Source organism: Podarcis vaucheri, assembly GCF_965113315.1.
Source record: "Podarcis vaucheri genome assembly, chromosome: 3".
NCBI classification, from domain to species: domain Eukaryota; kingdom Metazoa; phylum Chordata; class Lepidosauria; order Squamata; family Lacertidae; genus Podarcis; species Podarcis vaucheri.
This window is the reverse complement of record NC_138761.1, coordinates 106,647,562-106,761,687: the sequence shown is the minus strand read 5'-3', so window position 1 is coordinate 106,761,687 and position 114,126 is coordinate 106,647,562. Positions and strand designations below refer to the sequence as shown.

At 43.3% G+C, this 114,126-nt stretch overlaps 3 protein-coding genes and 2 long non-coding RNA genes across 22 annotated transcripts; 3 read left to right on the top strand and 2 right to left on the bottom strand.

Annotated features, from left to right (window-relative positions):
• Window positions 1-12,734: 12,734 nt before the first annotated feature.
• Window positions 12,735-72,769, bottom strand: PUM2 (pumilio RNA binding family member 2). 17 transcript variants are annotated; one of them, XM_082215442.1, is made up of 23 exons: window positions 72,548-72,670; window positions 62,790-63,152; window positions 56,925-56,993; window positions 54,580-54,685; window positions 54,180-54,367; window positions 52,464-52,639; window positions 50,303-50,576; window positions 49,767-49,860; window positions 49,166-49,288; window positions 46,799-46,941; window positions 44,031-44,169; window positions 40,000-40,077; window positions 38,349-38,492; window positions 35,967-36,242; window positions 33,354-33,590; window positions 23,969-24,236; window positions 22,206-22,335; window positions 21,812-21,946; window positions 21,452-21,589; window positions 18,687-18,812; window positions 18,180-18,301; window positions 17,386-17,578; window positions 12,735-15,536 (listed from the first exon to the last, which is right to left on the bottom strand). In XM_082215442.1, the coding sequence occupies exons 2-23, from the start codon at window positions 63,111-63,113 to the stop codon at window positions 15,405-15,407; spliced, it is 3,615 nt and encodes a 1,204-aa protein (XP_082071568.1). In that variant the 5' UTR covers window positions 63,114-63,152; window positions 72,548-72,670; the 3' UTR covers window positions 12,735-15,404. The 17 variants fall into 17 exon arrangements, with proteins under 17 accessions (XP_082071568.1, XP_082071564.1, XP_082071563.1 ...); XM_082215438.1 differs by lacking the exons at window positions 62,790-63,152; window positions 72,548-72,670 and adding an exon at window positions 72,751-72,769; XM_082215437.1 differs by lacking the exon at window positions 62,790-63,152 and having other exon boundaries at window positions 72,548-72,676.
• A 2,855-nt stretch (window positions 72,770-75,624) lies between these two features.
• Window positions 75,625-78,755, top strand: LOC309528373. The gene is made up of 2 exons (XR_014217720.1): window positions 75,625-77,918; window positions 78,294-78,755. It is a non-coding gene; the product is annotated as an uncharacterized lncRNA (long non-coding RNA).
• Window positions 78,649-80,490, bottom strand: LOC309528353. Of its 2 annotated transcripts, XR_014217699.1 has the most exons (3): window positions 80,375-80,490; window positions 79,703-79,794; window positions 78,649-78,726 (listed from the first exon to the last, which is right to left on the bottom strand). It is a non-coding gene; the product is annotated as an uncharacterized lncRNA (long non-coding RNA). The 2 variants fall into 2 exon arrangements; XR_014217700.1 differs by lacking the exon at window positions 78,649-78,726 and having other exon boundaries at window positions 79,587-79,794.
• LOC309528209 (b(0,+)-type amino acid transporter 1-like) lies at window positions 79,776-91,633 on the top strand (the record flags this gene model as incomplete). The annotated part of the gene is given in 8 exon segments (XM_082215558.1): window positions 79,776-79,821; window positions 79,824-79,915; window positions 79,917-80,777; window positions 83,930-84,063; window positions 86,791-86,920; window positions 88,280-88,404; window positions 90,308-90,395; window positions 90,575-91,633. Coding segments are annotated over 8 exon segments (1,710 nt in total). The 3' UTR covers window positions 90,809-91,633.
• A 7,403-nt stretch (window positions 91,634-99,036) lies between these two features.
• On the top strand, window positions 99,037-101,705 carry RHOB (ras homolog family member B). The gene has a single exon (XM_082215689.1). It carries the CDS (start codon window positions 99,544-99,546, stop codon window positions 100,132-100,134), a length of 591 nt encoding a protein of 196 aa, XP_082071815.1. The 5' UTR covers window positions 99,037-99,543; the 3' UTR covers window positions 100,135-101,705.
• The last annotated feature ends 12,421 nt before the right edge of the window (window positions 101,706-114,126 follow it).

The window sequence follows — 114,126 nt, the reverse complement described above, 5'->3', positions numbered from 1 at the left end:
AAAAGGGGCCTTGCAGGACCAGAACAGCAGACCACCTATCTCAGCATCTGGTTTCCAAGAGCAGACAACCAGATTATTCCCAGAAAACTTGTAAGTAGGGGAGGAAGTCAATGGCCCTTTCACATTGCAGGCATCGCCACAACTGGTATATTTAAACATGGTTCCAGTTACAGATAGGTAGCCGTGTTGGTCTGCCATAGTCAAAATAAAAAAATTCCTTCCAGTAGCACCTTAAAGACCAACTAAGTTAGTTCTTGGTATGAGCTTTCATGTGCATGCACACTTCTTCAGATACACACAAGTGTGCATGCACACGAAAGCTCATACCAAGAACTAACTTAGTTGGTCTTTAAGGTGCTACTGGAAGGAATTTTTTTATATTTAAACATGGTGACAGATGGGTTTGTGGCTGCCTGCATTCGCAGGAGAAGGTACTAGCGCAGTCCATTGCAAAACTGTATTTTTCCATCTTTCTTTGGCTTATCAAATTATGCAACCAGTTAGGATTTCTCACCTTCAGTCTGCCTAGCAGCAGTCTCCCATCTGGTAGGCGAACGTGCATTTTGCGTTTCCTGTTGAAACAATGCAGCTTAATCACCATGCAGGCAGTCTGCCCACTGTCCTGTTGCTAGTGAGTCATCCGTCTAATGCCCTTTCCGTAAGGCTGAGTGAGTGGAGTGGGGTGAAAAGGATGAGGAAGGCAAATACCCCTGTGCATCTCACTTGACATTGTCTCGAGTTGAGTTGGGTAAGGCAGGAGATGGAGACAATGGAAAGTGTGTGGGCAGGACTATGGTCATGTGAGAGGCTGGATGGAGGTGGCAGAAGGCTAAAGAATAGGGAGGCAGAGAAGGAAGAGGAGACACGGCAAATGATGGTGTTGGTGGACTAGGAAGGAGGAGGTGTAAACCAGAGTCTGAGATGGGAGTAAATCTACTTTTGGGTTTTTTTAATAATAATTTTGAGTGTTCAGAGCACTGGGTGACCTTGGGCTAGTCACACTTCTCTCTGAAGTCTCTCAGCCTCACTCACCTCACAGAGTGTTTGTTGTGGGTGTGGAAGGGAAAAGGAGATTGTTAGCTACTTTGAGACTTCCTAGGGTAGTGACAAAGTGGAATATCAAATCCAAATTCTTCTTCTTCGTGTGCATACACTGCGGTAAGCCTTACATACAACAACCCCTAGCAGTGCAAACCCACCAAGACCTAACTTCCGAGGAGGCTTGTGCTCTTAAGTCATCATCGTAACTCCTTCTACCAATTTCCATACTGCAGATGGAGGATTAGATCAGTGTTTCCCAACCACTGTTCCGTGGCACACTAGTGTGCCGAGAGATGTTGCCTGGTGTGCCGCGGGAAAAATTAAAAAAATTGAAAGATTTTTTTTTTAAAGACAAATTTTCGATTGGGGCGCCGTCACTAGATGACCCCTGGGGTTCCCTCCCTCCCTCCCACTCTGCGCCTCCCTCCTCCTCCTCCTCCTCCTCCGGGGAGGCCCTTCCTGGCTCTCGGCCAAGGCTTGGCGGCTGCCACTCACTCACTCGCTCGCCCACCCGTCCCTCCATCCCTGCACCCGGCCTCTCCCCCTCCGTCCCCGGTGCGGGGGCTGCCGGGATCCGTAGTCCCCTTGCCCTTGGGCTCCGCGCCCGCGCGGGGTGCGCAAACTACGTTTCCCAGCGTGGCCTGGCGGGCCGGGCGTTTTGTTTGAAGCGCTTTTCTCCCGGCCATGGAATGAGCGCGGCGGCGGCGGCCGGGCGGGCAGGGGCTCTTCCGCGCAGACCCCGCGCAGCCTGCCTGCACCCCCGCGGAGATCGGGCAGCAGGATGGAGCCCGGGGATCCCCGCGGAGGCGGAGCGGCGGAGGCGGAGGCTGCCCCCCAGGTAGGGCTGTGTCGGGGGTTTTTTATTTTTGCAATGCTGCATCGGACCGCGGGGAGACCCCTTGGCGGGCGTGCAAGGCAATGCATGCATGCAGGCGTCGCATGGAGGGCAGTGCAATGCAATGGCAACGCGGCGCCCTGCATGCATGCATGCAACTTCCACCGGCGCTCCGGACTTGGCAGGTGAGGGGGGTCCCCAGTGGGCGGCAGAGAGAGCCGGGAAGGCGAAGGGGAGCCGGGGGGAGCAGCACTGCTTCCCGAGCCGAGCCCGGGGGGAAACTTCGGCGTCGTTGCGCCGGGTGTTGGAAGCGGAGGCTGGCGGGGGCCCCTCACCTGCAAAACCTGGTCGCCTCTCATATATTTCGTGCATTGCATTCATCGCCCACTTTCTCCTCCAAGGAGCTCCCGGGGGCGCGCGTGGTTCTCCCCGTGTTATCCTCGCAACAACAGCCCTGCGAGGTGGGTCAGGCGAGTGGCCCAAGGGAGCACCCAGGGATTGTCCTGGCCAGGTGGGGTGATTTGAACCCTGCTCTCTGCCCGGTCTTCATCCTCATTTAGCCCCCACATGTGCATGACTGTGCATGACTGAGGTTCCCCCCCCTCCCGTCTTGGCTATGGTGTGAGTCTGTGCTGTTAATTAATGGGGATCTGCCTTCGGAGAAGATGAGCCAGCCCTCAAGGAGGTGATTATGTAATTTGCTAGCAATTCATGTCCCTCCCGGCGTGACGCTGCCCGCTGACGTCACGGGGCTGTAATGGTGGTGTGCCTTGAGATTTTTTTCATGAAACAAGTGTGCCTTTGCCCAAAAAAGGTTGGGAAACACTGGATTAGATAACACAGGCCCTTGAGTAAGATTTTGGAAGAATCATAGAGTTGGAAGAGAGGCAAGGTTTAAGCCAGGAAGGCTTTTGGCCACTGCACGGCAGCCCCAGGAACTTGTCATTTCACACACACACAACTTAAAAAATTTTAATATGTGAAGAAATAAATAGCTAGTATGTCAAGACAGCCCACAACCAGAGGCATGCAAGGATACTGGGTGGTCCAGGAGGAGGAGCATGACTGAGGACCTTCCTTAGCTAAGTTACCAACTGGTCCCTGTCTATTTTCACTTTCAACATACAGGGGTGGACTTTGGTAATGTGGTACCTTGAGCGAGGACAAAATATGGCAATCCCACCCACCCCATATTTCTTATTTCCACAGCAATTCCTTTTGGTACCCATACAATTTACCTGCTGCTTTGTGCTTTTCTTTTTTCTTTTTTCCCTACAAGGCATCTGTTTTTGAAAATTGAAGTCAGCATTTATTTATTTTTGAAGGAGAGGGTTTTCAAGCCTTGCTTAGGGCACAAAATAGACTGGCACTGAGTATGAGGTTCCACTTTTACCTCCGATGATGGCTCTTTGGACGGGTTCCTTGGCTCTTGTGTCTATTGAGGCATCTGCAGAATTGAAGTTCTTGTTCATGTATCCATGTGGTGAGATCCATATAGGAAACCTGAGATCAGAGATGTCAATCGTGCTGTGCTTTTTTTGTGTTCGTGTGTGTTCGTTCTGAACTTGAGCTTGTAGCATGTGTGCAAGTGCCCTCCTTGATACCTCTTTCAACTATCTTATCTGTCTCCCTTCATTTACCCATCCTGTCGCTCCTATATAGACTCATCTTGTGCCACCCAGTGGCAGCACTCCTGCATGACTTTTTTCATTTGGCAGTGGATCGGTGCGTTCTCTGCCAGCAAGTCCTGCCAAACGCCCCATGTTCAATTCCCAGCAACGTCCTAAAACGAAAAGCAAAAAAGCACCCAATCTATCAGCCTCCCCTGACTTGTCAGCTGTGCATGTGCAAATATTGATTTACCGGATTATGGCCAAAAACATAAAGAGAACAACACAAATAATCCTTCTGGTCTTCTACTCTTTGTTAAGACTTCTCCCAAGATCTTGGAGAGCCACTGCTGCCAGGCAGAGCCTCGATAGACTAAGGAAGCTTCCTATTTATGGTCAATTCTAATGTCACCTCTTGTTTTATTACAGGCTTCCCCAAACTGGTGCCCTCAAGCGGTTTTGCACTGCAGCTCCCATCAGTGCTGGCTGGCTGTTGTAATCCAAAACTGATGGAAGGCACCCAGTCGAGGAAGGCTGTTTCCTTAAGACAATCCTCCCAACGGGGCATCTGCATCAAACAGGTTTTTGCTCTGGTTTCTTCCCTGTTGCTTAGTGCTCTGCCTCTTGCCACGGGGCATGTATGTGTCTGCTTCCATGCCCAAATCCTCTCTGCGCTGGGGAACTGAACACGTAGGTGGAGGCTTGTAGGTCTGCCTGTGGAAATGATCCGTATGACAGGTTTGTTGTCTTGTGTTCTGTGTGTGTGGGTTTACCTTGGATGCTGTTTGCAGGACTTGCTTATGTTGACATCTACCCTGCATAAAGTCTAGGTGGAGCGGGGGGAAGTAGGAACGTTTATCTTCTGTGAGGAAATATTTTCCTTTCTTTGTATATTACACCACCTGTTATAGACTTAAACTCTTACTGTCATTTGGAGAAAAGGGGGGGGGTATTCAGAAAGTGCTCTGAGAAAGATACAGCTACTGTTCCTTTCTTCCCTTGGGGGAGCCTGATGGAGATGAAGAAATGGATGTAGCTTAATTCTCCCAAAGAAGATCTATCAAGATCTGGAACCTAATGATCCTTTGACTGTGCAAGACTTCTTATTTCGCTTTCTATTTCTGGGGTTTTCCTGCCTCAGCCACAAGCCAATTTCAGGGGCCACAAGTGATGTGGAGAGGGGGGAAACCCCATTGCACAAGTGAAAGTGCATGTGCAGGACTTCTGCTGAGAGGGCTGGTTTGGTGAATCCCATTTTTGTGTGTGTGTATGTGTGTGTGTGTATTTGTGTATTTGTGCGTGCACACACACACATACACAAATGAGTGAGACTGATATAATGAAAATCAGTAGTAGTTGTTAGTGGTAATAGCAGCAGTGTTTTGATTGCTTATCTGTCAGGGTGGGTTATAGAAGAAGAGTTTGGGTTTGATATCCCGCTTTATCACTACCCGAAGGAGTCTCAAAGCAGCTAACATTCTCCTTTCCCTTCCTCCCCCACAACAAACACTCTGTGAGGTGAGTGGGGCTGAGAGACTTCAGAGAAGTGTGACTAGCCCATGATCACCCAGCAGCTGCATGTGGAGGAGCGGGGAAGCAAACCCGGTTCCCCAGATTACGAGTCCACAGCTCTTAACCACTACACAACACTGGTGATGCATACACATTTCGCCTTACTTTTTAGGAGGGGAAAAGTGTGTCTTATGGAGCGAAAAATATGGTAACTTCCTACTGGATAGGCGTGCCAACTCCCAGGTAGCAATCTAAATGTACAATATCAAAAAAGAGTTTAATACAAATAAGAGGAAAAGGGAATAAAAGGCTGCTGCTGTGTTACACAGTCCACAAACTCAGTGGTGAAGGTACAGGAGTTTCTGTTCCACCAGGGACAGCCATCTCACACAGAAAAAAGACCTGCCACAAACATTCATGCTCCGAGAGCAGTAATATTGGAAGGGAAATACCAGCAATCACACAACTGCAGGCCTTCTGCTGCTGCAGCACATTTTAAAATAGTGTTTGCTCTTTAATCTTCCATGACAATGTTGCTTTTTTTTTTTACAACTTTATCAGGTTTCCTGACGAAAAGGTCTATCTTCTTGCATTTTTTTGTAGTTTTAATTGTAACAGGGTTGGGGGTGGGGGGCTCGCGGGGCTTAAGCATGTACAGCTGAATATCCCTGGGCACATGGTTTTATTAAGCACATTTTAAGAGATGTGTATACTTTGCTACTATTATTTTGTAACTGTTATTTCGCTTGTGGTGATTTTCTGAACCACAAAGGAGTAAGTCGGCAAATATGACTTGCACTCCCCACCCTTCCCCACTTCCCAGCACAAATCAAAGCCACATTGTTAAGAGAATTTAACTTTTTATTATTAAAAAAAACCAACAACCTACCCCCTCAATAGCAGGATTGGGGAGGGGGATTCAGCCAAAGACTCGGCAAGCCCTCTCCTATCTGCAATATACAGTGGTGCCTCGCAAGACGAAAAGAATCCGTTCTGTGATTCTCTTCGTCTAGCGTTTTTTTTCGTCTTGCGAAGCAAGCCCATTGAAGGATTAGCGGATTAGCGCTATTAGCGGCTTTTAGAGGCTTTTAGCAGCTTATCTGCTGATCAGATCAGCTGATAAGTGGCTTAGAGCTATTAGCGGCTTTTAGAGGCTTATCTGCTGATCGCATTAGCTGATAAGCGGCTTAGCGGCTTAGAAAAAGGGGGAGGGGGGAAAAAACCAGCAGGAACTCGCAAGACATTGTCGTCTTGCGAAGCAAGCCCATAGGAGATTTGTTTTACGAAGCACCTCCAAAACGGAAAACTCTTTCGTCTAGCGAGTTTTCCGTCTTGCGAGGCATTCGTCTTGCGGGGCACCACTGTAATTGCCAATCTATCTTAAAGTGTCATCATAAGATTGCTGGGAATAAAGCACAGATGTACACAGATGGTGCTGGATACATAAATAAGTACGTGGAACACTTTGTCATTCATTATAGCAGGCGTGTTGTTAATAGCAGGTTATGTCAATGAGACAAAATGCTGGCCACATGTGGGGTTTCATAACACATTTATGAATTTATGAAGTGCCCCCTTAAGCAAGGGGAGAGGGCATGGCAAGTACCCCCGCCAAGCCCCATTGATGCACCCCTGTGGAAATTATAACTGGATTGTAAACTTGAAATTAAAACAATGATGCAACGCTTAAAAGTTAAAACCACTTAAAAACAAAAACAAAAACACCAATAGGCTCTGCTTCCGAGAAATTGTGCCTAGGAGAATATTATTATTCTGAAATAAGTAATTCCTTTTTCAAAAATTCAGTGGGTAGAACAAAAACTCCTATACATCCATTCTACTTTGGTCTTTCTGTCCCAGCCCCTTCTCTCCCCCCCCCCCAATTATTATTATTATTGTTATTTGTTAGAATAATTTTTATTGAAGATTTAAACAAAAGATATTATCCAAAAACATATCATCCTTAATTTCCCTCCCATTTTTCCTCCCTCCCACACAAACCTCCCACCCCACCCCCACCCCACCCCGTCTTCCCTCAGTTCCAGTCTTTGGTTTCTCTGTGAATGCTGTTCTCTGCATGTTACAAAGCTGTATAAATCCTTAAATTATTTAACTGATTATTGTCAATAAAAAGTTTGTGAATGTTTATTCAAAACCTGCAAAGGAGGCCAATTCACTTTGTTGCGTCTTCAAATATTTTGTAAAGGGTTCCCATTTCATCTTTAAAGTCACAGTTATCCTTGTCCCGTAGCTTATGGGTCTCCCCCGCATTATTCTTGCTTTTGTTTCTGCCACTCTCAAAGTGCTCCGCGGATATTATTCAAGCTATTCTGTCTTTTGGGCAGGGATGGGGGCAATGGGCGAGGGCAAGAGAGATAACCCAACTCAGCAGTCTTCAGGCGTACTGACTTAATTTGTGCATGAATTATGGTGAAGACGACAGCAAGTAATGATTTGCATGTAGGAAATACTCACCTGAGACAGAACTTCCCTGTCACCTGATACATCAAACACAGTATGTTGCAAGAGAGAGTGTGCATGTATCCGGCTGTGAGTCATACTGATTGATGAATCAGCACAACTTCACAAGTCTTCACAGGTATCCACAGGGAGATATTCAGCCCTCCAGCTGAGCCTTTAATTGATGGCTGCTTTCATAATCCAGGCTTCCTGTGGTGAGTCAGCAGCTTCTTACCAGCAAAAGCTATCCTTAGTTTGGGACAGGGATTCTCTGACTTCACACACACACAAACACACACAAGCATTTTAGCAAAGCATTGCATGGCCTCTTTTGAAACTGCAAATGCAGGAAAGCCCAGAGCTATTAAATACGTTTATCCAAGAGAGGATTCTGCATCTTTAAAGAAGATATTCAAGAAAGTGCTTTGGCAGCAGTAATGACTGGACCATGTCACATTCTGGCATGAGAGGTAGCTGTTCTTAGCATTCCCCACTTCTGAGCAGAAGATGTTCTGGAGTCAGTTGTACTGTGTCTAGTGTCATTTGGATGGACTGGAGACTTCTAGTGTAATTGCAGGCTTTGCTCTATGTACAAATATACCCACAAAGTTCACACTGGAAGCAAATATACACTGCTTCATAAGGCAGCCAATTTTGAGAGAGCAACACACCTCTGTTGTGCTTAACTCAGGCTAGAAACTCACCTCCAGTACGTTTCCAAGCACAATTCAAAGTATTGGTGCTGACCTTTAAAGCCTTAAACGGCCTCGGTCCAGTATATCTGAAGGAGTGTCTCTACCCCCATCAATCTGCCCAGACACTGAGATCCAGCACCGAGGGCCTTCTGGCGGTTCCCTCACTGCAAGAAGCCAAGTTACAGGAAACAGCCAAGTTAGAGGGCCTTCTCGGTAGTGGCACCCACCCTGTGGAACACCCTCCCACCAGATGTCAAAGAGAACAACAACTACCAGACTTTTAGAAGACATCTGAAGGCAGCCCTGTGTAGGGGAGATTTTAATGTTTGATGCATTACTGTATTTTAATATTTTGTTGAAAGCTGCCCAGAGTGGCTGGGGAAGCCCAGCCAGATGGATGGGGTATAAATATCATCATCATCATCTCCTCCCTCTACTGTAAATTCATCTCCCTCCTCCTCTGCCCAATTTTGTTCCCTTTGTTGTATCTTCTGCTCCTCCACTCAGCTGGAGGTATGTCATCCGATAGGAATCCTATTCCAAAATATGAAGGGAAATAACAACAACAACAACAAAAATTGTATACTGCTCTTCATCTGAAGATCTCAGGACAGTTCACAGCATAATACAAGATACATAATAAAAACAACAAAACAGTAACACCCTTCACCCCTTCCTACAAACACATTTAAAAGTACCGTATATATAGGATCCTCAGAAAGCACCTGCCACAATAGCTCCAGCACTGATGAAACATCAGCAAATTGCCACGGGGTATCAGGCAGCTGAATGAAGGAATGAGCAGCCACAGCGCAAAACTCACAATTTAAGCAAAGCAATCAAGCAGGGGCATTTGCCACTTAATCCTACCCACATTCAGAAATCAGTCCCACTGACTTCAGTTGGTCTTTTCCCACAGATGACATGCTTTGGATTGCATCTTTAAGCGTTTGTTTCATTTAATCCATGTTTCTAACTGATGGGTCTGGTATTCTCGGAAACTACAACTAATCCAGAATGCGGCAGCTAGACTGGTGACTGGGAGCGGCCGCCGAGACCATATAACACCGGTCTTGAAAGACCTGCATTGGCTCCCAGTACGTTTCCGAGCACAATTCAAAGTGTTGGTGCTGACCTTTAAAGCCCTAAACGGCCTCGGTCCAGTATACCTGAAGGAGCGTCTCCACCCCCATCATTCTGCCTGGACGCTGAGGTCCAGCGCCGAGGGCCTTCTGGCGGTTCCCTCATTGCGAGAAGCAAAGCTACAGGGAACCAGGCAGAGGGCCTTCTCGGTAGTGGCACCCGCCCTGTGGAACACCCTTCCAGCAGATGTCAAGGCGATAAACAACTACCTGACATTCAGGAGACATCTTAAGGCAGCCCTGTTCAGGGAAGTTTTTAACGTGTGATATTTTATTGTATTTTTGGTTTTTATGGAAGCCGCCCAGAGTGGCTGGGGAGGCCCAGCCAGATGGGCGGGGTATAAATAATAAATTATTATTATTATTATTATTATTATTATTATTATTATTATTATTATTATTCTGCATCTGTATCACTCCACTCCCACCTCCAAAGTTATCTGGTTAGAGCTCCTCTCCCTACAAAATAAATCTTCCGGTACAGATCAGATTTAGAGCACCTGCTGCCATCCCCAGGTAAGGCTGGGGTGCCAGCCTAAAGTCCTGGAGAGCTGTTGCCAATCAGTGTAGACAATACTGAACTAGACCATTGGTCTGACCCCATATTCTTGTGCTCCAGTGACTGTGAGCACTAGTTGTGCCACTACTATGTGCTGATGAAGCTTTGACTTTGGGACTTTCAGCCTTTCCACTGGCCACATGGGATGCTTCTGAAATAGAGGGGTACTTCAAAACTGAATGGGAGGATTTGCAATTCAAGGAAAAGGAGAAGGGGAGAGAGAGAAAGCCCTATTGGGGGGGCAACCATACCCTTTGCCATGTCTCTAGTTGGTTTTTCAGTCGCAGCCTGTGATTGGTATGAGCATTGTTTAACTGTCTGTCCCTCTAGCCGAGCAAATTTTTGGATTCACTGGAGAATTAAGATGCAACACATACCTAATCAGTAATCAGTTCCCCCGGGTACCATTAAGCAGGGCTGAGGAAGACCTCTCTCATGTAACACTAGCAAGCTGTTGCCAGTTAGTCCTGAGCTAGATGAATCCAACATAAAGGCAGATGCCCAAGTTCCTAGTTAACAGATTAATGTTTAGCTATTATGACGCATTTGCCAGTTCCCCTTGCGTTCAGTTCTCAGGATGTACCTTTGAATTTTAAAAAATTACAGCAGGCACTACAACACATTCCAGTGTCCAGCTGCCACAAATCTTAAGCAACGTAGCCACTCTGCTGGAATCTGAACAGCAAAAATCATCACTGAATTATGAAGAAGAGTTTGGATTTGATATCCCGCTTTATCACTACCCAAAGGAGTCTCAAAGTGGCTAACAATCTTCTTTCCCTTCCTCCCCCACAACAAACACTCTGTGAGGTGAGCGGGGCTGAGAGACTTCAAAGAAGTGTGACTAGCCCAAGGTCACCCAGCAGCTGCATGTGGAGGAGCGGGGACGCGAACCCAGTTCACCAGATTACAAGTCCACCGCTCTTAACCACTACACCACACTATGACTATGCATGAAGAGTCCACAGTCTTAATAGAAACCACAGAGCCAGCATAAAATCACTAGCAAAGTCTCCGGGAAGAGGGATGGCCCATGGGATAGCCATAGGACATTTGGCTATGAAAAACCTCATTCATTAGGTCTCCCTGTTCCTTTGCAGGAGCGGTAATGGAAAGAAACAAGAGCGCTCTGAATATATGCAGAGACCTTAAAAGAAAACAAAACAGGTGTGGCCTTGGAGGTGTAACCTGTGACTCAACATTGCAGTCCAGAAAAGGGTGGAAAGCCTTGCAGCAAAATGCAAGCAAGAAACTTGCCAGCACACTGTATATGGTCATAAGGAAGTGTGTTGGTGGTTTTCCCATTACTGAGTTAAAGCAACTACTATAAGGTCACAGTTAGGAAATCAGAAGATGGACCTGCTTATCTTGTGTCTGCTAAAACTCCGAGCTCCACTACGCTTTGCTGAAGAGCCAGAATGAAAGTGTCATCTAAATAAATAAGTCAGCCAACCAACCAACCAACCAGCCAAGGATACAGTATGACCACCTAGGTCTGGATCCAAAGGACTAGTTCCACAGGGAGCCCATTTCTCAAACTGCAGCCATCTGGTGAACTTTGTTTTAATAGCAGCTTGACGCCAAATCGGGCCAATGTTTCTCAAACGGGAAAACTCCACTGGGGGGGGGGGGTCATCAAGTTGATGTATGTTTAACAGTCTGGCTGAAGATCTACAACTCGCTGAAGTACCACTTCTGTACATTTGGCTAATAGCTATCCTAGTTGAGCCCAACAGCAACTGCAGTTCAACATTTTGAGGTCCACAGGTTAGTTGTCCCGTTCTTATATATTACTGTAACGTATCTGACCATTTCTGCCAAGTCTTACACGATAGGGTAGCGACCTATGGATGTCTCTCTGCTCTGGCTTGCAACTAGGGCTCCACTGCTAGTGTTACCGTTTGACGCTACCAAGATAAAACACCTGAAACATCGGAGTCTATGGAAATGCTGTGGTGTGGATTTAATGGTGAAAATGCTGACAGACACTTCAGGGAAGGGGAACCTGTAGACCTTGAGATGTGGTTGACCTCCAACTCGCGTTAGAGCCAGCCAAGTAGTTGGAATATGGGTCACAGGTTCTTCGGTATGTATCTAGAGCAGCCTTACATGACGTGGTGCCCCTCTGGTGGATGGGACTAAAATCCCAGCAACTCTAACCATTAGCCACACTGGGTGAGGCTGATGGGATTCTAACAATGTCTAAAGGGCCAAAAGCTTAGTGGAGGAGAAGACCCAGAAGTTCCTGTGAGCAGGACTGCATGCATGGAATGCTCTCACTGAAAAGCAGGCCGGGGAAGACAGTATTTTTTGGCACATACTACCTTGCTCCTCTGCTGAAAAACTGCTCTGGAATTTCAAAGGTGGTCATACTGAGCATTATAGGAGAAAGGGGAAATTGACAAAAATCACCTTCCGCACTCTTCCTCTCAGGGGTGCCAACTTGAAGAAAATATTGGAGGGAGCCAGATAAGCCCTGCCCCACATAATCAATCACATGACACGGCACCCCCCCCCCATTGGAATGGCAATGCCCATCAACTTTGGGGGGGCCCCAGCCCCCTCAAATATAGATGAAGCCTCTAATGGACACACAAAGGCCCACTTTTACTGTAATTTCTACAAAGATTTGCTCATTTTCACCAAGTTATTAGGGTCCAAAGTCAGACAGTTAAAACACTGTTAAGTGGCTCTTCTAGCAAATGGAAAACTGTAGAGGTGATTAAAAATTCCACAATTTTAACTGATTAAATCCAGGAAGAAAATACTGATAGAAACTTCCTTTGGAGACCTGCTAAACCCAGAAATGAAAGTAGCAATTTTAGTCGAGTGTGTAACCCAAGGCTTTTTGATAAGAATCAAAACATAAGACCAAGCATATTGCATAAAGTTATTCACACATTTTCATTTTGTTGTTTTCTTTACAGCATATTACAAGTGAACATTACATTATTCAATATGAACTAAGAGCAGCCTAGAGGCAGAACAGACCTAAACAGACTAGGAAAAAATGTTCCATAACCAAATCTACATTGGGAAGAGACTGTAGTGGGAAGAACATCCTCAAACCAAGAAAGCTTATTATGTGGGAAAGTATGCTTGGTTTCCTACACTACTTCTGCAGAAATATACAACCGATTATAGAGAAAGTATTGGTCAGATTAACAGAAGACAAAATATTATTAGAGTATAACTATTCCACTTAGGCCAGCCAACAGGTTACAGAACAGACTTGAAATGTACCAAAGAATACTGAATTATTGTTTGAAGACTGTTTAAGACAAATGGAAGAAATTTTAACTTGACAGACTAGAGGTATTACGCACCTCCCCTCACATGAACCACCATATCCAACGGCAAACTCCCTGGAAAGATTAGTAGTTTCCTGTATCTACTGGGAAAATGTTCTATAACTGTCATTAAACTTAAATTCAAAAGTTAAATATAGGGAAAGGAGGAAACTACTATATAAATTCAAATTGTGAGAGATACTTGAGTTATTTTAAGGTGTAAGTAACTGTTGAGCAGTTGTGTTAAATTATCAACATACTAAATTTTGTTGTAAGCAAATGTCTGTATGCTGTGATTGTATTTTTAATAAAAATGAGCATTTTGTAAATGAGATGACATGTTGCTCTCCTATCTTCTCTCTAGGCCTCTCCACAAAAGGTTTCAATGCAATCTAAAGTCAAATCACTACTTCCAGCAGCTTTGAGACAAAGCACCTATGTTATGACATCAAAATGAAGTGTTTACACAAAATACTGACTTGAACAAAATACAAAGCACTTTATCTTTCCGAAACTGAATATACAAAGTAAGCTTCTTTCCAAAATATTTTCATAGGCAAAGGATTAAAAAGGATTTTAATTATACACATATGGTCACAATTCTGCCTTAAAAAGGAAACTGGGAAATGTACATAAGGCCGCTTGTAAATGTACAGCTTTTATCTTACTGTTACAGTGTCTTGTTCAGAGAAAAATTGACAGTATCATACATATTTGCTTTAGGATGAAGTAAGCTGTCCAAAAATACAGTACTCTTCTGTACAAAAACAAATCGTGCCACATTTAAGATGGAAGAAGCACTGGTTTGTGTGGTCAGTATTTCAGTCCATTAATTTGCCTTTATTCTCATTAATGTTTAAACTGATTAAGTTCCCCAAATATCCATATTAACAGAACAACTATGTTAAACAAAAACATTTCCTCATAATAGATAAAAGAAAGCTGGTTCGTAGTTCTGAAACCATATAAAGATAGAATCTTTTAAAAAATCAGTCTTGATTTGCTGAAATAAATTTACATTATACAACACTATGTCAGGGCAAAAAAGGGACAGGGGTATGAATATACACTAAAATGCAAATTTTCTTCCCAAAAGGGGTAAAACAAATTACATTTACAGCATGGAGGTTTACAAATGTACATCTGTACAACCAAAGTAAGCGTCACTACTCAATTAGCAAGGCTTGTAAAACATTGAAAACAAGAAATCTGCTTACAAACGGTAAACTTACATCTATTAACTATACTTATATAATGCTTATATTTATAAGGAAGCAAAAAGTTATTTGAATATTTAATCATGCTTTAGATGTTGAGCTATCAAAGTCTCAGTAGGCCTTTCCTCCACCATTAACTGCCTACCGTTTGCAGCTACCTGTGAGAACACAAAGCCCATCAACACTTTCAAATCCTGTATATGCAAAGCAAAGCACACACCTTATGCCCATTGACTGCCTATTATTTTAATGCAGGTTTACTCTTTTCCCAGACAGTACGTTGCTGGACCAAAGTACCACCTTGATTTTTATTCCCATATCTTGCACATCAATTAAATATTTAAGTATATACATGGCTTTTATACACTGCTAGAGAAAAGGGCACATTACATTAAAAGAAAAAACAATTGTTTCCAAAGTAAAAAGGTAGAAACTATTCCTCAATGTTCACATTTTATCATTCCTTACTGGTATTCTTCAGTGCCCTGATTATTTGGATTATAAAATTGTGAACCACCAAAATACAGAACTTAACTTTCTGTAATATGTTAAATAATAATTATGCAATCATCTATTTTCATCTGTTATAAAAAAAGGATTCCGCACAAAGGGGTGGGGGGAGAAATTAAACTAATTTCTATATACAACTATATAAACATGTGCTGTGATGTTGGGGAGACCTACCAGATTGTGAGCCAGTATATTAAAAGAATACTGTACTTTTTTTTCCCTTTAAAAACTATTTTATTCAATGACTTTACAAGGTAAAAATTTACAAAATGTGAGAGCTATTCGGATAGTTACATCATTTACAGGCATTCTGTGCTTTGTGAGCCACACAATCTGATAGGTCTCTGATAAGAAATGGCAATATGTTGCAATTCATTCCCCAAAAATATACACATGAATAAAATTTTTTACAAATGCATGAAGAGTCAATAAATAGGGTTTTTTATATAAAAAAAATCACAACGTTTTGAGTTAAGTTGTATGTTTTGATAATTCACAATAAAATTCATCTTCAAGATTTTCTGAATGTGTCCTTAAAGCATTCCATTAGGTGGCCCTCCAACTGGGCCCAGGTCAGCACTGTTCTTCAGGTAATACTTTTCCAGCTTGGCAAGGATATGTTTGCCGTAGGTGTATTTGCGCAGGGTGGTAATATGGGGGCGAATCTGCAATAAGAAAATCCAGGTTTTAGTCAAAACATTCCTATCGCGAGGAGAGCAGATGATAAACTGAAGCAGAATATTCGAGACATCTTTGTTAGTTTTACGTTAATGTTTATGAACTCCGAGATCAATGACAAAATCTTCAGAGTCAAATAATATTTAAGATGATCCCAAGTGAGGACCAGGCGTAAGAAAAATTACAGTGGTACCTTGGCTCCCTAACAGCTTATTTGTCAAACAAATCGGGTCCTGAATGCCGCAAACCCGGAAATAAGTGTTCTGGTTTGTGAACGTTTTTCGGAAGCCGAACGTCTGCTGCAGGAAGCTCCTGCAGACAATCGGAAGCCATGCCTTGGTTGTCGAATGGACTCCCAGAATGGATTAAGTTTGAGAACCAAGGTATTAAAACTTGTACTACATTTTGATCCACTGCTTCCTAGCAAGGAACTCTTTTACTGGGGCAGATATGTCTTCCTTTAAGCCTTCCCTTCACAAGAGTTCACAGACAATGATGTTCACATCCAAGCTAGTGGTTTGCTTCTCCGAACAAACAAGAGGTAAGCCAAGAACAAAATTTGGCTTCTGAACACGGTTTGTTTGGAGAGGAGGAATGAACCCAGGTTCAGGCATCACAACAAGCCACGTTGTGGAATGTTTCTGGGCAGTGCGAGAGCAGCACCTTGGAGACCAGGTTTCAAATCCCCACTCAGGACTGAAGCTCAATGGTTTGGGTTAGCCACTCACTCTCAGCCTAACAGAACTCAATGTAAGGCTAAAATGGGAGAATCATGTACCGCATTACATATAACCAGTGTTATTTTCTTTTAAAAATGTTTAGGGGCACTCTCATTTTCCTACTCATATTGAAATAATACCCCTCAATGAGGCCAAACTTAGATTCACAAAATGTTTAGGGGTATGCGTACCCCTGTGTAATAAATGAAGCATGGAAAGAGTGAAGCAGGCATTACACACAAGCATGCTGCTTGTTCACATTTAGCTATCGTTTATTTTTAACTATAGTTCAACATTATTAGCAGCCAGGTGTGTATCTACAGTCAAGTAAAAAAGCATGGTTATGGTTGAATCATAAGAGATGGAAGAACTCCTAAGGATCTTCTAGTCCCTGCAACGAAGGAATATGCAGCTGCCCCATACGGGGATCAAACCTGCGATCTTGGCATTATCAGCACCACGTTCCAACCAACAGAGCTATCCAGGTTGAGTAAATTATCATTTCCATCCCTATTTATATGAACCTGAGCCTCTTGGGCTTGCTGATCAGAAGGGTGGTGGTTCGAAACCGCACGACGGGGTGAGCTCCCGTTGCCCTGTCCCAGCTCCTGCCAGCCTAGCAGTTCAAGATCATACCAATGCAAATAGATAAATAGGTACTGCTGCAGCAGGAAGGTAAACAGCATTTCTGTGCCCTCTGGCTTCCGTCACGGTGTCCCGTTGCACCAGAAGTGGTTTAGTCTTGCTGGCCACATGACCTGGAAAGCTGTCTGCGAACAAATGCTGACTGTCTCAGCCTGAAGTGAGATGAGTGCCGCACCCATAGTTATGTTTGACTGGATTTAACCATCCAGGGTCCTTAACCTTTACCTTTTTCATATGAACAACACAAATTTTAAAGAACCTATTTGAAATTAGTATCATTAACTTTCATCCTATTTTCAATTATGCTACTTACAAAATGAGGAATTAAAACATGGAGTTATTGGGTTGTGGGGGAGAGAGAGAAACTGCCAGACACAAAAGCATGCAAGAGTCCTCCAAAGTTTGCAAAAGCTGGGAAATGATTTTTAAATTAAGAGTTCTTTCAAAGTCTGGAGCAGATAGGCACAATTACCTTGTGCATTATAATCTTTCGCTGAGCAGGTTCAGCCATGTCAATCATCTTCTGAACAACGTAGTTTGCATATTGGTCCTTCATCATGGTGTATAAGGCACTGTGAGGACCGTCATTCTGGCAACACACCTCATCAATAAGTAAAGCTCTTTCCGCACGAGATGCGTGAGTGACACATTTTTCTACCACATTGCTGAAAAAGATTACGGAACAGAATACAGGAAAGATTATTGAATGGAATAAAGACTAGATAAAGAGACAAATTAGATCCAGCTAAATACATTACTAAGCAGATTAAATGCAACACACTGAAATGAAATACATGGCACTTAAACTATGAGACAACACAACATTACTGTATCGTGCTAATCTATCCCTGTGGCCTCTCACGTACATTAACCTCTGAGGTGCAGATTCTGCTGAAATGACTCCTCCTTGTGTCAGAAGAGGTAACATTGCATGCTCATATCCATCAGAGAGAAATACAACTGCTCCCCCATGGCAGTGTTGCCCACATTTAGGAAAGGCGATGCTTGCAAAGGGAGGAATCCCAGCTTGGGTTCCTATCACGTGGCCCGAGTCTTCTGAGTTATCCCGTGGAGCACTTAGGAGTAGCAATGGCTAAACTGACCCTATTATATTTCAGGTCTGGGTTTGGTCGGTGCCTTAAAGGGGTGACTGCCTTAGGTTCCAAGATGAAAGAAAGGCAGATATAAAGGCACAGAAAGGAATAATAAAGCAGTCACTCACTGCTCAATATTAAACAGCAATTAGTAATTCACTGTTAACTATACCTGGCAAATTTATGCTGACTCAGAGTTAGAACCTTCCCTCTGATTTCAGACACAATTTTACTCTTGTCTTCAGGACGTCCATGTTCCAGCACATGTTGAATAACATAGTTCCCATATTGATCCTGAAAGTAACACACTTAAGTTGTCTCAAGCATATACATTAGTTTAGCATTTTCTAAAGCGCCCAAAAAACCTAAGTTGAAGAGGAGACCACTGTTACACACCCATGTTTTGCAACTGTAGCATTTAAAGTTCTATAGGGAAACTGATTATGCCCAACAGATACTACACCAAAAATCTAATAAATGAAAAGAATTTACTTCCAATATACCCAAGCTCTAAAGTTCTATAGGGAAACTGATTATGCCCAACAGATACTACACCAAAAATCTAATAAATGAAAATAATTTACTTCCAATATACCCAAGCTCTGATTAATATTTGCTAATAAAAAGACGGCTACACAATATATTTTGTGCTCCCCAGAATATTTTAGTGTGCACCAACCTGCACAAGCTGTTCTGTGTGCTGATGCAGTTCTTCTAAAATGGGAAGTGTCTGTTCAGCGGTGCAGTGCTCCAGAATGCGTTGAATTACTCTGCAGCCATAAGGATGAGTTGAAAGCACAAACACCTTAAAACGACAGGATTATAATTATTAACACATACTGCATTAAATTTGCTCTATTCCAGATGAAGAGGCCTCAGGTGTCCAAAAGGAGAAATTGCCATCTTTAATTACACCACATTATTGAAAAACATTCGATGTAAACATGGTTTTTGGAAGGAGGGGGGAAAAGTGACTTTTACTTTTTAATATATTGTGTAACACTGAACACAGATATTTGTGCATTTTCCCTTTGGCAAGAAATTACACCGCACCTATAGGAAAATTCTGATCCCCTGTTGCACAAGCAGGAACTTTTTCTTCACGACCTATTACAGAGTTAATATGTGAAGGGGTCTGTATTCTGAAGACCACTACAGTGGGGTAGGGCAGCTGAAAAAAATTCACATCTGGGAACCAATGTGCCCTTTGGTTTCAGGTAGTACAAGGGTAAAGGTAAAGGTAAAGGTACCCCTGCCCGAACGGGCCAGTCTTGACAGACTCTGGGGTTTGTGCGCCCATCTCATTCAAGAGGCCGGGGGCCAGCGCTGTCCGGAGACACTTCCGGGTCACGTGGCCAGCTGCATCCGGGTCACGTGACAAAGCTGCATCTGGCGAGCCAGCGCAGCACACGGAACGCCGTTTACCTTCCCGCTGGTAAGCGGTCCCTATTTATCTACTTGCACCCGGGGGTGCTTTCGAACTGCTAGGTTGGCAGGCACTGGGACCGAGCAGCGGGAGCGCACCCCGCCGCGGGGATTCGAACCGCCGACCTTTCGATCGGCAAGCCCTAGGCGCTGAGGCTTTTACCCACAGCGCCACCCGCGTCCCAGTACAAGGGTAGACGAGTCTAAAAGGCTAGGGACACAAATTTTCATGGCCCTCTAGCAGCTATGGTGGCTCATTTACCAGAAGTAATGTATTTAGTGTTAACTCTGGAAGTGTAGTAGTAGTAGTACTAGTAGTAGTAATAAAAATAAAAATTAGTAGTAGTAGTATTTATTTATTCATTCATTCATTCATTCATTCATTCATTCATTCATTCCCCAGCCACTCTGGACAGCTCCCAACAAAGTTCTGACCAAACTAAGCCTCCTAGAGCACAACATACACCAGGAGGATTAGTTTGGTTATAATTGAGTGTACACTTCCCAAGTTAATGCCAAATACATTACTTCTGTATTTAGGCTACTTCTGTAGGGACGCGGGTGGCGCTGTGGGTAAAACCTCAGCGCCTAGGACTTGCCGATCACATGGTCGGCGGTTCGAATCCCTGCGGTGGGGTGTGCTCCCGTCATTCGGTCCCAGCGCCTGCCAACCTAGCAGTTCGAAAGCACCCCCGGGTGCAAGTAGATAAATAGGGACCGCTTACCAGCGGGAAGGCAAACGGCGTTCCGTGTGCTGTGCTTGTCACGCTGGTCACGTGACCCGGAAGTGTCTGCGGACAGCGCTGGCTCCCGGCCTATAGAGTGAGATGAGCGCACAACCCCAGAGTCTGGCAAGACTGGCCCGTATGGGCAGGGGTACCTTTACCTTTACATACTTCTGTATTTAGGCTAGACGGTTGTGTCCCAGGCTTTTTATATTTCTCTTCGGAAACCGAAGGGGTGCATTGGTTGCCAGATGCCAAATATATTGGCATTATTTAAAGCTCTCTGACCCCACTACTGAAAAATAACCAGGAGTCTTCATGAAGCAAAGCCACTTATCTAAACTGAGATTCTGTATGACAGAGAAGCTCTTCCCTGTTCAGAACCAACCTGGCAGGGCAGAGCAATGCATGCAGAGACTCCAAAGCACATGCCACTCTCATCATACATAGGTAAGCAAACTTTACTTTCTTTGGTGACTTGCTACGGGGGGGGGAGGGGGCGACTAGCAAGCTTTTCTTATGGAGAACAGTACACTGCAACCCCAAGAAGCAGCATACACCCCGGGCTGTGTGTACTTCCTGATGCCAGTAACAGGCAAACCCAAAGGCAGCAAGGGACATAGTGAGGTTCTCGCCCTCATCTGCCTGCCACCCCGCTCATTTGCACTGCCGTGGTGAGCACAGAGCCTGCCAGTGGATGCATGAAACCATATCCCTGCAGCTGATGAAGTTGGTGACCAACCAGAACTTCTGAATATAGGTGGGCTACCTCTGAGCAGAGGGGCCTGTACAGGGCTGGCCCACCCATGAGGCCAGGTAAAGCAACTGCCTCAGGCGGCACGATCCACAGGGCAACGGATCCCGATATAGATCTTTATCCCCCCTTTATTCCTGATGTAAATCTTCACTCCCCGTTTCTTCCCTGGCGGAGAGGGGGAAGCCATTTTGCGGTTCGACTCAGGTGGCAAAATGTCTTGGCCCGGCCAGTGTGGCAAATTAAGGGTTGCATCTGACCCTGTGTGCACAGAGTTCTGCTCACATGGTGGAGCTTCCCTTCCTTGGCCTGCTGCAGAGGGTCTTGGATCAGATTTGGAGGGTTCGGAGGGGAGGGTTTCAGGGGAAATAATGTTCCATTGCACCAGCAGAACAACAGCACAGGATAAGACCCTAAACAAATGAGACACATTTAGGAAGACTATATTTGCTGCAGCGTGCTAACCAATGTTATCTGAAAAGCTGTGATTATGGATAGTAACCATTCAGTTAAAGAGAGTAAATATAAAAAACTAATTACCTGTCCTTTGAAAGCATCAATAATAAATTGGAGTGACTGGGGCTGGACACATTCTATACATTTTTGTACCACGTGGTTCCCATTTTGATCCTTCACGCATTTCAGGACGTGCCCATCGAGCTCCTTCACCATTTCATTCTACAGAGGAATAATTTGGCATTACCAGGTTACACAGGTCCGTAACAGGTTACTTTCCCCGCAAGTGTGCATTTCCCAATTATGATTTAACAAGAATAGTGCCTTCTATATATAATCAGACTACTATATTGTTACAAGCACGTTTCCCAGCAAAGCAAAACAGGAAACGTTTTTGTGGGGGTTTTTTTTGTAATGGAATACAAAAATATTGTTCTAACTTACAATTACCTGCTGGTCAGGTGAGATAGACTCGAGGGCTTTCTGAATAACACGGCAACCGTACATCTGCAGAGCTAATGGGAGAACATGCCCACGAATGCGGGTAGCAAGGGCTAACTTCTGGTCTATGCTTCCAAACTACGAGAGAAGGGAAGGCACTGTTAACAAAAACCAAGCACACCTCTCGGCGTGTTACTATGAAAGTCATCTCACGCCACTATAAGAAATTTAAATCGCCTATCAGTGGATTATTCAAACCTGTGGAAAGCTGGAAAGAAAAGCATGTGAGCAGCCTTCAACACCGCAAACACGGGAGTCGTAATATAGTCTAGGTTTCTCCTCATCAGAACAAACTCAGAGGTTAAAAACCTTTGAACAGCTTCCTTTATGCACTTACCTCAAAGAATTTCTGTATGACATAGTTGCCAAACACATCCGTCATCAGCTGATATGCTGCTTGCAGAATCTCACTAAATACCATTTGACGTTCAGCTGGAGTGGCTCTTTCTAATTTCTGCTGTATAAATCTGTAAGCACCAGAATTATACATAAGTAAAAACCTCAAGTTGAATAGAAGTCGAATAACTAGAGCAAAGTAGTGTAAAACAAACAAACAAACAAACTGAAAATTACATAATAAGAAGAATAAAAATTTTATTATTTATACCCCGCCCATCTGGCTGAGTTGCCCCAGCCACTCTGGGTGGCTCCCAATCGAGTGTTAAGAACAATACAGCATTAAGTATTAAAAACTTCCCTAAACAGGGCTGCCTTCGGATGTCTTTTAAAAATAGGATAGCTGCTTATTTCCTTGACATCTGATGGGAGGGCGTTCCACAGGGCGGGTGCCACTACCGAGAAGGCCCTCTGTCTGGTTCCCTGTAACCTTACTTCTTGCAATGAGGGAACCACCAGAAGGCCCTCGGCGTTGGATCTCAGTGTCTGGGCTGAATGATGGGGGTGGAGATGCTCCTTCAGGTATACAGGACAGAGGCCATTTAGGGCTTTAAAGGTCAGCACCAACCCTTTGAATTGTGCTCGGATACGTACTGGGAGCCAATGTAGATCTCTCAAGACCAGTGTTATATGGTCCCAGCAGCCACTCCCAGTCACCAGTCTAGTTGCCACATTCTGGATTAATTGCAGTTTCCGGGTCAGCTTGAAAGGTAGCCCCACGTAGAGCACATTGCAGTAGTCCAAGTGGGAGATAACTAGAGCATGCACCATTCTGGCGAGACAGTCTGTGGGCAAGTAGGGTCTCAGCCTGCATACCAGATGGAGCTGGTAGACAGCCGCCCTGGACACAGAATTAACCTGCGTCTCTATGGACAGCTGTGAGTCCAAAATGACTCCCAGGCTGCGCACCTGGTCCTTCAGGGACACAGTTACCCCATTCAGGACCAGGGAATCCCCCACAGCCGCCCCGTCCCCCCAAAACAGTACTTCTGTCTTGTCAGGATTTAACCTCAATCTGTTAGCCACCATCCATCCTCCCACTGCCTCCTGGCACTCACACAGGACATTCACCGACTTCACTGGTTCTGATTTAAAAGAGAGGTAGAGCTGGGTGTCATCTGCATACTGATGAACACCCAGCCCAAACCCCCTGATTATCTCTCCCAGCGGCTTCATATAGATATTAAAAAGCATGGGGGAGAGGATGGAACCCTGAGGCACCCCACAAGTGAGAGCCCAGGGGTCTGAACACTCATCCCCCAACACCACTTTCTGCAAGTTTGTGAAATTTTAGTTAAATAGTAACTGGTAAGCTACTCTGGCATAGTCCTAGAAGGGATTACTGTAAGTTAGTATCTCCATTATTTATTACAACTACACTAGGATGAAACCATCAACTTCAGTGCAATGAAATCCGGGTAAATTGCTTGTGATTCATTACTGAGAATGAAGATTTCTCTCATGTTAGCCTTTTTTTTTTTTTTTAGAAGACAGGCTTGAAAGCCAGATGGCCATGCCTGCTTACTCCTAAAAGTAACGATGCACTGTCTGAACAGGCCCATTAAGAAGGAAGCTCCAGATCTTTTCACGTTGAGAATTAAAATGACAAAAATTCCATGTGTTTCCCCACAAGACCCAATTAAAGGGAATGTTTATCATTGTAAATGTTCTCCAAACTCATTAGCATAAGTTACAAATACTAACCTAGAGCCATGCTGGTCCCGTGAAAACTCAACTATGTGTCCAACTAGGTCTCTTAGTTGAAGATTAGGGAAGCGATTGTTTCGGAAATCTTCCAGTAACCTACTACGTCCAGAAGGCATAATGTCAGACCGACTGTAACGGAGGCGCGAAGGAGGAAACAACTGGCTGCTGGAGCTAAAAAGACTGGAGGTGTTTGCTGCACTGCGATACTTTGCTTCTGCTCCAGGGGCTGCAGAGATATAGCGACCACTACCATTGGTCAGTCCTCCTACAATGAAGCAGCCGTGTTAGTAAGAAGTCTTAATTATGCCGTAAATACTAAGAATATAAATTGTACAAGAAATCAGGAAGACTAGAATAATGAGCGTCTTCTCACACTTCATTTTCATTAAATTTCGAGTAAAGTAGTTTCTACCACTAGAAAGGAACGAGCAAATCTTTTTTTAAAAGGAAATATAGTAATAATAAAGGTGAAGCAGCAATAAAATTGAGACAGCTCCAACATAAAACAAGAACCCCACAACTAGCTTTCAGACACCAGTGCACTTTGCACAAAAGAAAACTTGAACTTTCAACAATGGGCAACTAGTATACACACTATGCCAATCACAGGAACTAAAGCGAATCATCAGCTACTCTTTCCGGACTCTCACACTTGGCACGCTAAGTTGTATCAATTGAAGTCATACTCTTGATTTAAATCATACACTGATTTAAATGAGCATGACTAATCTAACCTCAGTGATTTCAGTGGGTCTGTTCTATGATATAAATCGAAGCAACCCGCTATGTAAATAGCGGAAGACCGTCACACTTCCTCTCTTAAGGATTAACGTGAAAGTTCAGTAGGGCAGCTTCTTAATATGCTATCAATGTTTGTATAGAAAAAGAATCTGGAAGTCTGATTTTCAGAGGTTTTCCGAAGAGATACTCAAAGCCGTGCCTTGACTGCTTTGTTATCGCTTCTCCTAAAACAGCCACATAGCTCCCACCTCTACAAAGCACAAGATCAACTGCTACTAAGACAACATCAAAATTGGAAGCTTTTGCAAAGAAGACATCTTAAGCCACATTGATTAGCCAGCACTCACCATGCCAATTTGGTTCATGTTATTTAAGCACTAGTCTAGAGACTTTTGCTGATGTTACTAGCATGGAACCAGCCCTGTAAGGTAACAGAGGGGAGGCCAATCCAGCATTCACTGTGTGGGATGTGAAAGTAAAGTATGGCAACTTGTCATCCACACGTAAATTATATTGGTTTATGGAGGGGGGATGAGAAATTAATTTAAATAAAATACGGATCATATTAAACATACAAGTCTAACCAGCACAGCTTAATTTAGCTGATCACTTAGGAAAGGTGATAGAACATTTTCAAGCTGACACTGGGATAGTATATAACTCATATACACAGTCTGTATATGAGTTGAAGACCACTCATGCAACTGGTATTTCCTCTTAGCCTGCATCTTCACAAAGTCTCTCTGGAGGGCTGGGAGTCCTCCTGAACAGCCTGAGCTGCGGCTACAATAAAAAGATTGGTTGCATGAGCTGTCTTCTGCTTGTGCAACCTTTGGATTCAATCAATTGCTTTTTTAAAAAAACCAAACCTATAGCTACATTATCAATACATCAAACTTACTGCACGCTTACTAGACCCAAGTAATGGCAGTGATTTAGCAAAAGACCCCCCCCCCAATTGCTCAGTTTAAGAAAATAGCTCATGCTGAATTATTTTCCCCCAGGAATAGGAGTGAGGAACCTGGATGCAGTCTCCCAGACCACTACTTGACACCCAGAACTTTCTCCAGGCCATCTTTCGTCATTGGCCCCTGATTCACACAAAAACAGGAGTTTTTGCCTGTCCGGAACATGCTCTGGACAACACCTCTGGCTTGCCCAAGTGGAGGTCAGAGGTCGGTGCTAGGGCTGGGCGATATATATCAATATATCATCCAAAACTGGTTTAAAGTCCATAGCATAATATTGGTTTTTAGCAAATCTGAAGAAAGCCAGTGAGATAGATAGTGATACACACAACAGCTTAGAATGTACATATTGAACAAGTACTGCTCACAGCGAAAGGCCAGCACAAAGATTTAGTAGCTTACTATGTTAGTTAAAAGATGGGGGTAGGGTCCAGAGAGCCCATTGTGGAAAGAGATTGCCCCTTTTTGCTACGTCCCATGTTACTGCAGAGGGGCCAGCAAATTCCCTGGCATTGTTCATAGGAAGAAACACAGGCTGCAGTAGCAAAGAGGCAGTGGGGGAAAGTCTCTTCTGTAAGCAACAGTTTCTTGGATCCCACTCATTGGACATCACTTATATGAGCTACTCAAACGACCAGATCTCTTTAACCATTGCTTTTATAGAGATTTTACAAACAGCCCCTGTTTTCAGGGATATAGTGACAGGTAAGTTATGCACAGGTAAAACACAGACACATCAGTTTTGCATTTCTTAAACATCCACAGAAGAGGAAAAGGACAGAATAGTAGTGAAGCAGCTTGATGTGTTAAGAATAGAACCTGGCGTCTTTTCTGAAGGTACAGAGAAATAAAAATGACCGGTCCTTGTTCTGGAAGTCAGCCTGCATGAAGAGGAAACTTACTTTGCAGTGTTATGAATATGGACACCTGAAGACTAAATGCTGATTTAAATCTGGGAATACAGGCACTAGGTTCAATGCAGTAACAAGGTGAAAGCCACCAGGTGGCAGCAAAGTTAGCTTAATAATCAAGTGAAAAGAATTAGGTACCATTTCCTGTAATTTAAGTGCACAGACTCCAAAGTCTGTATTATTGATCTGCATAAAAATTCTCATTCATAAGAAGAATTTAGTTTGCACCCACTTTGTGGTGTTATTAGCGCACACAATCAAGGCATAACAAATGAGGAATATCTTGCACACAATTTGTTTTTGTTTGTTTTTTAAACAAAAGCCCATGAATTTAAATCATAACATTTTTCCATTTTAATTTACTTGATAGCCAAAGTTACTAAATATAAATGTGTGATCAGATTTGCATTTAGCATGTGATCCTTCAGGCTATGAACAAGTTGACTTACTAATCTTATTTGGAAAATAGTCCCTGGAAACAATTTTTTCTTTTAGTTATTTAGCAGGTAGTATTTAGCAAATACAAAAGGGGAATAATCTTGTTTTGGTCTCCATCGTCTACAGAAAATCTTGCCCCAGTCGTTTTATAAAATGTGACATGAAATAATCTGTTGATGTTTTTACCACCAACACTATAAGAAATCAAACTAGCTAGATCAAGACTTCTGTATATATTCAGGTATGTGGAAGGAAGGCAGTGACAGAATGATGGCAGAAATAATAAACACAGCAGAGGTGAAAACAGCATCTCTATATCATGGTGAAGATGAGGGCAGGTAAGGTAAAGAAATAGAGCAAACACACTGGGAAAAACAATTCATAAAAAGGGGGTCAAGAAAGGAGCAATGCACAAAAGATAAAATGAGGTTTCTATTCTGAGACCCTGCTCACTAGAGTTTGGGCCTCTGAATTTTCTCTAAGGCAGAAAATAATAAAATACAAACAGGCTAAGAAATCCTTTTTGTGATATTGAAAAAAGGAGATACCCAATGGTCCACCATCTTAAGAGACTTCTGCTTGTAGAACAGAACTTTTCCTTCCTGTCCCCTTTCCTGAAGCCATCCTTCAAAATCAGATCCACAGGGTTGGGGAATCCCAGCACAGCAGATTTTTGAGGCATGCAGGGGAGAGGAAGGGAAAGCCTTGTTGCATGAGTGGAGTTCTGCTCACAAAGCACTGAGTACAACCCAGACACATTCTGATATTCTTCTTTGTAGAGCTAACAAAGAACTAGAGAGGTGACAGTCCTGATCCATAAGCAATTCAAATCTGATTTTTTTTATGTTTTAATGTTTGAAAGCTGGAACAATAAGTACAAATACAGATTCTCATGCAGCATAAATTTTGCAAAGACGAAATAATGGAGCCTATTCTCTCTCTCTCTCTCTCTGACTAACCCATTTCTGTACAACTCCAAAAGCTAGCACTTATTCTCGAGAGAGAAACTCTCCATAAATCTTGATGGTGCATACCATTTTAGGTACTGAGAATTTTGGGGTGAGAAACCCTCATCTACTTTAACTGCAGGTTTGACTTGTCTCTTAACCTGAGCTTTTGGCTTTTAATCTGAAGCATGCCATTACGACCTCTTTTAGTGGGATGCAATCCCTAAGTCTGCATCTTTTATCTGTAGAACTGTGCTTTTAGATGTTTATAGGACGTTTTCAATTGCTTTTATTATAGCTATCTTCAAATATCTTAAGGGCTGTCACATCAAAGAGGGAACTAGCTTGTTCTTTCCTGCTTTCCTCCTCTGGATGGTAGGACTCGGAACCAATGGCTTCAAGTTACAAGAAAGGAGATTCCTACTCAACATTCGAAAAAACTTTCTGACCCTAAGAGCTGTTCACCAGTGGAACAGACTCCCACGAGAGGTGGTGGACTCTTCTTCCTTGGAGGTTTTTAAGCAGAAGTTGGATAGCCATCTGTCATGGATGCTTTCGCTGCAATTCCTGCATAGCAGGGGGTTGGACTAGATGAACTCTTGGGTCCCTTCCAACTCTATGGCTCTATTATTCTATTGTAAGCTACTTTGAGCCACTATGGGAAAAGTGACTCATATACTGTATATAACAAAGAAAGAAAACAATCTGCAGATAATTGACGTTAATAGAACTACCAGCTACTTTTTCACCCACTTGCAAGGAATTCTCAGTTTGAAACCTTATTAGCCCAATATGATAACAGGGCATATTAATTCTACACCTCCTGTCAGTGTGCAGAGGTTCCTTAAAGCATTTTTTGTCTATCCGGATACTATGGATGAAATTCAACACTATGGGTTATTTCTGTTCATAAAACAGGGCATCCCCTTTCTCTCCTCTGCTTTGCAATTCCAAATCTGCTCCGTGGGGTGTCCCGCAGTCTCCCCCTCCCACAGCAAATTGAGGGGGTGCATGTCAGGGGAAAAAGAGGAAGAGGAAGTTCTGTTGCATGAGCAGGTGTCTGTTCTGCAAAGGTATGAACACCCCTGGGTACAAGGCACTCTTCTGCATCAAAGACCTGTAAAATTTGTTCAACTGACTATTTAAAAGCAAAATGTGCACGCTTCAAATTGTCACTGAAATTCTGTGCAAAGCTATGCTTTAGGAAATTCACACATCATCTGAAAAGCTAACATTTTAATTTCCTAGATGTTTTAAAATTTTTAATGTCAAAAGCGTCCACACAAAAGCATCCTTCAGAGCACACGGCTAGACAGTCATAAAGGCATATTAAGAGGTTTTTGTTACTGTACAAAAGGACACAGTGTAATTTGGAAGTTGAAATTGTTGCAATTAAAAAGGCAGCAGCTTTTACAGCCTGCTTGGATGGAGGGCCTCTATATCAGATTGCCTCCATTTTGAGTCTTTTCGTGTCTGTGCTTTATGTAGCCCACACTGTACCATCAATGCACAAGATGGAAGTCTCGGCAGGCTTGAGACTAACCTCAAGGTGTACAAAAGCATTAAAAAATCCAACGGAAAACTCTCTTTAAAACCTCAATACAGCACTATAACTCCTCAGTGGAACTGACAAGTGGGTGGGAGGAGGGAATTGACTGAACAGGAGAACAGAGAAACAGACGTCTCTAGTATTTTTTGGAAAGCTGTTTGTTTGCCACACATCTGAACACCTTCTAAGAGATAATAATCAAATTTTGCATGATCATTACATGTTTTTAGGTGCCAGGCAAGAACATTCCTCTTTACCCAGGCCTTTCACCATTAAATAATATATGGCTTGCTAAAACTTTGGGGCGGGGAGGGAGAGACACTATGATTATTTTATTATCCTCCTGTCTATTATGTTTTTGTTTTTATTTTTATGCTCCATAAAATGTGTTCTTAATGTTGCACACCAACCTGAGATCTTTTGATAAAGGGTAGTATATAGTTCCTATTATTATTATTTCCTAAGAAGCAGGTTGCCTTCTTTGTTTGGATATAACTGGCTGTTGTTTGGAATCCAGATGGCAGATTGGACCTTTCAAAACTACTGATTTTAGCCACTGATGTCAAACTTCATTACAGCGAGGTATGAAGTTGCAGGTATACAGTCATACCTCGGGTTGAATGTGCTTCGGGTTGAGCACGTTCGAGTTGCTCTCCACGGCAACCCAGAAGTAACGAAGTGTGTTACTTCCGGGTTTTGCCGCTTGCGCATGCGCTCAAAATAACGTCACGCGCATGCGCAGAAGCGGCAAAAAGTGACCTGCCATTGCTAGTTACGTTTGCTTCTAGATGCGAACAGGGCTCCAGAACGGATCCCGTTTGTATCTAGAGGTACCACTGTATATATAAAAGGGTAGAAAGAGCCATCTCATTGGCTGGATACTTCACTTACTGGTTCATACTGAGAAGCTATTTTTCAATATCCCCAAAGGCTGGAAGACAGAGGTGCCCATAGACAACAATGGAGAAAATAATCATTTAATATAGCTGGGATTGGGCCTGAGCATCCAGATGACTCCATCTCTTCCCTCCCCACTACATACATCTATATCAATCTATCTATGGAGGGGAAACTCCAAGAAGCAGCCCACCAAGGGCTTTGTAGGCTCAGTGAGCATAGAATGCTGCCTACCTGGATGAGGTTGGATACGGACCTTCAGGACAGGGAGGAATGGCATTGAACATCTAATCCTAAACAACAGTACTCCACACTGTGACCTTTGGGTACAGGTTTGAACAAGTGGTCATGATCATAGCACAGTGTGTGCCTGCTTTATTTCTGATCAAGCAGAAAAAGCCACAGAAGGTGCACTGGGTGCAGATTTCAAAGTGTTATGAATCTCACCTTTCATTTTTAGACATTTCAGAATTAAATGAAGTGTCTAATGTATGGTAAAATATCAAAAGCCTGAGGAGTTGCTAAGTTCCAGGCTTCCAGCAGGCAGAGCTTAATAAATAATTAATAATAATAATAATAATAATAATAATAATAATAATAATAATAATTTAAAAATAAAATAAAGAAATCTTTTGCGTCTTCCATGAATATTCACAATAAAACAATGCAGCACAAACTATGCAAATTAAGAACCACTTAATTCATAACTTGCACAGCTATAGGACAGCTTTTGTTGTAGAATTTGGGATTATCCCAATTTTAAAGTTTTAGCCAGATTACAGCTGGCCTAATCATATGTCATTTACAGGAGAGTAATGTCAAACCAAGAAGAGCCTCAGGTCACCTTTGCTGTTGGCTACAGAGAATAGATAAGGTCTGGTTCTGGATGGAATCTAAAGAGTGGTGTCCTATTGAGGCAAGTGCTTCTTTTGCCAAAATATTAATTTTAAAAATCACACTGAATTCCACTTAGGAATATAGTCGTACCTTGGTTTTCGAACAGCTTAGTTTTCAAACATTTTGGTTCTGGATGCCGCAAACCCGGAAGTAACTGTTCCAGTCGGCGAACTATTTTTGGAAGTCGAATGTCCGACGGGTTTTCCGATTGGCTGCAGGAGCTTCCTGCAGCCAATCAGAAGCCGTGCTTTGGTTTCCGAACATTTGGTAGTTGAACAGACTTCCGGAACGGATTCTGTTCGACGTCCGAGGTATGACTATATTTAGTAACAGCTTTTCTGGGTGTGCCAAGCATTTTGGTAGGAAATGGGGTTGGAAAAGCCTGGGTATATGCACATAAGTCTCTTGTCAACCACTGTGCTTACAGGAAGCTGGTATTTTTCCTTGCGTTGTGACAGAAAACCTCAGTTCTTCCTGAGGACAGATCAAGAGGCAAGATGCAAACCCTACTCAAATGCAGAGGTGCAAGAGTACCTGAAACACATTCCAAGTAAAAATGTCTCCAAGTAGCGACAATATTCAAGTACTAGGCTAGACAACCCTGAATACTGTTTTACATCTGGTAATCTTTGTTTCAATGCAGTTAGAACCAACTTAACTTCATGAGAATGGGTTAAGTGCTACCTTCATCTTCTAGCTAACTTTAGGAAAAAATAAACAAAGAAAGAACATAGTTTGGATAATAAAATCTATATTTTTATTTGGGGCCTATTAGTCCAGCCTCCTGTGCTCACAATGGCTGCCTACTGTAAGCTTACAATCAGGACCTGCTTTATAATATAATTTATTATAAAGAAAATGCCAATATTTTAGACCGAAGCCTCATTTTAATAAGGATACTTTGCACTTTATAATCTACACATCTTAACATAAGTTTATTTAGTACTACTTCTAAATGCAGCACTTTTTTAGTACTTTATTTTCTAAATACAGCCAGGCACTCAGTATAAAACTGGGCCAATAAATATATGCCCAAACTGCCTGTTTTTACAAGTCAATGGGAAATACCAAAGAGCATTTATTTAGGTACTGTGCCATTATAGCACAAGTAGATTTATAATATGTATGACATTTTGAAACATGTCATGTTTTTGGATCTAACTGTGTGGTGGAGAAACCCTTCTCTATCAAAATTCCCAGTGCCTCTACAGTTCACAAGCGTAAAGCATACAACCTTAAGTTACACAGCTTATACTAACCTGAAGATACGTGGCTCACAGCATTACTAACAGGAAAGTACAGAATTGCAAATTGCACAAAAAGCCCCCCAAAATGTATGTAATTCAATCTTTTAAAAATAAGCCTAATACCATGCTAAATAAAACATTTATCAGCATAAACAAAATTTGATGAAAATATTACTAATGCAGTAGGTGTGATGGAGAGGATGTATTATAGACTACATATCACTGCTGTTCCCCCTCCAGCTGTTTTGAAGGCAAGTTTCTAAACGACTTCCTGCAAAATCATTCTAACCTGTTGGTTCAAAAAGCAGGATTTTTCAGTACTGCAAACTTTGCATGTGCTTTTCTTTAACAAAGATATAATAATTCATGTCACTACCACGCACCAAACATTAGCCTAAAGCCGACTCCATAAATAGCAGACATATGTTTAACACAGAAACAAGAGGAATATATATACCTTTTCCTGTCGTACAACAACAACAACAAAACAACCCAATCTTGGTTTGTTTTCTCTCTCTAGAAATCGGGCTTTCGTTTTGATGCGGCAAGGGTGGTTATGGAAAAACATGTTGCTCCAGGGGGCTGATTTAACTTTTGGTAACTGCATCCGTTAAAAGATTTGACTGTGCTGAGCAACACACTGGGACCCGGCCCATTATGCAACATTTGTTTCCTTTACTGAAGAGGCAAATTGACATTTAACCCAACATAAAATATTTAATATACATAGAAAAATACATATACACACATACATACACAAACAAAAAAGGGCTTTTGTTTTTTTTACCTAAATGCAAACTGGATGAGGATCCATGTGATGAAAGTGAAGGCGGAGGCGTAAGTGAATGTCCAGGAGTTTGGCTTGGCAGAGGCATGCCTATTGGGCTTGGAGAGGAGGAAAATCCCAGACTATTGTAAAATGGCTGCCCTATGGGTGCTAGGCTGCTACTAGATCTTTTGTACAAGTCAGAGCTAGTAGATAGAGACTCTCTCCTTGTGGCACTACTACTTGCAGAACTGCCAACTGAAGGAAGAAATAAAAAGACCCTATTACATACAGCGTCAACCAAGGAAAACCTAGCCCCAACCTACAGCTGGGTCATAACAGATGTGATCACAATCATTATAACAATCAAAATTATTCCAAAGACAAATTACTGTGATAACCACACATGATTTAATATAAATCACAAAATGAGCACAAGCATCATCCCTCAAATCAGGAAGGATTTTTAAGCAATCGCCAAGTCTCGACACACTCAAGACTTAGTAACATTTCTGAGGATATTTTGATACACTGGAGTCGGGCTTTGGGACCAATAGTCAGGTATGTCGTACTGTGTTAAAATGAACCAATGAAGAGGAGTATTAATTTGAAATAATTTCTGTAAATGGTGTCCCCTCCCCCCCAGCTGAATTACTATATTGACAGGAGCTCCCCTTGTCTCCCGCAACAACCCCCAGCTCAGTAGTGCTACAGGATTTGGTTCTACAGGAGAATCCCTAAAAGACATTTTGTTCCATGCTACTTCACAATTGTTACTAAAAATTTTTTTCCTGAGATTCCACACTTCTCAGAAGCATTCAAATTGATCACACTCTCTAAGTAAGCACTCTTTTAAAAAAGAAAAAGTCCAATGACATTTTGAAGGCAGATCATAAAAGGGATTTGAAGGAACTGGGATATGTACTTAAAAAGTATGGACTAATAGTTCAATGACGTACTTAAATTTTATAGGATAAATGTCATACCATTTAAAACATCTTAATCTGTAACTTTATGTGAAAGTAAAGGCCATGGGCAGATGTTGAGATTACCTAAACATATTTGAAAACACTAGGTAAAACTTTGCTTCCCTGTTTAGCAAATGCGAGCAAATATCTTGAACTGCTTCACCTGTTTGTTAAGAAGCAATCAAAATTATTCTGCTTTTAATTCAGAAATGCAGTGTATGTCCAGATTAACTGCCACTCATCATTATGTCAAATTAAATACAGAAGCAGGCTGGTGTCTATCAATTATCTAGGACTCAAGCAACATATAACATTTGCCTGAGAGGATTAATATACTACCCACCCACGACCTGGAGATGTGTGACACATTTTTGCTATATCCCTACTCTGCTTTGTAGAACCTGATTTTAGCGCACTACAAAGGACTAGTCAAGTAACAAGAAGAAATAAGTTGCAGGTAATATTTTAATTCTAATTTAGGATAGCATTATTAACAAACAATTAAGTGGGGAAACGATTTATCAATATGAAGAGCTCTTTTAAAAATAGTATATGCATAGCACTTTCAAACATAATTGGGGACTTGAATGGATTTATGTTTATATAATCAAGCCACGATTACAGGATTAAACTTGGAAATGACAAATGGCTGCAATTAACTACTGCCAGGGTACAAGGAGCACAAGACTACAATAAGGTTGTTTTTATAAATGGGCACATCTGTATCATACTCAGCTAAGGGAGTGAAAAACAAAACAAAACTTTGGAAGTCTTAAGGGTACTCTATGTAAAAATGACATGGACATAATTCTCCATTTTGTCATTCATAGCTTTCTGTTGAAAGCATTTTAAGATTTGTACAAAGGGCACCTTTTTTTACACTACATTATATCTACTCATTTAAAAAATGGAATTTACTGCCTAAGATAAAAACAATCCTACAAGACTAAAAAGGGAAACTGCTTGTAACGGTCAAAACTGAAGAGTTTTATTAAATTCTCCAATACATTAAAAAAATTGTTTCACATGGGACATTTTCCACTGTCAGGGTGTGCAAGCGCACTTCTATTTTGTAACGTGCGCAGAATTGTGTGTGCTTCACACAGACCTTCTTCTATGCAATGCAAACAACAAACTACTCATGTGTGCTTCACCATACATTCAACACTTCCTTCAATAATAAACCAATTTCCACAATCTTAACAGGCTGACAAATTCTAGAAAGGTGTTGAGGTACTTGTGTTACCAAAGCTGTGAATAAAACAGTAAAGATCATTGTCCAATGAAAATAAAAGAATATGGCTATTCCTAAACATTTATAAACTTAAGCAGGTCCAATAGGAATGGGAGGGCGGGAATTTCGCTTGCCCACTGCTCAGCCATAGTTGCATTTAAGGGACACAAACTTTGAAAAGCACAAGACAAATCAACCACAATAGAGAATTGGTTTGAAAAGCTCCAAATGTGAGCTGTCTGTCAAAGGCATCAACACGCTCAACCCTGTTTCTCGTGTACAAGGCCTAGCAGGCTAAACTGCCTTCCGTTGAACTCCAGATGTACCATTTTTAATGCATGTAGGAAATAAATATGCAAAAACAGGATTTTCTTTCATCCACAGCAATTCATACAACCTGTTCAGTTTTCCTTCTTTAAAAATGTAACTTACTAGATGCGCCAAATCCACCGAGTGCAGAGCCAATGGCAGCTCCTAAGGAGCTGCTGCTTCCAAAGCCAAGGGATGTGCTTCCTGGTTGGCCAGGACCATGCGAAAAGAGTGAACTGCTCTGGGAGTTATTGGTCAAAGTACTGTTGCCATAAAATGAATTGGACTGTAGGCTACTGTTTGTTTGCTGCTGCTGCGGCTGGGCACCAAGGGGCCGGAAAAGCCCGTTTGTGGCTGCTGTGAGGTTGTTTGCGGTTCCTCCAGCTGAAGCTGCTGCTGCTGTAAAGAGACATGGTTTTCAGTCATCAGATTCTAGAACATTTCGACTTTAGAAAAATGAGACTACTATTTTCATTACTCTCTCCTATAAAGGCAAATCATCAGCGAACAAAAGAAATATCCAACGTAAAAACGATGCCAGTTGCATAAGGTGTTAAGTAGACGAAATGATTTTCAATGAAAATACAAGAGAAAATTGTTGGGGAAACGCAAAGGGGTCTACAAATTCAACAGCCTTTCCCACTGTGGAAAGCTGTTCTGCCTTGGATGCTATCTCCACAAACTGTAAAGAGCTTGGAGAAGGAGAGGGATCTCCCACTTGTATGCTGGTCTTTCACAGAAAGCTGAAGGATTAAGAGTAGTTATTGCTTTCTGCAAAAGACAAGCAGCAAGGAATTAAAAAGACCTTTCCTAGTCTTCCACTGCACATGCAGCAAAGGAGTGTTATCTCTTTGCCTCAGGCGCTGTCATCTTTCTCACTACTGCTTTCCCCCTTTCAATGTTTGCTGTTAGGGTGAATCTGATGGGCCGTCACTTCACTTCCCTGCTCACTATTGAGGGAAAATAGTATCTGAAACCCAGGCACTATCATATACTCTTTTCCCAGTATGGATATTCAATTTCCCCCACTTCCCAGTATGGCTATTCAATTTCCCCCACTTCTTCTGGTTATTACAGCAAGCACAGGAATAGGATCCATGTACCTTTCTGACTCATCCAAAAGCAATCTGACTCATCCAAAGCAATCTCTTGAAAACTAAAGGCACCCTTAATTTTAAGCCAGATTTTTTATTTTTTTATTTTTTTTTTGGGGGGGGGGTTGATGCCAAAATTTTCTGAATGCAAAAACGAAACAAAAAGAATCAAATCATCAAGCCCGGCATTAGAAACCACTCATTTTAGTTCCTTTCTTATTATTCACTCTATAGCTACACCAAGCTTACCTGCAAGGCTTTGAAGCAACCCCCACATTAGGAGAGCAGAACAAAGCAAAACACTCCTTTAACATTCAGCAATTACCCTTCCTCTCCCCAAACTGCTTCCTAGGCATGGCTTCCTATGTTATAGTAAAATGTCTGTGTGTATTAGATTGAGCATAGAATCATATCAAGGTGGAAGGGACCTCAAGGGTCATCTAGTCCAACCCCTGCAATTCGGGAATCCTTTTGCCCAACGTGGGCGTATCTACAACTCAGCAATGGCAGGAGGTCCCTTCTGTAATGGCAGCATGCTGCCATCACAGAAATTACTACCGGCCGGGATGGGGGGTTGTAATAGAAACATGCTAGGTTGCCTTATACAGAGCCCAACTATTGCTACATCTAGCTCATTACTATTTACACAGACGGAAAGCAGTTCCTCGGGGTTTCAAATCAGAAGACCCTCACATCCCTACCTAGAGATGCCAGGGAATGAGCCTTGGAACTTATGCATGCAAAGCATGCAAGTTACAGCACTGAAGTACGGCAGATTTACTTTTGGGGTTTCTACTTGGGTTTTTAAATACAGCCAAGTACAAAAAAGGAAAAAAACCAAGGTGCCTCTGAGCACATTCTGAGCCTCAGAATTTAATTTCCGTATCAGAATTGAACCGGGCTAAGCTCCCAAACCATTCACACAATGGCTTTCTTTATTTCAGCAGCTTAATTCAAGGTGAGAAAGTCATTTTGTGGCTGATATTTTTTTAAGAACTGAGATTCAAAAACCCTTGCAGGTCTACTGCAAATCTCCCAGAGTGTTATCAGCAGATCTCAATCTACTTTCTGTTCACCTATGTACAACCTGGTTCATACAATCATTTCTCCACATGTCCAATATCTAAAGAGGGCTGCATTTGGTGGTGGGGGTAAAAGGGAATTTCTGGAACAATCCAGGAAATAGTCCTTCAGTAATTTAGCTTTTTATGCTTGGGAAGGGACAGGAGATGCAAATCTTGAGAGAAACAACCCGAACACAAACTTTCTTGCATATATGCGGGAGCTACGAGCAAATAATGCTAGCTATAAAGCAACACTATTTGAAAGTGTGCAAGCAGGGGGAGAGAACTGATTACTGTTAGAATGTTTCCCCATCAAATTGTGAAAGTGCTGCGAAAGATCTACCTACCTGCTTGTGCAGCTGCAGAACTGATGATGACAGGTGTTGAAGCCACCAATCTGACAGGTCCTCCAAGTCCAGTTCTGGCCCCAGGACCCACTACCAATGCACCAGTCTGATCGTAATAGGCAGTGGGGGCTAAGACTTGATAGCCTAATCAATACAAAACAAACACTAGTAAAATTTATTTATTTTGGGATCAGCTTTCTAGTTTGCATCTATATGACGGATCGCTTTTTAAACAATGAGCAAACTGACAGCTTTTTATCTCCTAGAAAAGATGAACCAATTCTATTCCAAATCTAGTGGCAAAGTTTTGGCTCGGACGTACAGTTTGCCACGCACCTGCTTGTCTAAAAACTAGACAGAGGAGCTGTCTCTGAACCACTCCCCCATCTGCCTTCATCTATTTGCTCTCCTGTCTGCCCCAACCTTTCCAAGCAAGGAAAATAAATGCAAAATAACTGCTTTTCTGAGCCAGTGGGAACGGATGTAACAAATGCTGCACGAGCCGCCTAACGTGACCTGAAAGAGTGCTGCTTGTATACAGCCAAGGCAGAGGCATCTGTTTTTAGAGAACTGGTGACACACCCCCACCCCAAGCAGCAACACTACAGAACCACAGTGGAGGACATCTCAGCATAACAGTTTCATTTTAAAATTATTATTTTTTATTAAAAAGCACTTTTTTGGAAGGGGGAACAAAAAAACCCCAAAACTTAGGGGAGTGGGGCTGATCCATCCTGCAAATCTGTTACCTCTACAGAGATGTAAAAAGCCAATGCACTGCTGTGTATTTGTCACGTGTGTGGAAACCCAGGGCCAATCAAGGAGATGGGAAAAAAGGTCAATGGTCTCTTCTGAAGTCCCCCTTCTATGCATGTAAGGGCTGCATGCAAGTGGCAGGTTATGCCCAGGAGGCTCTGTGTTTCGTTTTGTTGTAAATACAAGCAAATAGTGCACATTAAATGGGGAGAAAGGGATACTGGAGATCACATGCATGTTCATAGGCATGTGACTCTATACCATTTGAAATCAACAAAGAACTATATATAGTTACAGGGATACTGAAACCTTCTGAGGAACAGGAGATTTGTAGTTTCATATTACAAATGCATATTCAAAACTAGACTGTGCTGTTCTTTTCTACTACCTTCACTACCATTTTCACATGCTAGCAAATGGGTCAGGCTTTCACTGCACTCTGCTTTACTGCTCCTCTGTAAAGAATGCAGAATAGGCCGTTAGAGAATAAATGTTACAAGTAATATAACAAAAACTCTTTCACAGATAAAAACCGCTCTTTATCAAATAGATGGCCCTTCTCTAGAACAAACAGAGCCAAGAACTGTTTTTCTTTGTTTGTTATTTTTGCATAAAGAACACTCCTCGGGAAATGTACCTGCTTTTTGAGGTCAAGCATATCACACAATAGTGCAATATATCATTATAAATACGCATGACACTGGAGGCTCAAATTTTTAAATGTATGAGTGCCAATATAAAGGTTGAGAGCAATGTAGATGTGGTGCAAGTTCCTTTGTATGGTACAAAATAGCATTTGCATTTTGTTTTGTGAAATTTTAATTACTGTACTGCAGCCTGACAAAAACTTAGGTCATTTTGCCTAGTGAAATATTTATTGAAAATACAGTGGTACCTCGGTTTTCGAACACAATCCATTCCGGAAGATCGTTCGGCTTCCAAAACGTTTGAAAACCGAGGCGCAAAGGGCAACCTGCAATTTCAATGGAGAAAATTGGGGGGAAACTCAGCGGAAGCCATTCAACTTCCTAGGCGCGTTCGAAAACGGAAGCATTTACTTCCGGGTTTTTGGCGTTCAAAAACTGAAACGTTCAGCTTCCAAGACGCTCAAAAACCGAGGTACCGCTATAGTTAAAAGATTTAACTTTGGTCATAGAGAAGCTACTAAACTCTAGGACAGTGTTCTTCAGTCTTGGGCTCCCATCTGATCTGAGATGCTGTGAGTTGTAGTCTTGCAACATCCAAGGACCCAAGTTTGAAGGCGGCCACTCTAGAAGACCCCAGGAGTTTTATAGAACGCCATGTATAATCATACAGCAGCCTACCCTCCTCACGGCAACTACAGTGGATGCTTTAACACCTGTGCTGTGTGTCCCCTCTGATGATGCATGTATGGGTTTTCTCCACGTTTCTTGTAAACTGCGATTCTGAACAAAGCAGCAGCCAATTACAGCATACAGCCGATGAAAGCTATGACATTTGGTTCGAGAGGGCAGTGGCTACTCCTAGATAAGGGGTGTGCAGGGCTGAAATCCTGATTCCTCTAATTGCTGCCATTTTAAAAAAATAATAATAAAAAGAGTAGTGACAGAGTCAAGAAGGGAATTCTTGACTTCATAGAATTATTTGTTTAGTCAATTGACTGGCTTTCCGGCCCCAACAAAAAGGTGACCTAATAATCATGTACATCATTATAGTAAGACTTTAACACCAATCATTGCTACATTAATGACAGCAAATTCAAAGGAACAGTTGTGCTATGGGTTAAAAATGTTATTTTGTTTTAAAACGTTATGAATCATGACAGCAGAACAGGCACTGCAGTGATCTTGCACAAAACAGAAATGTTATTTTCATTGATCTGATCGATCACCTCCAATCTTCTGAGCTAAAGGACCTTGATCCTTTACCTTTCTATGTGTCAGAGGTTCTCAAACTCTGGTCTGCAGACAGCAGGTGGTATGTAAGTTTCATCCAAGAAAGGTTACGGAACAGTCAAGACTATCTGGCCTTGATTTTTTTCTTCTTCTGACAAATAGAGGCCATTTTAACCCAAGCCAGAATTACCAAACAGGCTAACGAAGCCCTGACCTAGGGCCTGTGATTTTCATACTATGGCAGTTGTGTAGCCTAATTTATTTTAAACATCTACCAGTTAGTTGAAGGTCCCTAGCTGGCCAGGGCTCCGTGATTTTCATATCACAGCACTGATTTTGACAAAGCTGGTACTGAAGGAAATAGAAGTTTATTGTGGTCCATCAAGACTTCCAGTAATGTTTAAGCAGAAGTTTCCTTGGAAAAAAGGTGTGAGAATTGCTGCTTTATATGAAACAGAGAAGTTGTTACTATTTCTGTACCATTTATTCTTTTAAGGTATTTACAAACTGCCCTTCCAGAAACTTTCCAAGGCAGCCTTTGAATCTGTCTTAAATAATTTGGTATATTTTGCTAATATTAATTCATTAGTTAATTACTGTGTCAGTGTCCATTTCATTTACCAAGGGAGTAATTCAACAAAGCGCAATGGCAACTGTTCCATCAGCACAAATATTTCAGCTTACCAGACAAGATAATCCCCCTTCCCAACCGCTATGTGCTATTTAGGGAGTTCTCCCGATCCCCTGAATCAATTTTTGGGGGACACAAAAGTGGAAAGCCCCACTGTGCTAGCAGAGGTCCTTATGTGGGCTTCTGGTAGCGGGACTCATAAGCTGACTCCTGCCCCATATCCTGAGTTAGGTACAACACGCTTATACAGTAAATACTGGGCTAGTTTCTGCGATCCTTTCCTACAGCATTGTCATTTGTTGTATTGGTTTCTGCTTTTCCCTAGTACAAAACCTAAGCATTGTCTCCCTAAGACAAATCAGCAACCTCACTCCTATCAACTTTATTAGTCTGGCCTCAGCAGTTACATTGCCCACCATGTCGAGTGGAAATCTGATCCACTTCTGCAGGAACACCACTGTACAGAACCCTATACAAATTAGATGTTACGTATATAGATAACAAATGGAACAAAAATCAAACCACCTCTACTCCTCTCCAGCTACAGGTGTTTAGTGATTAAGGCTGCAGTCCTATACCCAAATACACAGAAGTAAGTCCCATTGAGAACAGTAGGACATAGAACTATGCTAAGCCGGAGCTTTCCAAACAGTGTGTCATGACATGTTAGTGTGTCGGCTGCACTGTGCAGGTGTGTGACACAAAGGCTCCCTCCGCTCCTCCTGGGGCCAGAAAGGGTTAGTTTAACCCCAGGTTTGCTAGTAAAATTGAATTACTGTCACGAAATGCAAAACTGAGTTACTGTGTTGTGAAATGATGAATGTCCTAAGAGTGTATCACCAATACGAAAAGTTTGGAAAGCTCTGTGCTAAGCAGTGCAATCCTATGCCTCTTAACTTGAATTGTCCAATGGGGGCTACTCCCAAACTATCTTCATGTATGCCAAAAGATGAAGTTGCAACACAACAGAACCAGAGAATGTTCCCATCTTTGAATGCCAATCAGTTCTTTAGATGTTCAATAATGATATAGAATAGAGTCAAAGAAACACTCCAGAGCAAATGATACCAAAACTGTGTTATAATTACACAGCGGCTTAAGTTCAAAGGACTTCCCAGCAAGCTTATGCCAGAAAAAAATAGTTAAGCCTGATACTTCAACAATCCAACTTGTAGTGGCTGCTTTTTTCCTTCGGTCTTTGAAAGATCATCTACCACATTCACCACCAGCACAAGGTGCCATTTTCACATGACACTAAACCCATAAGAAGGTAAGTAAGGTGAAACAAATATCCAAGTTACAGCTTCAACTGGACCAATTCAGATGACCTATTCACCAGAGAGCCAAAATGTTTAGAAGATGCTTTGTATATATAGTCAAAGCAGCAGCAGCAAAGCTCTAAAAGCATCTGTATATACATAGCACTTCTGAGTTGTCTTAGAAATATTACTGTTGTGCTATTAACCAATCTATAAGTATTAGATATTCTGGACTGCTTGATGACCAAAGATACTTTGTAGCTTGCATAAAAGCAGACAATAGAGAAAAATCAGTGTAACTATCCTTAAATGTCAGGCATGAAAGTCTAAGTTCTTAATGTAAAAATGCATGTGACAAATTTAAGACATCCATGCGCCAAAGTTGAAGCCCTTCGAAGTGCATATTCTAATGTGGAAATATATTATGCACCAATGTAAGGAATATGGTTTAAAATCTGTTTTTCTGAAATTCAAACTTTCCAGAATCAACACTGAAAAGCTGCTGACAAAGCACTAAGCTGTGTGTTGCATGTTGTCACAAACAGTAAATATTACATAGTGAGAGACACACAAAAATTACAATGCTTTGGATCAAAACAGCTCATTGCACAAAAGGAAAGCATTTCTGTTTGTACAAGGAGATTGTCTCTGATAGCTGGCTTTCCTTCCCAGCTCCAGCTCCCTCACCTCAGCAGATCCCATCCCATAACTCTCTCATAACTCTCAGCAGTAAATTTTTGGCAGCTGCGAGGGGCTGAAGCACGAAGGAGGGATGGGAAAGTGCCACTGCACAACTGGAATGCCACTCATGTTTCTTAAAATATAAGTCATTATTACTCCTGATAATCTGAAGGTGTGATAATTAAGAGATTAACACTGGGCAGTTGATTTAATTCTCCCATGGAGAGGGCACAGACAGACCACTTCATGTTAAAGGGGCTGGAAGCAGCCTACATTATTCTCCCCCATCTTGTACACACATTTCTTCTGCCAGCCGTAAACATGGTTAATGAAAGTCACATTTCAATTTTTTACCGAAGCTTTAAAAACACGTTACAAAGAAATTGCATCTCAGCAGTCTACTACTGTGAACACAGCAGGATTTTTAGGATATTTAGCTTGAGCTCATTCTTAGTTTCCTTAACTCATCATTAGATACCTGGCATGCCTGTGGCAAGACCCTGACCAAAAGCCAAAGTTGGATTTGCTGCCGCAGCTGCTGCAAGTGACTCTGCCTGCTGCCCTTGCTGACCCTGATTGGGAGTTAGAGGACGTTGACTTCCTCCAGTACGAAGAACCTACAAAAGACCAATGGCGACACTAATTGCTTAAAATGTGAAGTATAAAAAGGTCATATAGTATAAAAACGCTGGAACATGTTGTGCGTACTTTGGGGTTGTGATTTAAAAAAACCCACAAAAAAACACACACCCAATAACAATGTATAAACAAGGTAAAGTAAGCAGGCATAGACTACTTCAATGGAAGCATTATGACACAAGAAAACACAAGTTTAAGGTGCTAGGCCTTCTGTAATTCAATAACACTGAAAAGTAGTTTAAAAATAGCAAGGAACCCAAAGTGGAGACATTTAGTAGGTTAAGCGTGGTGAGCAGGTTATCGTTTTAACAGTCTTTCTACCCACTTTCAGCCTGCAAATTTTAAATACTGAACATTTAAAAATGCAATTACTGTTAAACTGTAATTATGGAGTTTAGCGATATATTTAGAATTCAAACCTTTGCAGACAGCACTTGCCGGCCCTAAAATGTATTTAAGGGATTGTTAGCCAACCGTGCAATGACATACTCCATTCACCAGTGCCTCTCCGCTTATGAAAATTCTTACTACCGCCTTTAACCATGGCTCCTTACTGTATTACCAGTATCAAGCATACTCAGTATGAACCAGGCTGTGCTCCTAACCTTCAATTTGAACCTTGTAGTGAGCAAGGTACAGTGGAACCTCAGTTTTTGAACGTAATCCGTTCCAGAAGACCGTTTGACTTCTGAAACGTTCGAAAACTGAAAGTGGAAGCCTCAATACAATAGGGAAACTCAAAATGGAAGTCGCATGGGACTTTCAGCTTCCGAAATTCATTCAAAAACTGAAGCAGTTACTCCGGGTTTTCGGCATTCGAAAGCCAAAGCGTTCAACTTCTGAGACGCTCGTAAACAGAGGTTCCACATTCTGGTACTGATTTTGCATAAGTCATCACAGCTATCGAAAGAACATGCCCTGCAATTGCCAGTGTTTTGTTCTAAATATCCAAGTCAAATGCAAATTTCACTGGAGTGTATAACTAAGGTTTTTTTATTATCACTATTTCATTTCAAATATCCTTAATGAATTTAAATAAGGACAATTTTGCTTGTAAGCAAAGCATAGCACTAGTCTCACTATGTTGCAAGTTGAGATAATTTTACTATTACACTATTACTGAACATATTGCAACTCACTGTCCAGAAAGTCATCCAACTCTTATCTCTGTTCACTGAAGCTTCATATGTGCTTCATGAGATATGGGATGATATGCAACTGAAGTAACCACTGTACTTAATAAACATGACTAAGTTAGGTCCGTTAATTTTACTGGGTTAACTCTTAGCTTAGTAAAACTTAGCCAAATTCTGCCCCAAGAATGCTTTCAGCTAGAAATCCACTGTTGTTCAATATGGCAGCTTTCTCACAATGTGGATGGCCCTGCCAAAATAAATACTTGTTATATTGTGTTCTGAAGTTCCTAAACATGGTGCCCCTTCTCAAGGCATACATGGCTGGCTTAGCCTTAACAGACTCTTTTAGCGTAGTGGCTCTTGCAACTACTCCATATCACACCTTTATCGTTACCCGAAGAACCAGGCAACACTGCATATTACTCAAAACTAGGAGACAAGCTAGACTCCATGCCACCTTGTAAAGAGAGGCCTGTTTTCATGTTCCAGCCAACCCGATTGCACCTAACAACTGCATACTCTGGGAATGTAGTTTTTAAACAAAGGAAATGGTCTTTCCCCTATGCGGCTTGTGGATGGAGGAGTGTATTTCTTCACAGGAAATTAATAGTGGAGGCCATCTTGGGTTCCAGATGTGCCTCCCTCTAGGGAACCCAAGCTTTGTCCTCAGGATTCCTTGAAGATGTTACCTAGGATGTCTGCATTGCATTATACCAATGCACTGCTGACACAGACTGCTTTGTGGTCCTTGCTAGGTGAAGAAGCGAGAGCTGCAGTGGCAGAGCACAGTTTCTGGTCCACACAGGACATGAAAAAGTGGTGGTGGTAGTACTCAGCTGTCCTGAGGGCAATGCTTCTCAACTACATTTCCTCCCGACATATGTGGGTAGAGGCAAAGTGGGGATGGGGTCAACAGGAGGAGGCTTTTCCCTTTAAAGCCAGCACTAACATTTTAAGCAGGTGAGAGGTTTAAGTAGGAAACATCCTGACAGCTTGTTTCATACTGGCCCCTCTGTTCCCTTCTCAATTTGGGCTTTGCTGATTTGTTGCCGTTATTTTGGCAGGCAAACTCGCAACACTTAACTCAGCTGAAGCCTGCCTACAACAATAAAAAAGCCAACTAAAAAGCAAAAGGAGAGGCCTGTCTTTCTAGTTATAAACTTTAAACTGACCTTTGTAGTTCAGAAGGCAAACTAAAATTTAAACCTGAATAGAGGATTTCCCCCATCTCTGAGGGATGAGCTGCCCTCATCCCTCAGCGGAGAGAACTGATATCTGCTGATTTGATAATGAAATACCCAGACAAAATTAAGCTTATGGACTGAATGGACTGCTGTCCAGCATGGCAAACACATAAACTGTGCACTGTTAGATATACCATTATTCTTTATTCAACAATACGCATTGCATTCAATAAAACTGCATGAGCAGACAGATATATTAACTCCTCAGGTGTGTCCACCCAGCTTACCTGTTGCTGGCCTTGTTGCGCCTGTGACGCAGCCTGTTGATTGGCTGTGTTGTTTGCTGCAGCTGCTGCTTGCTGCTGAAACAAGTTGGCTGGATACACGCCCCAAGGAACTCCGTAATACTGAGGAGGGACCACTGCTGGCCCTAACAAAACGAAAAAATGGCTTTACACGAAAATATTTACAGTCTCTCCTCAAAAGCCTCGAGATCAGTGCTAACTTGGTTGTGTGAAAACCACACGCATAAACAAACCCAGTATCCTATGCCTTAAAGGGAATCTCTGCACACGTACCTGAAAGCAGAACTCCTCCCCCAGGACAGATTTTTCCCCTCCCTCCCTGTAAATATTCCAAGAGGACCATTCTCACCCTCTGATCAGAAGAGGGAGGAAAAGAATTACCCTCCCGCAGAGAAATAAGCAAGCACAGCAAAAAGGCAAATAAGAAGGGGTATACCAACAGTGGAAGAGCTACCATTTAGCTAAAACCTTTCTTCCTATATATAAAAAACAACGTACACCATTTAATATATTGGAAATAATCCTCTTCTGCACAGTGGCAGGAGCCCTAAAGAGCCATCCCTGTAAGAACTAACAAACATGTTACTTCACTTATCTTCAGTACAGTGGTACCTCCAGTTGTGGACGGGATCTGTTCCAGAGCTCTGATCAGATCCAGGTTTCCGCAACTGGAGGAACCGCTTCTGCACATGTGCGCAGTGTGGTAGAGTGCTTCTGATAATGCCCGGGCGGCGAAACACTTCCGGGGCTGCCGCTTTCGCAACCCAAAGTTTATGTTACCCGAGGGTAACATAAGCTGAGGTGCTACTGTATATCTGAATTGGAAGTGCAACACAGAACCCCAACAATTCAGATAGCGGCAAGCGTCCCATGATCCTCTCCTTTCAGAGTTACACAAGCTCCAGAACTCATGTAACATGAGTGAAGAAAGGGGAAGAACTGGATGCGAGATATAGGAGACATGCAAAAACCGTTAACAGGAACAACCTGTGGTCCAAAGATGGTGGTAGTGTACAAGCAGAGCTCTACTAAATCCCACAGAACCTCTCATATCATTTATGATTATCAGCACAATTTTTAAAAATATCACTCCTAAACAAGAGCATTTTAAAAATGTTCTCACATGCTCTCTCACGGCTGTGGTACTATGAAAATTAGCTATTTTATATATCTTCTAAACTGTTTGGATCATGCATGCATGGACTCAAAGTGCTAGGAAGTACAATCGGCCTTGCAATCTGCCACAATGCTTTATTCGCGCCCAGGGTGAACAGCATGCCAATTCCCCAGGCAGCAAAACCATGCCTTAAGGTAGCTATTTAATTCTCTAAGGGAGGAAAGATTTGCACATCCATGAGAATATCACAGACTGTTGCCATCACAATTTGCCATCTCCTCATCCTTTAAGTGCTACTAGCTATTCAAGCCAGAATAAAGTCAAGAGCCAAATGTATAGTATACAGTGGTACCTTGGTTTTCGAACTGAATCTGTTCCAGGAGTCTGTTCAACTCCCAAGAGCTTCCTGCATTCAATTGGAAGCCACGTCGGACGTTTGGCTTCCGAAAAATGATCACAAACCAGAACACTTACTTCCGGGATTGTGGCATTCAGGAGCCGATTTGTTTGACAACTAAGCCGTTTGAGGACCAAGGCACCACTGTATATCTACTCCCACTTCTCTCAGACTCCCAATTCCTCTGCTCCTCTTCACTCAGCTGCAAAAAAACCAAGCTGAACATAGGAATTAATACCCTATGCTTCTCTTCAATCTGCAAGTCCCACTGGTGACAAGGTGAACACAGGAGGGATGCATGACCACCCTTGGTCATTAGTTAAAAGGCTGTAGAACATAAGAAAGGCAATTTCCTTTAAAATGTTTCAGTAAATAGACATTTGAATCCCTAGTGTCTGACAACCCCTCCAGGTAAAGTAGGAATAATTCTTGATCCAACATCTTTGTTCCTCACATTTAACATGAAATCCAAGTCTCGGGCAACAGGAGCGAATGGGAAAAAGAGTACTGTGATGTTATATCTAAACTAGTTCACAGTTGTACCTCGGAAGTCGAACAGAATCCGTTCCGGAAGTCTGTTCGACTTCTGAAACGTTTGAAAACCAAAGTGCGGCTTCTGACCGGCTGCAGGAAGCTCCTGCAGCCAATCGGAAGCCCCATCGGATGTTCGGCTTCCAAAAACTGGAACAACTCCAAAGGCGTTCAATAGCCAAGGTATGACTGTATTTCAACCTTCTTGTGCATTTTTGATGGTTTATGCCCAAACACTAAAGTTTTCAAATTTCTAGAGAAAAAGAGATTGTTGTAATTAACTTGAGCAATGGTAGTTTCTTACCTGCTAATGTAGCTGCTGCAGCTAAGCCTGCTGCCGTGTATGGGTCAGCACCCGGTGGAGCAGCACTGATAATGTATGGGTTTGGCACAAAAGCAGCCGGAGCCAAGCCTGCCGAAAATACACCTGTTACAGTAACAAAAAGTTCAATTTCACCAAAAACAAGACACCACACAAACACACACGCACCCCATTACATCATTCAAATTGTAAACGTATTAGAAATTTATGCCACCTGTTCTTGAAGAGGCTTCAAAAGGTAATTAAGACTAAAGTATCTCTCGCTTCTCTCATTAACTGTCAGGTTCATGCTCTATTTTAAGAAACGTTCATACCATAGTCCCAAGTTACTGCTGCCATTTCTATAAAACTAAATTTATAAAACCAAATACATTTTAAAAATGTATCACACTACCAGAACAGCAGCTTTTAAAATTATTATTACTATACCTTTAGAACTTCACTTTTAAGCAATGAAAATTCCAAGTTTGTCAAAAGGTCTGCCCAAATTAGCAAGCTTTTAATTAAAAGAAGAGCAGCAAACATACATTGCCAGTTTTTTAAGCTTGAAATTTAAGTAAATAAACTTGGGAAAATGTCTCACCTATGTGTGGTTGCTGTGCCGCTGCCAATGCGTATTGTTGCTGCTGAGCTGCTGTTAACTGCTGGACAGTGAGAGGGTTAGTCCTCTGAAAAAGCTAAGAACAACAATTTAAACCTTTTAATTTTAGCAACAATCCCACATCAGAATTTAAAAACCAACTGTGTGTAGATGCATTCACAGGATTGTCCAAGATCCATAGCACTATGTATGAAGTTTAAATTCACGTGTAATTCATTCTTAAGCAATATCACGGCAGAATTACACATTATAATAAGCATGGGACTACAGTAAAAAAAAAAAAAAAGAATGGCAGCTCTGTGTTGCAAGCTTCCGATCTTTTACTGTTAACATCCAGTCAAATATAGCCATGTCCTAAGGTTACCACATTTTTAGCTTCCCTACCAGCCAATGATGCAGAACTGATGTTGGGAACTAACCATGACTCCAGGACATAGGTAAGAACGTGGGAATAAATCTCTGTGATTGCCAAAATGTTGTAGTTCCACTTTTTAATGTGGCTGTATAAAAACACTAACCTGCTGCTGTGAATTGTAATCAAAGAGTCCCACAGTAGCTCCTGAAGAGTCCATTTGTACCTGATTTCCAGGATAATCAAACTGCAGAGAATCAAGACCCACTTGTTCCATAGCATCCAAATTCTGAGATTCAGAGTTAGAAAATTCTTCCACCAGTGGCTTGTGGGTTGCAGGATTAGGAAGGGAAGCCAATCCTTCAGCAGCGCTTGGGTTCGGCCCCAGACGCTCAGTTACTTCAGTTGGGGAGGCTTGCCGACTTCCAGGAGTACGACTGCTTAGGAAAAGAATGCAAAATAGATGTCAGCTTCATTGCTTAAACAACAGAATTTGTGATAATTAGTATCAGCTGTAGTTGCCTGATCTAGGGAAAACAGCATACAGCTGTGCTGAATGGCGTTAACAGAACAGTTTGAAATGCTGGGATTATGTTTGGAAACAAAAAGAATTAGTCTCTATAACAGCAAGCTCAGGTGGTTAACTACAGAACAGCCCAATGAGGACTGGTGGCCTTCAGGAGCCAGAGAATGTTAAAAGTCAACAGAAAAGAAAGCTGGGAATAGGAGAGAAAGAGTGAATTGAGCCCGTATTGTAGCACTCCTGTCAGAAAGGATACCCTGCAACATTCTACTGCAGGATGCTCTTGTAACTACCTGTATCTGAAGTGAATGGACAAATCTTGAGGACAGAACAGAGTGGTCTAATGGGGGGGGGACACACACACCATTTAACACGGAAAGCAACAAGTGCAGATGGTAGAGAGAATGTAGAGAGGAAGATTAAGAAGAGCTATTCTATCAGCTCTGCTGAGAAGTCAACTCCACCCTATTTTTCTTGCTCTTCAACTGTCATCCAGCAACAACCACTCCACCAGACTGCAGTATACAGAGAGAGACTGTAATCAAGGCCTCTTCATCTGTTCACCTGGAAGACCACTGTCAGCCCTGTTTAGGGAAGTTTTTAATGTTTGATGTTTTATCGTGTTTTTAATATTCTGCAGGGAGCCGCCTAGAGTGGCTGGGGAAACCCAGCCAGATGGGCGGGGTATTATTATTATTTATTATTCTAGTTGTCATCAGCCGCCCACCCAAGAGAGCTTCCTGCATAGCCCCTTCTTGCCCTTTTCAACATACAGAGGCCAAGAAGCCCCTGACAAAAGCTGTCCCTGCTCCAATAGGTCTCTAGCTTAAAGGAACAGAACTCAAACCTCCTCTATGTCGCTCCAGATGTGCCTAAACCTCTTACTCATTTCCCTACTGGAGATCAAGAACGTGCTCACCTTGGAGCTAGGATTCTTTTAGATCCTTACATTGCCCCAGATATATTGGAAAGTTTTTGACACTGCTGGTAAAGCTGCCTCACCCGCCTAGAAATTTCCTTTTGCTTTTTTCTTTTTCTTTTTACTCTGATAACTATTTTTATTCTTTGTATTCCCTTCTGACTCTACTTTGTTTGTTTTTTCTTTTTGTAATATTTTGAAAACTTTAATAAATATCTTATAAAAAAATATATAGAAATTTCCTTCAGCCAGTGCACACACATCAGAAGGCAACTGAGGCTCTTGGGATATGGTAAAGAATCCTGTCAATTACATATGAGTGAAGCTCTAAGCACATCAAATGCATGGAGAGGGGGAAAGAGAGGCAGGCCAGCAGCAAGAGTGATCCTGGCTGGGGAGCATTAAATAGATAGATCTGGATAGACAACTTGTGCGCGCAAAGCAAAGCAGAACAGGGGACCAGTCAAGCATATTGACACAGAGTAGACATGCTGGTGGGGCCCACGTAGAAGGATCGTTGAACAGGGAGCAGTCAAAATCATACCCACAAACTTCTAACACAGTAGTCAAGGGAGCCAAAGTGAAATATGGAGACAGAATCTCCTATGTCCCCCAGCCATTTATTTGGATCGCCAAGCATCTATGATGGCTTTAAAACAACCTTAGAACAGCAAAGCCTTTTGACTTGTTTTATAGCCTACACAAATAGAACTTTAAACTATTTAAAGATGACCTGTCTATTTAAGGTGAATTCAGAGAGAGAGAGGGTGCATGCCAGAGGCTGAATATTATGCAAAATAGGAAGGTAGGACTTGAATCATCCATATGAAAAACTGAACTCTTAAAAAATATACTTTTTATCTTTAGAAAAATGTAAATGCCTACTTAAAATCTTTGCAGTCAGCATCCATTCCATTTGGCAAACCTCTGCCATTTATTTTAGTAACATCATCATCATCATCTCCTTGTTTAAGATCTCTGTTTTTGTCCTCCTCAAATGGAGAAGCCTTGCCTTTCTGGTCTCCTTTCTCAGGTCCATCTGTTTCAGCTTCTCTAGTGCCCTGAAGAAAAGAATGTTTGATTCTGAATTTGACAAAATGCAAGAGCACCACCACAAAACAATCTAATTCTATGTTATACTGCACAATGAATCATAGAACACTCAATAATATACCTTGATTGAGGAAGTTTCAGTCTTATACAAAACAAGCTGATGCATGAAAGCAAACTGCTAGGATAAACAGAAAGAACCGCTGGGCTTACCTGCAAAAAGTATTTTCCTTTGAATGATTTTTTTTAAAATCTCAGGTGGGATGTGAGCTCCCTCTAGCATCTGAGGACAGGATTACAGTTGAATCAGAGTTTTGCTCCCAGTTGTCTAGGCCCCACAAGTTTACACAACTGTCCAAGTTGCATCCACCCAAAATAAGAAACAAGTAACACCAAAAAGAAACAAACTATTTTTCTCTGGTTGTATTAGGAAATATTTTCAACTATTTCCTAATGATCCCTGGGATGGAACTTGCCTCTTTCAAGCTGCCACATAATGGGTCAACTCTTTCATCAAGCTATCCACACATTCCTGGCCAGTTTCTGCCAGTCTAGAGTCCAGACCCCATGAGTGTATAGGTGAGATTCTTTGCTCTGGCAAAATGTTCTATTCAGCTGCAATCCTGCCTCCAAGCATTAGAGGAAGTTCAAATCCAACCTGAGAGCATCTTCACTCAAAGGAAAAAGTCCAACTTTTGCTAAAGCTGTGTAGCCCTTTTCATCTGTGGAAGAGCTGGTGATCTAAGAGAATCCCGTACACACAGAAGCAAGGAAATTTTTGCTGATTCACCTTCTGCCTTCTCCCACCTGTAGCCTCCTCCCACAAGGTTCAATAAGGCCAACCTTTCAAAACTGATTTGGGAGAGGGGGACAAGCAGGACAAGCAGGAGAAAACTGGTAAAAATCAACTCCCCTCATGGAATCTCTGTATGAAGCTGTAGGATGAAACTTATTTTCATACCTATTATTTTTTCATTACTGATTGTTCTCCGTAAATATGGAAGTGTTAAATAAAATACAACTTTCAGCTGAATACTAATATAAACATCAAATAGTTTATACCCTGGTGAACATATAGAATCTTAGAGTTGGAAAGGACCCAGGAGTTCACCTAGTCCAGCCCCCTGCAATGCAGGAATCTCAGCTAAACATCCATAACAGGTGGCCATCCAACCTCTGCTTAAAAACCTCCAAGGAAGGAGAGTCCACCACCTCCCAAGGGAGTCTGTTCCCCATGCGTAAAGTGTCCTATATGGAGTTTCTAAACACAGCTATTATTTGGAAGTAAATCATACCGATTTCAATGAAACTGAGTTTCATACAAGCGGAGACTCATGCGGTTCTGCATAGACAATTCTTGTCTACATATATGTTCAAATGCCCTACAGGAAATAATCATGTTAACACAAAACACTGCTTCCCACAGGTCAGAATGGGAACCAAAGTTTGCTAGTCCAACTCTTATTAACACTGATTTGGAACCAGTGCAGTCTAATGGGGGATCCAGCTTAGGATGGTCTAATATTTTGTTGACGTAACCAAGTTACTTACAAAAGCTCCTTTTCTAAATCGGGAGTCCAATTTATCCGCTGGAGAAGAACTTAACACATATTCTACCATGCTCACGCCAAGGCCACCACTCTCTGATCGAGGAGATAAGACAGCATTCACTTCACTGTTTCCATGAAAAACATGTCCAGGCTTTCTCTGAACCATAATAGGCTGAGACATAGAGTGGTCTGTTTAAAAAACAAAAACTAACATGTAACTTGCATGAATATATATATATAGTTTGAAAATACTTAAGTTAACGACACTTTGTTCAGTGAGCTTGTTTAGATCACTAAAGCATAATGAGTGTGATTCCTTCCCCCAGTAATTCCCCCAGTAATTCCCAGTAATTCCCCCAAGTGATTTCTGACCATAAGTTCCTTAAATGCACATCACTTACGAGGTGCTCCCCAGGCAGTTTCTCTCCATTCATCACCAAGGAATATGCCTTTTTGTCCATCCTTTGCTGGATCATCTGGTTCCCAAAATTTTTTGGCAGGTAGCAGCTATTTAAAAAGGATATACCACAGTTAAAACTGGTTAGTTTTCAGTTTATTTGTAAACTGGTGCTGACACAAAGCTGCGGAACAGGCATGCTAAACAGGAGGTGTTTAAGAGAGTGAAGCAGTGGTATAGCCCATTATAAGTGAACCTTGCTGAATTTAGTACTAGCATACATTAGTACATAAAACTTTAGAAAAAGCATGGGAAACCTGTGGCCCTCCAGATGTAGTTCAGCTACAACTCCCATTATCTCTGACCTAGTGGCCTAGTCTGATGAGAGTCAAACAGGGTCATAGATTCCCGCTTTACATAGTTTGTAATTAAGACTTCAACCCTATCTTCAGGTACCTGATTTAATAACATCTAAATTAAACAGGACAAAATGCACAGAACTGTGCACAGAACTGCCACATTACAGGTTGGTTCCTTACCTATCCAAACTGAAATACATTTTAATGAAAATCAAACCAGAAACATGTCTAATAGGTATTACACTTCAGCACCAGTATACATGCCTGATACCTGATACTTTAGGGCCATGGAGAATGTAAAACCTATAAAAAGCTCCCAAAAAATAAAGATGCACTGGTCCCTTCAGCCAAGGCTGCTTCCGAAGGATCATTTTCCATTCAGACATAAAACTTGTTTGTACAAAGTGATCTATGCTACTCTTTGTCAGGTGTAATTCTTATAAAAATCTTGCTACTCTCAGTCTTAAAAACTGTTATACACAAATGACTGCAATTCTCAGCATTCACTCATTAAAAGTATGTAAACTGATTTGGCTTTCAGGCAACATTTGAAATTCAGTTAGCATCTTTTTCTATATAGACCTGGGGTTTCCAAGTATCTAATTCAAAAAGGGTGGGGTGGGATGATTTGATCACCCTGGATGAATCTAAACTGCTAGCACTCAACATGCAGCCCTTTCCAAGTAAGACTCTAAAATCAAAAGTTAGAGATATGGGATAGCAGTAAACTAATGAGTCCTGTCAGCAGAAGCTGTGCGACAGGACTACGTTTGCACAATAGGGTTTTCTCCCCTCCTTCCCCAAACGTGGCTGGGGGGGGGGGCATGTCAAAACAATCACCTTAGCACAACACTGAATTCCTCCCACTGAGCTTTATTTAGCATTATCATTCTGTATAGACATGAGGTTTCCAAGTTACTAATTCTAAATCCAGGAAAATATGTCAGCTATTTCAATACATTAAAATGTTCCGGTTTAAAGAAAAATACTTGCTGGAACCCTGTGCATGTGTCCAACTGAAACAGATGCCATTCTCCATAATATAAGCAATGTTTGATTTCTCTGAGTGCTTGCCAATATTAACAATACCTCATTTAAAACTGATATACCTCTACCCAATAATTTTCACATAAGCATTCCAATGAACTGAGGAAGACCTCTAAAAGGTAAAGGGACCCCTGACCATTAGGTCCAGTCGTGGCCAACTCTGGGGTTGTGGTGCTCATCTCGCTTTATTGGCCGAGGGAGCCAGCGTACAGCTTCCGGGTCATGTGGCCAGCATGACTAAGCCGCTTCTGGCAAACCAGAGCAGTGCACGGAAACGCCGTTTACCTTCCCGCCGGAGCGGTACCTATTTATCTACTTGCACTTTGACATGCTTTCAAACTGCTAGGTTGGCAGGAGCAGGGACTGAGCAACGGGAGCTCACCCCGTTGCGGGGATTCGAACCGCTGACCTTCTGATCAGCAAGTCCTAGGCTCTATGGTTTAACCCACAGCGCCACCCATGTCCCATTGAGGAAGACCTCTAAGTTCATTTAAAAGTGTAGAACAGGAAACAAAAGGTGAAGATATTCGTACACAATAATACTTCACTTTTGCCACAAGCACCAGAATATTTGGAGACATGGTACTATGATTTTGGATCTTGAAAACTGTGGCTTGAAGAGCTCAAGCTACTGACAGCTTTGAACACTAGCTTGACACACAGAATCAATCCTTCATCAGATGATGAGTTTTCTAGAAAAACTCAGTCTTGCCAATGCATTCTCTCCCACAATGTTGTGCTACTTGTGTTAAGGCTTTTGTGCCGAAAGTACAACGCAAGACTCAAAGTGTACTTGCATAAAAGGTGACTTGAAAATTCCTCCAACAACAGAAGATACATATCCTAAATTGTAGTTCTTTTAAGTGGTGCCAAGTTTAACAGAGCGGTGATTTATAAATTCTTACGACAATCCATTCTATACATTTCAATTAAAGTTATTCACCTCTCCCATTCCCCGAGATTCTAGTGCAAGAGCTTGAAACTCATGATTCATTTCATCCAGAGCGCGAACCTGGAGAAAATAAAAATAAAAATTAGATTTCACTTGAAAGCTATGTGTTATATTTTTAAATTTTAGAAGTAGCTTCCAAATTGTTATGCCCCTGTTCACTATGCCCCATTTTTTTATTACAGTGGTGCCTCGCTAGACGAAATTAATTCGTTCCGCGAGTTTTTTCGTCTAGCGAATTTTTCGTCTTGTGAAGCACGGTGTCGGAAAAGTTTTGGAAAAGCTTCAAAAATCGCCAAAAAACTCAAAAAAGGCTACCACACCGCGTTCTAAGAGTTGCTCCTCGAAGTCAAGTCGCAACTGTATTAACGGTGTTAAGAAAAAGGAAACAAACTTGCAAAAAACGCAAGACGTTTTCATCTTGCGAAGCAAGCCCATAGGGAAATTCGTCTTGCGAAGCAGCTCAAAAACCGCAAAACCCTTTCGTCTAGTGAGTTTTTCGTCTTGCGAGGCATTCGTCTTGCGGGGCACCACTGTAATTAAACTTCCTTGGTTGAAGAGCAACAGACAATTCTCTTGAATATTCACTTGGTGAATGAAAGGAACTATGAAAAATATTTGAAAGTACATTATTTAGTCACCATGAACTGCTGGTATAATACCCAAATAAGTAAAACTGATGTGATAAACTTCCTAGGTAATTTATTTCAGGTAGTTACTAAGCACTCTTAAAATGGAAAAGCTCACAAGAACAAATAAGAAAGATGAACCTTACAACAATAAGAAATGCTTTGATAAAAAAAAGCACCGAAAACATGATTTATCGTCTCTCCCACAACCCAAGCATGCCTTAAATATATTAACTAATATAAATCAACATAGAACATTTTAAATCCCTTGTTTGCATCCATTTGTATCCTTCTACAACCAAAAGAAGCCATTCAATTTTCAGAAGAGTCTTTGAAACCATACCTAGCTTTGCAAATACGCTAGCAGTTTTACTACTGCACCACTAGAGTGCAAGAGGAGGGGCAGCAAATTTGCCTGTCCTCCCATTTCCAGGAGCCTTTCTCAACCTGTGGGTCCCCAGATGTTGTTGAACTACAACTCCCATCACCCCTAGCTAGCAAGGCCAGAGCTCAGGGATGATGGGAGTTGTAGTCCAACAACATCTGAGGACCCACAAGTTGAGAACCGCTGCTTACAGCCTTCCCCAACCCCCAGCACAACCTTCCAGACTCTTCTGAACAGTTCTCCCAACACCCTGGAGCAGATTTTCAGAGGGAAAGCTGCTGTAAATTGCCTTCTTCCTATTCCATTAGTACAGACGTCCACTGGATCAAATTTACTACTGGGTTTAAATGTTACACAAATCAAATCAATGTTTTATAATCAAATTGTTGCATTATTAGTGTATTTTCAAAACACCAAATTAAAGTCAGAGTTAACAGTAATCAACAACAGCAAAAAGTCTAAAACCTGAATGCCTACAATTGCCTGTATAATGAAAATTAAAACCTGAATACACTGATTCTCATTAAAAAGCATTTTAGTAAAGTAGTCATCTTCTATTCTATCATTATAGCAAACCTGCTGCCCAGTCATGCAAAAAATACTGGTTATTGTTGCTGTTGCTATTCTAACACAACATAGAGTTAATGTCATCATTTTGAACTTTGAGCTCCAGGTGAAAATGCTGAAATATTCAAGGTGCAAAATGAGACAGTGCCCGCACTACTAGCTTGGAGAACAATGGGCACAGAGAAAAATCTGAAGGAGATGTGGGCTCTATTGTCCATTTCTAGAGCAGCAACTCAACCTCTTGAGATAAGGAACTGGATCTCTAGTTGATGTCTCTAGTTGAGCCCCAAAATATGGTGAAGGAGGATACTGATTTATATTGCTCAACTGGCAAACACCAAGACATGTAAGGGATTTGCTACAATGATGAAGGAATCAGAACTGAGCTAAAGAAAGGAAAGCATGTGTTCAAAGGACAACCCTATATGAGGTGCAAGAGAACAGATCATAAAGTTAGCTCCTGCAACAAAGCAGCTAGGAGAAGGATGACATGACACGAGTAACATTAGGAGAAGTCTTAAAAAGATAATCAACACAGAGTGCTGCCTTTTCTGTTCATAAAGAGCAAATCTGAACTGCTAAGATCCACTAGCTGTTTGATCTACCCATCTCTAAACAAGTGCAGGTTGCTGGTTGTGGTCTGTTGATGAATACCATAACACCCTGTTTGCAAGGCACTGAAAGCACCCTTTTCAATATTTACAATTGGAAAATGTAATTTATACATTGACCTAACACAAGCTGCACAGCAGTATGCTCTTGTTCAACGTTCCAGGCAGCCAGCCATGCCTTCCCCGAGATACTCCATTCCACTCTCCCTCCTCCATTGTTTTTCCCTTCTCAGGCAGAAAGATTTAGCATTCTGTGCCAGCCACGCATGTTCCATCCCGCTGCGTTAAGGCTTTTTGTACTTCTGCAAAGTTCAGAGTTCGCCCGAGCATGCCAATACCTCTCTTAGTCACTACTGGTGCTGTCTTGGCTACATAGGCAACAGAACTTGATGAATGAGTTCACTATTAGTATACAGAAACAGGGTTACAAACAAAAATATTGCAGTGCAACTGCTGTAACCCACCTCATGGTCAAGCGTGGATATCTAATCATCATCATGATCTACTGGAAGAAACAATTACAGCACCCTAGTTTGTAACTAAATAACTTTACACTAATGAGGAACATAATCCAAACTTTCTAGCTGTGCAACCCACATAGTTTCCCTAGAGTTTGCATTGGTTTGGACACTTAGGAACTAATTTTGAGATTCAGGATTACTGTTTAGAGTCATGCACGGACACTTCATTTGAATATCTTACAGAAGCACTGGCCATATTACTAGGCAGAATTTCTGGTGACTGATTTATTTTTTTAACTTGTGAAGCGTGGTCAACACTGTCCATACATTCTAATTTTTACTTGATGATGTGCCATTAACACAACTTTCAAAATCAGATTTTTGATCCTGGTTTTACATAAAAACATGTTTTAACAGAGGGGTTAGATAGAGGTTCATAATTTGTTTTATGGGTGACAGCCAACATTATTCACCCTCACAGAAGACCCACTTAAATCACAAAACTAATGTTGACTTATCATTCTATGTCTACTGCATCCAAGACAGACATGAACGCTGAAAACTAACTACAGTGGTACCTTGGTTTGCAACTGCTTTGGATTACAACCGTTTTGGATTACAGCCACGCCAAACCCGGAAGTGTGTGTCCCTTTTTTTGGATTACAACCCTTTTTATTATTATTACAGTACAACCAATTGGGGGGGGGCATTGGCAAAAGCACACCTTAGGTTACAACCTGTTTTGGTTTACAACCAGACCTCCAGAATGGATTATGGATGTAAACCAAGATACCACTGCACAATGCTAGGACCCAGCTCAATAAAAAAATAAGAGCACTAAACAGATCCATGCAAGAAAGTTTTACCCCACACTACAATCACCTTTATATAGTGAAAACAACAAATGAATATTAAAAATAATGAACTTTTCTTAACTTGGTTAGGAAAAATCAGAGCAAGACAGAACCTTTTAAAACCAAGGATTCTTAGAAAGACTGCATTCCAAAGGTATGCATCAGTATGCAGGAAAAAATTCTTTGATAAGTTAATTATTTCCCTCTTTGTCTTCTCTTGAAACACTAAATTCAGAATCAACTTTGTGTCCTTGGTTACCATGTCATGTTCCAGAAAGAATGGTGCCTTTTGCACTCTCTTTATTCTAAATATTTCCAGCACTCTGCAAGAAGCAAACAATTTGCATACCAAAGGAAAAGCCAAAAGCATGTTACAGTAATGAGAATAAATAGGAATTGTGATCTGCAGGACTATAGAACAGTAATTCATTCTATCTGCTAAGTTTACTTAAGTAACCAGAGAGCTGGTGAGGAACCTTAGAGCCAAGGCTGGAATGTGGCCCCTCTACTTGACCCTTGGAAATCTCCCCAGGAAACCTCACCAGTTCCACTTCACACCAAACATTTCTGCCTAGCTGGAATGTGTCCTTGAACTCCAATACTGCCTTTTGCTTCTCTGGATGGAGGACAGAGCAGTGTGCGAAGCACCTTGCCCCCTGTGCAAGGGCAAAATGTACATTTATTGCTCTACATACTTTTGCCTCAAGACATGCCCACCACTGAAAAATGGCCCTCGGAAGTTTGTCTAGAAGGGAATGTGATCCTAGAGAACAATCCATTCTGATCTCTATAAAGCTCTTCATAGGAAATTATTTATATAAGATGTCCTATTCGGAAGTGTAGTTGTTCATGCGGTCGTAGATGTTTTTGCAGGAACCACGCAATTACAATGGAAAAAACAATTTCCTCTACAGCAAGAATGTTGAAGATGAGTACCCCAGAGTTACCCAGCCAGTACAGACCTATCAGGTATTAGCAAAGAAACTCTTTTAGGAGTAAAAAAGGTAAAGGGACCCCTGACCATTAGGTCTAGTCGTGGCCGACTCTGGGGTTGCGGCGCTCATCTCGCTTTATTGGCTGAGGGAGCCGCCGTACAGCTTCCGGGTCATGTGGCCATCATGACTAACCCGCTTCTGGCAAACCAGAGCAGCACGCGGAAATGCCATTTACCTTCCCGCCAGAGCGGTACCTATTTATCTACTTGCACTTTGACGTGCTTTCGAACTGCTAGGTTGGCAGGAGCAGGGACCGAGCAACAGGAGCTCACCCCGTTGCGGGGATTCGAACCGCCGACCTTCTGATCGGCAAGTCCTAGGCTCTGTGGTTTAACTCACAGCGCCACCCGCGTCCCTTCTTTTAGGAGTATAATCCTGAATTTAAAGAAAAACTTATTCACATCTTGAGTAGGTAACCTCAAAGCAGCAGCAGCAAGCTGTGCTTGAATTGCTCCAGAGACTAAAGGAATCTCTCTAAAATGCCAACTACAATAAATGTGGCATGCTGAAACAAAGTACTAGAAAGGGTGTCATTCAACTAAGTTTTATGCAGGTACAGCCACTGAATTTAATGAAGATGATTAAAGGTAAATCCAGAGTTCAGTGTACAGATCATGTGGCTGTAGTCTACCTGTTATGCTGTACCACAGGAGTGGAGCTTGGGGCTCTCCAGACTACATTTCTAATGGCCTCAGTCAGTATAGCCAATGGTCAGGGATAACGGGAGTAGGCCCAACAATATGTGGAGGGTTCCCTACCCCTGCTGTACACATAGAACTCTAAATAAAAACGTCAGTCCAACTTACAGACATCAGGGTAGGCAGATGCAACCCCAGATGTGGCATCGCGAGTCTCCAAAGCATTAGAAAAATAACATTCAACAGGATGCAAGACTGTGTACAATAAGCTTATAATGTAGGTGTTATTACTGAGATTCAGTGAATCAGCAACAGTTAGCCATGGCTAAGTATCATGCAATGGAAATTAATCACGATCAATTTATTCTGTACTGAATGTAGGATATAAGTGTAACAGGCAAGATTACATGCAAAATTCATTTTTAATTTCATCCTGTCACTTTTCTTTGATTTCTCAAGATGAACCACTTGGTACCACCTATCCACCTGCCATGAAATCTAATACTTTAAAAACTACTAAAAGTATCCCTGAGGGGGAAAATACTAGGTACTTTCATATTAATGTGTATCACGCCTAAAGCCAGTTACACTGAGAAGTTTAACTTCCAACAGCCATGATTAAATGCTGTGCTTATGATAAATTAACCTATACATATCTTTCTGAAAGATATGAGTTAAAGGGGGGGAAACTATAAGCAAAACACAAATAAGCTACCTACCGAATGATCTACATGAATGCTATCTCCTGTGGGCCGACGGTGCTTACTGAAGTAGCCACTCAGTTGCTCACCAGCCTGCCTCTGGAAGACATATCCAACTGTGGCATCGTCCTGAGACCATCCACTGAAGGGTACCTGGACACTGGAAGCACCTGACACTGCAGATGTAGGGATGGAGTGAGGATTGGTTCCACCTGAACTGGGCCCTGAAGTTGTTCCACCTACTGTTCCAGCTGAGGTAACCCCTTGTTCAACCCCTCTGGTTTCCTGACCAATGTTCACATGCATCATTCCTCTGGTCTCCTGCCAGGACACTTCATTCATACCTAGGAGGACACATGTAATTTCATACCATGTAGAAACCTAAAAAGAAAAAGGATTGATAACGTAAAAGGCTTTCCACAGAAGGAGCATAAAATATGCAGTTCTTATAATTAGGATTTCGAAACTAAAAATCCAAACTATAAGGAACAGGGAGTTTGCTCTGAAACACTGGCTTCTCTTTGGAAGCTCAACACAAAAGTCTGACGTCACCCTAGAAACAGGTATAGGCAAACTCGGCCATCCATGTTTTGGGACTACAACTCCCATCATCCCTAGCTAACAGGACCAGTGGTCAGGAATGATGGGAACTGTAGTCTCAAAAAGACATGGAGGGCCAACTTTGCCTATGCCTGCCCTAGAATATGTAAGGCAATATACTAAAAATGTTCTAATCCAGCTGCCTGTCAATCTTTTAACCAATGCTTTTTGGGTGGGGGGTACTTAAGGGTATGCAGTACCAACCTTTTTTTCCTAGAAGAAAAGCACTAGTTAAAAGTAGGGCACTTACTATAACAACTTCATGGTGAGTACCGGTTCCTTTTTTCTAGAAGAAAAGCAGTGCCTTTAACTTTTCTTCCAACAAGCCATACCTTTCAAATCAGGAACTCAAAGTAGTTACTCATACACCATGTATCAATAAATGAAAATTAAACCTTGCTCTCCTGTCTGCATAGGAGCCTAAGAGCACTAAACGATTGGCATGCCAGTTAACTACAGTGGTACCTCAGGTTAAGAACTTAATTTGTTCTGGAGGTCCGTTCTTGACCTGAAACTGTTCTTAACCTGAAACACCATTTTAGCTAATGGGGCCTCCCGCTGCTGCTGGGCCACCGCCGTGTGATTTTTGTTCTTATCCTGAAGCAAAGTTCTTAACCCGAGGTACTATTTCTAGGTTAGCTGAGCCTGTAACCTGAAGCGTATGTAACCTGAAGAACCACTGTACTGACCTTGGTTACATAGTTCATAAAGCCGTAACACTGATGAATTGGTCTGCTGCCTACTTAGTGCAACAACAAAACAGGCTTCTGCAACAGATGCTGTTGCTTTATTTGTTTCAAATTATTTTCTTTTAAATTCTGTAACTATAGTCTGTTCAAAGATAAAAGTCAAGAAGTGGGCTGTATTCAAAGAAGCAGAGTTTCATTGATGCAGTGGCACTTCTATTTCCACTCCCCACACCACGCTACAAAAAACCTACTTTGAAGAGTCCCCAAATCCCCCTGAGCCAATTCTTAGGGCGGGGCGGGGGGGTCTGCAGAGGAGATGTGTATGTGCAATGGGAGCCTTGGATACTGCCCACTGTTCAGTAAAGCACTCATCTTTATACAAATCTTTATTCCAAATGGTCTAAATTTTTCAGAAATGACTGAATTTTTTTTAAGGAGTAATAAAATTACCTTTTTATTTTATTTTATCTCACACAAAACAAATGTGAAAGTAAGAGCATAGGGAACATGTAAATCTCCTTTTTCTGGAATTACTAAAAGGGAACCGCGATAGACCAAAATTAATAAAAAGACACCTATAGAAAAATCCTAGAAATCCATGCTTAGTGATTTAGACCGAGGGTAGGCAACTACCAGCCTGCAGGTCAAATCTGACCTATGGTATACAGTGGAACCTCGGAAGCCGAACGCCTGTAAACTCAAATGTTTCGGCTCCCAAACAATCAAAAAAACGGAAGTGATTGTTCTGTTTTTCAAATGATTTTAGGAAGCCGAAAGTCCGGTGTGGCTTCCGATTGGCTGCAGGATGCTCCTGCAGCCAATCGGAAGGCACACCTTAGAAGTCAAATATTTTGGAAGTCGAGCGGACTTCCGGAACAGATTTCGTTTGACTTCCAAGGTACATCTGTATATGGATCTGGCCCACAGTCTTTTCTGCCAAGTAACTGTTAGGATTAACAAAAGCTGTGGAAACTACCAATTTATGACTAATCCCATTGCATGCAAATTATTTCACCACTAAAAGTTCCATCCTATTTTGGCAGACCTCTTGCCGAGTTGTTCCTACCATCAAGAAATTTCTACTCATGTTAAACTGAAATCTACCCTCCTATAACTTAAGTCCATTATAGTTAGTTCTGTACTATAGGGCAGCAGAAAACAAGTCTTTGCCTCTTGTGCTATCATCATGTTCTCTTCCAAATAAACATACCCTGTTATTTCAACTTTTCTTCAAAGGACATTTTCTGATCTTCCTAACCACCTCTAAGCCCATTACAATTTATTTACATCCATCTTCAAATGCAGTGCCCAAGACTGGAGGATTACAAATGAGGTCAGAATAAAGTGCAGCCACTTCAAGACTTGGAAATTATAGTTCTATTAAAACAGCCTAAAAATAGCATCAGCCTTTTATGCAGCCCCACATGTTGACTTATGTTTAGCTTGTGATCAAATACAATCCTGAAATCCATTTCACATGCATTATCCTCAAGTCTGGTACTCAATATTCTGCACCTGCTTATTTGATCTTCTTTTGTGTAATAGCAAAATTTTGCATTGATTTCTGTTGATTTTCCTGGAAAGTCTCAGTCCAGATTCACATTAATTCTGAATTTTATTCCTTTCCTCTGTGGTGTCACCTATCCCTACCAGCAGGGTCATCTGCTGCAAATATGATCAGGATCCTTCCACCTGTTCATCTAAGTCACTGCTGTTTAAGTTCCATAAAATGCTGACGAGTTTCGATTTCATAAAATGTTTAGGTTTCATTAAAATGTAGACAAGTACCAGGACTGAGCTCTCACTCAAAATTCTCCCTCCAGTTTTTTTCTGGCACGGAGTACTCAAGAGACTAGTTTTCCAACAATATCATTATCTAACTCACATTTACCCAGTTTCCTAACTAAAATGTAATGAGAGAAATATACATTACATCCAGTTTGCCAACACCCTTTAAGCTAATAAAGAGAAAAATGCAGTTTGTGTGGCAGAATTTATTATTGTTAAACCTATGCCACCTTTTACAGACCACTACATTATTAACAAGGCACTTACTAGTTAATGGCTTTATAATTTACTCTAATATCTTCCCTGATATCAAATTCAGACTGGTTTGTGGTTTCCCAGATTCTCTTCTCCAACCACCCCTTTCTTAAACTATCTCAATCTCCAGGATTTTGGCAACTCACGTTATTAGAATTTATCATATATGACAGAAAGAAGTTCTAAGAGTGCATCAACAAATTATTTTATTAGTCCATGATGCAATCATCTTACCCAGATCAAGGGTTCAATTGGCCCAACATTTTGTCCCCAACAGTGGCCATCACATGCTCCTGGGAAACTCACAAGCTGGGCATGACAACAAGCAGCTCCTGCAAGCTCAACCCAGCCACTAGCCCCTATTGTTTGTCACCTAGCACCTAGAACTTAAATGTTGGTAGTTATTTTGGGCTAAACCATGTCTTTTCATGCTACATTAACAAGCCTACCCTCCTTCCACTTCCCCATCCTCCTAACGCAAAGCCAAGAGGCGTTGGGAAGCTTTTGCTTCCATTTTTAGCTCATTTCAACTGTCAACTACAGTGTCATTCTAACTAGGAAGTGTAGTTACCATTATCTATTGTTGTAGTTTAAACAATTCAGCTTCACAAACTACAGTGTAAAGTTGGCTTGTTTTAACCTAACTCCACATTGTTAAGAGTCTGAAGAAAGGAAAAGGAAATGCACACGTGTGAAGGGGGCTCAGCTTGTTCACATAGCACTAAACAAGGGCTAGTGCTAAATCCATTATTAGGATCAGCCTACTTGTTGAGTTTCTATCACAACTATTGTACTTTCCATTCAAGTGTTGAAGACTACTTGTTTCTGTTTGCATTGTCTCAAGTTCTTTTCCAGAAGGGAGCAGTGTCACCTACTCAAGGAAAACACTCATTCCCAAATGCAGGCAAGCCTCTCCATTGGCAAAGCCCAGGCACTAGAATCCAACCACTGTTACTGCCAGCCAAAGACTCAAGCACTTTTGCTTTATCAGATCACAGCATAGATAAATGAAGCTGACTGAACTGTCATTGCACACAAGAGTTCCACCACAATCCAAAGGGGTTTATTGCCAGAGTCACTGAAATATCTCACCTCCATAGAGAGTTGGAAGGCCAGGAAAGAGTACTGGCAGAACACTGAATTGGCACCACTCAGCTTTCTTGTTTCCTCAAAACACCTACTACTTGTGTGCCCAGGTCAGGGTGTTCCAGCTACAGGCTGTTTGCCTATTATTATCTCCACAGGTCCTCTCCCAATGGAACAAGACCTACCAACACACAGTACCACAAAGGAGATCCATGTCATTATGGTCAACTGTAAGCAGGATGCTCCCAGCTGTTCCTCTATTATATGTTTTCCAAGCAGGCTCCTCACGGGTTATGTGCAAAAGTTATGTCAAAAGTGAATATATTCCTAAATGGAGTGTCATAAAGGTGCTAGTGCTATGACTTTCCCATGTGCATTGTTCCTTTCTTATTCAGGATTGGTAGCTAGGGGCACCTTTTCCATCCGCAGATGCAATCTAGCTTCAGCTGGACTCAGGGTGGGACACATAGCTTGTTATTACCAGTGGCCAGAGCCAGAGACCCTCTACTCTCTGATCAATCAGGTTCCCAGGACTGCAAGGGTGCTGTGGGGTAAGTGCCGATACAAGGGTGTATAGAAGCACCCAGTTTAGAGGGGGAAAGCATCAGTCAAAAGGTGTACGGGACTATTCAGTGCTCATGCATATTGGTTCAGATGTTCCTGCATGTCAAAGTCCCTTTCCTTTTCTAGTGATACCTGGATTTGAATACAGTATCTCCTGCATGTGAAATTTCAGCTGCTTTACCAGGGCTCCTCTTGCAACCTACAGGAACCTGGTGTTCATAACTGGGTCTTGACATTGGCAGCCCAATGATATCTGTTACCTGCTGGCTGATCAGGCAGGCACTGTTCTGTAATTTTTGAAGAACTGCCTCAATTTGAAGGAGCTTCCTCTTGTGTCTGTAACATGACTGTTGCTAGACAAAGCATGTAAACAGTGAGGGAGCCATTTTCTCCCCTATCCCCACCAGGAGCTACTGCTCCAATCTCCTGTTTCCCAACCCCATGTGGCAGGAGTGAAAAACCTATGGCCTTCAAGATGATGTTGGACTGCAACTCCAAATAATCCCTGACCACTGGTTGCACTGACTAGGTCCGATGGAAGTTGCAGTCCAACAACATCTGGAAAGCCAGATTTCCCACCACTGCCCAGTGCAGTGAATTGCTGCAGATGTCTGCTATCAGTGTGTGGTTGTGGCATACCATGGTTTCTGTCTTGGTTCCTCCTGTTCCCCCTTTGGCAAATATTTATTTTCTCCCACAGTGTGTCTTGAATCCTGGGAGCGAGGAGGGACACGAGTCCTCTCTGCAGATCTCCTGCCAATGGGACAATGCAGGTACTATACTCAGCAGCCTGTCCTTCATTCCCCTTGTGTGTGGTTAAATGCAATTATTTTGAGCAGTATGCAACATAATGAGACCCAAACACCTGCCTGAGGAGGAATGGTGACATCAGTGTGTATGGATTGGTAGAAGACTGTCCTGAGACATGTATCACCATCAGTGCACTGACTCCCTCAATCATAAGAGTGGTATGGGTCAATACTACAACAACCCATAATTAGTGGATACTGGCAATATTGCCATAGACAAAATATTGCTCAATTGTATGTTATTCTATGGTGCATTTTCCAGAGCAGTTTTTTCCTCTCTCATGTATGGGGCTGACCCCATGTAAGATGCAACGGTAGCTGCATCAACATAGCAATGAATGCTCACTCTCACTCCCCAGCATGAGAGGCATATAGGATCACACCCTGAAAATAGTTTTTCAATGTGGACTAGAGAATATGCCATGTTTCCTATAAAGCTTAATCCAGAAAACAGCAAGCATGAGGATGTTTCCACAAGAGGCCTTTCCCACTCTATTCCAAAAAAGCCATTTCCCAGACTGAGAACAGTATGCAACAATACAAGTGAACATTGGTACAATGTGGCAATTCCATGCTATTGTGGATGGTTCCTAATGAGGCTTTCTGAGGGGCTCATGAGATTTCAAAGGAAGATGGAAGGGAAGTCCTTTTGCTTGAGCATCCTTATACTTAAGCTTCTCCACATATATTGGTGTTAAGTTTAGGAAACATCTACGGAGACATTAAGTGCCACCCATCTAGTTCAGATGTTTATGGAACAAACTAGAGAACCTTTGGACTATGGCCCAATCTTGGCCAGTGAGGCCATTTTGCCCAAACCAAACCTACCAATTTACATTATTTATGACATCACACAATGGGCAGAGATAATTTCTAAATCAAGAAGGCGTTTGCTAAAACAAAGAAAACAAACATCCGTTTTAGCAGAGGATTTCACTGCAAACACATTCCCTGCTAAAACAAAGGCTCCTCCACTCTCCATTTTTGCAGGAAATTCCTCCCCCGCTGAGAGGGGAGAAAACAGTCCATTGTAGGCATGGCCTGCCCATTTCAAAGTTGCTGCAGCAACAGTAAAATTTTAGGCTCTTGGTGCTGTTTGCTTTGCCCCTGGACAGACAGGCTGCTCCTCAAGTGTGTAGTATCAACTGTTCCCTTTCTTGCTGCTCATTTCTGAATAGTTGCTTTTGCCTTCTGCATACTGTGCATTCCTTGGGGCAGCCAGTCAGTTGGCACTCTCTCACTCTTGCCTCTCAGTGTGCACCAGAAGCAGGAAGGACTCAAAAAGTATGCATATGTATTTGGGAAGGAAATTAGAAAAGCACCCAGGTAAGCTCCTTTCAGTCTCTTCCATTGTTTCCTGTGGCAAAGTAGTGGGCAGAAGGCACAGAGGTTCCTTCATTCCAGGAGCTGAAATGTTAGAGGCCTTCTGAGAAAGCCGCCTCACTGTCTCCAGAAGTTTTTTTTTTTTTTTTTTTTTTTGCATATAGGTCATAAACCCCTTTCTGATTCAGCAGCACCTTGCAAGTTGTTTTGAAGTCTGTACTTCAAAGCACCTTGAACATGACCTCATCATGACATTTGATTGAGAGGTGGGTGGCCCCACCCACCTGTCAAATTTGTCCCACAGGGTTGATTCTGATAAGGATCTGTCCCATGGAGCCAAAAAGATTCACCACCTGCCAGAGAATCAAAGCTATTTATTTATTTTAAAATATTTCTTTTAAACTCTGGAATTTCACCTTCCTATACAGTATCACTGATCTGGAATTGGGAGGAAAAGTATTCTCAAAACTCATTACAGTGTTAAATACACTAGAACATATGCTTGTTTATCACGCTTAATAAAAATGAACAGGCTGTCAATTAGCCCTCCTCAATATACAACAGAAATATATAATGCACTGATAGGTCTGAAAAGTTGCATGCTCCAATATAATTTGCTGCAGAGGAAGTCAACACTTAAACTCACATACCCTACCTAAAAAACTGTTTCCTTAAAGACTAAAAGGGGGGAAACGCTGTATGTGAAACCACATTTACCAGAATGTATAATCAAATGTCAGTTACTCATTTCATGCAAACTGCTTCCTCACACAGATACTATATTTACATTTTTTCCTAAGGCACATTCAAACCTTCTACTGAACAAGAGAAAATCTGCCTGTATGACCACCACGTGTCTTGCATATCCGACTCTTTCTCTTTTTTCTACTCAGCATCCTACCATACCTCCAATAACCAAACTTCTTCACAGTTCCCCCACACTAGTTCCTGTTTTGCTGACTTCTCTTGCGGCCTTCACCACACTTCTCGCTGATCCTCCCACAGAGACGTGCTAAGTTTTTCTTCCCCAGACACCAAAATAAGTTCACCTCACAAATTCTTCCTAACTAGACTAATTTCCAAGTCACCATGTTCCAGATTCCCTGTGGCATCTCTTTGGCTGGCCTTTCAACAAATCCCAAGGACTCACACTTTAAGCCACATGTATGCTTCCAGCAGACCCAAACACCTTCTCAAGTGTCTTCCAATCAAGAGAATCCCATCAATTTGTAACCTATTTCCTCACCTGGAATCATTTGTACACTATACAAGGGGCATCCAGACTCTTTCTTCTACAGGGGGAACTGACAATAGGCATCAAACCAACAACCCACAGAACCAGGATTACTATGTCAATGAATGTTTTAAGACATACTGTGCAATAAGTCTACAATAAGTCTTTGCACACCCTCCCCTAGAGCCAGTGTAACAGAATAATGTTCCTGTTTACCATCTCCACTTCTTTAGTTGCCATTTCCCTTCTGTGCACCCTTTTGTTACATCTCTCTCCTTTCTCAGGTTACCAATCCATCAAATACAGTCCCCTAGCTGGAAGGGACCAACACCACAACAAGCACCCACCCACAATACCCACTTTCCGTAAAACACCCCACAGTTCAGGGCCTCCTCGTTACTACCTTAGTCCCACAGCAGAAGGCTCACCAAATTAGGCTGAGCGTGTCAGACCAGTTTCTGCAGGCAAAGATTTAACCTTTTTGCTTCGTGCTCTTTGCTGTGGCTAACAGTCCTTTGGCTGGCACCTCCAAAAAAACCCTCTCGCCTCTTTGCAGCCCCACAATAGCAGGCCTTCAAACACGATTGGGGGGGGGGGCAAACCTACACAAACCCTATTCATTCCCCTAACCCTCTCTGTTAAAGAGGAGAAACTGAAATCCTTCTCCCCCACCCCCCAATACCAAAAACAGGAGGGGGGGAATCCCTCTAACAACCCCCCCCCCTTTCACAACACACTGCCCCACCCACTTCCAAAATTATCTTTCTCGCCTGTCCCGCGCTCCCCGCTTGGCAGAGACGAAGCAAAACGAGACGTTTTAAAACGGAGAGGGCGAAACAAAACAAGCAGGAGACGCGGCTGCCCGGATCAGGAGACGGCAGCCCGCCCGCCGTGCAGGCGTCGTCCTCAGCACCATATTGACTCCTTCCTCTCTTTGCTTCCAAGCAAGCAAGGAAGCAAGCAAGCACCACACCCACACAGGCGCCCTCCTTTCTTCTCCTCCTCCTCCTCTCTTTCCACCCCGCTTTTCCCTATGGCTTCCCCGCCGCCTCCAGCAGCGAGGGCCTGCCCGACGGGCCTAGTGCTCGCCAACACAAAGGGAGGGCCGGAGAAAGAGGTTGGTGTGTGTGGGGGGGGGGGTGGAGACAGAGGGCACCGAAGACGTGCGCTCAGGCCCGGAGCAGCTGCAGCAGCGGCCTCTTCTCCTTGTCTGTCTGTGTTTCTCCCCCCCCCAAAAAAAAAATATACTCCAATCCCCGGGTCTGAAACAATAGGACGTGGGTGAGCGACCGTGCGACGGGCGAGGATAATAATGGACTCGCCCTCCTGCTCCTCCCTCAATCGCGCTCCCCCCTCCGCCGTTCCATGGGCCGTTCCATCCCCTCCCCCACCCACCTCATCCCATCGCCTCAGCAGCCGAATACTCACGGGCTAGTGTGCCTGTAACGGACACACGGGGGGGGGCGGGCTCCCTCCTCCTCCTCTTCTTCCTCCTTCCTCCGGGTACACCTTCACCTATAATTACCCAGCCACCCCGACGCCTTCCCGCCTCCCCCTCCTCCTCCTCCCCCCGCCGCCGCCGTCGTGGTCCCTCCCCCTCCTCCACCCTCGCCGCCGTGAGGGAGACTCACAACAACATGGCGAGCGACTGAGAGAAAGAGAGGGGACGGGCATACACAGCAGCAACGGCGGCGGCAACGGCAACGCGCTACGGCGCATGCGCGCCGCCGGCCCGTCCGTCCGTCCGTCGACGCCGGGAGGGAGGGAAGAGAGCGTATCGGGAGCCGCGTGCGTCGCCGCCCAACCTGCGCGGCGCGCGCTTTGCGCCTGCGCACAAGGTGCAAAAGGGGGAGGGGGAGGAGGAACGGCCTCCCAAGCACAAAGGCATTGTAAAACCAAAGAGGTGGTGAAAACGAGCCGGTGCTCGATACTTCCGGTTCTCTTTGGGCACGTCCAGTGGGCATTCTCGTCCGCGTTCCCAGGTCCCGTTGCAAATCCTAGTGTTAGGAGGAACTCCCCCTAGGGTCATCTAGTCCAGCCTCCTGAAATGCAGGAATCTCTGCTAAAGCATCCATGGCAGGCGGCCATCCACCCTCTGCTTAAAAGCCTCCGAGGAAGGAGAGTCCGCCACCTCGCAATGGCAACCGTTCAAATGCGTGGGAACGATTTGGGGGGCGGGGAGGCGGGGACTCCAGCAAATGCAATGCACCTTCTCAGTTGCGGTTCTTTGAAACCGCCATGCTCAAAACCAGCACCGAAACCGCTCATGGGGACTGGCCCATTCATCAGGCAAGGTGAGGCGACTGCCTCGGGCGGCAGCGTCCCTAGAGACAGCAGATCCAATGCTGCCTCTACAGCTGGCCTCATCCGTCCGTTGTTCCCATTGTGCAGCAAGCCCACAACTGGTGTTCAGAGATATGCTTCCTCTGAACATTTAACTCTCATGGCTCTTAGGAGAAGTTTCCATGGATGGAGCTAGTGTAGACAGAATGACTTTAGCAGGGCAGGGGTGTGTGGCCTGCAGTACACACACACTTTCCAGAGGCAACAGATGCCACTGTTTCCATATAGCTATGATATTTAGGTCACAGTCAAGGTCACAACCCACCTTTTGTTTCCTTGATGATGAGATCTGAAATATACTCAGAGTCGAGAGTGGATTTCATGCTCTTTATTTTCAACTCAGTACATAAGATCTGTACAGCCACTTCCGTTTCATTAACTAATGAAGTCAAGGTTTGTGGTTGGTGCAAATCGTAAACTGCTGACAATATATGAGTGTACTACAAACATCGTAGCAAATGGATTCTTTCTCATCTGGTTGTCTTCAGCAAGTGACAAAGTTTGTGATACAAATCATATTGGTCTGGCTGGCCTATCCTCTCTAGATTGAATGAGTCAACGCTGTTCCGATCCCATAAAAAAAATCATTGCATATTACAGCCAGCTCTTTATCAGATGGATAGCGCAACAGCTTCTGGGGTTTGTAATAAATTCTTAAAGAGAGCTCAGGTGCCTTTTCTATAGAAGCTCCTCAGTGCTGCTTCAAGCAAGCAAGAGGGATTGTTGGTAAGCTAGGCAAAAAATTGCTGCAATGGTTGCTGCAGCAACTCCACAGAGGTTTTCCTCTGAGGTGCGATCTCAGGCACAGGAACTACGTACCTTAATTCATAGTATCATACAGTTGGAAGGGACCCTGAGGATCATCTAGCCCAACCCCGCACAATATAGGAATATGCAGCTTTCCAATATGGGGATCAAACCTGCAACCTTGGCGTTATCAGCATGTAACCAGCTGAGCTTGCTTTTATTTTGTACATCACAGGGTGTAATCCATGTGCCTCTGCTATATATTCCCAGAATGTCATTTCTGGTAGGGAAAAAAGAGCACTTATTCAAGCCCTGGAATTGCCAGGTAGGGATGGCAAAAGATTCTATGTCTGAAACTCAAGAGAGCTGATACCAACGAATACTGAGCTAGACAAACTGTTCCTTGGTGTCCCTCCAGCATTGCTTTACTCCAGGGGTCAGCAACCTAAGGCCTATGGGCCAGAAGCAGCCCACGGAGGTTGTTTGACCGGCCCATGAGCCGCCCCCGAACCAAGCCGCCCACTTGCGCACTGCGCTAAACCAGAGCAGCATGGTGCAGGGACTCGTTTCCACAGTGCCGGAAATCATGTCTGCGCAGACGCCGGAAATCACGGGCAAGCAGGATCCAGCCACAAAGGGATCTCCACGGGACCAATGTGGCCCAGGCAAGATAAACCTTGCCGACCCTTGCATTACTCAAACATCTGATTTGTTTAAAGCAGACATTTCCCCCTCTTTCAGTGTCTTCTTTTCTTACTTTACTCAAAGTTCTCCATCTTCCATCTCTCAGCTGCATCATGTGAGAGAGATAAAGGATGCTGAGCACTCTTACATTCCATAGTGCTTTACTCAAACCTCTGCCATTGTTTAAATCTGTCATTTACCTCCCTCCCTGCAGATATTTTAAAACTTGTCTTTCCCCCTCTTAGTACCCCATCCTCCTCACTCTCAAGTCATTGTGCAGCCTGCCTTCTCTTTTCCTCCCCTCTCTCCAGCCCCGACTGGGGAGAGTTGTGATGCAGCGCTACAGAACTTCCAAGGGGAGCTGCGTGGTGACAGCCTTGCATTTTTATGCATGTAGGAAAATAAGTCTATGAAATAGTGAGTCAGCATTTGACAGAACAAATTGTCAGATGTGGTGGTGTTGTTGATTAAATGGTGGAAGAGTTCCTAACGTGGCTGCCGTTATCGCTAAGCAGCTGTCTTTATCTTGGTCACAGCGAGAACAAACGTGCATTCCTATCCCAGGACTCTACAGAAGAAACGCAAGAGGACAAAATTTAAAAATGTGAAACCAAACTTTATGTCATATGATGTTGTAAACAAAATCTGCCCTTCTTCCCTTATGGGGTATCCAAGAGCCCCTATAGAGTCCTTAAGTGGCTTCCCTATCAGTAGGAGAAAATAACAGAGGCCAACCAGAGAATATTGAGAAGCAAAGCAGCTAGCAAGCCTGATCTTTATTAAAGCTGTTGCAACAGGGTGTTCCCCTCACACGCAGGAGAAAGGAGGAGGACCCAGAACAAAGGTGTGCCTGATCTTATATAGACATTTTAAATTCCCTGCCCTGGAGCAAAAGACCACCCCTCCATATATCATACATACATCAGAGAAGGGGTGTAACCCAAGACCACCTCCCACAAACATCATACCTACCGTACTTCACAGAAAAGGTGATCTACAACAGAAATTTGAGTGTTGTTGTTTTTCTTGTCTGCCAGGTTATCTGATACAGTAATGCCTTATCTGATTGCCTTTCCTGGTAGTCTGCCCATTCCTTTGAGATGGTGATTACCCAATTCCTGAGACATGGGAAGGTTTACTCACCCCCTCCCTCCTTGCAGAGAAAACATTTGGTCAGTTGGGGAGTCAAAATGGTTTCAGGATGGTCTTCCTGTGCTGCTCCAGACATGTGGTCCACATATCTATGTACGCGCTTGGTTGGTACATTTATGAACATTTATTATATATATAAGACCTTAAATTTTTTTCTTACAATGAGAATAGAAGGAAAGTCATAGAGCTGCAGGAGCACAAGGTGGGTGACAGCAGATGAACTTGTGCACAATAGGCATGGTGGAATGAACAAGGAAAGTTAGAAAGCCTTACATGTAAGGGGAAAGCGTTGGAGCCAATACAGAAGCCAACATTGGGCCAGTAAAAAGTTATAAATAAAAGCAGACCTATATTCCCACTCAGGTATGAAACTTACTGGGTAAGTTTTTTTCAGCCTAACCTACCTCGCAGGCTGTTCCAAATATAAAAACCATGTATTATACACTATTTAGTATTACCTTTATATCCCACCTTACCTCCAAGGAGCGCAAAGAGGTGCACATGGTTCTCCACCAAATATATCCTTACAACAACCCTGTGAAAGACTGCAACTGGCCCAGTAAACTTCAGGGCTGACTGGTCTCCCAGGTCTTAATCCAGTGCTCTTACCACTACACCACAGTGGCTCTTTTGGAAAATATTTTTTGGTGAGAAAATACTGCTGAGCAACAGGCCAAACGGGCCCAGAAGAGGTTGTCTCCCTCTCATTGGAGTCTACGGCTGCTTGGGAGGAGTCCAGAAGGAGAGGGCTAGAGAGGGATGGAGGGCCCAGGGGCTACTCCCAGCAACATCTAGGGCAGATTAGCCTAGATGAACTTTGTTGTGTTTTGACTTTTGTGAGTAAAAGCTGATTGCACTTCACGCCTCAAGTCCGTTTCCTGACCTATGGATAAAACTGCATTCCTGACAGCCCCTTGACACTGATAGCGGAGATAGCACATAAGCAACACGGCTAAGAGTCATTGATAGCCTTATCCTCCAGGAATTTGTCTAACCCTCTTTGGACGCCTTCCAAGGTGGTGGCCATCATTACTTATTGTAGAAGCCATCCAAGGTGGTGACCATCATCCCTGACCTCTGGCTAGGGCTGATGGGCATTGGGAGTCCAGTAATGTCTGAAAGGCCATGAGTTCTGTTTTAACTAAATAGGCATGCCTGTGTGCCTTTAATTTGAAGCTATATGTGACACACACATAGTACAGCGGTACCTCGGGTTACATACGCTTCAGGTTACATACGCTTCAGGTTACAGACTCCGCTAACCCAGAAATAGTACCTCGGGCTAAGAACTTTGCTTCACGATGAGAACAGAAATCATGCTCCGGCGGCGTGGCGGCAGCAGGAGGCCCCATTAGCTAAAGTGGTGCTTCAGGTTAAGAACAGTTTCAGGTTAAGAACGGACCTCCGGAATGAATTAAGTACTTAACCCGAGGTACCACTGTATATGACACACACATAGTAGTCACGTTTTGTAAAATCTGGTTGCTTTACTGGTTAAAGACCAGTAGATGGCAACAGGTGGTTGGTACAAAGGGAGTTTAGCTGCAACCACAGAATCTCTATGGGATGTACTGATGCTTTTTTAAAAACTACAACAACAAAACCTGAGATAGCTGTTTTTAAAATGTGGGATGCCCATCCTTTTAGGTTTTGGCCATGCCCTCATTAAAAGGTGCAAAAGGTCATAAACAGATAAAGATCACATGCAAGTCACTGACTTCATTCAGAGCCATAATGATGTTCAAATAATCCCCATGCAAAATGATAAGCTCATATTCTTCCCATGGTACATCCACTCTCCAGAAACATGAAAATAGGATAGGTCAGAGATGTCCAAATGGTTGACCGCGATTGATAGATAGATCCCTGTTATGTACTGAGTTGAATAGGATCCAAACTGCAGCAGTCTGATTGGTCCTAGAACAATAGGATCCAAATTGCAGCAGTCTGATTGGTCCTAGAACAATAGGATTCAGAATGCAGCAGTCTGATTGGTCCAAGAACAATGCAGCAGTATGATTGGTTGGCAGGAACCACCCAATCATGCTCCAGATATAAGTGAATCCACAACCTGATTGGCTTACAGTAGAATTCCAGAATTAACCAATCATGTGCAGCCCATTGTGTAAATAATGTATATAAAGCAGATACTGTGAGGGGACATTCATTCATTCCTCCTCACCACTATGAGCTGAATAAAGAGCATGAAATCACTTTGCGACTCTGAGTATATTTCAATCCCCATGAGATCGTGGTGGATCGCGGTCAATCTTGGGATCGTTATCAATCGCTGGATAATAAAGCTGTGGAATAAAAGTCTCTGCCCCCCCCGTCCCTCCGTTGCGTGAAGTGGACGGTCATTTGCTGTCTGCTGCTAGCAGTTGGTGAGACGATAGTTTGCTTTAGCGCTGGATGCATTTTTTAGCGGCGGAGTTATAGGTTAGCGAATTATATCATTACCCCTAAGAAAAGCAGGGTAGTATCTGTTATGTACTGAAGTTCTCACCCTGGGCCAGCAGGGGGATACTGTAGATAGTTTTCACTCAGGTCCACATATGCAAATAAGGGATTGAAAGTGACGTTCAGTGATTGGATAGTTACAGAAAGTTGTTACAGTTGCGTTGTAGTGGAGCTCTATATAAGCAGGTTGGCTGAACCCTTCAGTTCAGTTCTGTTCTGGCCTGTGAATAAACAAGAGCTGTTTGAAGAATCGCTGTGTTGTCTGATATGTTCTGATATGATTACTTAATAGTAACAACAACAGCAACAACAGGGTATGAGGTTGTACAACTCTGTTCAACATAAATAAACAAACCTCTTGAATGTGTTGTGCTCGTTTTTTGGTTGCTTCTTATTTGTCCAGTTGATAAGCTTGTTTCATTCACATGATCAGACATAAAATGGTGTTTGAAAACATAGTCAAAAATGTTCTTTTATTTTAATGTTATTTATTTTATGAAGTATTTTAGATTTTTTAATGTATGCTTTTCTAACTGAAAGTTTCTTTGAGACATTTTTGTAGTAAGTGACAAATAAAGGCAATTAATACTAACAGAATAAGAATAATCTATATTGTTATTCTGTTAGTATCACATCCACGCAACACATTTAAAGCATTTTGAAAGCACAACATTTTCCCCCAAAGCAGGGGTAGCAACCTAAGGCCTGTGGGCTGCATCCAGCCCAATCGCCTTCTCAATCCGGCCGTGGACGGTCCGGGAATCAGCGTGTTTTTACGTGAGTAGAATGTGTCCTTTTATTTAAGCTGCATCTCTGGGTTATTTGTGGGGCATAGGAATTCATTCATTCCCCCCCCCCAAAAAAAAATAATTCAGCCCACCACATGGTCTGAGGGACAGTGGACCGGCCCACTGCTAAAAAGGTTGCTGCCCCCTGCCCCAAAGCAACCTAGGAACTGCCATTTGTTAAGGGTGCTGGGAACTCTAGCACAGCAAGGGATAAGCTCCCCTTCCCAGAATTCTTTGCAGGAAGCAATGTGCTTTGATGTATGGTGTGTGGGGAACACAACCAACGACAGAGCTGGCTGTGAACTATCCTCAAATGGCTTTTATTAATCAGTCACAAAGAATAAAGTACAGGGAAGGTGGCAGCTTATCTGTCGCCAATCTCACCAGAAGCAGGAAGCACAAAACTCACCAGCCTGTGAGACCCAAGAGAGAGAGAAAAAAATCCTCTTGCATTTATTTTTGCTTGCACGGAAGGTCTCAAGATGAAGACATCAGCAGGGCCTGCGTCAAAACGAAACAAACACTCTTGTCTCCTTGTAAGTCTCAGCAATTCTCAAAACAAGCCAATACGAGGAAATACTTCAAGGAACTCAATTGCCAGAGTCGCACATGGCAAGACACTCCCCCCCCCTTTTTTCTGGCTGCATATAATCATTAACTTAGAAGGGAAAGCTCTCTTTTTATTATTTCACGGCTGTCATGTGCTGATTTCTCAAGAAGCAAGTTCTACTAGTTCCATCATGGGAAAGGGAAGACCAAGCCGACCAGACTCAGCCAACCCTCAGCCGAGCACAGCAACGGAGATGTTGAAATTGAAGCGAGAGATTGGGCTGGCCAGCGCAGTGTCATTAATTGCTGGCACTATGATCGGTTCAGGGATTTTCATGTCCCCAGAGTGGGTGCTGCGTAACATAGGCAGCCTGGCTGGCAGCCTCATCATTTGGGCATCCTGTGGCATATTGTCCACCTTTGGGGCCCTGTCCTATGCTGAACTGGGAACTTTAATTAAAGAGTCGGGAGGCGAATATATCTACATCCTGCGGACCTTTGGCTCCCTCCCCGCTTTCCTCTTTGCCTTTACCTCTGTCATTGTCGTGAGACCCGCCGGCGTGGCGGCCATCTCCCTGAGCTTTGCTGAATACACTGTGGCCGCCTTTCATCCTGGGTGCCCTTCGCCCCAGGGAGCGGTCAAGTGCGCAGCTGTGGCCTGCATCCTGCTTTTAACTCTCATCAACTGCTTCAGCGTCAGGCTGTCCACCTCTGTCATGAACGTCTTCACGGTGGCCAAGCTGTTGGCGTTGCTGGTCATCGTGGTGGGAGGCGTGGTGCTGCTCGTTCAGGGAGAAACACACCGTTTCCAGAATGGCTTTCAAAACACAAGGTTGGAAGCCGGGGTTATCGGGATTGCGTTCTATCAAGGGCTTTGGTCTTTCGATGGATGGAACAACCTGAATTATGTGACAGAGGAGATTAAGAAGCCGGAGGTGAGTGGAGAATAGATAATTGATGATAGATAGATGATAGATAGATAGATAGATAGATAGATAGATAGATAGATAGATAGATGATAGATAGATAGATGATAGATAATGATAGATGATAGATGATAGATGATAGATAATGATAGATGATAGATAATGATGATAGATGATAGATAGATGATAGATAGATAGATAGATAGATAGATAGATAGATAGACAGACAGACATAGAATACTGAATTGTTTATATTTTATATTGTGTGTATGTGTGTATTTGTACAGTGGACACTCGGGTTGCGAACGTGATCTGTGTGGGAGGCACGTTTGCACCCTGCAGCATTTGCAACCCACAGCATGCATCTGCACATGCATGGGTTGCATGCGCAAAGCGCGATTTAGCACTTCTGCACATCCATGACCACTGAAACCCAGAAGTAACCCGTTCCAGTACTTCCAGGTTTTGGTGGGTCCATAACCCCCAAAAAAGCAACCTGAAGTGTCTGTAACCCGAGGTATGACTGTACTTAGATTGGCAGATTTCACACCTAGAGATGCCATATAGCCCATGTGTCTGAGTTTTGCTTGCATTCTGGACATGCCAGTCGATAGCTGGCTGGCCTATTTGTGGGCCTGGCTTCATTTTTAAAACAAAACAAAACAGCAAGTAACTAGCCCTTATGAAGCCAGAGCAGGGAGCAGGCATGTCCCTTTGCATCTCCAACTTAACTAGAACTAGAAACCCTTTACTATCTAAGCACGTATTTCCTATAATAAACTTAGCCTTCTTATTTTTTATATCAAGCGATTTGGTGTGATTGCTTTAGAGTTGATGAGGGTCAGCAGAGACAAAGGACTGAGACACTTTCGGAAGTTTGGAGGTTCCTCTCTCGGTCTCCTCTCTCCCCATGCAAACCAGTACAATCTGAGCTGCATCCCAACACTTCCAGCAAGGAGAGAAAGAGAGCCATTAAAAAAAATAAATCTCTATAATCTTGAAGATAAGGGGGAGGAAGGATGCTTCATTTTTCCAAATCTGGATTCAGACACAGACCAGACGCAAAATGAACAACCTTCTGACTGAATCAGGCTGCTTCCAGAGTGCCAAATTGGGATCTGGACCATGGAAGGTGCACAGTTCTAGTATATACACCAATTGTTGTGAAATTATGAATATGTAAGAGCCATGCATGCCTAAGCTAGAAAAGCATCTTTGGCAGTGGGTTTCTACACATACACATGGCAAAATGTTCACCAGTAATCCTGCATAATTTACTCTGGCATCCTGTCTTTGAAATTTCACTGACACCCAACTTGCCTGTAGAAATAAAGTGTGAAGTTACTCTAGCTACAACTCTTTTATCCATTCAATTCAGTCGGAATTCACACTTACCTGGGTGGATTCTCTGAGTTATAGATTACTGTACTTGTTTTCAGACAAGTGTGGTAGCATTCGATTCAATTATGTTACCTAGATGGCTTTAATTTGTAGTGAATCGCTTGCACATCTCTGTGCTGGGCACATTCTCATGAGTGGTTATTTTGGGGTTGTATTATTTGACTTGCGCAGCAGGCTTCCACTTTTGCCAGGCAACTTTCCACTCCCCCCTTTTTCCTTACAGCTCCATGTACCCACAAAAATCAGTTCCAGAGGGTTGGGGGAGATGAGCAAATATTGGAGTCAAGTAGGGAGAAGACAGTGAATCTGCAGGAGTGGAACTCTGTTCACACAGAGCTGACTACAGCTCTTAATTTTTTTACATGCCATCATTTTCAAACACTGCGAATTGTTTACTTTTAGCCCTGGGCTGACAACTTTGCTCCCTTGTTATCTTGTTTTTGCTGTTTAGAGAGATGTGATGGGAGCCTCCTTAAATGAGAAAAATGGTTGGCAAACTATGGGATTCCTGAAATTTTGCATTTATGACATGAGATGGCAGCACTCAGTCGCAAGGCATACAAATATCGTAACAAAAATTCTGAGTTCAGAAATCGTGAATCTATGAATTGCGGCTTTCCAAATGGTGTACAATAGCAGGGGTCAACAATCCAAGGTCTCAGCTGAGATTTGAAGTTCAAACTTGTAAAGTGCACCTTACAGCTCTGATACGTGTGCAAACTGAACATTGATACTTTTTACCACTTATAGCTTAAATAGCAAGCAAAGTCTAAGGTTATAGAATGCCTAGTTTTTAGTCAATCAGTGTCAGCTTTCACTATTTATTTCCTAAAGATGTGCAGATTATACCATCACCTAAGTAAGTGACGATGAAGATGCAGTTGCGCTAAAGGAGAGAGTGGAGAAGTGAAGCAATAACTATGATCCGTTCAGGAAAACAGATACTAGTCCTACAAATCCAAAACTGGACAATACAATAAAAATGTCCCAAAATAGTGAGCGAGCTTTTTAATTATAGTGAGTTCTTAACTGGGTTAGATTTTAAGCCAATTAGGTGCATCTGCACTGTACCTTTAAACCAGTATGATACTACTTTAAACAGTTGTGCTTTCCCCAGATAATCATGGGAACTGTGGCTTGATAAGGGTGCTGAGAGATGCTGGGAGATCCCTATTCCCTTCACAGACCTACAGTTCCCAGAACTGACTGCTAGAAGTAAGTCCTCCTGTCGTCAATGAGATTTACATTAATCTAAGTGTGCCTAGGCATGTCTGCTCAAAAGTAAATCCAACTGAATGCATTAAGACTTACTCCCAGGTAAGTGTACATGGGACTGCAGTCTTAATTATGCAGTCTACCTAATCTCTCTATAACATTATAAAAGTATGATCTCCAACTAGGTAAAATGAGCAGTGTAGAAAGGATTGAACTGTTGGAAGCTTTCTAGTATCATCACTAGTTTGTATATGTGTCTTAGTTCCCTGGATCCCGCAATCTCCTGGCTTGTATCAAATGCCTACCATGCTCAGAGTGGGCCCATTTAAATTAATGAACACAACTTACTGATGCTCACTAATTTCAATGGGTTTACTCTGAGTTTAAAACTTGTTGGATACATCTCTTTGTTTGGGGGCCTTTGGGGAAAACAACTCGTGTGTGTGTGTGTGTGTGTGTGTGTGTGTGTGTGTGTGTTCAGTAAAAAAGATCAAATATAGAGGTGCATATCAGGCCTTGTTTGCTTTTCTTTTCTCTTTCTCCAGGTGAACCTTCCAAGGGCCATGATGATTGCTATCCCTCTAGTTACCTGCTTCTATTTGCTGGTAAATGTGAGCTATTTTGCAGCCATGACTCCTGCCGAACTTCTGTCTTCAGGTGCTGTGGCCATTACGTGGGGGTGAGTGGCACTCCAGAGCTCTGAAGACTTACCTACATGTTCACCCAAAGCAACCCAATGTTATTCATTCTGTGGTTCCTGCAAATCTACGTCCAGCTGCAGGCTGGATGAAAGTGGCTTTTCTGTTACCACTGCACATCACCTCACATTGTTGCAACTGATCAGGAAATAGTATTTTCCCCGAATGTGTCAAGTACCTACTCTCTAGTATAGAATCCTGGAAGAAATGCAGAAATGGGTGCAGAACTACTACACTAGCTTCCCAGAAGATGAGATGCTGTTGCTTGCCAAGGTGGTGGGGATGTTGGCATGGTGCGAACACGCCAGCAGGAGCCCCCGATTCTCTCTGCCATTGTGCTTGCAATGCATCAACCTCTCCTCCACTTTATGCTTCTCCCTCAGGATTAGTGACCCACTTGCTAGGAACCTAGCCTAAGGCTCTGTCCCACCAGGCAAGCTGCAGTGGATGGCTGCGGTTTGGAGAAAAGGAGGAAGGGAAAGCCAAAACCACACTGCCTATGGGGATCTTGTCATTGGAATACAGTGGTGCCTCACAAGATGAAAATAATCCGTTTCGCGAGTCTCTTCGTCTAGCGGTTTTTTCGTCTTGCAAAGCAACCCTATTAGCGGCTTAGCGGATTAGCGCTATTAGCGGTTTAGCGGTTTAGCGGCTATTAAAGGCTTAGTGGCTTAGTGGCTAAAAGGCTTTTAGCGGCTTAGCGGCTTAGAAAAAGGGGGGGGGTGAAAAAAAATCGCAAGACTCGCAAGATGTTTTCATCTTGCGAAGCAAGCCCATAGGGAAATTCATCTTGCGAAGCGCATCAAAAAACAGAAAACCCTTTCGTCTAGCGGGTTTTTCGTCTTGCGAGGCATTCGTCTTGCGGGGCACCACTGTACTATAATCCACTTGTCACGGGAATACCATAATCCACCGTGTCAGCCCTCCAGGCTTAGAAAAACTGGGATGTGGAACTGAGGAAAGTAGAATGGTGAGAACAGATTGTGAAAGCCAAACTGAAAAAAGACACAGCGATGTCTGTCTTGGTTATGGGTTGTATCCAATCAAGTCTTCTCTTTACTGCAAGGAATTCCGCCTGTGAAATAGTATTCCTCTCCTTGTTCTCCCCCATCTCTCTCTGTTTCCCCTAAAGCTTCTCCAGAGGATTGGGGGGGGGAGACAGAACAGATTTTTTTTGGGGGGGTGTCACAATACTTAGGGGTGAGAGGGAGACGAAGTCCTGTTCCACAGGCAGAAGTCCTTGTGCTAACAGGATGACTTGGTTGGATACAACCAATAGTTAAGGCTATTTCAGGCTTTCAAGTTTCCCTGAACTCTCAGTCAGTCGAAACAAAATAAGTTTGCACAACCAAGTTGCATCAGTTATTACATGCCTGTGCTTGTATGCATGTGTATACACACACACACACACACCTTTAGATGCTGCTATCTGGAAAAAAGCAGCAAAGCATCCTGTGTCACCCTGAAGATGATCTTTTGTGTGTGTGTTATGAGTTTTCCTGGGGATGATCCCTGCTACGCAAAGTGGGCAGTGAAGGTGTTGGGTTTTTACACAAGCCGGGGGTCTGAGTGTGCACGAGACGCTATTGTTCTGCAAAGACAAAAGAAGTGAAATAGTCAATTGCAAAGCATCAACCTGCCTATATGTAGGGATCATCTCAGAAACATTCAAGCCTTTACCAGCTGGTATTGTCTGCGCATTATCAAACATGCCCCACATAATGCTTATGATGCATCTTTTTATAGAGTTTATGTTAATACCCATTCACATGATGAATATATGCTGAGACAAGTGACAAAGCTCATTTCACTGTGTCAAGACAACTTTTCCATGCACCGCCTTCCCTATTACTCCAGATTAACAAGTTATTTGTTGCCGTTCTTCTCTGTTACGGTTCTCTGCCCCACCCCTTTAAAGTCCTACACCCTCTTCTGCCTGATTAACCTTGTCATTCCAGGGAGAAGGCAACAAGAGGGTAGAACAATTAAATGGTGCACTCAACAGAACTGTGTATCTCCTAGAGCAGGTTAGGGTGACCATTTACACATTATCAAAAAGAGAGGAAACTCATCACCCAAAGAGAAAACAAAAGAGGATACAAGATTTGCACATCATTTGTCTATGCTAATTTATAAGCATAGATGAAAAATCCTAACCATAATTTCAGCACAATAAAATGCATCTAACTTCATCAAGGGAGACAGATCAGGTGAGCTATGTGCCTGTGTTAGTTTTATGTTAGCCACCCTGAGCTCAGCTTCGGCTGGGGAGGGCAGGATACAAATAAAAAATTATTATTATTATTTGAAGGCTGCCGTCTTGGTGCTGCTAATGACAGACAACCTCCAAGGCCTCCGTCTTCCTCCTTAAGGTTATTAATTGGAGCTGGACCAGACAGCTCTCCAAACAGGAGACTCATTATTTATGAATTTTGCACTAACACGTGCATTTTCATTCTCATCTTACCCTAATATATGCATTTTGTACGCATTATTTGTTTGCAAAATTGCGTTGTGAAATGCAGGGGTGTGCAGATCTTGAAGGCTATCTGGGGAGCTTCACATTAAAATTGCCTCCACTCCTACTGGCTTGCCTTTCCAGTAATACCTACTGATGCATTAGTTGAGCGTGTGATTTAACAAAACAAGGCTGCTGCTTTCCCTTCTTAGTCATACTGTCATAATCCCTTCTCCATCCCCCTCTTTAGGAACAAGGTCCTTGTTAGCTGGGTCTGGCTGATGTCGTTGTCCGTTGCAATGTCTTCGTTTGGATCAGCGAACGGAACATTCTTCAGCGGAGGCCGCATGTGTTATATTGCGGCAAGAGAAGGCCACATGGTAAGAGCTGTGAACCCACTGATATTCCTCGTGTGTGTGTGTGTGTGTGTGTGTGTGTGTGTGTGAAACAATGGTTTAGTCTCTTACATCCATTGCAATGCAAGCCAAGCGAAACCCATCTCTTACTGTTACATGTATGTTTGACTCTTCTGTGTAATGTTCTGGTCTGATACCAGACCCTACAGAGAAGGCAGGTCAGGAGTAGCAGCACCATGGAGAGCTCAGAGTGAACAGACGTGAGCCCTTTTAAACTTCTGCCTCCAGGCTTTGCCCTCTTGTGACTAACTTTATATTCTTAAAGGAGCAACCATCTGGCCTAAAGATGGGCACTCCTCCTCTATTCTCTAGCCTTCTGTGTGGTGTACTTTCTGTTTCGCTGGACTGGTGAGATTCTGTGGGGAGGCATTATGGTCCATAGGCTCAGGCAAAGGAGCCTGTAAGGGTCCAGGCTCTGCCCTGCAAAAATAGGAGGTTCTTCTGATGGCTCATGTTTGTCAGCCTCAGGCTCAGGCAGGCTCAAAGCCCTGCACCTGGTCTTACTATTTAGCTGGAGCCTCTGCAGCCTCCGACTCCTAGTCTTGATAGTCGCTGGACTCCTGGGTCATGACAATACTCTGTGGACTAATGTGGCTGCCTATCAGCCAGCTACGGCAGCAGTTGCAATTCTTTTTTGCGGGGAAGGGACCTATTTAAAAGGCTAAAAATACGAGACATTTATGAGGTGAGGAATTCTACACTCTGATTTTCCTTCCCTTTTTATGTGATTGCTCACATCTTTTCTCTTTTGTAAAAGAATTATCACTGTGGTAGATAACCTGTGCCAATAGTCAGGTATAGTAGTAGTAGTAGTAATAACCAGTCAGTAATAATCTGATTGACTGCACCAGCCACTCTAGGCGATTTCCAACAAATATAAAAGCAAAATAAAATACAGTATAACATTGTGGTTCTCTTGTGCACACATATGACATCCCTGGTGCCTAGATGTGCTTTCTCTTCTGATCTGACTAGATGGCCTTCAGGATCTCTTCCACCTCTATGATTCTATGATTCAATGAGCTCCCATTCAAGTTAAGTTTCCAGAGAACCAGGATTTTTTATATTAGGCCTGACTTCAAGTTTACAGGCTGTTGGGTAAAACAGTGACAATCAAAATGAAACAAATGTATAGCAACAGAAATCATCTGGTAGCGATCTCTGTTTATTTATTAAAGTTTAACAGCCGTGTTTACTGCTCTCTTCCTAATCAGAGTTTTGTGTTTGATCTTTGGAGAAAGCTCCGCTGAAGTGAAGGAGGGGGAAAAAATGACGTTTCCAACGTGTTGATGATTTTCTTGTACTTTGTCTCTTCATTTTCAGCCAGACATTCTATCTATGGCTCACGTAAGATACCTTACACCTTCTCCTGCTCTCATATTCACTTCTGCTGTGTCAATAATTATGGTTATAGCCGGAAGCTTCAGTCAGATTGTGAACCTTTTCAGGTATGTATGTTTAGTATTCTCACCACTCCATGGGTTTCTCAGTATCACATTAATTCTATTTTTGCTTCCACAGTCTTCCCTCTCCCCCCCTTGATTTAAAAGTGATGAAAGAATGGATAGCAACTTTTTAGTCTTTCATTAATTTCATTAAGCATGCCAATGCAATACAACCATAAAAGCAACAGCAGTAAAAAGAAGAAAAGTGAAAGTGAAAACAATTTCAAAAAATCTCCTCTGAAAAGCCTTGTCGGAAAAGGGCGGTCTTCAAAGGGTAGCAAAAAAGATAACAGAGGCAGGGCATGTCAGAGATATAATGTGAGCATGTTCTAAAGCAGTGTTTCCCAACCGGTGTTCCGCGGCACACTAGTGTGCCGTGAGACGTTGCCTGGTGTGCCGTGGGAGGGAGGCGGGCGAGTCGGGCGGCGAGAGGCGGGGCGGCGGCAGCGAGGAGAGGCCGCCCAGCGCGGGGCTCTTGCCGGCTGCCTGCCTGGCTGCCTGCGTGGCGCTGACGTCACGGGGCTGTAACGGGCGAGCGAGCGAGCTCCCACATCCCATTGCTGGCTCTGCACCAGGCGGTAGAGCTCGGCGAAGTCGCCGCGCTGGAAGGCCAGCAGCGCGCGCGCCTTGGCCAGGCTCTCGCCCGCCTGCGCCTCCAGGCACGGCGCCTCGGCGTCGGGCGGCAGCGAGCCCAGGAAGCGGCCTAGCCGGCCGGGGTTGCCCACCTGCAGCAGCGCCTCGCACACGCACGAGACCTGCTCCGCCGAGAAGCGCGGCGAGCGCGGAGGATCGGGCGCGGCGGAGGCCAGCCCCGCGCTTGGAGAGGACGCAGCAGCCGTCGCCAAACCCGATCCTCCTCCTCCTGCTCCTCCGCCGTCCTCTGGCTCTCGGCCGGGAGGAGCCTGTGGCGACGGGGCGGGCGCCAAAGTTGGCAGAAGTTGGCGCGCCTCCTCGGCAGCGCCTTTGTCCTCCTCCTCCTGCCTCTGCTCTCCTCCGGCGGCGGGGGTGCGCCGCCCTCCCCGGCCGGGGGGCTCGGCGGGGCCCGCGAGGAAGGAGGCCATGTTCGCGGCGCGCGGGATCGCGGCCCCCCTCGCCCGCCTCCGGCCCGCTCCCCTCCCCCTGCGCGCTGCTCTAGCGGGTCTCCTCCCCCTGCGCCGCCGTCCCCTTTCCACATCCTAGGAACCGCGGTCCGCCTTCCGCCCCCGGGCCGCGGCGCGGCTCCCAGCCCGGGCTGGCCTCCACCTCCTGGGACGCGCGCCCACCCCCGCGGCCCCCCAAACTTCGGAGCAACTCTCCAGACGCTTCTCCCCCGCCTCGGTCTCCCTCCTTTCCACTTCTCTTCCCCCCTTCCTTCCCTCTTTCTTTCTCTTTCTCTCCCACCCGCCTTTCCTTCTATTAACTTTCCTTTCCCTTTCCCATGTAGAACAGTCCCTGCAAATAAAAACCTAGTATATTTGGAAGAGGGATGCTAGCCTAACCATTACCTTCTATGCTGTTACTATTTTTTTTTTATTTTTTTTACATAAGTAAAAAGTGACCTTTCACTATCTGGCATGGTGGTGTGCCTTTGCCCAAAAAAGGTTGGGAAACACTGTTCTAAAGACCCAATTCCTACATTACATGGAACAGACTGCCTGATGAGATAATCTTTGCAAGATGCAGAGAGCAGTGATTGACTGGGTAGATCACTCTCACCCATTCAAGCTGTGTGCATGAGAGAAGGAAATAAAAGTGTAATTGTGGTGTGTGTGTGTGTGTGTGTGTGTGTGTGTGTGTGTTACTGGACTATAGCCCCACTTGACTCTGACTGTTGGCCATACTGGCTAGGGCTGAACTGCATTGGAGCCCTACAATGTCAGAAAGGCTCACGTCTAGAGTAAATGCTACTAACATTATTTCTGCACAGTTTTACAGCTTGGCTTTTTTACGGGACAACTGTCGCTGGTCTCCTGTACTTAAAGATTAAGAAACCAGAATTGCCAAGATCTTACAAGGTGAGACTTTAAAAAGAAGACAGCTTAAACACACTACGTTCTTGATTAAAGAGAAAAATGGCCCTCCAGATTTTGTTGGACTACAACCTGTGATTGTAAAAAAAAATTGTTACCTGGGGGGGAATCCTTCTAAAATATATGACTATATTTTTTTTTTACAAAACATTTTTTTTACACAGGTACCAATCATCATACCAGTAGTTTTCCTGATGGCGTCTATATACCTTGTGCTGGCACCCATCATTGACCAGCCCCAAATGGAGTTCCTTTACGTCATCCTATTCATTTTCAGTGGGGTCATCTTTTATTTTCCCCTGATTCACTACAAGTACCACCCCACCTTCTTAAGAAAATTTACTATGCATTTTCAGCTGTTTCTGGAGGTTGCCCCAACTGAAAAGAATGCGGACTGATTCAATAGTCACATGCCTGCTTTGAGAGACTCATGGCAAAGTCTGTATATCTGGTCTGAACTTTCGGTCTGAACATTTGGGATCAAACCACCACAAGCTACTACTGTCTCCAAAACTGGAGAGCAATTAATTAAGTGACCTGGATGTTTCTGAAACAAGCTTTGTAAATTGTGGTGTGTATGTGTGTTTTTTTGGGTGTGCGTATGCATACACGCATACACACACACACACTTCCCCCCCATCCACTATAGTCACTGATATTTAATACAGTGGTTAGGGACGCGGGTGGCGCTGTGGGTTAAACCACAGAGCCTAGGACTTGCCGATCAGAAGGTCAGCGGTTTGAATCCCCGCGACGGGGTGAACTCCCGTTGCTCGGTCCCTGCTCCTGCCAAACTAGCAGTTTGAAAGCACGTCAAAGTGCAAGTAGATAACTAGGTACCGCTCCGGCGGGAAGGTAAACGGCGTTTCCGTGTGCTGCTCTGGTTCACCAGAAGCGGTTTTATCATGCTGGCCACATGACCCGGAAGCTGTACGCCGGCTCCCTCGGCCAATAAAGTGAGATGAGCGCCGCAACCCCAGAGTCGGTCACGACTGGACCTAATGGTCAGGGGTCCCTTTACCTTTACCTCAGGTTAAGAACTTAATTCGTTCTGGAGGTCTGTTCTTAACCTGAAACTGTTCTTAACCTGAGGTACCACTTTCGCTAATGGGGCCTGCTGCTGCTGTCGCGCCGCCACCACGCAATTTCTGTTCTCATCCTGAAGCAAAGTTCTTAACCCGAGGTACTATTTCTGAGTTAGCGGAGTCTGTAACCTGAAATGTCTGTAACCTGAAGCGTCTGTAACCCGAGGTACCACTGTACAGAAATCAAGGGGAAGTTTTGTATTTAATGGATTGATAGTTTTCTGCTGGGGAAGATGCAGATCTTACCATAGAAACGTACCATTTGTAAATAATAGGAAAAAAACCTTTCTAAGCATATGCCGACTGTTCTTGAATCTGTGAACGGGAATTGATGAGGTTGACCTCCATAGAGGGTGTTTGTAACAGCTCCCATTTCACACTTTTGTACACATTTTGGCCTAACTCCTGCCACTACCTACACACATGCATCTGTCACTCTGAAAAGCTTCTTCGTTTGAGTCTTCTTCTGCAAACTGGCATGACACGAGTGCTTGTGGGTAGCTTAGGCTTATGCCAAGGCATTTCTGCTCTTTGCTAAACATATGGTCCCAGGAGAACAGCCGGGAGGCGCATTAGCTACCGCAGAGAAGGTAGGCAGATGTGTAGGAGGGTGAAGTTGCAGAGTGTTGGGAAATGTCCTGGGAACTTCAAAACATCAGAAATGAAATCAGCAAATGAGGGCTGAGGAGCAAGCCAAGGAGATGTAAGCTGGTGGCGGAGAAGAACAAAGGCATAAGATTAATTGTGTAGCCGTGTTTGGGATTTTGCAAAGGCATGGAGGAGCACATTGGGACAAAGAGGATTAAAATGGTACCTCAGGTTACATACACATCAGGTTACATACGCTTCAGGTTACAGACTCCACTAACCCAGAAATAGTGCTTCAGGTTAAGAACTTTGCTTCAGGATGAGAACAGAAATCGTGCTCTGGAGGCGCGGCGACAGCGGGAGGCCCCATTAGCTAAAGTGGTGCTTCAGGTTAAGAACAGTTTCAGGTTAAGAGCGGACCTCTGGAAACGAATTAAGTACTTAACCTGAGGTACCACTGTAGAGATGCCAAGATGGTTACAGTCAAATAAAAACAACAAAATGAATTTGGGAAGGCAACTAATGTAACTGAATCCCCTGTGAGGAGACCGTAGCATGATTTGAAGTCACTGATATTTTCCTTTCAGCCACCTGAATTAATGAAGAAGCTCTAGTGGTTCTTTAACTGAGTCATTATACTCTCTGGGTAGAATACAACTCAAGAATCTTGGCTCCCTTTATGGGGGCAAAAGAGGCTGGTTGCATATATTCTCTGCTGTGAAAGTGTTATAACCCTTTGGCTGATATATTAAAACACACTGCTGGGAAGCATTTTGACCAGACCTACTAATCCTTGTCTCTGAAGTCAGAAGTCATGTGCTGAAGGGACTGCTGGAACAGTGAAAAGTACAGAACAAAACTGAATTGATGAAAGCATTGTTTCTGCATGACAGTGCTCAGTTGCCTGGAGGAATATTATATATTTTCCTATTATACCTAGAGTGTTTTTTTTAATAAATAAATAAAACTTTTAAAAAAACAACCCTAGTATTTTCCTAGTTTAGGCCATGAATTTAGCATTACATTGTGTAAATTAAATATTGATTCGCCTAGCTTAATAAATGGGAACAGACTCAAATCTTTTTGCTATGCTGGTAAATAGGAGTTGATCTACACATTAACCAGAAAGGGGTAGATACAAAAACTTATGGAATATGCATACCGGAAGAATAAGAAATCAAGATAACAATTTTTTATATATAAAAGAATGGAAATGGTTTATTGAATATTTACAGATATATTATAAACAGATAAAAACATTGACAGGGTTATTGTAATAATCTGCAGTTTCATAAGAGTATATATTTAAAGAAGATGAATAAATGAGCAAATCAAGTTAATTTGGATATGCAGAAGATATGAAAAACAAATTTAAGGAACCGGAGAAAGAGGAGGAAGGAAGTCAAGTTTTGAAATGTCAAAATGATTGTAAAATTAGTGAAATGTATAAAATTAGTGAAATGTATAAACTTGAAAAGTAAAATACATTAAAATACATTTAAAAAACCAGAAAGGGGTGCTAAATTGAAAAAGGAAGAACTTTTACCTTTGCCACTCTACAAATGCTCATTGTCTAAAAAATGTTCATCTTTAGGAAGGTTCATCTTTAGGAATGTTTCCTTTCTCTCTGCGCTCTTAACATGAGGCAGCATTCAAAGATATGACTCACCCTCCTACAAATCTGCAGGCTGAAGCAGTGCAATCCAGAATTCTATCGCCATGTTCTGAATAATGTGCAAATGAGGGGTTGCCAAGTGTATCTTTTATTTTTATAATATCAAGAGGTGATGCCAGGGAAGCACTTTATAGAGTTCTCTGCCTTTATTGTATTGCATTGTTTTGAAGCTGTGCTTCATATGCTGTTTCACACTGTGTTTCTTATTGGATTTGTGTTTTGTCCATTATATGTTTGTAAGCTACTAACAAAGGATATTGTCCTATCAGGTGACCTAAACAATAATTAAAATAATAGAGTATCAACTAGACAGAGCCTGGTGGTTTTTCCTGTGTGTGTGTGTGTGTGTGTGTGTGTGCGCGCGCGCGTGCATGTGTGTGTGTGTGTGTGTGTGTGTGTGTGTGTGTGTGTGTATATATATGCAGGTTTTGGTGTCTTCGGGTGTCTTCCCGTGTAAGAGTCGGGGTGTCTGTGCGACGTTTCGACGAGGTCTCACTCGTCATCTTCAGGCTGGTGCTTTCGGCTTCTTGTTACTGGAACAGAGCAGAATCTGGTGTTTGAGTTCCTATAAATACTGTTGAGGGGTGTGGTATTTATAGGAACTCAAACACCAGATTCTGCTCTGTTCCAGTAACAAGAAGCCGAAAGCACCAGCCTGAAGATGACGAGTGAGACCTCGTCGAAACGTCGCACAGACACCCCGACTCTTACACGGGAAGACACCCGAAGACACCAAAACCTGCATTCCTGTACCCGTGAAAATCTACGAAAGCAAATATATATATATATATATATATATATATATATATATATATATAATATTTTGTTGATATGTAAAGTAACAGAGTAGCTTACAGCTAGGAAGCTAAATAACTCTTCTAAGTGATTGATAACTTCTTTCTAAAGACTATACAGTGGTACCTCGGGTTAAGTACTTAATTCGTTCCAGAGGTCTGTTCTTAACCTGAAACTGTTCTTAACCTGAAGCACCACTTTAGCTAATGGGGCCTCCTGCTGCCGCTGCTGCACGATTTCTGTTCTCATCCTGAAGCAAAGTTCTTAACCCGAGGTAATATTTCTGGGTTAGCGGAGTCTGTAACCTGAAGTGTATGTAACCCCGAGGTACCACTGTATAGGATTTTGAGGGAAGAGCTTCATTCTCATGAAGGCAGAGATCTGAGATCCCCGACTTTCTGTAGCATCAGTAGCACTGAGTTTGGAATAGGGGAAATTTCAGACCCCGCCAAGTGCCCCCATTTCCCAGGGACAGTCCCAGATTTACAGAAGCTGTCCCAGTTTCTGATGTGATCCTGGAATGTCCTGATTTTCCTTAGGACCTCCCTATTTTAAATGTTCCCTAAGACTGTCATGGAGCATTACCAGCACAGAATGCAGAGGCTGACGAGAAAGTCTACTTACATCTCCATCCACTTTCTCTCTCACTCCCTGAATGATCAAACCAAAGGAGCTCGCTATGCCTCTAGAGCCCTAGTGACCAAGGAGCCAGCAGAGGGAGGTGTCACAATGAAGGGTGTGTCACAAGGACCTCCGCAACCTAGCAACCACCAGCACTGAACTGGCACTACTCTCAACTGACACTACTAAATTTGCTTATCTGGCTTTTAATCCATGTTCAGCTTTTTACAAATATATAAAATGAAATTTATCCCTTTATAGTCAAGCTTCCATTGTTCCTGCACCTACTGAGCATTAGCTAGCTAATCTACCTCTCTGCCTCTTTGGTCCTATATTGCTGAACAGTGGAAAACCAGAAATCACCCCGTGTGTATTTATTCATTTTATTATCGTTCTTCCAGGGCTTTTTTTCAGGGGGGACGCAGGGATACACATACCCCTAAACATTTTGTGACTCTAAGTTTGACATCATTGAGGGACAGTATTTCAAGATGAGTAGGAAAATGAGAGTACCCCTAAATATTTTTATTTTTATTTTAGAAAAAAAGCACTGGTGACGAGACCCAGAGCGCACGGAAATGCCATTTCCCTTCCCACCACAGCGGTACCTATTTATCTACTCAAGCTGATATGCTTTTGAACTGCTGGGTTGGCAGGAGCTGGGACAGAGCAATGGGAGCTCACCCCATCATGGGGATTCGAACCAGCGACCTTCTGATCGCTGGCAAGCCCAAGAGGCTCGGTGGTTTAAACCAAAGCGCCACCCGCATGCCTGCTGGTGTAGACAAAACTGAGTTAGATGGACCAATGGTCTGGTTCAATTATAAGGCAGCTTCCAATGTTCCTGTAATTTCTCACATCAGACCAGACATTATCATTATCATCATCATACTTGTACCCAGGTTATCAGACTGGGTTGCCCCAGCCACTCTGGGCGGTTTCCAACATATACTGTATATAAAATCATAAGACCACAAGATGGCAGTAAACTCCAACAAAAATCAACAGTTTTAACTCCTCTTGTATACTTCTAGTTTAAGTAAGACTACATGAAAACATGTTGGATCACAGAATCGTAGAATAATGGAATTCCAGATTTGCAAGGAATCCCAAGGATCATCTGGAATGCAGGAATCTTCTGCCCAATGTGAGATTAAGAGTCATCATGCTGTCCCAACTGAGCTACGATTCGTGGTTTCCCATAAGCAGGCAAAATTATCCTTGAAATTGAGGCATGATCTGCGATGGTCTTAATAATAATATCTGTACAGTAAACGTTCTGCAGATCAGGTGGTTGATTTCTTAGAAACGGAAGAATCTTTACAGGTAGGTTTGTTGACCCCCCCCCCAACTTGCCATGCCCCTGTGTCTTTATCTGCAGACTGACACGCAGAATTCAGCAGGGGACCCTTTATATTTTTTTTGCTGCAAAGAGAAAGTGGAAGGGAAGGCTTCACCTGAGTTGCAGTTGCTGGCAAGAGTGCAGCTAAAGGCAGGAGCCAGGAGCCAGGCCCTTTATTGCTTTGTTGTTGTTGTTGTAGTAGTAGTAGTAGTAATAATAATAATAATAATAATAATAATAATAATAATAATAATAATAATAATTTAAACCCCACCCATCTGGCTGAGTTTCCCCAGCCACTCTGGGCGGCTCCCAATCAAGTGTTAAAAACAATACAGCATTAAATATTAAAAACTTCCCTGAACAGGGCTGCCTTCAGATGTCTTTTAAAAATAAGATAGCTGCTTATTTCCTTCACATCTTTTGTTGGAGTTCCACAGGGCGGGCGCCACTAATAAGAAGGTCCTCTGTCTGGTTCCCTGTTACCTCACTTCTTGCAATGAGGGAACCACCAGAAGGCCCTCAGAGCTGGACCTCAGCGTCCAGGCAGAACGATGGGGGTGGAGACGCTCCTTCAGGTATACTGGACCGAGGCCGTTTAGGGCTTTAAAGGTCAGCACCAACATTTTGAATTGTGCTCAGAAATGTATTGGGAGTCAATCCAGCAACATCTAGAGGTCTCCCCCGCCCCCCCTCTCCTGTACAGCAGATATACCTGGGAGAAAATCCCATCCCCTTTGTGATGTCAGAACACATCTGAGGACAAGAAACTTTACAGTGATGCCCTTTAGGCTAGTAAATGAGCTCCATTAGAAAGAGATGGACAACTGATCCGTTTCAATGGAGAACCAGTATCTTTTGATTTTTAAAATTAATTTTTATTTATGCTTAGCGTATTATATGAGATAAATAACTTTTAACACACTGTGGCTTTATGCTTCAGTTAGGGGTTGTTGTGATTTGCAAACCTGTAAGCTGCTTGAAAGCTTATGGAGACAACATACACACACAACAAAAACAAACAAACACTGAATCACACACTTTCACCAATTGTTTAGTAGAACTGCCCTGAGGTCTACGAGTATAAGGCAGCATAAAAAAACCCAACTAACTAAATATTAATTTAAATAAATAAATAAAAAGTAATGCCTGCCAACTGTAAAAATGTGGGGGTGGGGGTTTTCAGATTGTTTGTTTGAAGGCTTAGTCATTCTTCAAGAAACATATTCTTTTCTGGCACTGTAAAAAATAAAAATTGGAAACTCCTTTCCTCAGCTGACCTCTCTGGAAAGAATAAGCAAAACAGCTGAGTTTTATTTTGTCACATCTTTTATGGTTAATTCTGCTCTGTGGTTTGCAGTGATGATATCTGGTGACAGGGGTGTGTGCCCCTGCCCCAGGTTTTGCTGCTCATGCAGGCAGAAGAATTGGGGGGGGGGATGTTTCGTTGCAATTCCGTGTTCTAAATGAAGCCACATGGGCTGCAAATCGATGGACTTAATCCTATAGTGGGAGGGATATTTTTGTTGCTCTTGTAGGTTTAGGTTCTTATTGGGACACAATCGCTTTTCTGGAAATGTTGCTTCTCTCCCACCCCCTTGCCACCAGCTCTGACACTTGCAGAACAAAAGAAAATGACAGGACAAAATTATGATGAAGTTGTGTGTTGGGCAGGGAGCAGAACCTATGAGCGATTCACCAACCTGTCAAACGGCTCAATAAATCTCAGTTGCCAACGCACCACTTACGCCACAGCAGTTTCTTTCCCTTCCACTGGGCAGTTTCAGGGCCACCTCCTTGACTTCGGCGGTGCTGTGCCTGGCAACAAGTGACCAGTTGCAGCTTGTGTACAAATACACACACACAGCGAGAGCGAGAGGTGTTTGGAAAACAGCTTATGGAGAACCGAGCAACATTTCACGACCCTTTTTCTGAATGATGGAGCGACAGCTGCTGCGCACCTCTCAAGCAAAGAATAATAGAATTGGAAGCGACCCCACCCCCCTGCAATGTCAGAATCTAAACATGCAGTTCGCTCCCCCATCCGATTTGAAACCTACTTTAGCTTTGCAAATGCCAAAGTTTCATTGCTAGCAGTTGAAATGCTAGCAGTTTCATTTAGCAGTTTAAAAGCTAGCAGTTTCAGAGGGGCAAAAATGTCTTTACCGTGGAGAAAAGTTGGAAGAAAACTCTCCAGCACTGCGGAGAGCTCGTCGGAACTGGGGGCGCTTCTTATGGGACGGGGGAGGTTAAAAACACAAAGGTGGAAGCCGTCTCCGCTTCTAGCTCTGCCGGATCCCTCCTTGCAAATCTCAGCGCCTCACTCCGGAGCAGAAAGGGCTCCGCCCTCTTCCCATTGTTGGCTGTCAGTCACTCGGCACTTGGCCCCGCCCAAGCGCCTGCAGTCCCCGCCGCCAATCGCGGGCTTCCCGGGAAAGGATGACCTCACCCTCTCCGTCGCCATTGGCCAGCTATATTAAGAAAGTAGCCGGCGCCTTTAAATACCACAGCCCGAGTTGCCGCGGCGCCATGGAATAAAGTCGACGGGAGCAGCCGCTTGTTGGAAGGCGCAGAGGGCGAGGCGCGCGTCGTTGTTGCAGAACAGATCGCGGCCCGGAGGCTCGGCAAAGCAAAGCCGCGTCGGATTCCTTCCTGCGAGGGTTTGCCGGCCTCCAGTGATCCCTTTCTCCGGAGCCGTCGGGCAACAGGCGGCGACGAAAAGGGCCGCGCCGGTCCAGATTTGGAGCGGAAAAGAGCAGCTAGACGGCGCGTCGGAAGAAGAAGCCGGTGGAGGAGAGCCGCGGATAGACCTGCCCCGCCTGGACGTGGCGAAGTGGGCGGTTCCCGCCGCAAGGCCGGAGCCCGCAGGCGAGATCCTCCCGGCCCCGTCGGCCTCTCTCCCGGCGTCGGTTCGCGACGGTGCCCTGCAGAAGGCGCGAGCAGACGGCTGCTGCCGATCGCGGGGAAGGGGTGGCCGCGGTTTCCCTGCTGGAGCAGTATAACCGCGCGGGCTTGGCGCAGCTAGCCATGGCGGCGATCCGCAAGAAGCTGGTGGTGGTGGGCGACGGCGCGTGCGGCAAGACGTGCCTGCTGATCGTCTTCAGCAAGGACGAGTTCCCCGAGGTGTACGTGCCCACCGTCTTCGAGAACTACGTGGCCGACATCGAGGTGGACGGCAAGCAGGTGGAGCTGGCGCTGTGGGACACGGCCGGCCAGGAAGACTACGACCGCCTGCGCCCGCTCTCCTACCCGGACACGGACGTTATCCTCATGTGCTTCTCGGTTGACAGCCCCGACTCCCTGGAGAACATCCCGGAGAAGTGGGTGCCCGAGGTGAAGCACTTCTGCCCCAACGTGCCCATCATCCTGGTGGCCAACAAGAAGGACCTGCGCAACGACGAGCACGTGCGCAACGAGCTGGCGCGCATGAAGCAGGAGCCGGTGCGCACCGACGACGGCCGCGCCATGGCCATCCGCATCCAAGCCTACGATTACCTCGAGTGCTCGGCCAAGACCAAGGAAGGCGTGCGGGAGGTTTTCGAGACGGCCACGCGAGCCGCCTTGCAGAAGCGCTACGGCACCCAGAACGGCTGCATCAATTGCTGCAAGGTGCTATAATGGGGCGCGCAAAAAGGCGCAAAGAAGGGGCGGTTTTCTGGAGGGGCGCGCTGGAAAGCCGAGAGCCGCGCGCATGACAAACCCGGGGGGGGGGAGAGATGGGTGGGTGCCGTCGGAATGCATGCTTCTAGAAGGGGGCGCGGGAGCATGTGTGAACCCCCCACGAGACACGGGGAGGCCTTGATCATCATCGCAGAGGGCGGACCCCTCGCCAAGGCATCGCCCTGTTTGCTGACACTGAGAGGCAACGACTCTCCCCGCCTTCCAAAAGGGCTACTGTGAGACTTGAATGTACCGGGCTCCTTCCTTCCTTCCTTTCTTTCTTTCCTTGCTGGGGAGGACTGCAAACCCATCGCCAAGCGAAATATGGGAATCCATTTCTCGAGCCATTGTGATGGAGGCTATAGTAAAGACTATTGAGGTGTCTCCCCACCCAGGACTGAACGGATAGTAACTCTACAAAGAGACATTGTGCTGGACAGATTTGTTCTCTCTCCCCTCTCCCACGCCCAAATCTCCTGCTGTGAATTCGCATTTTCCTTGATGCTTTGAAAAGGGGAGGAGGGTGGTGGTTTTCCGAGGGGAGGGATCTCTGCTGTGTGTACATATAAAATATTCTCTCGTTTAAACCGGAATACTGAAAGAGTGTGACTTATTTAACACTGGACTGGGCCGCAGTCTCTCTCTGGAGACTTGTTATATTTCAGCTTGGGGAAAATGTGGCCTATTCTCTTGCCTGCCTCTGTTCCCTCAGTGTTTGTTCTTGTGATGGTTTTTTAAGAAAGGAGTTTGGAGGTCTGGAGAGGGCAGTGGAATGAGTTTGGGGGTGGAGCAGGGGAAGAGGGACATGGGTGGACAATTTTCATAAGCCTGGTGCCTGCCCTCCCTCTTGCTTCCCACCCCCTCCCCTTACTTTTTGAGTCAGCAAATGCTTCCCTGTGGTTTATTTAAATAAATTATCTTCCTTTGCAAAAAAAGAAAAAAGAGCCTACTTTGCACAAACCAGGATGTTTTTGTTTCCTTTTTTTAATTTTAATTTTGAACACTTTATGTACTTGCTGATCTTCCATCTGAACACTGTAGCATTGCAAAACACCCTCTTGGAACCTCAAACCTCATTCTGAGCACAACTCAACTAAGCACTTTCTAGCAAAACACTTCGAAAACACCCCTGGTGATGTCATGATTTAAGCACCTAAATCACTTTCACCAGTTGGTGATCAAGAGGGGGCTTGAAAATGTTTAATTTTGGCTCGATTGTGCCAACTTTGTTTTCTGTGTTACTAATTTACAAAGAAGTAAAACCACTGTAACTTCCTTTTGGTTGCCTTGAAAAAACAAGTAGGAACAATGTCTTGTGACATTTACTTGTCTTTTTAAAAGTTTTTTTCTTAATATAGTACTAAGTGCACTCTTTTGGGCTTATTTAAAATAGCAGTACGCTTATTTTCACAGGGCAACTTGTAGGCCTCTGTGAGAATAATCTGTACTTCTGTTTCGGAGAACACATTTAGTTTTCCCTTCCCCTTTACAATTTTTTTTTTTTTACAGTGGTACTAAAGACTCTTAAACACACACTACTAAATCAACCTGGTTAAAAAGAGAAGACCTTTGTAGTTTACATTAAAATTATATAAGCTGTGTATGCAGGTGGTTTTTTTTAATGTAAAGTATTAAAAAATTCTATGACTACACTCACAAATGCTCTTTGCACTTTTTTGAGGTGGAATGAATCCTGGTCCTGGATTTAAAAAAGCATTAAAAGGCTTAAAAAGTGAAGCTGATGATGATTCTTGAGACAATATATTTATAATTCTGTCCCAACTGTAATAGTGGGGCACCCTTAGAAGAATCATTTATTCTCTTGGACAGATTGAAATGCTGTGCAGAGTGAATTGTTTTAAATCCCATTGACTTTGTGGATTTAAACAGCCTAAATGCATGCAGGGTTGCAGTTTTGTGGCTGTGCTAAGCTTATGAGTATCTTGCACTAAAGGAGAGTTTTCTTTTATGGAGGGAGGGGAAAGCTGCTTTAAAAAAAAGAGAGTATTTGAGGCTGATCTCTAGTTCTGTAACAAGCAGCTGAAAAGCATAAAAAGCCTTTGTCCTGCTGGGGTGAAGTCAGTGCCTCTTCCGGGTCCTAAAGCCCGCTGACTTTTGTTTACGTGCTGTAAATGGTAAATTAAAGTGCTATGGGAGCTGCAGACACTGATTAGATCAGGACTAAGTCTGATATGGGGCTGTTGCCAACCAGGCAAAATTCTTGTTCTGACAAAGATTTACGAGTTTTGACATGACCCGCTTTGCTGTTGTGCATATGTTCCTGGCGACTTGAGTTTAACTGAAAGTAGTGTGTGAATGTGAGCTTCACCGGCGAGGGCTTTTGCTACACTTTGCCCTCCCTGTGGAGAAAACATAAATCCCAGGCAACGCTGGCATAACCTGCTGATCTATCTTGATTTACAATACTAGTGGGAAGAAGCGAATCAAGAAGATGCCATCTCACTAGAGCAAACCCCTGGAAATTCATCCCGCTTGTATCAATGCAAGTCACTTGCAAATTGTTCCTGTAGGTTGCAGGTGGCTAACCCTAGTTTGGGAGCCTGGTCTGGCCCCATGAGCAATTTTTTCTGACCTCCGATGCCCCACCAATTTCGGTGGCGGGGCAGGGGAAAAATTGACCTAGCAGTGAGGGACAGAACCCAACACCCCTAATGAGGATGCAAATTGCCCTGTCCCCAGTCATCACATTGTTGTTTAGTTGTGTCCAACTCTTCGTGACTCCATGGACCAGAGCACTCCAGGCACTCCTGTCTTCCACTGCCTCCTGGAGTTTTGTCAAATTCATGTTGGTCGCTTCTATAACACTATCCAACCATCTCGTTCTCTGTCGTCCCCTTCTCCTTGTGCCCTCCATCTTTCCCAGCATCAGGGTCTTTTCCAGGGAGTCTTCTCTTCTCATGAGGTGGCCAAAGTATTGGAGCCTCAACTTCAGGATCTGTCCTTCCAGTGAGCACTCCGGGCTGATTTCCTTCAGAATGGATCGGTTTGATCTTCTTGCAGTCCATGGGACTCTCATCAAGTAGCCCACATCAACTGGGGGAAGGGTCATAACCTCAGCTGATGTTCATGGTGGGGGGCTATGTTAAGGCAAGAGAGTGTTTGGTAGTCACAACCAAGTGGCTTGTGGGTCCCTGAAGGTTGGTCAAGGCTGCCTGAAGTTCTCAGATCCTACTCCCCCCCCTTTCAAAAAAAGTTAACTACCCTTTGTTTTAGGTACAGAACCATCTTGCAATATTGATAATGTACATGGAAGTTTGATTTTACAGAGCTGCTAAAACAAGGTCCTTTCTGTGTGATCACACAAGCAACTGGAAGCTTTTATTTGAGGAAAGAGAGAATGGGTACCCTAACCTGGCACATTCTGAATGTTCACTTCCCTTCAGCTTCAGCTGGAATGGCCAGTGTTTAGGGGTGATGGGAGTTGTAGTCCGGCAACACCAGCAGGTTGGTGAAAAAACTCAAGAGAAGTAGATTTAATTGTTTTTAATTTTGGCAGAAATTTGGAAACCTCCCAGCCAATCACATGCATCTCTTTATATGAGTTAATTATACAACTTACAGAGGTTTTTTTTTCTTCTTTCTGTGAAGGGCAAGGGGGATTTTGTCATTTGGAAGGCAAAGGGGTTGGCAGATGGTTCTATAAAAGGGCATTGCTGCTGATGTGATACAAAGGAAGCCTTTAGCACTGCCAGCATAAGCTCAGATGACATTAGCATACAACCTAAATGAATACACATAACTCTTCAGAGTGATACTCTGAATTTAACTTTCATGTATCTCTGGGTATTACTCGGGTCATGTTGGCATACAAAATCCTGCTAGATATGCACGGATCTGGACAAGAAAGCACAGAAGACCAAGATAATTCGGGAGGTGATGCCAGAATAGGTTTCTAATGGGCAGCTTGTGTTGTTAATTTAAAATAGGATCTGTTTTTCTGTTGCCTTTAGCCTCGGCCCATAATGAACCCTTGAAGCTGATATGTTAGATTTGTGCTGCGCTCGCTTCATGATCTCGGTGAAATTTCAACTAAATGAAATCCTTGAGTGGTCTGATGAAACCAGCACGCTCCCCTACAATAATCTGCCCAGGGTCCATTGTGAAAAACTACAGGTGGTGTTTTGTTGGTGACAAGGGCTGCAGACCTTATCAGCTGCTTGATTTTACCCTTATAACCCTGTATGGGCTCCCTCAACTGCCATGAAATTAGCTGAGCAAGCCCATAAGCTACTATTTAGGTACGCAAACAATGCAGGCTATAAATTGAATAAATAGCGATAAGTAACTCCCACTCCACAACAACAACAAGGAAAAATTGAATGCAGCAGTGCTGTGTATCTGGATGATTTTCCTGCAGGACTCATTGGGGCCCCAATGAGCTAGCTGTGTGTATTTGCCATTCAGGGTCAATACTTCCTTTGCAAGACTAGAACTAAGTTGGGACAATCATCATTAATCCTGGCCTGGCCACTTAATACACATTGCCCACAGAGAAAAGGAGCTTCCCCTGTCCCACCCTCCTGCCAACACATGTGTTAGTTGTGTGTGTGTGTGTGTGTGTGTGTATGTATACAGTTGTTGTGTCTGATTCTTCGTGACCCCATACAAGATACACACACACACACACACACACACACAAAACCAGATTATCAATCAATATATCCATTTACATTCCCCCCTTTTTATCCCCCCCCCCGGACTTCCCTCAGCTCCTCTCTCTGGTTTCTTTGCACATATAATCCACTGCAGATTGTAAAATTGTAGATATCATTGCCTTATCTATCATATATTCAACAAATAAGTTTGTGGGTGTTTATTCAAAACCTGCCAAGGAGTCCAAATCATTTTGTTGTCTGTGTTAGTCTAGTTTAAATGAAGAAGACTTGTCGTAATATTCATCGCTCCATGAAGCAATAGGGGGATTGGGGCACATTATGGTTGAGCGTGTTGCGGCGGATAGATTTGCTCAGCTTTGGAGAAGGTCCAGGTCCAGGTCTTGTCTTGGCCTTTGGAAGGGTTTCAGATAGCCTTGGGCAATGCTCACACCCCTTCAGTTCAACCTGCTTTGCAAAGTTGCTTCAGTGACATGAAATAAGAATTGTGAAATGCTTTTTGTACCGTGCAAAAAGCCGCATTGCTCCTCCCTCTGTGTAAATTTAGATGTGCAGTATTTTAAGATACGATGCTAATACAGGGGCAATGGATTACCAGTTGAAAGATAAAAACTCTGCGTGTTTATTCTTTGCAGCTCTCCCATAAGTCTTGCTGTCTATATTGTGAGGAGCAAGCAAAGGCATTTCTGGATATGTTGATGTAGAAACCCCCTCAAAACCCTGTGCATACTCTGAAAATTCAAGCTATTGGCCTTCAGGGTTTCCATGAGTAAAGTTTCCCTTCAAATGCAACCGTGTTGATCTAGGAAAGCAATTAGGCCTCTGATTTGACAAAATACATTTAACATACTATTTCTTCCAAACACAGTGTCTTTTTCTCAAGTTACATTCGCAGTGGCTCTGGCTAACAAAGGTTACATAACTGAATTGATACATTAATCATCTTATACCAAACTCGATATTCTGTTTCCAGCAAAATTCTTTCAGGCAAGTTTTATGACCCTTGCACTCTAGTGATTTGAAGTTGTTGAGTACTGTAGCTTAAAGAAGAGTCACTCTTTGCCCGCTGCTGGGAAGAGGGGAAGAGGAAGAGATATACTTTACCTCTATTGCCAGAGGCATTGTAAGTGGGCGGAGGCTTCCCAAGGCATCTGGTTTGGCCACTGTGAAGACAGGATGGCCATTGGCCGGATCCAGCAGGCTTGCCTTATGTTCTTATGAGCATGGGCGGATGGCTTCTGCCTCAGTTGGTGCAATCTCTTCTATTCATCCTCCCTTCTAGAGAGAAGCAGAAACATTTTTACGTGATGTGGAAGCAGGCAGGTGTACTGGAACATCTGGGAGAAGGTCTTGGACCAGAACAAATAAAGAAGGGTCTATGTTTTCAGAAGCCAAGTAGATCATGCCAATGGCCAAATGCTGAAGCCTTGTGTGTCCCTGAAAATTTTACAGAGAGCAGACTTGGGTCTTCAAGGGACATAGTAAGACACTTGTCCTCATCTCTTACTAATTCCTTCAAGGAATAGCCACATTCCAGTACAGGGGCAATCCTCTGTATATTCCTGGGTGGATGACGCTGGGAACTTGGTCAGAACATGGCAGTGTCACAAACCCGATTCAGAGATGCATGTGGAACTCAAGGGGCAGAGGGGTGGAGCTCAAATAGTAACTACAGAGAGTTTGCTTGCCACCTGGAATTATAGGTGTGTTTTGGTGTAACCTCCAGAATGAGCATCAAGATGCTAGTACATTTTGGTGCATTTTAAGCAGGATTCTTTTAAATGAGGCGTTTTTTTAAAAAAAACAAGAAGCTTTAAAATGCTGGTGAGCTCAAACAGGCACATCACACTCACTGAACAAAACCTGCAGTTTCCCTCCGAAGTAGTAACTCTTTGCACTTGGCTGCCTTAAACAATCTAGACATTTGGCTTTACAGTGGTACCTTGGGTTACATATGCTTCAGGTTACAGACTCCACAAACCCAGAAATAGTACCTCGGGTTAAGAACTTTGCTTCAGGTTGAGAACAGAAATCATGCTCTGGAGGCAGCAGGAGGCCCCATTGGCTAAAGTGGTGCTTCAGGTTAAGAACAGTTTCAGCTTAAGAACAGACCTCCGGAATGAATTAAGTACTTAACCCGAGGTACCACTGTATAGAACTCATGCAACTTTAGCGCTGTTAAGTTTGATGTAGCTACAAAATCCATTTTCCCAGTAGCTGGCAAGCAAACCACTTCAGATCTGGCCATGTAGCCTGATATTACTCGACATCTTCTAGTCACCAGGAAGATAAGAGCCAACAGAGGCTTTTCTAATGTTGGAGCACTACTCTTCTTCTTGTAATAACTCTTTATAAAGTTAAGTGTAAGCAGAACACGAACTGTAGTTTGACAATTTCTTCCTCATCAATGAAAGAGGCTTCTATTTTCCTGCGTCTTTTGAAGGGCACTTTAGAATTTCATTATTCTTTTGCTGGGAGCAAGATGGAGCTTTCTTTAGCATTGCAAAGGGCCAGAGGCTCGTGTGAGTGGTTTCTCTTCCCACTAAGCATTTTCCAATACTGTGTAGCCTCCGCATCTGCTTGCACTTCCTGACTTCAATGAATTCCCATGGGAGGAGTTAACTCACACAGTCTTTCTCCAGGGTTTAACTGAAGCACGAAAATTCTGGGCGGGTAGCTGCCAAGCACTTGAGATCAGTGCACTCAGTGATACTGTTTTTTTAAAGAATGTCATTCCGTAAAAAAAAGAAGAAAAAAGAAGCACTGATTTGTTTAAAAGTAAAGATATTTCACTTAAAAATGAGATCTGCATATGCAGGGTGCCCACCAGTGGAGATATAATTTGTAGAATGAAAGAAGGGACATCTGCAAACCAGCTCTTGGCTTCTAATCTAAAAACTTCTTCCCCCCCCAATTTTTTAAATTAGTTTTAACCATATTATAAACAAACAAGCACATAAGACAAACAAACATAAATCATAGCCTTACTGAAACTTACACTTATTAACTTTGTTAAGTGACTTCCCTGCTTCCCCTTGGTTGAATTTCATTGCATATCCTTTTAACAGTTTCCCAAATCACAATTCTTATGAAATTTAACTTAAACGTTAACATCCTTAAATCTTCGCTTTATGAAATTAAACATATTAATTCATCACTTAACATAAATAAAATCCTATGCCAATTAAGTATCGGCAAGCTGTTTTCAGTTAATTTAACTTAACACATTTAACTAAATAATCATTAAATTTAATCCACTCTTCCTGATACTCCTCCTCCTTCTGGTCGCGGACTCTTCCAGTTGGGTCAGCTAAAAACTTCTTAAAAGATATTTAACTGTTACCAAAAGGACAATAAGTTGTCTTCCAGGTGTATGTTCTCTGGGCACAGGATTCCCACAAGTGGAATGCCACCATCATCACAAAGATCCTGGTCTCTGGTAGTCCCACCTCCTCACCACAGATGACAGGGCCATCCATAAGGTAAAAAAGGTAAAGGACCCCTGGACAGTTAAGTCCCGTCAAAAGTGACCATGAGGTTGTGGCGCTCATCTTGTTTTCAGGCCGAGGGAGCCGGTGTTTGTCCACAGACAGCTTTCCGGGTCTTGTGGCCAGCAGGACTAAACCGCTTCTGGTGCAATGGGACATCGTGATGGAAACCAGAGTGCACGGAAACACCATTTTACCTTCCCGTCGCAGCAGCACGTATTTGTCTACTTGCACTGGTGTGCTTTCAAACTGTTAGGTTGGCAGGAGCTGGGACAGAGCAACAGGAGCTCATCCCGTCGCGGGGATTCAAACTGCCAACCTTCTGATCGGCAAGCCCAAGAGGCTCAGTGGTTTAGACCACAGCACCACCCGCATCCCCTTACCTTTCAGGGCCACCCATAGGAGACCCTTCACTGAAGATCTTACTGTATTCGTAGGTACATATGGAGGCATTGTGCTGCGGTCCTGAGCTATGATGAGCGTGAAAGACCAAAACCAAGACTTTAATTTGTGAGCAGAAACTATGCACAGATGTAATGAGATCATGATGCCCAATCCCAGCGCTAGCAGCTATATTCTGCATTGTCTGGACCTTTAAGTCTCTGAGAAGTCTTCAAAGGCTGTCCCAGATATAGCGCACGAACAGGGAAGGAATATAAACTGGAGTTAATTAAGAGCAGACTACTAAATTTTGCCCTCTCTCTTCCCCATTTCCCCTTCCAGGATAGAAGTGGTGATTTTTAATGCAAGCACTAGCTCTCTGCCTGCCAAACTGGATGTGGCGTTAAAATCTCCCTGCTGCTAATCTAGAGACCCTCCCTGGCTGAGTAAATAATTATTTTGCTCATTGTGAATTCCTCTAGTTCAGGGTTTTTGGACTACAGTTCCCATCATCCCTGACTGCTGGCCCTGCTAGCTAGGGATGGTGGGGTTTGTAGTACGAAAACAGCTGGGAAACTCTAGTTTTAAGCGTTGTGTCTGAAACAAGGGCATGGATTGGAACCTGTAGCCAAGATGTTGTGGGACTTCATCAGCCCCAAGAAGCATAGTCAGTAGTCAAGGATGATGAGAGTCATAGCTCAACAACATGTGGAGGGCCACAAATATCCCCACACTTGGACACACCCTTGGAGTGTGGTCACCCAATGAGTAAATGTACTAGATCCCAACTCACCCTTTCCACGGTATTACTAGCCGTGCATTCTGGTTTTCAGCCAGAAAGCTTTAGCGGAACAACCGGGACATTTCCCCCCACTACTGGTCTCCCCAGCGATCAGACAATGTCTGGCAGAATTTCAATTCCCATAACTGAAGCCTTATTTTTTCCTGTTACACAATGGATTTTATTGTCTTCCAAACAGGTTTGTCAAAGCACAATGGCTGAATTTCCCCCCAGAATTTTGTTTATCAGAGCATTTAAGTTCCTCATTTTTGTTATGGAGAAGCCCTGGTCATAGAGTTGATTCCCCACCCCCCACCCCGCTGAAGAGACCACTGGTTTCTCAAATTTATTAATTAATTTGTTTGTTTTTTGGAATCTAGGTTGCTTTTTGGCTAATCTTTATTAATGTTTGGATTTTTAAAGGGTTTTTAAAAATGAATTTATTTAGTTTTTCAAATTTTGAAATTTACAGACAATTGTCAAACAACCAAAATAAAAAAAGAATTCTGTAGATTCCACGGGACTTCCCTCCTCCCCTTTGTGGGTCCTTAGTTAATTTTTTCCTTCTGCATCTTCTCTATTAATCCAAATCTATTAAATCTCCATTGCAGCCATTATTTAACATTAAACTACAAGTATTATTCCAATCCTACTAATAATCTAAATTGTTTACAATGATTTTTGAGGTAAATTATACATTTTCCCCTGGATTCTGTTAGATTTGAATCATTTTTTCAAGAATATTTTGCTGTTCTTATAATATCTTGGCAGGAGAAGACTTGCTCTGTCTTGCTAAGCTTTTCCTTTCTCTTTTAATATAATTGTTATTCGTTTTTTAACACAAAATTTGATTCTCACTTTGCTTTCAATATAATAATTTCTTACATTTTGACTTCCCAAAACATCCGCGATGTTCCTGTTGAATTCCTTTATCTGCTGCCATAACTGCCATTGTTTTTCCATTCTTCATTTTTTAAAACTGCACAGTGTTGTATTTCACGACAGAAAGGTGGGATTTAGGTGCAGCACACAACTAAATGGGCTCATTGCATTGGTGCAATGTTCTTTTGCTGGAATCCCTAGAAGGGATTTCTTTGATCCATTGTGTGATTGTTTTCTCAGAAAGTAAATGCCACTGAGTTTCATGCAGGCTTATTCCTGGGCAGGAATGTGTAAGACTGCTGCCTAAACCTGGGAAATTGATGGTTGAAAGACAGAGAAGATAAGATGGCAGGAACTCTGGGACTTGGGTTTAAAACAGCTTGCTTTGTGTGTGGAGGAAGTGAGAGCTGGACCATAAAGAAGGCTGATCGCCGAAGAATTGATGCTTTTGAATTATGGTGCTGGAGGAGACTCTTGAGAGTCCCATGGACTGCAAGAAGATCAAACCTATAGATTCTTAAGGAAATCAGCCCTGAGTGCTCACTGGAAGGACAGATCCTGAAGCTGAGATTCCAATACTTTGGCTACCTCATGAGAAGAGAAGACTCCCTGGAAAGGACCCTGATGTTGGGAAAGATTGAGGGCACAATGAGAAGAGGATGACAGAGGATGAAATGGTTGGACAGTGTTCTTGAAGCTACCAGCATGAGTTTGACCAAACTGCGGGAGGCAGTGGAAGACAGGAGTGCGTGGTGTGCTCTGGTCCATGGGGTCACGAAGAGTTGGACACGACTAAATGACCAAACAACAAAAGTGTGTGGAGCATTGTAGAACAATCCAAAATGGTACAAAAGTGTTTCAAACCAGAACAGGATCCTGGTCAGCTGTTGATAGATTTTTGGAAGTGATGCTGACGTTGGGAGTTTGGCAGAGGAACAATCAGCTAAGAAACAGACTTGAGATGTGGGAGTTGGAAACAAAAGCCTGCCTGCACTATGAAACAAACTTATCGCTGGCTATCTTTCTGTTTAGTTGTGTACTTATCCCTGCCATGGGGATGACACAACAGCGCCGGAGAGGCTTTGTAAACAGCTCCATTCTCACTGAAAATAACAAGGAAAGGGAATAAGTTTGACTTCTGCGATACTGTTTTGAAATCCCATCCTGAAAGTCACCTGAAGTCATAACTACTTTCCGGGAGGGTAGTAGTATGAAAACTCCTGTCACGTGTGTGTGTGTGTGTGTGTGTGTGAGAGAGAGAGAGAGACCGTGTGTGACCTCTGTGTGTTTTCATTTAGTGCATATAAACTAAGTAAGCATCTTGTCTATAAAAGTGAAGGTGTTCATTATTGTAAATTGTTAATATTGTGTGTGTGTGTGTGTGTGTGTGTGTGTGTGTGTGTGTATACACATATACATATACAGTCATACCTCAGGTTACAGATGCTTCAGGTTGCGGTTTTTCAGGTTACGGACCCGTTGAAACCCGGAAGTACTTCCGGGTTCCAAGCATGCACAGAAGCGCCGAATTGCAACCCGTGTGTGACCTTGGGGTGTGGGGCACACTCCCCCTCACAGACAAAGCCACAGCTGTCTGAACATCATGCCCTCTGTCTAACCTTTTGTGGTCTTAATAGTCTGCTGTGCCCTGTGACCCCTGTCTCCTTCGAGTAAAAACATTGTGCAAGGGGAAAGTAACGCGGTGGAAACAGGTGCCAAATAACCTGTTCCACCCCTAGATCTCGGGATTGGAAGATGTGTAAAGGTCACAGTCCAAAAGTATCTGCCTGGTTTTGCATATTGTATCAGTAAAAGGAGACTCTGTGGGTTTTAGCGAGCAGCTTGCTTCTGCATAGCTCACCTGATGATCAACACCTGTCTCGTGCCTTAACTTCAGACCACAGTACCAGCCTCTGAGCAATACTACCCTTCTTTTGTGTCTCCTCACTGGCCAGTAATGCAAGACGACCATTGTGAACTTGTCACCTTCTGCTGTGCAGTTTAACAGTATAGAAGGCTGATTTAGCTTGACTGTTGGTGGTAACAGAAGCCAATACAGTGGTACCTCGGGTTACAAACGCTTCGGGTTACAAACTCTGCTAACCTGGAAGTATTACCTTGGGTTATGAACTTTGCCCCAGGATGAGAACGGAAATCGTGTGCCACTGGCGGGAAGCCCCATTAGCGAAAGCGTGCCTCAGGTTAAGAACGGTTTCGGGTTAAGAACGGACTTTCGAACGAATTAAGTTCGTAACCCGAGGTACCACTGTATATCTTTCCTTTATGCCTAAAGTGGAGCTAGAAGCCCTCTGGAGTCAAGTCTCGTTTCTAGCTCATTTCGCCTACTTGTTTATCAGCAGCCATGATTCAGCATTTCTCTCTTTTTGTTTAGATTATTTTCCTGCTACCCCACCCAGGCCTTCTCCTTTGGTAATCTTGGCACATGCTCTGAAATTTATTTCAGGCTCATTTCACTTCTGCACTTCCTGCCGCAAACCTTTTTGTGCTGTATTTATGGATAATCAGCTTCTGAGGATGTCTGGTCATGTAAAATTGGGCGGGGGGAATGGACTATCTTTGTAGCTTGCTTGTGGGGCTTCCTGGAAGCACCTGGAAATGGAAAACAGGATGCTGAACTAAATGAACCCTCAGTCAAATCCAGTGGGGTTGTTTCCACTTCATTCTACAGCCTTTTTGACTAGAAGAGAGAAGATGGCCTTCCTCACAAATGACCACTTAGCTTAACACCTGAATATAACTCTATGGAGGAAGGGATGGGCAGGGAGAGTGACATCACATGATATTGTATTACACTGGGCAGCTAGGAATATCCCGAGCGAGAATCAGTGGCATCAGATCTTAAGAGTAGATCAATGGAGGGAATAAAAACATCCCTTCTAACAAGCCACTGCCAAAAATTGGATCACGCATCTTTCGGGGCCACGATCCTGAGCAAGTCGTGTGAGATCACGTCCCCAAAAGATGTGCATGGGGATGGGGTGGGGGCTGTGATCTCATACGAGTCACACAACTTGCTCAGGATTGTGGCCCCGAAAGTTGCGTATCCCAGTTTTCGGTAGAGAGCCAGTGTGGTGTAGTGCATAAGAGCGATAGACTCGTAATCTGGGGAACCGGGTTCGCGTCTCCGCTCCTCCACATGTAGCTGCTGGGTGACCTTGGGCTAGTCACACTTCTTTGAAGTATCTCAGCCCCACTCACTTCACAGAGTGTTTGTTGTGGGGGAGGAAGGGAAAGGAGAATGTTAGCCGCTTTGAGACTCCTTCGGGTAGTCATAAAGCGGGATATCAAATCCAAACTGTTCTTCTTTTTCTTCTTATGTGAAAGCATGGCCCACCAAAATGTAAGAGCTCAAACAGTTCATCCTGGGATCCAATCAGAAGCTAGGATGGTTTTTGCGATTCCAGGATGCTCCGCTAAAAGTTTAGGGGTATGCAACAGATTGACACATTTGCCCAACTATCACTCTAGCCATGGGCTCACAGTGGTGCCTGGGACAAGTTGCTTCTCTCAAGCTCCATTTCTCCATCTGTGACGCAGGATTTCCAGCAACTGAGCTCACAAAATTGTTCTGAGGATGAGGACCATCAAAGACTTTGAGCACTCACAAGTTTCTCAGCCAGGTCTTCCGGTCTTCTTTAGCACAATAAGGATAGTTTTATCTTTACAGGTTATCTTTTTTTAGTAGGTTGTTTTCAAGTTTGTTTTAAATATGTCTCTCCAGACATAAGCAGCCATTTTCTTTTCCCACATAATACACAAAACA

What these genes read in the sequence shown, in the direction of transcription:
- PUM2 (XM_082215442.1), bottom strand. Translation starts at nt 63,113, where the DNA reads ATGAATGAAGTGTCCTGGCAGGAGACCAGAGGAATGATGCATGTGAAC. An exon ending in AACTGCCTGGGGAGCACCTC is followed by an intron (nt 54,368 to 54,579) that starts GTAAGTGATGTG and finishes TTTTTTAAACAG; the next exon opens with ACCACTCTATGTCTCAGCCT. An exon ending in GCTGACTGCAAAGATTTTAA is followed by an intron (nt 50,577 to 52,463) that starts GTAGGCATTTAC and finishes TCTTTTCCTAAG; the next exon opens with CAGTCGTACTCCTGGAAGTC.
- RHOB (XM_082215689.1), top strand. Translation starts at nt 99,544, where the DNA reads ATGGCGGCGATCCGCAAGAAGCTGGTGGTGGTGGGCGACGGCGCGTGC.